The sequence below is a fragment of the Engraulis encrasicolus genome, chromosome 24 (assembly GCF_034702125.1).
Source record: "Engraulis encrasicolus isolate BLACKSEA-1 chromosome 24, IST_EnEncr_1.0, whole genome shotgun sequence".
Taxonomy (NCBI): Eukaryota; Metazoa; Chordata; class Actinopteri; order Clupeiformes; family Engraulidae; genus Engraulis; species Engraulis encrasicolus.
The window spans coordinates 36,034,878-36,160,644 of record NC_085880.1 but is presented as its reverse complement, the minus strand read 5'-3'; the positions used below and the strand labels follow the sequence as shown (position 1 = coordinate 36,160,644).

The following is a 125,767-nucleotide window of genomic DNA, read 5'->3' as shown; positions in this document are numbered from 1 at the left end:
TAGGCTTGATCTTAATTTGTCACCTATGTAAAGTAATCCAAGATAATATGAGATAAAATACAAAAATAGCACTAAAACACAGAATTTATGTCTATATAATGACTTTTTAGGGGCCCCTGATTATATTTCGCCTAGGGCCCCAAAAATTGCTAGAACCGTGCCTGCTGACGATGGATAATGGAAGTTTGCCATCAAAACACATAGACAGCAGCATATATCATCACAATCTGAATCTCCATGTGCCTAGCATACTGATGAAAAACCACCACCATGTCACGGCCGAATAACATGGGCACTTTTTAGTCAACACATACCCTATGCAGGTACAGGAGGTGTCTGTCTGGTGATGTTTCATTTGAAATGTCAGATCATACAGAGCCCCTGAAATCTAAGGCTTACAAGGAGTGAAATGATGTGAAATGATCTGGGGCCTATACAGAGATTGAAAGTGACGTCACTTCCCCCAATTTCATTGGACCTCAACAGCGTTTTTAGCCGAAAATTGTAGCATGTAATCCAATGGCAGTATTAAAATGATATTTTGATCCCCTTCGAGTTGTGCCATGAGCTCCATATATGTTGTCTCTGATATTTTTGCTTAACTTTTCGTACGAACCCCCAAACTTTTTAGAAAGCTGTGTTTCTTCACATTTTTCATGCCGACGGCCTCGGAACAAAACATTGATACTTCTGCATGAATAATCTTTATCTAGCCTCTTAAACAGCATATTTGTAGCCCAGCGCATATCATGACTGAGATCAGAAGATATTTACTCCATGTTGTTAGATGGTCAGCTTAGGTCCCGTGAAACTCAGAACTAAGGGGCGGGACTTTCAAGCTCTACTGCAAAGCTGGTTTAGGAGTAAACCAGGTTAAAGGATCAGTTCAGTCAATTTCAACATGCAGTTGTAATGCTCACACTACCTTGGATTTGTCAGTACCTGAGGGTTTTTTTTTCTTCTTCAGCCTTTTCCGAGATCTTGGTCATTGTAATGGGGGCAGCGCTTTGTTTACATTGAAAAAAACAGTTTTATTTATTCCCAAAAATATCCGAAAGGTTATACAACACCAGCAAACAACTAGCAAACAGCGGTACCTTTCGGGAAAATATTTGGAGTAGGGCCATGTTACATTTTTTTTTTATGTAAACAAACGCTGCCCCCTTTAGAATGGGGCACCCAAGTCACGCCCTCTACTTCCTGGTTCATGGGGCAGAGGGAGTCTAAAAATAATTACTGGGCTTGAAAATGAGTGGTTTTTGGCACCTATCCAGACCTTGGACCTCCACCTATGCACCACAAATTCCAAAAATCACTCATTTTCAAGCCCAGTAATCATTTTTTGACTCCCTCTGCCCCATGAACCAGGAAGTAGAGGGCGTGACTTAGGTGCCCCATAGCTCTTATCTCGGAAAGGGCTTAGCTGAAAAATGTGGCATCACCGGGTACTGACAAGCCAAGGGTAGCGTGAGCAATACAACAGCATATTGAAATTGACTGAACTGGTCCTTTAAGTTAAGAGGTAAATCATCTAAGAGAAGAGAATGACCACATCTTCCAGTTCTTTTTTATTTGAGGAGGACCCAATTAAACTACTCAGAAACGTTCCCCTGTGCAAGGTTCTAGCAGAGATTCTTTGAGTATAGAGATATGCCAACATAATACTCATGAACGGCGTGACGTTTTCCATGTGCGTTACGCCCATTTATGGGGGAAAACAACCCATGCAAGTCAATTGGTGATATTGGGGTTTCATAAACGAAAGATACGCACCTGTAGACTAGCGTTTTTCACGCGCAACATGCCGAAAACATGTTGTGTTGCCGGCTGTTCAAACAATATAGCCAAACAGCCGTGGCTGAAGCATGAAATGTGTTAATTTAGGCTAGCCTTTGTAGCATGTAAGTCAATGAGACATTCGGTTTGTTTTCACCCATAAAGGGGCGTAACGCAAATTTAAGAGCAAAGTACCCGGATGGCCGTTCATGAGTATAGGTTTCTATGGGCACCAAACGTGACCAGGTTCCGGTCTGCCTAAAGGGGCGTGTCATAATGCTCCTAGCATTGAATAGAACAGTCCTCAGGTCTGGCTAGGTCTGCTTAAAGGAGAATTCCGGCCAGTTTGGATTAATATCCCATCTTGGGTGGACCGAGGGAAAGGGATGAAAGGCAAAACCGCGAGAAATTTTCATGCCTGCTGCGCAAAGTTGTTCAATTGCGCTGTTTTCGGTTAAAACCTGGCCCTTCGGGCACGTATTTGACCTGTTTTAAAGCTCCTAGCGTGCATTAAAACCCTTTTGAACGCTTTGGCCGTGGTGTGTGGGTCCATACAAGTCGATCTAGTGGTTCACATTTCCATTAGGTAGTACAGGTACGATACAACAGGAGTTTTCGAAAGTGGCGCACCTACCTCTTTCAGCTTCCGCCTTCCAACTACGTCCGCAAAATGGTTCGCCAAAGTGATACTTCATAGTAATCCATTTTATTTTTGTCCACCAAAGACGAGCCACAAGAAACATATTCACATGTTTTCATGCCCTGAGTTGTTATTGTCGCGCAGATTCACTTCTCTGTCACTGAACGCAGTGTAGTGACGTCACGGTGTCACATGACTCCTGGAAGGAATAATTCTTTATCTGTAACAAATATTCTGGTTCGAAAAAGATAACCATGGCCACCAAACTCTTCAATTGAACTACCCCAACGGAGGATCCATCTCAAAATATCAAACAGTATATTACGACAGCGCCTCTCTTTCTCGCTTATGTATAATAACTGGAAGAGCGAATGGCGTTCCTTCCAGGAGTCATGTGACACAGTGACGTCACTACACTGCGTTCAGTGACAGAGAAGTGTATCTGCGCGACAATAACAACTCAGGGCATGAAAACATGTGAATATGTTTCTTGTGGCTCGTCTTTGGTGGACAAAAATAAAATGGATTACTATGAAGTATCACTTTGGCGAACCATTTTGCGGACGTAGTTGGAAGGCGGAAGCTGAAAGAGGTAGGTGCGCCACTTTCGAAAACTCCTGTTGTATCGTACCTATGCTACCTAATGGAAATGTGAACCACTAGATCGACTTGTATGGACCCACACACCACGGCCAAAGCGTTCAAAAGGGTTTTAATGCACGCTAGGAGCTTTAAAACAGGTCAATTACGTGCCCGAAGGGTCAGGTTTTAACCGAAAACAGCGCAATTGAACAACTTTGCGCAGCAGGCATGAAAATTTCTCGCGGTTTTGCCTTTCATCCCTTTCCCTCGGTCCACCCAAGATGGGATATTAATCCAAACTGGCCGGAATTCTCCTTTAAGGGGGATTTCCCCCTCAATAATAGAACCCGGAAACAGTGGGCAAATGGAACCTCTCTCTCTCTACTCTCTCTGGTTCTAGTCTCATTTTCCTTCCTAACTATACACTTGCTGTAGATGCATATTCATGCCTTCCAAATTAGGACTTTGGCAAGGTCGTAAATCGTAATGCATACAAAAAATGTATTTAAAATAAAAACGAATTTATTTCAAATCCCCAAACTATGATTGTGTTACTGCTGAGGAATTCTATGGCATGGCTGGTGTTCTACCTCTCGGTCATGGCCAGAGTGCTTTCCTGTGTTGTGGCCTGCTGGGGTGGTGGCATTAGGAAGAGAGAGGCTGGACAGAGCGAACAGTAGAGGATTAGTATTGAGTTCCAGCCCAAATTTCCAAGGACAGAATCTCAAAATGGTAATCAGCTGGTATTAATGGGCAGGGCCGCTGACAGCTTTGGCTGGGCCTAGGACAAAGGCATCTGAAAGGGCCCCAAACCCAATACATACAATGTAATGAGGATCCAATTCTGGGCCCCCTCTCTCCCTGGGCTCAGGACAAGTGACCTCTTTGTTCCCCCTTGTCGGCTTCCCAGTTAATGGGAGTCATAATAGGCATAGTGGCCTGTCTGTCATAGAGGCTGTCAGAAAGAATAAAATTAATGGTGTATTGTAGGCTACAGCCTTTCTTGTGACCTCCATTTCCTTTTGTGTTTTATGATAGCCTCAACTGGTTCGACTGAAGATTTCCAGTGTCTAGTTACATTGTAGAACTATATCACAGCCTTGTAGTATGCGTCTCGGAGCTTTAGTTATGGAATATTCACTAAACCACAAACACTGTTTCATCCATATCCGGTTCGAACGTTCTAATTCCGCAAGGGTCACGCTACGCATCGGACTCGACTGTAGTGCGCACACGACACAGAAATACACCGATATATTTCATTTCTAGTTCATTAATTTGCCCTAAAGCAAGGTAAGTGCTTATTAAGTGTTCAGAATTCAATATGGCATTGTTTTTTAATCAGTTAAATGTCGTTTGTCATGAACTGGCGATGTCTGCAAACCGGATGGCTGTGTTCCAGTTAGAACAATGTCACCAAATTGTGATTGAAAATGCACATATTACTTACTTGGTGTCCCTTTTAAAAGTATTATATGTGTGTGACAACACCATTGAATGATTATGTGTTCTGAAATATGCGTTGTACCTTCAGAGTTTTTGGATATCGCTTGTGAAGGCAACGCTGTATCACAGCCACAATCTGTGGCTGTATCGCACTAGCTAGCACACTGTATTTCCTAGGATTCCCAGATTCACGCTCCCATCTCATTACACTCCCATTTCATCTCGCTCCCACTAGCCAGACTAACGGTACCACCGCCATATTACGGAGCCAGTTATCTTGTTGATGTTAGTTTTTTGTTTCTAACCCTAACCTTAACCCTAACCTTAACCCTAACCCTAAACCTAACCCTAACCTTAACCCTAACCCTAAACCTAAACCTAACCCTAAATTGCTTGTATGTGGCAGTATATGATAATACGTGAAATATAATCGGGTGGGGACCGCAAGTCCGGGAGTGATAGAAACACCGGGGACCGCACGTCCGGGAGCGAACTCCGTTGGGAGTCTCAGTCTGTATGCCTTTCCTAGTCCGCAAGTGCGTACATCTACTAGCTGTGTTGATGTATTTACAAATGGCAGTTGTCCTGTCTTAGGTTCATGGAACAAATAGTAGGCGAACTCATCCAATTTGAAAACATTTGTGCTAGAATGTTTTGTTTGGCGAAGTTGGCATTCGTGGCTAATGCTTGGTAGCAAGAGCTAACTATGCTAAAATCTAAGCTCTTAACCAGACCTTAACCCTCTACCTATATTGCAAAAAAACAGCAGTTTCGCTGGCAGTGTTGATTACTATCGGAACTTGGCCTAATGAAAAAGGTCATTCCACGTGAAACTTTGGGACCTGGCCAGGGGCGGAGCTATAGGAGGGGCGGGCAGGGCATTTGCCCCTGGGCCCAGGGCCCTCCCGTAATGGTGGTGGGGGCCCCGTTATGACTTTGGAAGACTGTATGGGATCCCTATCAGTGTTTTGCCCTAGGGCCCCATGTATAATTGTTCCGCCTATGGACCTGGCACATACACATTTCGTCACGATTCCTGTGTCAATAACAGGAAAGTTCGAGTTCTTGTAATGTCTTAATAACGAACACATATTTCGTCATGCATGATTCCTGTGTCAATATAATGTTCAATAACAGGAAAGTTTGAACGCATTCTTGCATTGTCTTAATATTGTAATAACGTAAAGTGCAGAAGTTTGGGGACTCATTAAAGGGACACTGTGTGAGATTTTTAGTTTTTTTATTTCCAGAATTCATGCTACCCATTCACTAATATTACCTTTTTCATGAATATTTACCACCACAATGAAATTCTAAGGTTTCATTATGACTGGAAAAATCACACTTTTCATACATGAAAAGGGGGATCTTCTCCATGGTCCGCCATTTTGAATTTCCAGAAATAGCCATTTTTAGCTGCAAAAATGACTGTACTTGGGCCATACTAGAAAATATTAGTTTATTACTTAGTAAACTATCATGAAAAGGTCAAATTTTGCAATAGGTGACACAGTTTCAATGAGCAGCATAGTTGCAGTACCTTTTCTGACCATTTCCTGCACAGTGTCCCTTTAAATATGTGTGTGTGTGTGTGTGTGTGTGTGTGTGTGTGTGTGTGTGTGTGTGTGTGTGTGTGTGGTGTACATATGTTTAGAGGGGAAATCCATAGGACTGCTACCTACTACTACAATATCAGAGTCTTTAAAGCATCACGACTCATGTGTAGTGTAGTTATAGTGTAGGAGTGGATGTGGGGGAGCATGGGCACAGTGAGTGTGTGTATGACGTGGGATGGGTGCATGGGCTTTGATATTGATGACGGTGGTAAATATTGATGAACATGGACCTTTATGATGACCAAGTAGGGGAGTAGTTACCTGGTGTAATGTGGCTAGTCACAGTGCGTGTGTAAATTGAAAAGGTACTGAAAGGAAAATATATATCCGCAATGCTGTTCCATGCTCCTAGAAAAAGTTTAATGGCACTCAGTAGTGTTGTAGACCTATATTTTCCTTTCAGTGATCTTTTGTCCGGTCCAACACCTGTGCTACTGATGTGCGCACATTCTCTGACTTTTAAAATTGTAAAAAAAAAAAAAATTAAAAAAAATGTACCGGTACTCCTTTTTGTTTTGTTTTTTCTTACACTCAGCAGCTCGCCTCCAAGCAGGGGAGTAGCTACCTGATGTGTAATGTAGTTACAGTGCATGTGTAAATTGAAAATAAAATGTACCACTTTGTCTTCTTTTTATTTCTTGCAGTCAGCAGCTCCTCCACCATGACGGACCGCTACAACATCCACAGCCAGCTGGAGCACCTGCAGTCCAAGTACATCGGCACGGGCCACGCCGACACCACCAAGTGGGAGTGGCTGGTCAACCAGCACCGGGACTCCTACTGCTCCTACATGGGCCACTTCGACCTGCTCAACTACTTCTCCATCGCCGAGAACGAGAGCAAGGCCCGCGTGCGCTTCAACCTCATGGAGAAGATGCTGCAGCCGTGCGGCCCGCCTGCTGACAAGCCTGATGAGGCTTAAAACAAAAACAAAACGCAGGACCAATCGATGATGAGCCTGATGAGGCGAAGCAAACACAGGACCGTCGATGGCAAACCTGATGAGGCGAAGGAAGTGGAGGACAATTGATAGCAGCACCAGCATCAATGCTGTGTGGCTGGAGGACTGGGGGAGGATTGATGCATTTTGATTTCGTCCTTTCTGAACCAGTCAGATTTTGCAAGTGAGATTCTTGCATCACATTCTTGGACTTGTGTTTGTAGGCAGCATCGTATATTGTTATTCTTTTCATTTTGACTGTAAATGATGCTAGTGTGTGTGTGCTACTCAAGCATATGACATTACACGTTTTATACAATAAACTTTCAAGACGAAGGTTTGCTCTGATTGTCATCTGGTCTACATGGTGCCTCTTAATTTTTATGACTGTCCTGAATAGCATGGGCGTAATTTTAGGGGTGGATAGTGGGGACATGTCCTTACCACTTTTGTCATTAACCTAGCTTGTCCCCACTTCTTTTTCATTTTCACAAATATAATGCAAAACTAGCACACCTGGCCAATTTGCCATTGTAATGTCCACGCCACTTTCCAAGCCAAACAGACACCTTTGCTGAATAGCATATTCTTGTTTAGTAGTCAGTAGAGGCTGCAAAGATTGGACAGGCAAAGTAAACCATATTTTTTAGTTTTACTCCTCTTAATACTTCGTGTTTGTTTGGACAACCATGTCTACTTAGGATGACGACAAATCAAATAAGCTGTTCCCTCAGCCGCAACAAAACCCATCAATCCTCCATTGAGTGATGTACTGTGCCAGCAACCAGGCCATGCCCTCCTAGTGATGCAACACATGGCATTGCTTCTAGTCAGACCAGGAGCAATGTGAAATTGTTTCTGATCTCCCAAAAAAACTTCACCCATTTTGTCAGAAACCAGTCTACCAGTAGCAAACCAAGGGAGGCGGGTCAACCATGCCGTTTGGAAAACGTTAATTGTTATGGTCTTGGTCAGACCAAGAAAAGACCATTTGAAAGTCAATGATTGTCAGGCTACTGTGCCAGCAGCTGTGATCTAGGTGGTTGTATTGACTGGATGATTTGGAGTCTCGCCTTGTGCTTGTGGCCTCATGCTTCACTGACGTGGAGAACAGGGCTTGACATTAACTTTTCCGCTTGCCAGCCACTGTGGCTAGTGGTTTTTCCCGAGTCACTAGCCATCCAGCTATTCTACTAGCCACAAGTTCAATTCCTTTTTTTATCATGTAAATCTAACCTCAGAAAATGAGGTGCTTAAAGCAAAAAAGATGAGTGCATGGGTTTCTACATGGAAATAAAGCAAACAAATAGAAACTGAGTAACTACCCCTTGTGTATCAATTGTTTGTATTTAAAGTTTAAGAAAGCTCAAAGTGCAGAATATACACTATTCTGATATGTCATGCCATAAAATAAGCTACCTGCCAAATAGGCTAATGACACTGAAATTGTTACCAGCCACAGCCAAGTTTTACCAGCATTTGGCCGGTTGGCAGGTGGCAGTGTCAAGCCCTGGTGGAGAAAACAATACATTTCCCCGCTGTCAGGCTGGGCACAGTCACTTTTGGGGGACTTTTCCACATTCAACATCCTGGTTGCAAATGAGAAAATGAGCTTTGGATTGCACCTTTTGTGAGATATTGAATTGAACATCTATCAGCAATGACTTGTTAAGTCATCATCAGGCCTTAAGCACAAGGGTGGCTGGGAAATTACACATTCAAACAGACCCAATATATTTCTTTAATTTCCTGCATCACTCAGTGTGCCTTGCATTCCTTGCAAATTCATTTGCCATTTACAGTTACATGTGTCCTCACTTTTACTGTGATGATGGATTTAATAAGTTCAAGCAATGCAATAAGTTCATCATACTCTGTAGTTTTATTATGTTTTGAATTTAGAATACATTCAAAGATATATTAAAGAGAATACATAATTTGCTGTTGTAATTATCAAAATATAACATTCCGATCCATGCGAGGGAAAAAATCTGATGAAATTCATAGCACAAAAGCAAATTGTCGTAGCCAGGACATCCTAGTCAAATTATCAATCACCCATTTTGGAAAGTATACATTTAATACAATCAAAGCACAGCACCGATGGCACATGAAGAATAGTTGTGCCTGTGCCACAAGTAATGAACACAAATGTCACAGTAGCCTAACATGAAATCATTCATTCATTCATTTCTGAAACATCAGTCAAGCCCAGTGAAAACACGACCACAAATAAATTAACTTTCATGTAAGTTAACATTTGAGATGATTTTAAACGTACATGATTACAGACATTTTACACAGCCATTTTGACTTTGCGATCAGTTTTGACATAATTTTACAATATATGCATACATACTATACAAATTAATGAATCATGGCAACTATTTGGCAAGAAATACATTTCCACATGTTCACACACAAATCACAGACAATAATACACATTTTGTATGTAGAGCAGATACACCAAGAAGGCATTTTCTGTAATGACTTTAAATCTGAAGGCTTAAAGGTGCAGTATGTAATATATTTAGTAGTTTATTTCCATAATTCATGTTGCTCATTCACAAATGTTACCTTTTTCACACAGACCATCACCATCAAATGACACTTTTCATAGGGCCTACTGAAAGGGTGGATCCCCTCCATGTCCACCATTTTGAATTTCCAGTAATGGACATCTTTACCTGCAAAACTTTCTGCACTTTGGTCATACTAGTAAATATTAATGTTATTACTAGTAAATATTCATGAACAGATCAAATGTGGAAATCACAGTTTCATTGAGCAGCAGTTGCAGTAGGCCACTGTGACAGAGGTGCTCCTGCGCAGTCCGTCCCCCTCGGGGACGCAAACCTGTCACCTCATTAAGTACAACAGGTCTGGAAGTGGGAGTCACAGTACGATTCTGCAGCTGGACCAAAGGACCAGTCCCCCAGCCCAGCGCTACTGATACTGTATGAAGCTTCAGGAGGGAGGTTTACAAACGTTCCACGAACTCTGCTAGTTAGCCTCCGTTACACCATCATCCTACATACTGTGCCTTTAAGTCTTAATCACTCAGAGTGATGCTCTCCCCTCAGACGCAGGGAAGTTGTGATTTTTCATGTCTTTACAACGGCGAAACAAGCTGCCAATGAAAAAAGCTGCCCCTTGCTGTTGTCAAAAGGGTGTTTTCACTTTCAGTAAAAACTTTTTTCGATAACTACAAAACCTGAAATCCCACAAGTTATCTGATGCCTTAATGAAGATTGTATTATTGACTGCCCCTTGCTATCCGAGGTCTGAAACCCATGCCTACAAAATCAGGGTAGAGTCACGACAAGCAGGGTCGTCTTGCAAGCCTTTAAAATTGTTGACTTTATACAATACATGATCACGTTGGTATAAACTGCTGGCACTGTGGAATGAAGAAACATTCAAAGCGTGAGGGGGATAGTGGATGTATTTTCAGTAAAGCACCTATAGGCCTACTGTAGAACAGGGGTGGGGAACCTTTTTCATTCGAGGGGGCACTTCAAATTCCTCCAAGGGCTGTGAAAGTCCTCCAAGGGTCGTACTATGAACACAAACCAGGATTTCCCCCTGTACTTCAGGCCTATATTGAAGACAGCCACCTTTAAAACAGACCCCACCTTCTCTTCATCCCCTGAATGTAACTTGATTGTATTGCAAATGCAATTTCTAAGATTCCTTTACAAAACATGTCATATTTCATGTGAAGCTGCATCACATCGAAATCATATGGGGGCCGGATAAGATGGCCTCAAGGGCCGTAAACGGCCTTCGAGACATAGGCTTCGTTCCAATATGCAACCTTGCGTCCTCCACTTGTGCTTGTTTCCTCGTACCAGGAAGTAATATGTCATGATGACATCACTGACAACAGCATTATATTTCAATACCTCGTAAACGCTCAATTGTTAAGTCATTTTCTCATTTGCAAACTGTCAATGAAAAACAGTCCCCCCAAAAGAGTTGTGGCTAGGCTGACAGCTGGGAACCTTAATTGTTTTCTCCACGGAGGAGGGGCCAGGAGGCGGGGCGAGGCCACAAGCTCAAGTGGAGGACGCAAGGTTGCATATTGGAAAGCACACATTGGTTCCCCGCCCCTGAAGAGGCAGCTCTGTCTCTCTCACAAAAACCTCTTAGGTGGCCTTGAAGAGCTTATAGAATTGGCACTTGGCTTACTGTAAGATCACTTGTCTGTGGTCTGCATCACCTTGTGCTATAAAATCTCTGTGGATGAAAGCGAGCGATGAAGTGTGTATTCTGGGAATTTTTGAACAAGCACAGATTTGATTGCATCGCTAGGCTTGATTGATTGCAAGGCTTGGCTTGTTCAATGCGTGTGTGTTTGTGCTCCAACATTCATCACTCCATATGGAGCGGTAGGGGTGTGGGGGTGGGGGCGGTTCACAGCTCCAGGGACACTTGTGTAAGCTCGGAATTCATGTCGTCACTGGGTTGCCCTCCCACCCCTCCTTCCCCCACTGACGACATCTCCAGGGCTAGTCATACCTGCTGGTTGGTTTTGTCCACAGTTTCGGTGGACGGACCACCAGCTTCTCGGCCCGGCTTCCCCTGGTTCCTCCTGGCCTGCGAGGACTCGAGCCTCCAGCGGCGCACGGTGGGGCTCGGCACGCAGAACTCGCGGAAGCAGCGCTTGAAGTTCTCGTCCAGGAAGGCGTAGAGCACGGGGTTGAGGCAGCTGTTGATGTAGCCCAGCGCGATGCAGAAGTGCCAGGTGATGGTCTTGAGCGGCGTGGACAGCGGGATGGCCACCAGCGCCATGACGATGACGAAGATGTGGATGGGCGTCCAGCAGACGATGAAGATGGCCACCACCACCAGCACCATGCGCGTGATGCGCCGCAGGTTGCGGTCCTTCTCCTTGGAGCCCGAAAGCATGCGCACGCTGCGCAGCCGCAGGATCATCAGGCCGTAGCACACGGTGATGATCAGCACGGGCATGACGAAGGCGAAGATGAAGACACAGATCTTCATCAGGTTCTCCCAGTACCAGGACGGGTGGGGGAAGTGGAGGTTGCAGTCCACCACGGGAGGGAGATCTGTGGGAATGAATAGAAAGGTTAGGGTTAGGTTAGGTTTCTTTATTGGTCTCCACAAAGGAGAAATTTGTCTAGGAGACAGGGAGGTTGCAGCACCATACAACACATAAGAGGACAACACCAACAAAACCAACAAAACAGACAAAAATAAAATGTGATGTACAAAAACACTTAATGTCCTAACCCACTGCTCCTGTCCCATCAAGTCCATACCATCCATACCATTTCATAATATAAGAAAAATAATAAAAACAAGGATACATTCAGTTATGCATGCTACCCTGCCAGCTAAAACCCCTGTAGAGGTCCATTTTGGCCCACTCAATCACAAACTCATTTCTTCCCTGATTATTCAGTAGCTTAATAGACTGAGGTATAAAAGAGTGTTTTGTAGCGATTATGATTACACTGAGGGAGTCTAAACCTCCTCCTAGAGTTCAAAAGAATGTATTCCCCATTTAATTACAACACAATCACAAAACACATACCAGATGTAAAAAACACACAGGAAATCAGAGTGCTTCAGGGTTTTCACCTTTTTTCCTTGGTGCTCATCAGAGTAGGGGCTCCAAAACTTAGGGTAGAAGACATCTGAGGCACTCAAGGTTACAATTTATTTTTTGCCTAAGTGCCTCAGATGTCTTCTATCCTGAACATAACAGTTGTGTTTCTTCATTTTTCATATTCCTCAGATTTTCCTTTTTGTCATCATGATTTTTGAGACATTTTCCCTTGATTTCAGACTGTATGGCCTGCCAATGATTGTAATAATTTTCTAAATGCCACAACATTTGGTTCACATTCAAACAACCCCATGTAGTGCATACCAAGACAACTGTCATATAACTGTCATTGAGAGCGTAGAAAACAAAACCTGCAATAGTATCCTTCCAACTGCAACTGCACTGAGTAACTGGTCTACGGTTACTATATGGCTCTCAACCTTTTTTGAACAAGCGCTCCCTTGGCCTCATCACTACCCTCCCAACGCCCCCCAACATCATCATAAGCCTGACAACGCCCCCCTTAGTATAAAAACAATAAACCAACCGATTAATGCTCCCCGATGGCAACTAAGCACCGCCCCCTTTCAGATGTATCCTTCTCAACGCCCCCCGAGAACTCCACAACACCCCCTGGGGGGCCGTACCGCCCCTGTTGAGAAACACTACTATAGGGATACTAGAGTGATATACCTGATTCTGCGCTGATTTGATCAAATTTTGGGGTTTTCTTTTCAGGTTTTTAGTTTTTTTCAGTAGCAACGTCTTGCCACCTCATGAGGTACAATGTTGTTATAACTAGTGTAACCGCTATGTAATATCATGTGCTAGCGTTGTATTGGATCCATAGATTTACTTCTACTTTTACTTTGGCAAAACTGTGATGGAGAGTCAAGTGAAACTAAATGTAAAACTGAAAAAATAAATAAAAAATAAGACTCACTGCTGCACGGTCTTTCTGCAGGAATGGTTGACGCCAGAATCATGACGGGGATCCCGATGGCCGAGGACAGGATCCAGTTGTACACGTTGACGATCTTGGCGTTGCGCGGCGTCCTGAAGTCCAAGGCCTTGACCGGGTGGCACACGGCGATGTAGCGGTCGACGCTCATGGTGGAGAGGGTGAAGATGCTGGTGAACATGTTGTAGTAGTCTATGGACATGATGATCTTGCACAGCACGTCCCCGAACGGCCACGTGCCCATCAGGTAGTTGACGCTCTGGAAGGGCAGCGTGCTCGTCACCAGCGCGTCTGCCAGGGCCAGGTTGAATATGTAGATGTTGGTGGCCGTTTTCATTTTTGTGTACCTGCAGTGTAAGAGGAGGAAAGCAGCATGAATGGGAAAATGAACAGAATGTGTTAGGGTGGGGTAGGGGGGTGATGAATGGAGAGAACAGGGATGATGGAGAAGAGGAGAGGAAGGAGAAGAGGGAAACAAAAACATTAATTCAGAGCTGAGTAGAGGAAATGGATAGTGGATTTGCAGCGTAAGCACCAGGGTAGTCGTGCACATCCAATCAGTTGGGCTGAAGCAGTGACATGCACAGACATGTTGGTGAGGGGGCAAGTGCTGAAAGGAGGTTTTGGTGGCAAGTGGAACTTCCAGCTGCCTTACAAGGGTATATATAGAGCAGTGTTTCTCAACCTTTTTTTAGGCGAGGCACCCTTTCAATTCATGAAAAATTTCAAGGCACCCCAAACCAACAAACCCGTAATATGGCACCGCATCCGATACCACACAAGCTTAGAAAAGTAACACATTTGGAGACGTCACACGACCTACGTTCGAAGTTGCAGCTGACTGGGGCGACCTATATTTACTTTATTGTGCGTAAATGGCAGATGAAAGATTCCACTGACTAGCATTAACTTATCAATTTAGACAAATATGTATTATATTACATAATTTATTTTATCAGCCATGCTTCCGCGGCACCCCTGAGTGGGACCCGCGACACCCCAGGGTGCCCCGGCACCCCTGTTGAGAAACACTACTATAGAGACTTTACATATTTTCTAGCGGGGCATTATTGTCGCATGCGTTTTATTGTGAAGCATTTGTAAATTATCATGTCAACATGGACCACAGTTCATTGTGGCAAAAAACGTAAAAACTTTTTTTTTTCAAATATGGACACTTTTTCTCCAGTAGGGCAAAGGGGCAGGTGCTTTAGCACCACCTCGTCCCTACTGTATCTGTGCATGCCTATGGCTGAAGGTGGCTCTGCTGGTTACATTCCCAACACCCCCAGTTGGCCATCCTCTCTACGCTAGATAAAACATGAAAAAAGTCAGATTCAACCAGGATTTTTCTGTTCCCATTGTTTTCATATTTTCTTAACGTTTCAGGTAAAATCCCTTAATATTACAAAAAATGATAAAAGTGAGAGGCGAGAGCAGAAAAACTCCTTGTTGAAGTGGCCTTTTTTCATCTTTTTTAATCTTGATATTTGGTTGTCCTTATCCGTCCTCTCTATGCTCCCATTTCTTGTCCCATTCCTACAAATAAATGCAGATTACAACTGAAAGTATTTTTTGTCATTGTGACAACCTGACACACACAGACACAGACACAGACACAGACACAGACACACACACACACACACACACACACACACACACACACACACACACACACACACACACACACACACACACACAGACGGCTGAACTCACACAAACACACATCCAGAGAAACTACGATTATGATAATGATAATAGCACTAGCTCTCTCCATGCTCAGACAGCAAAATGATACTGTACTGTACACTGAACACGTATCAAACCGTTTGTCTGTTGTATTCCCATCCTACAGTAAACCACTTTCCACATTTACCCACATCCCATTTACATACTGTAGAGCAGCATGGAGCACAATGGCTGGTGGACGTGTTGGGATCAATTAGCCTCCATTTCCACTACAGTACACTCAACTCAGCCAAGACCCAATGCACAGAAGGGATGTCATTACCAGAGATTCTTTAAGTATATAGAGATATGCCAACATAATAGGTTTGCCTAAAGGGCTGTGTCATAATGCTCCTACAATGAATAGAACAGTCCTTAGGTCTGCCTAGGTCTGCCTAAGGGGGGGCATAATAGAACCAGGAAACAATGGGCCAATGGAACCTCTCTCTCTCTACTCTCTCTGCCATTACCGCATGGGCAAGGAGTAAATAAATAAATAAGTAAGCAAGTACTATGCCCTTTATTATCCCACAACGGGGAAATACATGTGTTGCAGCACTGCAGCAACATCACACATTCAACGTGTAAAAAAAAATAGACCACATATGCCTCTTTTCCACAGCAGATTTTCTGGTAGGCCTACAGGTCGACACGATTTACGAGCTGTGTCGTGCGTATACGAAAAGCAAAAAATGGCATCTGAGTCACGCTCTGTCGAGCTGTAGGCCTACCAGAAAACAAGAGGCAATACTTTACATAGCCTACAAAAACAGGAGTTAACAGAAGGGGGTATAAGGAAGATATAAAATAGAAATTCTATAGAAATACAGATGTTAATAATCGTATAAATAAATACCGGTACATAAATAAAAAGCACAGAGGTAGTGCTGTTTTAGCAGCATACAAATAAAATTACAGCAGCATAAAATCATCACTATCATCATCCTCATTATCACCATCCCCACCTACCATAACCATCACCATGGCTACCGCATGGAGCTTTCAGGAAGTGATATAGCCTACAGTACGTATTGCCCTGATTGAGATTAACAACCTTCTGTATTATTTCTGTCAGCTCTGAATGCCTGATAAGATTATGGAGCGCTACTGAACATGCGAAAGCAAACAGAGGAAAGGCTATACGGCCATTTGAGAAAGGTTAATGTTGTTGTCATTGCCAGGAAATATGTCATTCACTAACAGGTGGCAATCAATTTTCACATTGATCTTTTTCTTCCATTTCCTTTTGAAAGCACTGTAAAGCAATAAGCCCAGAAGTGCAGTCGAGAAGAAATCCTGCGCCTCGTAATTTGGTACTTAAATGTTCCTCCCCCCAAAAAAAATACCCCCCTTTTCGAAGCTATATGTGGATCTTCATCTACGGCTCAGTACAGGGTATTGGTTACAGTCCCTGGAGCAGTGTGGGTTCAAGTGCTTTGCTCTTGGGAACTTCAGCCATGGAGTGAGATAGGGAGTGGAAGGATGGAATTTGAAACTGCAACCCTCTGATCTAAAGTTCATCTCCTTACAGCTCTGGCGATGATCAGAGCAATATGTTAATCTTTGGTAACACTTTACTTGACGCCGGCGTCATACGTATGACATAACGGTGTCATAACATTGTCATAATGCAGTCATGAATGTGTCATAAACATTGTGTCAATGTCATAGAGATTGTATGACTTTGTCTTTAAGTGAAATTCGGTTATGACAAAGACAGGCCAAACAATGTCAACTTGTCATGGTCATAAAACGTTTATGACATTGGCATTATGTTTATGTCTCGTTCCTGACACTATTATGACACTGTTATGACATTGTTATTTCAGACGTATGACGCCGGCGTCAAGTAAAGTGTTATACAATCTTTATATACAGCTCTGGTGATTTTGTGTGTTTGGCCCTCCGAAGTGAATTGGGTTAAGTGTTGCAAGTACCCTGTCTGTCTGTGTGCGAGAAATGTCAGAAAGTGTCATCTAGAAAATGCAATGCCTCGCCTCTAGAGCATTTCACTGTCATCTAGAAAATGCAATGGCTCTAGAGCATGTTGCTTTTCGTTCTTTGGCGTTGTGAACACTGGCGTGCCTTTCCTCACATTGCTTCCAATTTTTTTCTAATCGGTCTCAGCAGACAAAATCCTGCTTACCGTTCATTACACATGCATTTGTTGCTCACTGCCAGGGCAGGAATGAATTTTGTGAGGGCCATGCATTTTTTGATTCAACTTGATTCGAGCCTGGACTGCCTGTATAGCTTGACCTGCACGTCTAACTAATCAGCCTTGAGCTCACTGACAAATAAAAAAATATATAGGCGATTTTTACATTTTTAACATTTTAAAAAAAATTTCTTTAATGGCCTTATGGCTTTTGGCCTTTGTGCCCTTAGAAAAATTGAAGGCCAAGAGGCCTTGTTGACTCTATAATAACGAGATTCCTGCTCACAGCATTTCAGTCATTCAGACCTTCTTCGGGTGAGTTGGAGCAACATGTATGTCATGGAAGGTGTGCAGGATGTTCTCTAGTCCTTGACCCATAACCCTGGCATTCTACGCTGCCCTACAAAGGCAAAGTGTAGTAATTACGCCAACGTGGAAACTGAGGAAAAGGTGAGGTTACCAAGTGGCAACGTGTTTCCATGGAGACAACTGGTAGTGGTACACTCCGCATTTTTAACACATTTTTAATTCAATCTCCTTTTGGCACACATGGAGAGAGAGATAGAGATAGAGAGAGAGATAGAGATAGAGAGAGACAGTGAGAGGGAGGGAGAGAGAGAAAGGGCGTGAGTGCAATGTTGTGACAGTGCTTGGGATGGGGGAGGGGACTTATATAGGGTATTATAATGCAATTACCCATATTTCAATGACTACAATGACCATCAAGACATTATCTAAGAGAGCTGCGAATAATACAAGAATAATTGATCATCACTTACATGCTGTCAGTGTGCTGTCATTGCTGTCAGTGTTGCAACTGTACACTGCGCCAAGATGTCTTTGTTTATTATCTAAAAATGTCTTGTTACCCATCTTATTATTGTATACATCTTTTACCATGTGTTGGACAATGCTGTCAGTGTTGCAACTGCAAACTACGCCTTTATGTCTTTGTTTACTTTTTGCCACTTTTAATGCATCTTATTTTTTGCTACATCATCTTTACTTTGTGTTGGATAATGCGATCAGTGTTGCAACTGTACACTGCGCCTTACCCTGTTCTTGCTTAATTTTTTTCTCCTTGTAAGTCGCTTTGGTCAAGGGCATCTGCTAAATGCTATGTAATGTAATGTAATGTAATGTAATATGTATTTTAGTGAGCTGGTAATGCATAAGCCAAGTCAAAATTATTTATAAAGCACTTAAAAGTACAACAGTGGTAGCTGACCAAGGTACTCGACAAGTAGAAGGACTTAAAGACCCCATGAAACACAATGACAGATGAAACTTGAGGGCACAGTTCAAAAACACAGAGATGACCTGAAAACAGGAGAACAATAACAGCAATCAGTCTGATCTGAAATAAGGGAATCGTGTAGTAAAATGGTGGTCATTTTTTATTTTAAAGTAATAATGAATAAATTATAAATAAAATAATGTGATGCATAAGACTGATCTGTTGGTTCCAGACTGTTACTTGGTTAACACATCACAAAACTACAGGCACTCATTTTGGACGTCCCATTCAAATGACAAAGTAGCGAGCTAGTTGTGGGGGGGATTTTGAACAGGACTGGCCGGCCGCGCACGCCAACGCTGTTATTGCACAGCATTCACAATGATGTAGAAAGCCCATCATCGCCTTCAAAGTCTTAAACAGTGGGAGTTAATCAGTGAACCCATTGAAGTTTGGCCTATAGATGCAATGTATTTCTAATTTCTCTACATAGTTAGGTGGTCAATAAGAGGGAGATGTGTCTAGTTACGCTTCACAGAAATCTGTATGCAGGCCTACTTGGGCACTGAATTGTTACATGCAAAGTATATAGTATGCTAAAGTTACATTAGTTAGTACATTTTACCGACGATTAGCGAAGGAATAGGCCGAAACATCATAGTGTCTATCTGTGGATGTGTTAGGCCGCTTTCACACCAAAGCGGTGAAGCGTCGCGGAATGGAAGTGATTTTTACCGGAGGTGGCGAAAATACATGGAAACATATTTGTCCTTCCACACCAACCGGCGGTATAGTCGGGCGTCAGCAGTGCGGGAGCCGGCTCCGCTCCGCACTGCATTTGGAAAATAGAACTTGAGCGGATTTTGGACGGCAGTGTCCCATTCAAATGAATGGCAAAGTAGCACGCTAGCTTAGGCTGTGGGGGGGGGACGTTCTGCCAAACTTTTAAGTGCGGAGCCGTCCTTACATGTTGCTACTTTGCCATTCATTTGAATGGGACACCACCGGTTGCTGCCGTCCAAAATCTGCCCGAATTCTACTTTCCAAATGCAGTGTGGAGCGGAGCCGGCTCCTGCACCGCTAATGCCCCACTACCGCCGGCTGGTGTGGAAGGACATATCTGTTTCCAAGAGTTTTCACCAACGCTGGTAAAAATCGCGTCTGTCTTGCAATGCTTCCCCGCTCTGGTGTGATTTAGGCCTTAGGCTAAAACTTAGGCCTTATTAGGCCGGATTTTGGACGTCTCATTAAAATTAATGGCAAAGTAACAAGCTATCTTTGGCTGTGGGTGTGTGTGTGTGTGTGTGTGTGTGTGTGTGTGTGTGTGGGGGGGGGGTGTTGAACAGGACAGGCCGGGCCGCGCACGGTGTGAAAGGCGAGTAGAACACACCGGCCGAAACTATAAGCAGAAAGACCTCAGTCGTCTAGCTGCCGTTCCGCCGCGGTCTGAATCTGGCCTTACAGTGTGCTGCTGGTACAGCATGCATTATGGGGCTAATAGACACAACACAATACACATTTGTGACCTATATTACATATGTCTACTAGGTAGGCCTATGGATATTTAGGCACATTAAAATCAATGGCCAGAACAAGGTAGCAACTGCAGGGTGATGTTATTGGACCCAGAAAGCACTGTTGCAAATTTGGTATTCCCTATGTCTTACACTTTTATGGTGACCAGATTCAGGGATTCACATCATGGGGGGGGATAAGGCTGCAGCCAGGCTGCAGGTGGGTGCTCCAAGGCTGCAGCCATATCTAGCCTGTAGGGGCCCCATGGCAGGTGGGGGCTCCAAGGCTGCAGCCATATCTAGCCTGTGCATTAATCCAGCCCTGGGTATGTAGATATGTTGTGCCTATGTGCTAAACTCTGTACAGACAATGATGATCCTTCCTCCTTTACTGTTCGTTATGAGCATTTACGGAGTAGGCCTACTGCGCTTTTGTAGGAAATATATTATATGTTATTATCATCAATGACCTTCCGGAGTTAACAGGGTGGTGTAGACCATGGCAAGGCCCCCCATATACAGTACATACCACTAGATCTCAGCTATAAGTACCAATAGACAATTTTCTCTGCACACCGCCCTTTGCATCTCCATTTAGTCGGGGCATCTATCCAGGTACTACAGGCAACATAGGCCTGCATGATTATTTTTTTATGTGGGCGCGCGGTGGGGATTTAAAAAAAAATGAGGTAGCCTAGATCGACAGACATCTCATTTGTCAATTTATCTTACCTGTAGTGTGACGCCAGGTCAGGGCAAGAGCCCTGCATGAATCCTTAAGCCTACTGTAGCTCTATGTTGTGAGTTTGGAAACACGTGGAGGAAGACGCAGCCGATGCAAGTCAATTTACGCGCAGCCTGCTCTGCGGGAATTTAATTTTGGATAGACGATTAGCGTCCCCTTGTTGCCTGTTCTAACTACCTAAACAAATCGGCCTAATGTAAGAGTAAATACGCATTTGATGAGCAATACATGAGATATTTGCGCAATTGATTTCCTGCATTATGCTTTAAGGGCATTTCTTAATCTAAAAATCATGTATAGGCTACCCATGTTCTACCAATCGTGCGTCTTTCGTCAGTAAGCTGTTTCTTACTGGTATGGACTTCAAACGGTGCCAATTGTCGTGTTTGGACTCCCTTGTAAGTGCTGAAGTATTCATGGCGGCGTATGGCCAAAACGCGCGTATCGTAAAACTGTACAGCACCACGTCATATTGTTTTTATAATATGACAAATAGCCTCTATCACCGTTTATTCATTCATCACCAGCCATGCCAAACAAACCCACACTGCGCACGTTCACATCAAGGCGGGTAAAGACAGATATCACCTCACAGTAATGTGTCAGGTTAAACACAAACTTTACATCAGCTGTCAACAGGTCATATTAGCCTAAGCCACCATTCTCATGTCATTTTTACGCTGTCTTCATGCAATGACCACAGCCACACTGATGCCACACTTGGTATGAGAAAAGAAAATCCTTCCTTCAGGAAAACCTTACCTGATGATAACATACATGACCAGGACATTGCCGACCACCCCTATCACACACACGATGGAGTACACGGCGGTGATAATGATGGCGATGAGGACAGGCGTTGAACCCTTCTCCTGGTTTTCAGCATGGTCACATATCGAATAATTGGCGCCGAGAAGGTGCAGGTTATCGCTGAAGTTCAAGCAGTACGCACTGCTGTTAACCATCTGAGACTCCATGTACTCCAGGTCTGACACATTGCCAGCTTCTGCCATCGTGTCCATGTGCGTAGCCTGGATTGCGCTCCGAATGCACCTAGAACTACCTGACTACAGGGAACGCGCACAGCATGTACCGTGAAATGCGCCGTGCCTGATGGAGATCACAGCGTATTCCCTATTTCAAGCCTTTTTGGCGACCCTCAGCTAAATGTGTCCTTCATAACACAGTCAAACGAGTTATTTTAAAAGGAGACTAGATCCTACCATATCTGAAACAAGGAGGGAGAGAAAAGGAAAGACCCGTGCATCGGGTGGTTTAGGCTATATGACGTGTGACGTCACATCTCGCAAAGCGGTGGCAGTGTGTTTTGAAATTCTTGGGCAATGGTGCACTACCTAGTAGGCTTCCCTGTGATTATGTGCTGAATTAGCTATTAGGATACTGCACCAGGGGTGTAGGCTACATCCGATTTCGGGATGGAGATGGCCCATAATGGAAACAAATATTTGATCATGCTGATTTTGTAGGTTTGTCCAAACAAATATATAGGCCTAATAGCTGATTGTGTTATTAGATGGTGAGATAGAATATAAATGTAAATCCGGAAAAAGTGATTTAAATATAGTAAGTGATCTGTATTTCATTGATGGTAATAAGTATTTGAAACATCTAGCCATGGGACTTGGTGGCAAAGCCCTTGTTTGGTAGCACAAGTCAGTTTCTTGACCAGGTTTACACAGAATGAATAGGTCCACTTTTCTTTACAGAACATAAATAATTACAAGAGCACCACCACTATCAATTTAAAATATTCAGAATTGCACATTTTTCACTTCTTTGAGTCCACCATTTTGAATGACCAAAAACAGGCCGGTAAATTTTGCAGTGTCAATTCCGAGATTTAACATCTCCTCTGTGAGTGTATTTGGGTCAGAGTGTTGAGTTAACTTTTTTGTTTTTTACTGTGCATTCTTGACTGCAAAACTTATTCCACTTTGGTCAGACTGACACATACTAGTATTACGTGGTAAATATTAATGAGAAGATCAAAATTGTGAATGGGCAGCATACATTTTGAAAGGAAATTCTAACTAATGCTGGGTAAATAGCCTAGGTTTACTCAGAAATTATATATATTTTTCTTATTATTGAGTGGTTGCGTCTCATAGGTCTGATCAGGTGCAGATTACAGGCCAGAATACCTCATGAGTAATCTGGAACTAGAAGTAGGCTACTGAACATTTGCTTATTTGACATATGTATTAGGTTCATTATGTGTAACTATTTAATTTAAACACTTAAGGTTTTCTTTTGCCTTAAGACATGTAAAAGATAAAAAACTTTTACATGTCTTAAGTTTTTATCTTTTACATGTCTTAAGGCAAAAGAAAACCTTAAGTGCTTAAATTTGCTTATTTGTGTTGGGTGTTTTGTTCATTTGAGTACACCTGTACACAGGGCTACTGACAGCTTGAGCTGGGCCCAGGACAAAGTCATCTGAAAGGGCAGGTAAAGAAGAGAGTCATCGGAGCATCCTTAGATGTGGATAGTTTATTGCTTTATTGGGTGTGCCAAGACTAATGTTTCAATGTTGTCACATCTTCTTCCAATCCAGATCCAATACATATAATGTAATGAAGACCAAATTCTGCCCCCCACCCCCCACCCCCCTCTCTCTGGGCCCAGGACAACTGACCCCTTTGTCCTCTCAGTCGGCTTCCCTGCCATCACACCATATGATTTTCTACCACGGGAACTTCATTCCACATTGTGTACGTCATGGTCAGCTGGGTAAGACTTGTTGCACTGATTGTGTAGCTGAATATTAGAAGCCAGACTTTAACCCCTTATGACACGGCATTATAAATGAGCTGTAACCAGGATGGCGATGACCAAGTCGTAGTGTATTACCTAAGGCCCCGTGCGCTGTCATAGTAGTGTAGTACTACAGTAGTTAACTTTCAATGTCTATTACAGCGTGCCACAGGAGGTACGACGCACATTAAGGGGCTACAGAAAATGTTGGGCCTAATGTTTCAGATGAGTGAGATAAAAGAAAATGTGATAAATATATAAATAAATATAGATATAAATATATGTATTAAATATCTAGACATCTTTTTAAAGATAGGCCTATCTTTAAATATACACACTAAAATGAATCCTGGGGTGTGTGTGTGTGTGTGTGTGTGTGTGTGTGTGTGTGTGTGTGTGTGTGTGTGTGTGTGTGTGTGTGTGTGTGTGTGTGTGTGTGTGTGTATGTATGTGCCGGCGTGCGTGCGTGCGTGTGTGCGTGTGTGTGTGTGTGTGTGCGCGCGTGTTGAAGTTTGACATTTCTTTATACATAGGTGAAATTGTTTTCAATTGCACAGTACATAATTACACAGTTTGTAATTTATGATTGCTCTGAAATGTGCTTTAGAAACAGAAAACAGCAATGTTATGCTGTTGTCAGTGAAGAGCAAGAGGGAGTCTGACAGTTACCATGGCGACATCTGCAACCTGGCAACAGTTGCAATGTCCCATATTTCTTTTCTCAGTAGCCTACCACTCAGGTCAAGGTAATTTATCTACATGCATGTACTCGTGCTCAAGGAAACAAGACATTCTCTTCTTTTGTCTTTTTTTTTTACGTCAACACTTTATTATTTTTATTTATTTTTTCATTTTAGGGCCCGAGCACTGGAGATGCATGGCTGTGGCACATGGGCAGTGGAGCATCTTCTGATTGTTATTATGGAGGCTTACTGTTGGCAAACACCATCAGCTACATGCATTACATTTGCAGAGGTGGCCAAAGTAAAATTGAAAGAAGAATGTCTGCACACTTAAATCCCCTTTGTGTTCTTTGTGTAATAGGCCAAGCTTTCGAAACTGAGCCCTGAGGAAGGTCAGTAGACCGAAAGCTTGGCCTATTATTAAAAAGAACACAAAGGGGATTTAAGTGTGCAGACATTTTTCTTTCAATTTTACACAGTTTTTGTTTATGTTTGGCACCTTTTAATCGAGAGTGCGGTGTGATCCGGTTAAACACAGAGGTGGCCATCCCGTCATATCCTTCCAATACAAGTTACTCCACTAACTAACTGGTCTACAGTTATTATCGAGTGATGCACCTATAATGTACTTATCGAGTGACCAACTATAGGCTGGTTGGATCACATTTTTGCGTTTTCTTCATCTGCTTTTAGGTTTTTTTTAGCAACTAAGTTTACATGACATTTTTAATTCCGAATTAATGCTTCAGAATGAAATAGTCAATTTTACTTTGGTCTTTCATGTACCGTAATTCCGAATTGTAAAAAGAAAATTCCCGTCACACTGATGTAACAGTACACAGTGGGTTGATACAATGCCATTGCCACTGTCACGCTGTACTGTGACGCCAGCTCTGATGCTTTCACATACTCTCATTCACACAAGTGCACAGTGCACAGTGCATAGGCAGCTAGGCTATCTGTCAACTGATCCACATCCTACTACTCTTTGCTGTACTTTATTGCAATATTTCATAAAGCATGGCTGCCTGTTTCATTTAGGCTACTCCCTGGCATGTAAACGCTGGACACACGTCCTGGTTTCAGGAGTGAAAATGCACCATGTGCACAGCCACAGTATAAAGGTTTGAGAGGTGGTCTTAAGGTCAGAGGGTTGTAGGTTTGAATCCCAACCTAACCTATCCCAACATTTCTCTCCATGGCTGAAGTGCCCTTGAGCAAGGCACCTAACCCCACATTGCCCCAGGGACTGTAACCAAAACCCTATTAATAACTAAGTCGCTATGGATAAAAGTGTCTGGATTTTGGATAAAAGCCAAGTGTAATGTAATGTAATATATCCATTATTACCTCCTATGTCTCTCCTATGTCTCTCTTCTCAGAAATCTGAAAGGGCTGACCAGCAGAGGGCGCCCCTTCTCCTTTCAAAAACATTTTAATCTCAATGGTCTCCACTGTGTGAAATAAGAAAAAAGGGGTGAATGACAATGAGTGAAACATATTGTATTATTTTAACCAAAGAGATTGTGAATGTGCATATTTAAATTCAAATAGGTAGTTCAAATAGTGTTAATAACATTACCAAATAGTGTTAGGGTGCCCTGATAATGAAGTCAAAAAGGATTTTTCAAATTTGAGAGGTCTCCTGTTAAGAGCATGATGTAATTGTTTCTTTGGTCATTTCTTTTTGTGTTTCTACTCATCTCAATAAGAACTCCAATTGTCATTGTGACACAGCACACAAGTGTTCACTGCACACAACAAAATTGCATTTTATGCCTCACCCGTGCAAGGGGGAAGCCCCCAATGGCGGCCCAAGGGAGCAGTGCGGTGGGACGGTATACCGGCAACTTTTGGGCTACAAGTCTGACGCCCTAACCGCTTACCCATGACTCCGCAATTAGTTACAATTCAGTGCCACATATTTCCAATGACTTGGTTTTATCTGTCCTATTCAGCCAGGCGATTGGCTAGTTGTATGATCACCTGGTTGAATTTGACAGGTAAAACCAGTTCATTTGGAATATGTGGCCCTAGATTGTAACTAATGAATCCATTTTGTCCATCACTGAGTCATAGAGTGCGTTACAATATGCAACCTTGCCTCCTCCACTTGTGCTTGTTTCCTTGTCCCGCCTTCTGACCCCTCCTCCGTGGAGAAAACGATAAAGTTTCCCAGCTGTCAGTCTAGCCACAACAACTTTTGAGGGACTGTTTTTCATTCACCATCCCAATTGCAAATGAGAAAAAGACTTTACAATTCAGCCTTTGGAAGACATTGATATATAATGTTGTTGTCAGTGATGTCATCATGACATATTACTTCCTGGTACGAGGAGACAAGCACAAGTGGAGGAGGCAGGTTCGCATATTGTAACGCACTCACAGTGAGCCAGTGTGACGGAGGTCATCTTGCACCTGTTCACCCCCCTCGGGGATCGAACCTGCATCCTCGTCAACTACAACGGTCCGGCAATGGGAGACACAGTACGATACCGCTGGGCCAAGAGACTAGTCTCTCGGCCCAACGGCACGAGACTGTATGAGGCTATCGGAGGGAGGTTTACCAACGTTCCACGCCAACTCTGTGCTAGTTAGCCTCCGTTACACTCTCCCCCTTAAACCTCACTCCCATCTGGGTCACGGCACCACTGTGACGGAGGTCATCTTGCACCTGTTCACCCCCCTCGGGGATCGAACCTGCATCCTCGTCAACTACAACGGTCCGGCAATGGGAGACACAGTACGATACCGCTGGGCCAAGAGACTAGTCTCTCGGCCCAATGGCACGAGACTGTATGAGGCTATCGGAGGGAGGTTTACCAACGTTCCACGCCAACTCTGTGCTAGTTAGCCTCCGTTACACCAGTGCTATGGCTGGGTACCAGCAGCTGTTTCACATCACGGCCGCATTGGACAGCCTCATCAGCACATCTGAACCCTGGGTCACAGAGAAGGCAAGCACCAAGTAGCTCCACCACAACGCAAGAGTGTGAAATTGTTGTAGCTATTACCATTAAGTAGAGTACAGTAGAGTATAATTTATCAATCCCAAGGGAAATCAAGGTATCCAGAATACATACATAAATACAGAAAAACATGGACATTACACACATCATTGCACATATATTAAACATACAGCACACGCTTACATACATACATACATACGTACATATACATACGGTACATACATACATACATACCGGATGCCAAAAAGTTTGACAATTGTTATTTTGTGAATATTATCAAAATGCTGTAATTTTCAAAACATTTAATTTGTTAATAAGATAGATAAGCATTGTGCATTTAATCCAGTAAGACACTAGCCTGATTATCATCGAATTTCAAATCTCTTTGAGACTTGGTCTGACCAAGAGCATAACAATTAACATTTCCCAAACGGGAACTTGGTTTGCTAATGGCTGTTTGCTTCTCAACAAAGTGGGAGGAGTTCCCGATTTTTTGGGAGCTCAGAAAGTACTTGCATTGCTCTTGACCTGACTTGTAGCAACGCTGAAGGTGTTTAAGTCCGTGACAAGTAAAAGGTGGACATATTTTAGGACGGGGGGTTTGGGGGTCCCACTCCGGCTTAATGCTGTGCCTTACACCGGACAAGGCACTGAAAAGACCGGATAAGACCCGTCCTTAAGACGGACGTCTGGCCACCCTACTAGGAGGGCACGGCCTGTCAAGTAAGACACGGCCCCAGTCATAAATTCGCTGTTACTAGAATGGCAGTAACCAAATCGTTATCTATTACTAAAGGTGCTGCGCACTGCCATAGTGATGTTCTATGGTACTTTCAGTTTATGGAGTATGGCGTGCTCTTATCCAGACTGTTTGTTGGCTTCTTGGGTTTGGGTGCTCTTTAGTCCAAGGTATAGTACTTCTAGGATCAAACAATGAGAAAGAATTCTCTGACTAAGGTACTCCAAATAAAATTTTAATTTCGAGAGCCTTAGTCAGAGAATTCTTTCTCATTTTTTGATCCTGGGTGTTCTATGGTAGTTACGTTTTTCCAGTGACTATTACAGCGATCCACTGGTGGAGCAGCGTGTGTTAAGGGTCTCTGCATAGTCCGTCCCGCCCTTCTCAGACACTGCAACACCCTCTCATGTATCATCTTAAGTGTCTGCATGTGCATAGCAGGACTTGACACTTACATTTTCCCTTGCCGGCCACTGTGGCTAGTGGTTTTCCCGAGTCTATAGCCATCCAGCTATCCTACTAGCCACAATTCTTTTTTTTTATCATGATGCTGTACATCTTACCTCAGAAGATGAGGTGTTTAAAGCAAGAAGATGAGTGCATGGGTTTCCACATGGAAATAAAACAAGCAAATAGAAACTGAGTAACTGAGCTTTTTCTTGAACTTGAATACAAACAATTGATACACAAGGTGCAGAATATACCGTATGCTATTCTGATTGGTCATACCAAGAAATAAGCTACCTGCCAAATTAGCTAGTGGCACTGAAATTGTTACCAGCCACTGCTAAGTTCTACCAGCATTTGGCCGGTTGGCCGGTGCTAGTGTCAAGCCCTGGTGCATAGCACACAGCGCGAGGTCATCAAAGTAGCTCTGGGCGTTGGACACTCCCACCAGAAGAGTAGACATCATCTTCACCTGGGCCCCAAGAGGCTGTGGCAGGTGGGGGGCAGACATTGTGATGAGCCTATCTCATTATCCAACCTCTCATCCTTGTATTGTGCTTGTGGCCTAGAGGTGCGAGGCAAAACATAATTGATGACAGACTTTTTAAAAGATGTCTTTTGCTATTTTTGGGCCTTTATTTTTTGATAGGATAGGATGGCGAAGATTGACAGGAATTCATCGTGGAAAGAGAGATGGAATGGGGTTGGGAAATGACCCAGGTCGGAATCGAATCTGGGTGCCCCTGTGCATGCAATCCCCATAAGTGGTGGGGCTTAGCACAGTACACCACAGTGTCCACTTGATGATAGACATTTTATTCAGTACCTCGCAGAAGCACAATTCAAAGGGGTGTTGAACAGGGACAAGTCCACCAAAGGTTGTTGGTTCGATCCCCGAGGGGGGTGAACAGGTGCAAGATGACCTCCGTCACAGTGGTGCCGTGACCCGGATTGGGAGTGAGGTTTAAGGGGGAGAGTGTAACGGAGGCTAACTAGCAGAGTTGGCGTTGAGCGTTGGTAAAAACCTCCCTCCGATAGCCTCATACAGTCTCGTGCCGTTAGGCCGAGAGACTAGTCTCTTGGCCCAGCGGTATCGTACTGTGTCTCCCATTGCCGGACCATTGTAGTTGACGAGGTCGCACGTTCAATCCCCGAGGGGGGTGAACAGGTGCAAGATGACCTCCGTCACATGCGCCTTATTGTGTTGTGACAGCGAGAAAACGTTATCGTTTTCTCCATGGAGGCGGAGCATCAGTGATGCAATAAAGGGTTCAATAACACTTAACGTGATGCCAGCATCATACATATGACATAACAGTGTCATAATAGTGTCATGACACAGTCATGAACGAGTCATAAACATAATGTCAATGTCATAAATGTGTTATGGTCATGAAAAGTTTACATTGTTATGCCTGTCTTACCATAACTGAATTTCTCTTAATGACAGTTATAAAATGTTGAAGACATTGACATAATGTTTATGACACAAGCATGACTGCATTATGAGAATGTTATGACACTGTTATGTCATACGTATGATGTCGGCGTCAAGCAAAGTGTTACCAAGAGTTCTTTCTAATATACTAACTCCCGTCCTGCCTTGCTCACTTGCGTCATTGTGGCCTCGTGATGACGTCACTGACGGCAGAAGTGTATTTCAAAATCTCGCAAAAGCGCAATTCCAATGCCATTTTCTCATTTGTAGTCAGGTGTTGGATGAAGGATAGTCCCCCAAAAGATGTTGTGGCTAGGCCCAGTGGTGTGCACAGACATTTTGCGGGGCAGGTGCTCGAGGGGGGGGTGGGGGTGGGCAATAGCTATTCCGACATAGCGCTATTCCGACATGCCGCTATTCTGACACTTTTTAGGGGTTAGGGTTAGGGTTAGGGTTAAGGTTAGGGATGTCAGAATAGCGGCATGTAGGAATAGCGGCGGACGGTGGAAAACGTGTCGGTATTCCGACAAAAGACATTAACGTCGGAATAGCAACATGTCGGAATAGCGCCACGTAACCCTTGTGGGGGGACAGAGGGCATGCAGAGCTTATGACTGCCTTACTAGAGGCCATACTATATTATTTACATCGAGACGTCATCGTCACAAGCTTTTGATGGCCAAACATTTGTAGATGACCATGCCAAGATGGACCACAGCACATTGTGAGGAAAAAAAACTTTTAATTAGCACTGCACTATGGCTCTCTGTAATGTCATAGCAATGTTGTTATGATGTAGTTAAGCATTTTCAGTAAGTGAATAGGGTCGCCGGCGACCCCAGCTGCAGTAAGAGGCTACAAAAAGAGAAGAATTTTCCAAAAGGGCATTTTTTTGTGCAGTCAGGCAGAGGGGCGGGTGCTTTAGCACCACTTCGTCCCTGTCTTCTCCACGGAGACGGGCGTCAGCGAAATGCGAGGCCACAAGCGCAGGCCGAGGAAGGGAGCCTGCATACAGGGTTGCCAGATGAGGCTGATGATTTCCAGCCCAAAAAATGATCAAAACCCGCCTAGAAGCACAAAATCCCGCCCAATTCTATTGATTTCTATGGCAAAAATTGGGCGGGGTTTTCTGCTAAATACCATTTTTACCCGCACACGGTCATCCTAAACAGCTCCATTGGGCTGGAAACAGCCCAATCTGGCAACACTGCCTGCACATTGGAAAGAACCCAATCTGTGTCTGTCCGTTTGTCTGCCACCAGTGTTTTGGGCTGTCTGCAGGGGGCGCCACACTCCAATCCAATCCCATGATCCCATGCATGATGCATCTTTGGCTTGCAGTCCAAGTTGCTGCCTCTGGTTGCTACTGTTTGAATTAGGCCTACAGCCTGAGCACTAACCTGTAGCAGCAAATTATGCCCCCCTATTAACATGGGGCCCTGGTGTCTCAGTCACACTTTACCCTCCTGTAGGCTACAACACCCCTGACACTAACCTGTAGCCTAGGGTAGGCTACACATCAGAATCTGAAGAGATGCTCATGGGTTATGATGAATGCTGCCAGATCCCTTATGTCTGCACAATGGAAGCTGCTGCTTGGCATGTTCAAGGGCAACTGTAGTGATAACCGATGATCCATCTTGTGAAGCAGAATGTGGTAGAAAGCCTATAGTGTATTGTCATTAGGGTATAGGCTACTATTAGTTCCTCCATATGTGGTATGGCTCCACCACCATGGCTTGATTAAACTGCCTTTTTTAGATCCACAACTATCCTGATTCCAACCATTATTTTAGGCTTCTTCACATATGATTTCCATTCTATTTTATTCTAATCTATTCTACTCCATTCTATTCTCTATTCTATTCTATTCTATTCTATTCTATTCTATTCTATTCTATTCTATTCTATTCTGTAGGCTATTCTAAGCGAGAAGAGTAAGAACAATAACAGTAAATTGCGATAGCGCGCGCACGGAAAAGCGCATCCGGGCAGCACGCACACGCAACCATCTCACGAGATATTGGTTACCGTAAGGTTGTTTTGGCATAACAACCAGCAAAATCCGAGGTTATGCGGTTATGCCAAGTTGCCAGTTTTGCACTGTTCTGCAGCCTTCTGCCGGTGATCTGACAGTTCAAGCAGGCATGCGCAGTGCGTTTCCACTGGCTCGGTGCTGAAGTTGGGCGGATGGGTGAAAAAAAACACACCGCCGATGGATATTTTACGCCAGCATATAAATATACAGTGTGATACCTAAACGATGACTGCTAGGCGCATGTAATGACACCAAAATAGAAGACTGACATCCAAAATAAAAGGGTAGGTGGATACATATCTTGTATTACAATCAATGCATCATTAGCCAGCTAGCGAGCTAGCCATTGGTTTTCTGGGGAAGAAATTTAATAAAATTGTGCAGGGAAGTTAGCGTCTTTATATCGACAGTACATTTTCCATGTTGTGACTCCAGAAGTGCAGGCGACTACGTGCTGTCACGGTATTATTTTAAAGCCGTAGGTTATTGCCTTACCTGCAGTTCGGCTTCGAACCTTACAGCTACAAGAGAGACCGATGCAAAAACCCAGGCAGCGATGATAATTAAGAGTAGCTCATGATGATGGCAGTAAGGTTTAGGCCAGTAACATTAATATGCTGTAATTACCGGCGGCAGTCTGATGGTGCTCTTTCGCTAAGTGTCACATACCATATGCATCACTGAAAGCTTTACCCAAGCAGGTTTTGGTAAAGATAGCGGTTTCTGACATCTGACACATGCATGCTCTTTTCCCATTCGTCATTGTGATCACTTGGCTATTTATTTGCAACAACCACTGTCTGCTCGGAGTGTTTAGGCTATTCTGTTTTTAACGCTTCCTGTTCGAGTTGGGAGGCTACTGAAGGCACTGATTAGTTTTCTTCGCTCTCAGCGTCCTCACCATGCATTCTGGAATAGCCTATGTCATTAAGGTAAACAGTGTTTCTGTTGGGAACAGAAGACAATTACACTAGGGATCCGCTGAGGATGATTAATCCCGAACCAGGGAAAATCCAAGTTACTGTCTCTCTGCATGTAGGTACTGTAGGTTATCCCAATTAATTGTCACAATAATCATAACAGTGCATTTCTGATAATGTGTAATAATTCGCCCAAAGACTAAAATGCTTCGGATCACAAAACAATCTATTGATAAATATCCATTAGTTTATCACTCAAAACAAAAGTAAGTTTCTGTGTGACATGCCTTAGTGTGTAATAGTGTGTAAGGGAATCAAACTGATCAGTGTTACAGTAATAGTGGCTTCACTGAAGGGATGCTCTCTGGATAATACATTGTAAACTCTATACTAGGCCTACTGTAAGTTTCACGCTAGCAGTGTAGCCTATGTAGCTGATTGACTAGACTTGACCTTACAAGATTCAACAGTAGGCTACTGCCGTTAAAATAACTATTTTTGTTTACAGACTACGTCATTGCAATGTTCAAGATGGACTCAGTCTTATCCACTTTCTCCCTGTACCTTTAAGCCAGTGATTCTCAAAGTGTGGTCCAGGGACCACTGGTGGTCCACAGCAGAGCTCAGGTAGTCCGCGAGGGGATTTCTACTTTTCTAAGACAAGCTAGCAGTAGGCTATATTTGTGACATTATTTCAAAGCCCTGCATAGCTGTCATATTTCCACCACAACAAGACAGGCTTGTAATGTGAAATAAAAGTAAGTGATCTGCATCGAAATCAGCAGTGTCGAATTAGCACCTGTCAACTGTTGATTAAGTTGACAGGTGGTCCCTGAACATTTCTGGGGAGGCAAAGTGGTCCTTGGCCTGAAAAAGTTTGAGGAACACTGCTTTAAGCCTATTGAACTGGCAGCCTGCAGGCCAGATGTGGGCCGTTGAACATTTCCTGCAATTTAAAATTGAATGTTGTTAAATTGATTTGTGCGTGTGCGTGTGTGTGTCTGTGTGTGTGTGTGTGTGTGCGTGTGCGTGTGCGTGTGTGTGCGTGTAAAACTTCACACAGGGTTGAGGGCTTGAAGTTGAATGGCACTACTTTTAGTGTTGCATTAATGACAGCTCTGCGTAGTCTTCCTAACATGCCTCCTCCTTATGTTGCTGTCTGTTTTGTTGTGACACGGACTCTCACTCACAAAGAAGACACTTTGAGCTAATTCTGAAGACTAGTTGATCATTGATTTGAATTACTGTATCTAATGCTTGCTCTTTTTTTTTTTTTTTTAAGTATTTTGGGCATTTGTCTTTGTCATGAATGATAAGACGGGTGAAGAGGTGGACATGAATGTGAAAGAGAAAGAGAGATGGGGTTGGATTGGGGGCATGAGCCAGGCCGTACCCAGACCCGGGTCCACAGTTGTATAAAGTAGAAGCAGAGGTACTATAATTACGACACCAATAGTATGATATTACATAGTTGCAACTACAGTGCCCTCCATTATTATTGGCACCCCTGGTTGAGATGTGTTTTTTAGCTTCCAATTATTATTATTTTTCTCTAAATAATATGGGACCTTAATGGAAAAAAAGAGAAAAATCCAACCTTCAATACAAGTGCATTTATTCAGTGGGGAAAAAATCCCACATAAAGAAATAATTATTTGACATCAAATAATGTGTGTCACAATTATTAGCACCCCTGTTCTTAATATTTTGTACAACCCCCTTTTGTCAACAAAACAGCACCTAATCTTCTCCTATAATGTTTCACAAGATGGGAAAAGACAGAAAGAGGGATCTTCAGCCATTCCTCTTTGCAGAATCTCTCTAAATCATCCAGAGACCTGGGTCCTCTCCTCTGTACTCTCCTCTTCAGCTCACCCCACAGGTTCTCAATGGGGTTGAGGTCTGGGGATTGAGATGGCCATGGGAGGAGCTTGATTTTGTGTCTGGTTAACCATTTCTGTGTAGATTTGGCCATATGTTTAGGGTCATTGTCTTGCTGAAAGACCCAGTGACGACCCATCTTCAGCTTTTTGGCAGAGGGCAACAGATTTTGATTTAAAATGTCCTGGTATTTCAAAGCATTCATGATGCCATGCACCCTAACAAGGTTCCCAGGGCCTTTGGAAGCGAAACAGCCCCACAGCATCACTGACCCACCCCCATACTTCACAGTGGGTATGAGGTGCTTTTCAGCATGCGCATCTTTCGTGGCACGCCAGACCTACTTAGAGTGTTTGTTGCCAAAAAGCACAATCTTGGTCTCATCTGACCAAAGCACACGGTCCCAGTTGAAGCCCCAATACCGCTGGGCGAACTCCAGACGTTTGCGTTTATGATTGTGGGTGAGGAAAGGTTTTCTCCGTGCATACCTCCCAAACAGCTTGTTGGCGTGTAGACAGCGCCTGATGGTTGATTTGGAGATTTGTGACCCCAGGATGCTACCATTTGTTGTAATTCTGTAACAGTGAGCTTTGGAGATATTTTGATTTCTCTTACCATCCTCCTCACTGTGCGTGGTGGCAAAATAAACTTGGGTCCTCGTCCAGGCTTGTTTACCACTGTTCCAGTTGTTTTGAACTTCTTAATTATTCCTCTCACAGTAGATATGGGCAGCTGCAGTTGAGTGGCAATCTTCTTGTAGCCTCTGCCTGACCTGTGAAGGTCGACGCACATCTGCCTCACTTGTATGCTGTGTTCCTTTGTCTTTCCCATGTTTAAGAGTGGATAAGAGAAATGGCCTCGGTGTCACGTCATAGTTATACCCCAGGGAAACAGGAAGTGATGAATTACTAATTAAATGTTCCTACATACTCTGGTAAACTTTGTAAACTACTGTAGAAATGACAGAAATGCTTCAATTATATTTATTTCCTGGGAATTGTTAAGGGTGCCAATAATTGTGGAACAGGTGATTTAATGAAAAATAATTATTTTTTAGTCAGGGATTTTTTTTATTTTCCTACAATTCATTTGAGTTGAAGGCTACATTTTCCTAAAATTTTCAGTGCGACAGTATTCTTCTGCCACAAACACTGAATTTATTTTAAGGCTTTTAACACATCTCAACCAGGGGTGCCAATAATTATGGAGGGCACTGTATGTACTGTACCGTGCTACTACTAGTGTTGTCATGACGCCCATCCGTAAGAGCACTTCTACTTCTTTATACAACTCTGTCTGTGGGTCCTCATGTGCCGCGGCCCGTACACAGTTAAAAAAAATAAATAAAAAAAAATATATATATGTATATATTATATATATATATATATATTAGGGGCTTTTATGCCTTTATTTGACAGGACAGTTGAAGATGGTGACAGGAAGCGAATGGGACAGAGAGACAGGGGAGGATCAGGAAATGACCCCAGCCGGACTCGAACCGCGGTCCCCGTGGGTGGGCATGGGCATGCAAGCCCAAATGTGGGGGGCTTAGCACGCTGCGCTGCACCACAGCGCCCCGACCTCCCCCCCCACACACACACAGAGTTTTATGCTAATTGCACCACTGCACCCTAACACATTACACTTAGCTGATTTTTCTGTCCAAAACAACTTACAGTTATTCACAGGGCATTGGTTACAGTCCCTGCTGGAACAATGTAGGGTAAGGTGCCTTGCTCAAGGGCCCTCATCCATGGATGGAGGTGTAGGGAGAGGTAAGGGTGGAATTCGTACCGGCCACCTTCTGATCTTAAGACCTTCTCCTTAACCATTCAGCCACAGCGGCCAACACTAATTGTTGCTCTTTGTTAGAGAAAGTCAAGAATACTTGGGAGTGATGAAGTAGCATATTTTGCATTTAAAAAAACCCCACAAAAAAAAACCCTCCAAATCAAGAATCAAAAAGTTTTGACCATTGACCTAAATGTAGTGGTTTTGACACATTAACTTATGCCATATTGCTTAAAGATTTTCCATGTGTATATAGTATATGGAAATTCTATGATCACCAACATCGTACACAGATGATGGCCCTTCTTAGCCTCGCAAGCCATCCTACGTACTTCCGCCAAAGGATTGGCTCCACTACTGTAGTCTGGCCGTGCTTCTCTGTGGAGTGCTTGGAGCAGTAGAATTTTGATCGCAACGCCCCCCCAGAAAACAGCCAATAAGCGAATACGCCCCCCACGTGGGGGCGAAAGGGGGAGGACGCTCATGACAATGACGTACACATCTGCGCCAGAGCCATTGGTCTGCGCTATGTTGTTGTTGAGTAACTGCCAACGATTGGGTGAGAGGTGTCCAATAATTTCAAACCATAACTGAGTGCAGTTATCCTACAATCGCTTGGAAGTGCAGCTTCCTACAATCGCTTCAGAGCAAACAAATGCCAGACCATGAATACGAAATGAAATGATAGTATTATGGGATGGTCAGGACCAGGCTAGGCCCTTCTGTCTACCGTGGCCATAGTTTGTGTTGTCATCTAAACTGATAACTCTCAGAGGTTTAATAAGAGAAACATTCTTTCTTCCATTTTGTTGTGAGGTGGATGAGAGCTGTTGGGAATGAGATGTGGATGAGAGCTTTTTGGGGGAAACATTGATATTTGGGGGAAAGAAACGCTGCTTATCCATTAATCGTAAGTGGATCGATGAGGTCAATCAACTAACAATTAATGAATCAATAATTTGCATACCCAAGCCCTGTTTTTAACTTTGTGTATGGAGGAGTTTAGATGCAAATGTAGGATTATCCCCAAGTAATATCAGTCAAAAGGCATTTAAATGTTATTGTCGAGTACAACAACTCAAGCTCAAAGAAAAGTATGTATCCTGTATAAATGCAGTATGCATGTTATACATGCGTTCTACATGTAGGCGTATGTGTAAAGGATACTGGCTACAATACTTGCTTTTCGTCCAAGCTGACATCTGTTGCATAATGTTAGGCCTACTGGCATAGTAATGTAATGTGTGTGTGTGTGTGTGTGTGTTTGTGTGTGTGTCTGTCTGTCTGTCTGTCTGCCTGCCTGTCTGTCTGTCTGTCTGTCTGTCTGTCTGTCTGTCTGTCTGTCTGTCTGTCTGTCTGTGTATGTAGCCAACAGTATTTATTTGTTAACTCACCAGCACGTAACACACTCCACTCTCATAGCTTCCAAAGCAATGGTCCAAAGGCATCACTCCAGGAGTCCCTGTCAGTATCTAACCTTCCCTCCTCTCTTTTTGCTTGCGGACTGGCCTCATGTCCCCGTCCATGTGGAGAAAACAATAAAGTGAACCTGATGTCAGCCTAGCCAGCCACAACTGCCTATCCATTCAACATTCCTATTTTAAATATAAAAATGACCTTTGAACTGTACTTTTGCAAAATATTGGATAGCACTTCTAAAGATATAATTTTTTGGTCTTTTTGACTTTATTTATGATAGCACAGTGAAGATGGTGATAGGAAGCGAGTTGAGAGAGAGAGGCAGGGAAGGGCCGGCAAAGGACCCGGGCCGGGAATCGAACTTGGGTCGGCCACATAGTAGACGGGTGCCTTACCTTTAGGCCACGGTAGGGCCTGGATAGCACTTCTATCGTCAATGACGTCTTGCCTCGCACCTCTAGGCCACAAGCAAAAGGAGAACATGGGAGGTTAGAGATTGAATTGGACCCAGTTTGTGTCTGTTTGTCTGCCAGCAGTGTGTCTGGGTGTCATCCGATACTGAAAGGAACCCTAGATGTGGTGTCTGACAGTCCTTCTCAACAGAGTTGTATATACTAAAAGCAGAAGTACTCTTACAGATGAAATTACAACAAGAATAGTATGATTTTACATGGTTTCAAACAATGTACTATCATACTACTAGAGTAGTACAGTAATAATTACATCTCTATCAGGGCCCTGAATGAACATTTTCACCACCAGCCAAGATGGCTAGTAGATGTTACTCACTCACTACACACTAGGGTGACCACCTCCGTGACAGGAAAAAGGAGGATATATTTTAGAACAGGAGGTTTGGGGGTCCTCTCTCAAGAAAATGAGCGTTTCTTAGATGCGATTTCATGCATTTTTTTAATGCATTTTTTTCCAGCCTATTGCTGTGCCTTACGCCGGACAAGGCACTGAAAAGACGGACGGTCCTCCCTACAGACGGACGTCTGGCCACCCTACTACACACTCACACTCACACTCACTACTGAGTCAAAGTGGCTACCAGCAAGTTGGTCTTTTCTACCAGCCAAACTGAAATTTCTGCAGCATTTGGCTGGTTGGCTGGTCTTGATTTACTGCAGAGCCCTGTCTACTTGGGTCAAAGACGTCCAACATGACATTGTCCTTCAGTGCTAACAGATGCTTTTGCTTACTGTAACTGTGAAAAACATGACATTTCAAAACAATTTTTTGAAAAGTGAATGCATGAAAGCCAAGCCAAAAAAATAATTAAAAAAAAAAACTAATTTTTTTGCATTTACAGTAAGCAAAAGTATCCGTTGCACTGAAGGACATGTTGGACGTCTTTGACCCACTTCTACTTTCACTGTACTCAACTCAAACTAGGTGTACTTCCACTTCTACTGTACTCATCCATGTTCTAATCTCTCCTCCTTCAGATGCCGTCCATCCAAAGCCTCTGTCCTTAGTGCTTCACCTGCTGGCCCAGTTCCTGTTTGTGGTGGCGACTTCCTGTGACACCAGGTTGGTGGGAAGGGGATCCATCGGCTACTCCTACCTCCACTCCTCGCCCTCCAAATGGGCGAAAAAACTCCCTCGGTCACATCCGTACTTCACTCTTTTCCGTCCTGCTAAAAGCCAGCCGTGAAAGCGATGTTGTGAGTGGCGAAGCAAACCCCAGTGGAATGATTCCTACATCGTGCTGCGGCCTGATCTCCAACGTTATCACCATGATTTTAAACCCTGACATCACCAAGGACACGCGCTAGTTTGCATGGTAAGACAACCTCTTTACATGCCCTAAACACATCATGGACGCATAATGACACATATACACTCACCGGTCACTTCATTAGGAACACCTCTCTAGTGCTTGGTTGGACCCCCTTTTGCCTTCAGAACTGCCGGAACTGATGCAACAATACTTGGGTAGGCTGTGGCATTCCAACAAAGATAAATTGGTACTAATTGGCCCAAATTGTGCTAAGAAAATATCTTTATGCCATTATATCTCCAGCCTGAAACGTTGATGTAAGGCAGGGTTGACCCATGTTTTCATGTTGTTGATGCCACAATCTGACCATTCCAATATCAAGACTCGTCAGACCAGGCAACCTTTTTCCGATCTTCTAGTGTTGTTTATGGTGAGCCTGTCCAAATTTTTGCCTAATTTTTCTGTTCTTAGCTGACAGGAGTGGCACCAAATGTGGTTTTCTGCTGCTATAGCCCATTTGCCTCAAGATTTGATGTCCTGTGTAATCAGGGATTCTCTTATGCATACCTCGGTTGTAATGAGTGGTTATTGGACTTAATGTTGCCTTTGTATCAGCTCAAATCAGTCTGGCCATTTTCCTCTGACCTATATCATCAACAAGGCATTTTTGCCCACAGAATCGCTGTTCACTGCATTTCTTCTCTTTTTCGTACCATTCTTTGTAAACCCTAGAGATGGTTGTATGTGAATATCCCAGTAAATCACTCTTTTCTGAAATACTCAAATCAAGCCCTTTCAGCTTGACAGCCATGCCATGTTCAAAGTCATTCAAATAACCATTCTTCCCCATTGCGATGCTCGGTTTCAACTGCATCAGATCATCTCGACCATGTCTATATGCAAAAATGCATTGAGTTGCCACCATGTGATTGGCTGATGAGAAATTTGCCTCAATGAGCAGTTGTAACAGGTGTTCCTAATGTAGTGGCCGGTGAGTGTACAGTAATACACAAGCATAAGCATCTATAAAGCATTATGCGTATATTTACAGACTGTCCCAAAAAAACACATGATTTAAGTCATTGTGAAGTTCGTGTTAAAAATTAATGTAATTTTGAAGTAGTAGAATGTATTTACTGCTTGCCTGGCTCAAGGACACTTCAGCCACGCATGAAGGTGCTGGTAAAGGTAGCCTGATTATCATGACTTTAAAAATCTCTTCGAGACTTGGTCTGACCAAGACCATAGCAACTGACACTACTGGTCCAGGGCAGAAAAGACTGTGCCAAAGTTCAAACAATTCTTAGTCCCTATAGAACGTCTCTGCTTAAACCACGTCACTGCCTTGAACACGCCTCTACCCAGGACTGTTGGTGATACTCAAAGTTGATTGCTTCCCGACAAAGTGGGTGGAGTTCCCCTGCCAGGGGGAACTCGAATGTACCTGAACAAGCTCTTTTCCTGAGCAAGTGTAGCAGAGCCGAAGGTGTTGCGTCACTGCGAGGATGGAGCCTGGGTAGGTAAGGGTGGGATTTGAACCTTTAACCCTCTGATCTTAAAGGCCAGCGCCTGCTAGAGTTACTAGTTCCACCCCCTTCTCAGTTGTCTTCTCTGGATGATGGTAAGAGGAATCCCGTGCTGGCCAGCCAACCATGACCTGTGCCATGCATCACTTGCTGTGTTGCCCTGGAATGTCAATGATAAGGATAGAGAGACAGACAGAGAGGCACAGAGAGAGAGAGAGAGAGAGAGAGAGGGAGAGAGCGAGTTGCAGAGAGAGAGAGTTGCAGAGAGAGAGAAAGAGAGTTGCAGAGAGAGAGAGAGAGTTGCAGAGAGAGAGTTGCAGAGAGAGAGAGTGAGTTGCAGAGAGAGAGAGAGAGAGAGAGTTGCTGAGAGAGGGAGGCGGAAAGAGGGGATGTGATGGATGAAGAGACAAAAGTATAGAAGTAGAGATCCCCTGCTTGAAAAGACCTCCAGGCCACTGTGTGCTTCTGTAGTAGGGGTGTAATTCACTAGCCTCTATGACGATACGATTCAATATCGATATCCTATTATTCGATGTGATGCGATTATTTTGGACTTTTCCAAATACTTTTCCACTTTTGTTTTGTTATGGAGCTAGGGCATTGGCCAGGGGCTAGTGATTCGATTATTTCCAATACTTAAGAATGCTCCATGATATGATGCAATTTGATTTAATCCTCAGATTACACGATACATTTAAATGATTATTAACAGCCCTATTGTGTAGGTGCCCCCACACATGAGGTGACAGCACCACAAATTGGTTTCATGAATTTTGAGTGTAGCTTGACCGTACAGGGTACTTCAGCTACAGGGGAAGATAGGAGAGAGTAATTAATGCCAAGTCTAATATTATATTATTGCGGAGAGATAGGAGAGACAGCACAGGGTAACTGAGTTGCAGGGGATGCTGCTGGTCGTTTACACCGCTGTTGGAGTTGGGAATTGAACCAGCGACCCTCAGGCTATAAAGCCAGCGCCCTTAACCAATATCTTATGACATATGACACTGGCTTGTCTAAATAAAAATGGGAAATGGACTAAGAATTAGGGCTGGGCGGTATACCGTTAAAAAAACGTGATAACGGTTTTCACCTACACAAGGTTCACTTTTTGATGAGAGAAGATTTTTTTTTTAGTTTTTATTCCAAAAAAGTGATTAAAATAGCAATGGAGATTCAGGATTTTATTTCATTTTTAAATTTAATGTCAGCCTTTTCTTCAGAAACATTGAGATGTGGGGAAAATCGGTGCTTCTGAAAAAAATCATGCAGAGAACCGTGATATTAATTTTCAGCAAGAAAACCGTGATACGCATTTTTTCCAGAACCGCCCAGCCCTACTAAGAATAGATTCTTTTTCCATCACTAGCCAAAACGGGTAGTAGATAATACTTGTACTAGCCAAACACACATTCACTAATGCTTCAAAGTGGCTGGTAATTTGGTGTTTTCTATAGACCGCCAAACTGCAATTTCACCAGCATTTGGCCGGTTTCCTGGTGTTAATTTAGAGCCCTGGGTGTAAATGCATACACCTGAAATGGACTGAAGCATGTGATTTCCTGAGGAATTGTGTGGATTGGCTGATGGACTTCACCGTGTAAATATGTAACAGTTGGCAGTTGTAGCGCTGTAATGATTGTTTCCCAAAAGTTGCTGGCGTTTTCACATCAAGGTTGAATATGAATGAGGCATTTTATTTTTATACCATGAAGTCATCACCGGTGTTGTCCTTTGGGGTGTGTTTGCAAATTAGGATTGGAAAATGTCTCCTCCATCCAGGGCTGGACTGGGACAAAACAATCAGACCTGGCATTTTCAGCCAAGACTGGTCCACCAGGCCTATAACATTTTTAGTCATCTATTGCAAGTGTAACCCTTGAAAGTTGGTTACCAACCATAAGACACTCCAGTTCAGACGAGGCGAGGAGACACGGGTTACAGTTCGAGTTGAATGTTTATTTCGGCTGACCACAACACTTACATCTCAAAACAATCCCTGAGGTAAACTGACCTGCCGGTTCCGGCAGGTCCCCCTTTCTAAACGTCCCCCCTTCTTAACATTCCAAAAGGGAACCCTCCTCGATAAAGGTCCAATAACATAGTACACCCGTAGCAGAACACTACAACCCCATATTGTGAACATAAATAACACAAAAATAAATACATATAATATGGAAAATAAAACACACATAGAAATATGATTGGATGTGGAATTGTACTGTTACACAAGCTATGTTGACCCCAACAGCCATGGGTGCAGCTGGAGTGAGGGTTTGCATTTTCTCAGGGCTCGAGCACTGACAGCACTGACAGGAGCCCTTGAGGGGTCCACAAAATTCGAATCGTTCATGGGGCCCAACATTTCTGGCGGCGCCCCTGCTAACAGCTAAAATGAAGGCTGTTCATGTTATGACTTGGAGAGGTCAGCTGTAGCGGCATGAGGAGGACTGATTCCACTACACTGAGCAGAGGAACAAACCAAAATCATCAACAGTCTACCAGGCAAATACCCTGTATGCCATATGGCCAATCCAGCCATGCCTCCAACTTTATAACAACTTCCCAGGAATCCTGGATGTAATTTGGCGTGCCTATTTGCATAGAAGAGCGGCCCTATGGCCGTGTAGCTGCTTTGAACAATGCCACTCCTCACTTGGTTTTGCATCCGTTTCCATGTTGTTCCACTGGCTGGTCCTTAATAGCATGGCAGGCCACGGATGTTTTTGCATATTTTGTAAATTTTTTGCAAGGTTTTTTTTTTCCAAGGCTCAGGCTCACCAGTCACTGTACCGTATCATGCCAGAACATTATTGAAACGTGTGGCAAGGCAGGCATTCCCACTCGAGGGAATGTCCTGCATGTCGTTATATCTCTATGGCGTTAGCAGTGAGTAAAAGAAGATTCAGTGTAAAAATGGTGGACAACATTTCAATGCACATTCAGGTAGGATTATTTCTCAGGATATTAGTGGTGGCCAATTCTGGCTTTACAACAGAATGTGACATTAACCTTTTTGCTCACTGGTCAATGTGGCTTAGTTGCTTGACGGAGTCACTTGCCATTCTACTGGCCTTTCTACTAGCCACACTTTTGGTCACAATTTTCTTTTTTTTCTACCAAGATAGCCTATGTTTAGGCACAGAAGAAATGCTATAGGAAGAAGAAAAGCACACCCTTTAACATAGTGTCTGACATAAAGTAAATGTACAGACAAATACAAACCAAGTGTATAATGCAATATAAACATCATAATTCTATTATGTGTCATGACCAAGAGTGTACTACCTGTCAAACTTCCTAGTGACACTGAAATAATTAGCCACGGTCAAGTTTGACCAGCATTTTGCTGTTTCACGGGTGCCAATGTCAAGCTCTACTTTACAATATCATTACACAAGATGGACATCCTTTGGATTTTGTCTTATAATATATAATAATGTATATGTGTATCTTCAACATGGTGTTGACAATGCAGATGAAGTTCAGAACAATATCTAAGTATGTACTCAGCCGGGATTACAGAGAAAGTGTAAGATGCAACACAACAGCAATTTTTATTCACGTTTACTGTTTTACACGTTTACTGTCCTTGTTTTGTTTAATGGGCGTGTGAAAGACAGTCTCTTTCTTTAAATCCTCTAAAATCAACGGTATTTGTCAGAAATAATGCATATGTCATTGTTATAAGTCGTTGTGTACAGATAAGGCAGTCAAATTGAATAGTCTTGTTGTCAATATAAAGTCACAATCAATAGTCTTGTCATTTTAAGAGTACTCCAGAAGAATGTTAACACTCTGGCTCATATCACTCAAATTAATGGCTTGTTGAAGCTTAATGGCTTGTTGCGTCTCTAACTCATCAGAAAACTAGAATGGGCACTCGGTAGAGCGCAAACCTTCGCCTACGCCACTTATTTTTTTCTGGCCATCTTCAAAGTGTGGGGCATAACATTCTCCAAATTTTGGTGTTAGTTTCATTTAAATCAGACCGGAATATCGTAATATTACATTTTTGGCCCAGTCTTGACCTCTTATTCAATTCAGCATGCACACGTTGTTCTGGCATATAGTGCTTGGCAAAGAAAAACGTTTTTGACCTTTTTGTGACCTTGACCTTGACCTTTGACCCAATCACTCCCAAAAAGTAATTGGTTGTTCCTTGGGTCATGACCAATCATCCCACTAAATGTCATAAAAATCGGCTCAATTTACGTTTTGACCTTTTCGTGACCTTGACCTTGACCTTTGACCCAATCACTCCCAAAAAGTAATCGATTGTTCCTTGGGTCATGACCAATCATCCCACTAAATTTCATAAAAATCGGCTCAATTTACGTGTTTGACCTTTTCGTGACCTTGACCTTTGACCTTTGACCCAATCACTCCCAAAAAGTAATCGATTGTTCCTTGGGTCATGACCAATCATCCCACTAAATTTCATAAAAATCGGCTCAATGTGCGTTTTTGACCTTTTTAGTGACCTTGACCTTGACCTTTGACCTTTGACCCAATCACTCCCAAAAATTAATCAATTGTTCCTTGGGTCATGACCAATCATCCCACTAAATTTCATAAAAATCGGCTCAGTTCTGTCTGAGTTATACAAAGTACAAACAAACATTTTGACCTTGACCTTTGACCTTTGACCCAATCACTCCCAAAAACTAATCGATTCTTCCTTGGGTCATGACCAATCATCCCACAAAATTTAATAAAAATCGGCTCAGTTTTGACTGAGTTAGACGAAGTACAAACATATTCACAAATAAATAAATACACGGCGGGCAAAACATAACCTTCTGGCGAAGGTAATAATGTCTTCAGTGTTGCAGTGTGGAAAAGAAAAGTCTTGTAATGTGCCCTTTTTGGGCAGTCATGAGTAGTGAGGTGGGCGCTGCGCTCTATGGGCATTGGGTAGGCTCTCTGGCTTATAGCTCTGGGGTTGCTTTATTCATTCCTGACACCCGCCAGTTGGGTGGGGAAGCGCTCTCCTCCATCCTCCTCCATAACTGAGGTACCTTGAGTGTTGTGGTGCTGTCCTGCTGCACTGTTCCCCTAAAGCCAGGCACCTGTTTAGCTGCCCCCTTGCCAGGGTGAGGCATAAATGCAATTTCATTGTGTGCACTGTGTGCTGTGGTGTGGTGTGCACCAACCGCAATGGGACTTCCTCTGTGGGGCTTTCACTTACTCACTTTCCCTTATCTGTTTTCTATCTATATGATATCCTTGCACGCTGCATCTAGGCTATGGAAGACAAAAGGGTCATCTAGAAGATTCCAGTAGAGAACGTTTTGAAAAGATTTGCTCAATGTACTGTATCCTAGAGCTAACATGCGAGTAACTTAGCGGATCCGAACATTTTTAGGGTAAAAAACAAAATATACTGTATATGATAATGGCTGAATCACTGGAATGGTTGCTGTAAATTTCCAGCAGATTGTTGGCCATGTCGTCCAGTTGGATCCTGGCTAGATTTCATTGTGGTACAGCATAACAACCTTTTGAGGTGGCAGCCGTGGCCTAGTGGTTAGAGAGTTGGTCTTTCAATCTAGGGGTTGCAGGTTCGAATCTCTCCTGACCTCTCCCTACATCTCCATTCATGGCTGAAGTGCCCTTGAGCAAGGCACCTAACCCCACGTTGCTGCAGGGCCTGTAACCAATACCTTGAAAAATAATAACTGTAAGTTGCTTTGAATAAATGAAAGCGTCAGCTAAGTGCAATGTAATGTAAAAATGTAATTTTGGAGCAGCCTGTGATGGAGTGACCATCACTAGCGGTGTGTGCATGTGCAGTGACTGTCATGCCGACGAGCTCCAATTTGATCCCCTAGCCCAGTGTTTCCCAACCAGGGGTACATGTACCACTAGGGGTACGTGAGCACACCTCAGGGGGTACATGGAGAATGCAGCATAGTCATATTGGGATAAAGGAATAGATATAGAGAGCATGGGCTAGGGGTACTTGAAGTACAATAAAAAGGCTTAGGGGGTACGCGAGACAAGAAAGGTTGGGAAACACTGCCCTAGCCTAGTACTGTGGGTCCATCTTCAAGTCCTGGTGGGGTAACCCATACTCTCGTTGCTGCACAACCCAATGCTGATTTTTTTCCCCCAAGAGCTGAGGAGAATTTAATGGAGAGCAGACGTGTGAAAGTGTGGGGTGCGAGTTTATTTAGTGTAGATATGTGTAGTGTTTATTGTTTTCTTGGGAGACGCCTCCTGTTACCCGCTTTAGAGCGTGATAGGGCAGGTAAATAAAGAGGACGCTAAACTGTATCTGCTGCCTCCCGTCATCCTTTTGAAGTGGCTACCGCTCGGCGCTACAAAACCACTCTGCTGCTGTTCTCATTTCCTGCCATATGAAATTTGGAACAACGCAGCATTACCGAACATCCTGGTGGCGGTTTTACTTCGAGTGAGTCACAGTGAATCAGGTGTACTGTAAGAACAACATCATCATGACATTATGAACCAGCAACACATTTACTAGGTACAGAGAACTGGCGTAACCAAGTACTTCAGACCCCTGCAAGCTACCAAAAACGGGCCCCCGAACAAAAAGAGAGGGCCTAATATCATGTGAAGGGGGCCCGTTTCTTCAAGTCAAGGGCCCATGTGGGCCCCCTGCCTTGGATGGGCCCCCCTGCCTGGCGGGGGCTGCGGGAGTATACTTTACGCCCCTGGTACAGAGTAGTGATTCTCAACGGGGGCTCTACACTTCCCCAGGGGGTGTTGAGAAGGATACAGCTGAGAGGCGGAGGCGGCGCTTTTTTCCCATGGGGGGGGCATTAGTACGTTTTATTTTTTAAAGCTAAGGGGGGGCGTTGGCAGCCTTATGATGAGGTCAAGGGGCGTAGGGAGGCTTATGATGAGGTCCAGGGGGTGCTTATCCAAAAGGGGTTGAGGGCCACTGATGTAGAGTATGTGACTGTCAAGCCAAATAGGAAAGTATACAGCAGGGGTGTCAAACTTAAATTAGCCGAGGGCCAAAATCAAAATCTGAAACAAAGTTGCGGGGCAAACTCTTTTCGCTCTTTCTCATCATACATGGTAGTTCAAATGTGTCTGCACATCCTTGCTGTGACACACCCAAATTCATGTTCAAGTCTTATTACCGTATACATTAATGGTGTATGTGCCATTTGTGGTGTGGGCCAATTTGAATTTGTTGAATTGGAAATGGCTCCGCATTTGAAATGTCTCCTCGGGCCAGATTTGGCCCCCGGGCCTGAGTTTGACATCTCTGGTATACAGTATGAACCTGATACCGGTATGTAACGGAGGCCAACTATGGTGTGGAACGTTAGTAAACCTCCCTCCTGAAGCCTCAATACAGTGTGGTAGTGTCTTCCCGATTGCCTGGTTTTATCCCCAGCCTGAATGCTCTATAGTAGCTGTTTTTGTTATATCCCTAATTTTCGGCTGGTCTGGGTAAATGTCAGTCTGTCTCTTTCCACCAGACCATGTCGTTATACCCTGTCCTTAATTTCCCCCTGGGTATCAATAAAGTTACTCTACTCTACTACCTTTTTATTATTTGGTTAAAAATATGGCAGCTGGTTGGAACTCTTTCATCTTCTTTATTCAAAATATTTTTTTAAGGCCTTAAAGATGCACTGTGCAGGAAATGGTCAAAAAAGGTACTGCAGCTATGCTGCTTATTGAAACTGGGCTGGCTATTGCCAAATTTGATCTTTTCATGAAAGTTTACTCAGTAATAGACTAATATTTTCTAGTATGGCCCAAGTGAAGTCATTTTTGCTGCTAAAAATTGCTTTTTTTGGAAATTCAAAATGGCGGACGATGGAGAAGATCCCCCTTTTCATGTATGAGAAGTGCAATTTTTCCAGTCATAATGAATACTTTGAATTTGATGGTGGTGGTAAGTATTCATCAAAAAGGTAACATTAGTGAATGGGTAGCATGGATTCTGGAAATAAACAACTACAAATCTTGCACAGTGTACCTTTAATGACAGTGTGAGATGGTGACAGGAAGTGAGTGGAAGAGGGAAATGGGGGAGGATCGGGAAATGACCTCGGGCCGGAATCGAACCCGGGGCCCCGGTGTAGCAGTGCCCTACCATTTTAGCCATGGCAGGGCCCAACTCTTTCATTTTCTGAATGTAGATGAAGAAGAGCTCCTTAACAAAATGCCATGATGTAAAAGAAAATGTTTTATTGTTGCTTCTCAGTAAGTCTCAGTAAAATCACAGTTTTGACTTTTATTTGAAAAATAGTTTTGAAAATTATAACTACAATATACCCTTATATACGGTAAGTAAATTAAAGGGGTATGCCACTATTTTGGAGCTTTTATTTTGGGGCTACAGTTAAAATCTTTGGCTGGGGTTTATAAAGGTGGTAAAGTGTCTTATTTTTCATGTGAAGCGTTGTCTTGCTTTAAGACAAGTTAAAAGAGGGAGCATGTCGCTAAGCTAGTGAAAGTCAATGCATCCATGTAGCATTGCTACATGCTACACGGATCCATTGACTTTCACTAGCTTAGCGACATGCTCCCTTTTTTAACTTGTCTTAAAACAAGACAACGGCTTACATGAAAAATAAGACACTTTACCACCTATATAAACCCTGGCCAACGATTTTAACTGTATTAAGCCCATTGGGAAACTCCAACTCCACTCCAACTCCCATTGTCATTGTGACACAGCACTCCACAGCACACAAGTGAACACTGCACACAATGAAATTGCATTTTTGCCTCACCCGTGCATAAATAGTGGCATACCGCTTTAACATACCGGTAGCTCCAATTGGGTCATCTTCCACCTGCCCTTGAGTTAAATAATTGACTCTCCATCACCCCCCCTGGTCTCCACCCTCCCCCCTCCTCTCCCCCCCCCGGTCTACATCACCCCCCCTCGTCTCCATCACCCCCCCTGGTATTCACCCCCCCTTGCCCCCCCCCCCCCCCCAACACACACACACATTGTCTCCACCCCCCCCTCGTCTCCACACCCTCCTCGTCTCCACATCCTCCCTCATCTCTATATCGCCCACCCCACAACTCCTTGTCTCCCCCCCCCCCCCCCCCCCTCGTCTCCACACACCCCCTCATCTCTATATCCTCCCCCTTCGTCTTCACCCCCCCTGGTCTCCCCCCCTCCCCAGCCGCAGAGTGTGAGTGGAGGGGAGATGAGAAAGCGGCAGCAGCCCCACATCGAAGGACCCCCGCAGCCCCCCGGCCCCCCCACGCCCAACCCCTGCTGCCTCTGCTGGTGCGGATGCTGCAAATGCCTCTGGTAAGCACACACACATACACACACACACACAGGGGAAACGCACACATGCATGCCTGCACACATGCACGCATGCACACACACGCTCACACAGGCATGCATGCACACACTCACAGGAGAAACGCATGCATTCACACACACATACGCAGGGGAAACACACACACACACACCTGCATGCATTCAAACACACATACGCAGGGGAAACACACACGCACGCCTGCATGCATGTACACTCACATACACAGACACACACACACACACACACACACACACACACACACACACACACACACGACACGACAGTGCAAACACATGCACTCACACACACCCGCAAGCACACACAGTTAACACACACACTGTAAGGAAAACACAATCCCACACACAATTAATACAAACTACATTTCATTTAAAAGCTTTTTATGCGACCCATTGTCCTCAGCAGTGATCCTTTGCTGCTGCTCAACTAAACCACATCCTGCACAAACTGTGCTGCATTTCTCAAAAGAGAAGTTGTTAGTCTGTTAGCAACTTCGGTAGTTGCCAATGGGAAAATGCATTGAAAACAACAAAGTAGCTAGTGTAGTAAGCAACTTTGGTTTCGAGAAATGCACCCCTGATTTGTGAGGGGAAAAGGAGTCGCACAGTGGAGCTGAATGCACCCCCCCCCTGAATTACTCTTGTGGAATAATGCACCGAGTGAAGACAAAATCACGGACACCAGCTTTACCTTCATCAAACTGGGGGGCGTTTCTCAAAAGCGTAGTTGCTGACTACATTAGCTACTCTGTTGTTTTCAATACATTTTCCCATTGGCAACTACACTAACAGGCTAACAACTTCTATTTCGAGAAATGTACCCCCGATATGCGACCCTTTTTTTTAAGTTCTTCATCCCTCGGTTCCTCAGAAGGGGCTGACCAAACAAGGTGAAGACTCACTGGGGCCGAGCTCAAACTCAGCTCAGCTCAGCTCATTTCAGGCTATTTATAGTAGTTTTATAAATACAAATACTGTATGAAAATAAAGAAAACATTGAGAGAGCAGGACAATCCCACTGTCTGTGAGGCCCTGCCTGCTATCTGCAGCGGACCACCACGGCCACCCACCCACACCCCCCCGCCGCCCCGCCGCGCCACCTCCCGCCCGCTAGCCCAGGGGTTTTCAAAGTGGGGGCCGGGGACCCCTGTGAGGCCCCTGAGAAGGGATGCAAGGGGGTCCGCGGAAGGTTGGCAGAAAAAGTAAAGCTTAGCACAAAAAAATAAACAATTGATTCATTAATGTGCATCAACATGGACCATAATCAGCAAGACAATATTTTCATTAATGAAGAGCTGCATACTGTAATAATTTATTGCATCTATGAATATTACTACCAATATCGTTATTTCATACTGTATATGTTAATGGGACACTGACACACACACACACATAGAGCATTGGTGGGGGAAAGGGGGTTTGCAGAGAAAACAGTATAACACAACCCATGTAAGGGGGGCCTTTCCTGGAATCTACCGGTATACGGGGGGCCTTGGGTGGAATCTACTGGTATATGGAGGGCCTTGGCTGAAATCCACCGGTATGTGGGGGGCCTTGGCTGGAATCTACTGGTATGTGGAGGGCCTTGGCTGGAATCTACCGGTATATGGGGGGCTTTGGCTGGAATCTACCGGTATGGGGGTCCTTGGCTGGAATCTACCGGTATACGGGGGGCCTTGGGTGGAATCTACTGGTATACGGGGGGCCTTTCCTGGAATCTACCGGTATATGGGGGGCCTTGGCTGGAATCTACTGGTATACGGGGGGCCTTGGCTGGAATCTACTGGTATATGGGGGGGGCCTTGTCATGGTAAAGTTTGGGAACCCCTTGCTCTAGTCTTCCGCCCCTCCAGGCTCCCCCCCCTGCTGGCCTCTTTGTGGTGCTATTATCTTGTCTGTGAAGTGCTATTTCCATCTCGGCACGGCATCACATGCCAAACAGCTGTGTTGGAGGCGCTGTATATTTAGCACCAGGCCTTCCATGTGAAAGCCTTGTGGCCGCAGTGCACCTAATTAGGTTGGCACAATGAAGGCTTTGATTTAGAGAGCAAGGGAGGGATGCTCAAACATCATCCCAGTGCCCCAAGAAAAAAGATGCACGGTATTGTGTGTGTGTGTGTGTGTGTGTGTGTGTGTGTTTCTTTTTTATGGGTTCTTGGGGGCCTTTATTGAGGATATGACAGTAGAGATTATTACAGGAAGAGACTCGGAGAGAGAGAGAGAGAGAGAGAGAGATGGGGCAGGGCTGGGAAAGGACCCAGGCCGGATTCGAACCGGGGTCCCCCTGGGCACGTAAGCCCATTTGTGGTCGGATGCGTCAGCGCGCTGCACCACAGCTCCCCCAGTGTGTCTTAAGAGGACGGTGTGGGTTTGGAGGAAAAGGTGTGAGAAATTGGGTTTGGAGTACTGGGGTCAGTTTCTGGAACGCGTAGCTGTTAGCCAGTTGGCAACTTCGGTAGTTGTCAATGGGAAATTGCATTGCAACCAACAAAGTAGCTAACATAGTTAGCAACTATGGTTTTATCTATGCACTGCTACAGCCAGAGCAGACTCTAGGTTCAGCTGGGTCCCTAACTGAAATATCAAAGGACTGAACATTTGAAAGAAATTTGCCTCTACTGTAGCAAAGTGTGAGCTGTTATTCATCATCTAGGGCAGGGGTGTCTCAAACTCAAATTGACCGAGGTCCAAAATCAGGAATGGAATGAAGTGCGTGGGCCAAGCTCAATATTTATTTTTAATAAATGGACTAAAACCGTGCAGGCACGCACCTAGTTCAATTTCACACTCTGGCACATATTGTGTTGCACGTGAGTGTGTGCTGTGTCATTGGCCTGGGCCTTCTCATATTCCTGTGACACACCAAATTTCATGTTCAATTCTTGGCCCTCATACATCATTAATGTATAGTTTACCTATATACTATAATACAAATTTTGAATTGATCTCATGGGCCGAATTAAATGACTAAAATGACTAAAATGAATAAGATTTGCCCCCCCGGCCTGAGTTTGACACCCCTGATCTAGGGCCTTGGGGGCCCCAATCGATTGCCTAGCCTAGTGCGGTGACAAGATATGCCTCTAGCTACAGCTGTCACGAAGGATACCATATTAGGACAGACTATACCACTTCAGAAGTCTCATTTTTTAAATGTTTTGTGGCAGTGCGAGTGCATGTGTGAGAGGTGTACAACTGCTGCAAAACAGTTGCCCATGCTATGACAAATGAACCTACCACTTCTACCACTCATTAATAACGTGCGCTCTATTGTCGTCTCTCTCCACACACACACACACACACACACACACACACACACACACACACACACACACACACACACACACACACACACACACACACACACAAAGACTTAGCTTTTATCTTAAGGGACTTACAGTTATTTGCAGCAGGGTATTGTTACAGTCCCTGGAGCAATGTGGGGTTGAATGCCTTCCTCAAGGGCGCTTCAGTCATGCACAGAGGTGGAGGGAGATGTAAGGCTGGGATTTGAACCTGCAACCCTCTGATCTGACTGTAAGGCCACTGCCCTAACCATTAGACCACAGCTGCCCCCCCCCCCCCAATAAGCTGTGGCCAGTGGTTTATTCTTGTCAAGATGTTTTGAACATAGTAGTAGTAGCATCTCTGCTGTATTGAAAAAGAGAACTGCCCTCAGTCGTGTCCCTGTGAATTTGAACAACAGGTTTCCATTGCATTCCACTCATCAGGCAGCATAGTTTTCTTTTCTTTTTTTTAAATGTATTTTTTACTGGCTTTTTCGCCTTTATTTCATATAGGACAGCGAAGAGCGCCAGGAAGCGAATGTGGACAGAGAGACGGGGTAGGGGTGGCAAATGACCCGGGCCAGATTCGAACCCTGGGTGCAACCCTTGGGCATGCAAGCCCAAATATGGGGGGGGCTTAGCGCGAGTCAGCATAGTTTTCACTTCCTGTGTGCTTCTCCTGCAGGAACGAAGACAGGGTGGTCCCTCCCCGAGGGATGGACAGCATTGAAGCAACCGAGGAGCCGTAAGTCTCTCACGCACGGTGCCCCACACAACCCATTCAGTAATTTGACATACATGGCGTGATGTGTAAAACGTTTTTTTTTTTTAGCAATCCTGAAATGGTTGTAGCAATTTGTGTGAAGTTCTAGTAATGTTCCATAGGGCTTTTGAGACGTCATCATCCCGATGATGCTACTAAAACTGTTCAACAAATCACCAAGAAGTGCATCCTGAACACCATCCTACATTATTCATTATGCTGACCACATTTTAGCCCACACCTCCTCAGAAGTTCCTAGACCCTTTTCTCGACTTTATTTGACATGGAAATAAGTCGGCTTGACTATTTAAATAATCCCAAGTCAACATAGGTACTATACATGGGTTCTCTCAGTGTTTATCAACATGATGTTATGAGGAGGGGCAAGACACTGGCAGCCAACCACGTGAGCTAATCTGTTGACCGACCGCGGTTTCCAACAATCAGAGATTGAGTCGTGCGCAGTTAGGTTCGTGCAGTCAGGTTATAAACAAAATTTTGAACCCATGTATACTATGGCCCAAACCACTGCGGTTTAAAATTATGTTTTGCCCTTAACCCAGTCCCAGCATCCAACCTTTTTAGCATAGTAGTTTTGTAGTTCTCTAATTAGTGGATTAATTATGCTTTTACACTCTGGTGTGTGCACCTTGAAGGTAGGCTTTCAAGGTACACGATGTAATATTTTTAGTAGTTTATTTCCAGAATTCATGCTGCCCATTACTTTTTCATGAATACTTACGACCACCATCAAATTTAAAGTATTCATTATGACTGGGAAAATTGCGCTTTTCATACATGAAAAGGTGTCTCTTCTCCATATCTGCCATTTTGAATTTATAGAAGACCACTTTGTTCATACTATTGAATATTAGTTTATTATTTAGTTAGTAAATATGATGATGTAATGGAAAGATCACATTTGGCACAATTTCAATGAACACCACAGTTGCAATACCTACTCCGGCCACAATCCTACCTAGTGCAAACTTTAACCCTCTTTGTGCTGTGTCGAAAATAATATTATAAATAAATGTGGTCGGATAAATAAAAACCATAGTTTATAAATAAAACTATATAAACGGTTATAGGACTATAAACTATAAATAATAAACGGTGCTTACTCTATTCTGTTTTCTCGCTAGGCATCCGACTTTGGACGAGCTGATCTCCTGGGCTCGCAGCTTTGAGCAGATGATGCGGTCGGACGAAGGCAGGAGCATCTTCCGGGAGTTCCTGCGGTCGGAGTACAGCGAGGAGAACTTGCTCTTCTGGTTGGCCTGCGAGGAGCTGAAGAGGGAATCCAACCCCATGACCATCGAGGAGAAGGCACGCATCATCTACGAGGACTATGTGTCCATCCTGTCACCAAAAGAGGTACCTACTTTTTTTAAAAATCCCCATTGTAGGGCTGCACAATTAATCGAAAAATAATCAAAATTGTGATAAGATAGTAAAATCGAACTCATGATTTTAATCGTGATTTAATCGTGGCAATAGTGACCTACTTTTGAGAGCGTCCTTGAAGCCATAACATACTGACAGGCTGGTGTTTCTTGCTATTGCCATCTTGTTATATGCTATTGCCTTTACATAGTTATTACAATTCATTTTATTTTGCTCATCCGGTATGTAATTCATTCTTGGTTATATTTCATCTTGTTATAATTTTCAAAAAAATCTGCAAAAATCAATATTAATAATACGATTAATAATAGTGATTATGATTTTGACCAAAATAATCGTGATTATGATTTTTCCATAATCATGCAGCCCTACCCCATTGGGTTCAATACTTTATGATCTCTGAACAGCAACTAGTAGTGCTATCCTTTCTTTTTGAATATATTACTGTGTATTGATTTGGGAATTGGCACCCAGTTACTTTTACTTTCCAATAGTTGATCGTGTTGTATGAAGTTTATCAGTCTGCATAATATATGCAAAGGATGTCAGGACTGTGATGTCGATGCTGAAATGCTATGAATTCTGTAATGAATTCTTCTCTTAAGTATGAGCTGTTTTGTACTAAAGCCTCAGTGTTGCCAGATAATTATTGTATTTGTACCATAATTTTGTCGATTTTGTCCTCTATATGATAAAAAAAAACATGATGTATGATAAGTTGTCATTCAGTTCATTTAAATGCCTTGAAACAACAATTTGGGTCTTGTACGATAATTTCCTCCCAAAAAGCCCACAAAAACGATAATTCAGCATTTTCCATCTGGCAACACTGCTAGCCTTGTGATCACGATGAACCCAGTTGGTCTAGAGCTGCTCCAAAGGAGATACCAGTAATCCAGACGGGACGGGAAATCCGTCATTCGATCACAGCACTCTGTGTGGATCTGGATTTTTTTGTGTTTGAATATTTGTACAGACTTGTTGTGGAGGCTAAGTGCTATTTGAAACTGTTAGAACACACATCTTCGCTAATGGTAGGGAGCCAGACTGTTCTTGTTGTCCGGCTTGCCACGTTACGTAATTTCCCAATTCGATATGATTGACTACATTTTTATTCAATATCTTTTCCGAAATAATACAATAATTTGGGCGGTTTCTTTTACATTTGGATATTGAAAAGGAAATGCCCCAAAAAGCAGCTTGAAGCTTTTTGGGAAACCATCCAAATCTGTGTGAAGTCACCTTTTAGGCGTGTACTTTTTAAATTCAACCAATCGCAGCTGTTTCGTCATGACGTATGCAATTGTTGAACCACAGACTGACCCGGATAGACAACGTCATGTCACACACATCTGGAATTGCGTTTAATGGGAAGGACTTCAAGTGAGCAAAAACTGATTCAACAACATTGTTGAAATACAGTAGCAGCATCAGCTTCGATGCACAATTCTTCCCTGTGAGCCACCATTGTTGTCAGACGTTTCTGCACTACGTCACATCCATGAAAATGTCACCCGGTGATCCAAATTGTTTTTTTGAAGTCCCTCGCATCATGAGCGATCCCAGATGGATGTTAACAAAATGCATTCATCTAGTGAGTCTTGTTGGTAGACGCGTACTCGGCACCTTGAGGAAGGCTTTTTTTAAAAGTATATTTTTGGGGGCTTTTTGGCCTTTATTATTATAGGACAGTGTGAGAGAAGACAGAAAATGATTGGGAGAGAGAGATGGGGCAGGGCAGGGAAATGACCCCGGCCGGACTCGAATCGTGGTCCCCATGGGCAATGTAAGCCCAATTGTGGGGGGCTTAGCGCGCTGCGCTTCAGGAAGGCTTTTGTTTGTGCCGTTCATTGCAGGTCAGCCTGGACTCGCGTGTGCGTGAGGGTATCAACATGAGCATGGCCGAGCCCCACCGGCTGATGTACGACGACGCCCAGCTGCAGATCTACACGCTGATGCACCGGGACTCTTTCCCGCGCTTCCTCAACTCCTCTGTGTACCAAGACCTCTTGGAGACCAAGAGGCGCTCCTGCCTAGACACCTAAAAAACGGGGCCATGACACTTCGCCCTGAGCCTCACCTCTCTCTCCTTGCCGCTGAGCACAGACAGAGCCCTGTGACCGTACGTTTTTATCACAAACACAACACCAACAAACTCATGAACCAACCTGTATAAAAACAAGGTGCCACACTGGGGAAAAACGTGTACTTTTTCTTTTTTTTTTCAAAAAGAGAAAAAGAAAGGTAAGCAATCCTTCAAGCTCAGCTCAGTTCCTGTATAAGTGCCCAAATGGAACTTCTCAGGCAACTGTGACACTACGTGCAAGATGAAACTGATGATAAAAAAAGATTCTTGTACTGTACATTCTGAAGAAACTATTCAGAAAAAAAAAATCTCTCACTCACAATCTGTCATTCTTTGCCTCTGGCCGTCCCATCACTATTCCTGTCTTTTTTTTCTACCTGTGCATCTGTGTCACATTCTGTCTTTTTATACTTCGATCTGCCATCCCATCGTTCCCTTCATCTTTTTTCTTTTTTTTTTTTCTTGCAGTCTTACAACTGCAGGCAGATTTAAACATTGGTGCCGTGGTAGTGTGGAGCTTTCCCACACAAATAAAGAATTTCAAGAGAGCAACCCTTTTTGCATGGAAGAAACAAAATAAATATAGTAGTCCACCTTCGCAGTTATGGAGGGGGTCCTCAAGGGTGGACGTTTGAGAAAAACGTTTCTATTTATTGTCATGGCAACAGGCCCTACCGAGCTCTTGTGGTACATGAAGGGAATTTAGTTTTCATTGTCAGCACTCATTTAGAAAGAATTGAGGACAGAGAGGGGGCACACAACATGAAAACTATGTCTCCGTTTGATCTCTGGAGGAGTCACGTGGGGTTGGGGAAACGGGAAAAAACAAGGGCTAGCAATGCAGCCGGGCAGCTAAACCGAATCATGTTATTAAGCACTGCAAAAATCACAAACCCTATCTTGAAAAAAGGGCAGAAAAACAGCTGCTGAATTTAGCAACAAACTCAAGTTTGTTGTACACATCTGTCTTATCCTTCCCAGATGGCTGTAACAAAGAAGAACTAGAGACTTGAGAGAGAGAGAGAGAGAGAGAGAGAGAGAGAGAGAGAGAGAGAGAGAGAGAGAGCTAACGAGTGAAAAGGAGACTGAGAGAGACAGAATTTCATTTAAGGATTGTTTTGACAGGGAAGGTTTTGGTACCAGTTAACATATTTTAGCTGTGTTGTTGAAAGACAAGGGCAGGAGTTCTCAGCTTCATTGTGTATGGGAAGATGAAAAGATACAAGCTTGTAGGGGGGCATGTGAGTCATCTCTCTGTAGTTTTTTTTTAACCAATATAACTGTATTGCTCCCTACAGAATACACCACTGTCAGGTGTAATTGTTTTTTTGTTTTTTGTTTTTTTTAAAGAAGCAAGAGAGGCTTTTATTGCCTTCTGTTCCTGGAAGTACATTTCCGCCATTTTCCTGTGAGTGCCATGTTTTTTCAGAGCTGCTCAGACCATTTCCTCTCTCAGCCTGGGCTTTGCTGTGGTTGTCCGTGTTTACCGTATGGCACGTTTGACAGTTTTGAGTCGGTGAGAGTAGTTAAGAGTTGCCAAAACAGATGAAAGGGAGTGTAGTAGTAATCACAGCAGTACTCCTCACTCACACCTTGAGGGCAGCTTTGATTTTACTTCATAATGTTTTTGATGGTAATGGTGTCTTTTAAAAATCAAATTGTTCTCCTCACAACCGGGTGCATGCGTGCTGTTTGTGAAGAAGAGGAGGGTTATTATTGTCCCGAGTGCCATGTGGTGAACCCTTGTCTTTTGGCCTGTATGAATGGTCTAGCTCAGCGGTTCCCAAACTGTGGGTCCCGGACAAAATTGACATTGCATAACGGGAATAGGCGGGAAATCCACAGGTTAACAGCTAACGTAATTCCATAATTTGGTTAGTTACAGACTTGTATGGTTAATAGATTTATTTGCTGTCCTGTGGATCTCTGGCAATATTAGCGGACAAACTATTAATGGAAAATCTAGCAATATTGATGGACGTTACTGGTAGAAATATATTGGAAGATCGGAGTATTGCCAGAAATCCATTACTAGGCTAAGACTATGGTGGGTGGGTGGGGGCCTGGGGGGGTCGCAAAAATATTCTGAAGTCCAAAAGGGGGTCCCCGCTGAAAAAGTTTGGGAACCACTGGTCTAGGTGCATTCCTAACAGGCAGAGCATGCACCAGTCCTTTTGGAGGAAACCAGAACCAACTGAACCTTAAAAGATTCACGTGCCAAGAGCCTGGTTGAAATGTGGAGCCAGTGAATTGTAATCATGTTTTTAAATAGCTTTGATGGCTACTGAAGTGCAACTGGATTCTATTCAAGATTTCATTCTTTTAAAAAATGAACCTATAAAATGTACTGTAGCTTTTTGCATTACCGGTATATTGTTCATACATAATGTAATATATCTCCGCTCATGGGCATTTATCACAAAATGCACATCAATGGAAACGCATGTGTCATATTAGTTAATCTTTTGAAAACATACTGTATGTAGCGCAATTTGCAGCACACAACTGTACCGTGGTTTGTTTGTGGGAGACAAGAAGTGAACACACAGACTGTTTTTAGTTTATAGTCCACACAGTTGTGTGAAGGCTGCAATGTGCTTGCTGCAAAGTGTGCAGGCATGTGCACATTTCGTGCACCAATGCAATGCGTTGACATGCGTTGCACATGCTTTGCCAGCTCACTTGAACGCAAGAAAACAGATGTGCACATGGTGACAGATATTGACAGAGCCACTAGGGGGCGACCATGTGGAACTTGGCGTACTGTAGGTGGTGATATCTGATCTTGAGGTCACGGGAGGGTAAAAAAGAATGGTGGGAATATTTGAGGACATCCTCATTGGCTGTCTAGTGCTACCCCCTTCTACCTATCCACCTTATTACCACGCCCACTAACCTCGCCCATTTTGACTTTTTTCTTGCTACCACAGCATTTCCTGTCTGCTAGTTCCTGTTAGGCTGCCCATAGCCCTTCTGAATGATTTAGCGTTAGCAACTGCTGCGCAATCAGTAATGGCGCGACCCTTGTAACTGTGGATAATAACGTGGATGTGATTCCTACAGGCAGTGTTGTGTGTACGGGTGTAAATCAGAGCCTTCATTGCAATTTGATTCAATATCGATTTCTTAGGCCAACGATTGGATTATTTTCAATATTTAAGAATGCTCCTCCACGATTAGAATCAATTGCATTCGATTCAAATCAATGTTTCTTATTGTTTTACCTTACAGGCTAGGCTTACAGTATGTGTGAAATGTTGAATAAATTCACAAAAGCTGAACTATCTACGTGCATTTTATTTGAGGAATATTGTTATTTCAGTTCGGAATTATCATTACTGCATTAGCCTCACAAAATGAGCGCAATTATGACAAATATCGATCAATCGATCAATAACGATTCATCGATTCTCTCGTGGACATATCGATTAATTGAATTGCCGGCTAGGATCGATGCATCGTCTCAAATGGAGTATAATTTACACCCCTAGTAGTGTGTAGTGCTCTGATAGTTCTGCAGCAAGTATGAGCTCCTACTTCGCGCAAAGTTGTGCACATACGCAAAGTCGCGCAGCAAGCAGATTCCAGCCTTAACTGAGAAGACTGCCTTGTAGGTAATCATTTAGCATGACGGATGAATCTGGTTACTTTTGGGTCATCATTACAGATTTAGGGCTGCCTTCCTTTGGCAGGGTTTGTTCAGGTGTTTTTTTTGTTGTTGCCCAAAATGTTTGTGAAGTTGAGGGTTAGATGTAGGCCTACAGTACTGTCCTTTTCTCCGTTGCCTTTGCTCATTTTTGCTGTACCAGAACTGGGAAGCGCCCACCATTTCTACTTTTGCATTCAGCTGGAGAGGTTGTTAATTTCCTCTTTCCTTTTTCCTTTTTCACAAGACCCTGTTTTCTCCCCCAGACAACTGCTCACTGGAAATACATCACACATCTACAGTACTTTGCTGGATCACGGGTTTGTGTTACCGTATTTAACAACATTGCGTCAATGTTACATTATTCATTATTATTGTTATTGTTATTTAGACTTGCTGTTCTGAGAGATGCTCCACCACGATTACTCATTCCCTCACAACTTCTCTCCATACCAACCCAGAGTAAGACTTAAGACTTTCAGACTTAAAAAAAAACACATATCTTGCATGACCAGTGGAGCGTTTGGCCTTATCTGAAATGTTGCTCTCTTTTGAAGAGTCTTATTATTAGGTTTCACTACCTCTCTCATGTCCATTAACTTAGTTCAAATCTAGCAGTTGATGTACAATTTTTATTCTATTTTGAATTACTTGAAGCCTAACACTGTAATTGAGATGTGCACAGACGAAATATATCATGTACTGATGATGGTCTCTGAAGAGTAGCTGATTTTGTCCCTCATTGTTCTCTCTTTTTTTTGTTCTGATTTGTTTGTCAATTGTATATACGACAGAAGAAGTACATTTTAGACACAAAGTCAGGAATTACACTGTTTAAGGGCTACTCTCATTTTGCCTATGCAAATATGTTGAAACAGTTGAAAAGGATTGAAAGACGTACAGTGTGAGACCTTTTCGACATTATTTGGATGGAACATGGTTTACATTGCCCTTTGCTGATATTCTACAATCTTATTCAGCAAAAAAGTGTTTTATTTGTTTCTTATATATATAAATATAAATATATACAGTATATTTTTTGTTTCTATCTATCTATCTATCTATCTATCTATCTATCTATCTATCTATCTATCTATCTATCTATCTATCTATCTATCTATCTATCTATCTATCTATCTATCTATCTATCTATCTATATGAGTATATGTATTCTTGTATACTTACACACACACACACACAAGCGCGCATGGGGGGTGGGCAAAATTGTAGACATTTTAAATTCTTATGTGTTGGAATCTACAAATTGTATACAGTAGAGTAGTGCAATTGTATTTCTACAGTAAATACTGTAGGTCTTACCCTTACGTACATTTCAGCTGTCCTTAATTTGCTTCCAGAGCGTGTGGGGAGAAACAAAGTATGTACTGCAACAAAAACGCCATATCAGCTTGACAACATAACCCTACTCTTCACACTTCATACTTTACTCTGTCTCCTTTGTAGATTCAAATATGTAAGGATTTTAAAATGTTTACCCTTTCTTTGTGGGCCACCATGTATAAAGAAAATAGTATATATTATGCCTCCGTGATGAAAAGAATATATCAGATCTACGAATAAATATGTGCTGTGTGAAGTGTGGCATTATTTTGACCTAAAGGTAATATAAAGGTAGTCTGTTGATAACCCAGCCTTGGAATGAATATGGTGTTATAGTGAACACATGAGTCTATCAGCCTTATTCAGTCAGGGTTTGCGGTTCTATTTTGCAGCATATCCATCCACATTTACCCAAAAGAAAGCTGAACTGGTGAATCTAAACATACTCATAGTTTTCCGTATTTCTCACAGAACACTAGTTATTCAAGGTGACATGTGAATATCATTGTTGAAAAGGCTGCGTTTTGCAGTTTTCAGTTTTCAAACTCCCTTAAATAAATGGCTATTACATTCACAACGAAAAATCTTAATCTTTTGAGGGGACCTTGTCAAGTTTGGAGGTGCAGATGGAAACTGTTTTTGTTGAAGTGTGTCTTACTAGGCATACTAGGCTGTAGCACAAGGTTAGCCGTTGGTTTTGTCAGTGCGGCATTACCAGTGGGCTCTTCCAAAAATGTGAAAATGTGGGCAGGGTATTTGTGTCATTTGCTATAATGATTTCACTTACGTATAAGCATGTTTTGGTTCCAGTAGACCAGAGGTTATGTGCACATCAGTAGTGTGATGAACTTCATTGTAAAAGGCCATTGCTTCTCCTGGGTAAGGTAGGCTTGAAAAGTGGTGTCTGTGTTTTATTGAAGATTTCAGAGATTTTTTTTTCTGCTCTGAAAACAATAGGCCTACTTCACCTCAGAGCCCATATACCATTTATCGACTACAAATGTCATTTACTTATTATTTGAATTTTATTTCCAGGAATGATAATTGCTGATTTTAACTGATATTGAGATCATTTGGCTTATTTGAGTTCATTTGCGGGAAAATGTATTCATAAAACCTTTGCAGTGAAATCCAGTTTTGTGTTGGCCATGATGTGGGCAGACATGAGACCGAGCTCTCTCACGCCCCCTGCAGGTGTAAAACCAACATGCATGTGGAGCGGAAATGAGAGCAAACCATGAAGGCAATTTCAGAATGATGATTGATGGATATGTGATGGATATGTTTTAAAAGAGTTAATTGAGATGATTCTAAATCAGTAATATTTACTAAATAAATATGGAACATTTCTCATATTTCTGTGAAATTGTGTCAGTATGAGAATCATGGGCAGTCATGGGTGAGCGATGGGCAGTCATGGGTGAGCGGTTAGGGCGTCAGACTTGCATCCCAGAGGTTGCCGGTTCGACTCCCGACCCGCCAGGTTGGTGGGGGGGAGTAATCAACCAGTGCTCTCCCCCATCCTCCTCCATGACTGAGGTACCCTGAGCATGGTACCGTCCCACCGCACTGCTCCCCATGGGGCGCCACTGAGGGCTGCCCCCTTGCACGGGTGAGGCATAAATGCAATTTCGTTGTGTGCAGTGTGCAGTGTTCACTTGTGTGCTGTGGAGTGCTGTGTCACAATGACAATGGGAGTTGGAGTTTCCCAATGGGCTTTCACTTTCATGTGAAAGACGAGAGAAGGACTGTGGGTTTTCTTTGGACCTCTGGTTTATCCCAAGGTGTATATTACTCTCCATGTTGATATAATTGTGTAGATGAGGATATGCACCATGTATGTGGATGTGTGGCATTGGCTGGATATGGATATATATATATATATTTATGGCATTTAATTGAGTAATATTTATTGATTTAAAATGCCACAAAAAAGTAATTGCCTTTGTAGATACTGAGAAGGAGTTGTTTGAAAGAGCAAGCTTTTCTACTCAGCATGCCTTTGCTAAATAAAATAATTCAGTTATTTATAACAATCAATACTGTATGAGTATGTATTAAAGTACTGCAATATGCAGAAAATGGTACCGTTGAAACATAACATTTCAGGGTTTATTATTTTACTTTGTCAATAATATTTAATTTAATAATAGTAGCATAGTCGTTTTTTCCTCTCCCAACAGATTCATAATAACCTGAATGCCTGAATGGTTGTCATCCTTCCTTTAAGCTGTATACGTACGTGTGATCAGACGGCCTTTATCGGGCGAGAGTTTTGCATGACATTCTCGATGGACTCTCATCTGATTTGCATTGTGAGGTTGCTGGTGTACGTGCACACTCTTCTCCACACATGTTGAAAACAGGAGGGGGACAGTTGTCCCGGGCCCAGGGAGAGAGGTAGCCCAGAATTAGGTCCTCATTACATTCTATCTATTGGGCTGGGGGGTCTTTCAGACTATTTTGTCCTGGCCCCAGTAAAGTTGTCAGCGGCCCTGGTTGAATATTTTGGGGGCACCGCACCATGCTATGGGTCCCCGCCTCCCCGGGTTCGAGTCCGGCCCGAGGCCCGAGGTCGTCTCCTAATCCTCCGTCCCTCCATCTCTATCCAAGTCATTTCCTACCACTCTCAGTCACTGGCTTCATTCCAATATGCACACTCGCATCCTCCACTTGTGCTTGTGGCCTCCGTGCTTGTGGCCTCCCCGCTGATAGCCTTGCCACAACAACTTTTGAGGGACTGTTCTTCATTCACCATCCCAATTGCAAATGAGAAAATGACATTAGAATTGTGCTTTTGCAAGATTTAATGCATTTTCTGTTGTCTGTGACGTCATCATGAGGTCACAAGCAGGCAAGTGAGCAAGGGAGGACGGTATTGGAATCCGCCCACTGTCCTGTCCAGTCTTTTTTTGTTTTGTTTTAAGAATCTGAACATGTATCACGTTATCATTTATGTGATCGACAGATGGGATTGAAAGTAAGTCAATGGGTATTCAATGTACATAGTCCAAATGAGAAATTTGGAGGCCTTTTACAAGAATGTGGATATTTTTGAAGACACATTTTGCTTTTGGCCTCTTGTATACACGTAAACAAAGTTTTGGAAAGTGCTTTTCAAAACTCTGGTGCTAAACTTTGGGGCTAAAAGATACTTGTCACAATGTAGTTTTACATTTTAACATGTCTTGTTAGTACAGTATATAAACAGATTTTTTTTTTTTAAATTGCATTTAAAAATATCCACATACGTGTAAGCAGTACCTTAATGGTATGAGAATGGGTAACTGTGAAAAGTGTGCAAGGAAAATAAGCAAAGTAGCCTAATTGTGTATGTATATTGATATTGTTTCTTATGCTGATGTCTATTGGATAACTACCAGAAAAAATATTGAGGGTAGACATTCCAGTATTATGTTTATGCTGGTTATTTTACCATGAACAATAACAGGTTTTGATTAAAATTGTTACCGTTTTAATTTCTGCATGTAAGAAAAAAGATGATGGATGCTGTGTCTTGCCTCTCACAAGAATACCTGAATTTTAAGGTCTCTCTTGGAGACAACATATGCTGTTGACTATTATGCGGTATATTATAAATGCAACCCCTCACACAATTTCTGCTCTAAATCTTTGGCATGTTCAGTTTTGTCACCTTGTCTGATTCCAATGCTGTTTGCACAAACCTTCTTAAAAGTGGAACGTTAAGGGCTTTTGTTTTTTCTTGGGAAATGATGGTGCAACACTACCACCTACTAAGTTCATGTGAGTGTTGGTCACCAGTCGAGCTCATGGTCCACTTGCCCAGAGGAAGGCAACAATAGAACACTGTACACATGGGAAGGATTCTCACGGAACCTCCGCTCGAATCGTGGGGGCCTAAAAATTCTCTGAGGAACCCTGAAAATTCTATGAAGGATCAAAAAATGTTAAAGGAACCTTAAGGGTTCCATAGAGAACCTTCATTTGTTCTTCCATAGTGGCAAAGAACCTTTGAGTTCCTACAGTTCTCTGAAGAACCTTCAAGAAAACCTCAGGGTTCTTCCAAGAGCAAATTTGTCACATATAGGATCCTTTGAGAACTTTTGGGTTCCTCAGACAACCTTTAGGGGTTCTTCAACGGTGGCAAACGGAATGTTACAGAACTTTTCATGTTTACTGTGCGACCTCTTCCTTTTCACGTAGAAGCTGTTTACATGTATGTGGATATTTTTCTCCATACACATTGATTTTTGCCTCTCGTTTACATGTAAATGGAGTTTTAGAATGCACATTTCAAAACTCTGATTTTAAAAAAATGTCCCATTTTGGGCGTTAAAACGCACCTGTCAAAAAGGAGTTTTTATTTTGATCCACACGTCATGTTTATACATTACATTACATTTAGCTGACGCTTTTATACAGAGCGACTTACATTTACTATTTTTCAGGATATTGGGTACAGTCCCTGGAGCAACGTGGGGTTAGGTGCCTTGCTCAAAGGCACTTCAGCCATGGATGCAAGTGTAGGGAGAGATCAGGGGGGATTCGAACTTGCAACCCCCCAGATTGAAAGACCAACTCCCTAACCACTAGGCCACGGCTGCATACGGTTATGCATAAATGGATAACAAAATATCCTCATTTAAAAAGATCCACATATGTGTAATCAGCACTATAGTGTACCTATCTCTACATGAGAAGGAGTGCTCTTCTTGAAAGCTTTTTTGGATTGATTGGGCTATATAGGACCTTTCTAATGCCCGGTTTCCCACACTTTCTGGAAATTCAAAAGCAGATATCCTTATGTTGTTGCCAGTTCTGTTTAATTAACTGTCTGTTTGGATTACATGATGTGATGTTCATGGGTGTCCCAGTATTTCACAAGTATCGAGTTACGATCTTGTATTGGGCTTTTTTAAAATCACTCAGTCACTATACAGTGTAGTTCAGATGTTTTAGAATTCAGAATGAGGACGACCTATTGTGTGGTTCCCTCCTTTAAATGCATTCAAACTGTTGCCGATGGTGGATGAAAAGGTTGTGATAAACCAAATAAATGATTTCTTGAATACTCCTGTGTACTCTTAAAGACTGCTGCTAGAAAAATAAATTATGTATTTTAAATGTTACACATTATCTGACAATAAACACTTTTTCTGAATTTTACCACATTGTTTCATATATCCATGGTGTGCATATAGCCTGACAAGCTGAGAGTACTGAGTGACCCTATCTAGCTGTCTTATCTATCAGACACAATCTGCTGCTAGACTAAGTTCCTTCATAGAAATGTTGTTTCAGGCCCTACCGTGGCGCAAATGATAGGGTGCTCGCTTGCTATGCGGCTGACCCGGATTCGATTCCCGGGCTGGGTCTTTTGCCGACCCTTTCCCATCTCTCTCCCCCCACTCACTTCCTGTCATAAGCTTCACTATCCTGTCAAATAAAAGGCAAAAAAGCCACAAAAAGAAAACCATAAAAAAAGAAATGTTGTTCAAACTTGTAACCCTACAACAGCATAATATCACTAACTACGCAGTCACCCACAGCTGCCAGTGGTTCTAATGTTTATCACGTAAACACCAAATATCTGTATGGCAAAAACACAATATCCCCAATGCTCCGTGTTTTGGAGATATAATAAATAAATGTAATATACAGTACAGTACAGTGTATACGTAGTAGGCTACAGTAGTGAATTATAACCAGTGACGGGAAACCTGCAGTCATAAACTATAATCCAGGGCCACAAACTCCACATGGGCTGGTTTTACCTCTTCCATTATCCAATTGGAGAGGTAAAACTAGGTAGGGATAGGGGTAGGGGAGTGCTTAACATCAGCGATAGTGCACATGTAACCAACGAAATTCTGTACGAGGGATTACCAAAGGTGAGCGAGAAAATTGCTGTAAGGAGAATGAGACTTGCAGGACACTGCCAAAGGCACCAAGAACTGCCAGCCAGCAAACTGGTGCTGTGGGAACCGTCGCATGGGTGCCGGTCAAGAGGACGCCCCACACTTACTTACTTTATGTGGACATACTTAAGAAGGACGCAGGAACCCAGAGTACCAGTGAATTGAAAAGATGTATGGAGAATCGGGATGATTGGAAGCTGAGGACGACCTAGAGAGAAACTAGGGAAACCAGACTGCCCATCACTGGCTATAACATTATTTCAAATAACAGCAATCTGTAAGCCGCAATTACTGTATAAGGTGGTGAACAAGTGCCCTTTTTTAGTGCTATTTTAATATCCCACATCACCCATATTCTAAGAACCCCCATTGAATGATGAGGTGAAGAGCATATGCGTGCAGCCCAAAAAGTCATCAAAACATACTCCCCCTTGTAGCTTTCATTTAAATGTCACAGTACGTGTACAATTATTACAGTGACATTACTGAAACCTTACTGTGTAGGAATGAGTCATTTAAAGGGATGCTGCATGGGAGACGTCTACAAAATGTGAAGTGCAGTGACTTGAGTGAGACGATTGGAAAATCTCTACAAGGCCCTGCCTTGGCCAACCGGTAGGGCACTCGCCTGCCATGCGGCTGACCCAGGTTCGACTCCCAGCCTGGGTCCTTTGCCAATCCCTACCCGTCTCTCTCCCGATTCGCTTCCTGTGCTCCTGTCACTCTGTCCAATCAAATAAAGTAAAAAAGACAACAACAAAAAAATATTTTAAAAAAAGAAAAATCTCTACGAAAGAGTTCGGCAACCTCATTTGTTACACCTCACATTTAACATCTGTTACACCTCACATTTAAACCAGTCATAGAACAACTCTCTTGAGCAGCTGAGCACACTGCTGCTATATTTACAAATCATTATTATAAACACCCACTATAAATCATGTATGTCTTCTGTTCACATGAAAAATGTTGTCAATGGCGGCACACAATACTGTACTGTAGAATTGCTTACAATATTCAAGGGCGAATGTAACGTCCTTTATCTTTTCTGAAGCTTTTCAATATAGCACCCTGACTTACCTGACACAGGGCTCTAAGTTAACACCAGCCAACCAGCCAAAGGCTAATGAACTTTCAGTTTGGGAGGTAGAAAACACCAACTTATTAGCCATTCAGTGGTACTAGCCATTCAGTGGTACTAGCCATTCAGTGGTACTAGCCATTCAGTGAATTCAGTGGTAAAGAAGACTGCCTCTGTCAGGCTTACGTGACCAAGTTACTTGCTGATTCAGAGGTACGTTTTTTTTATTTCAAAATATATTTTTGGGGCTTTTGTAGCCTTTACTTGACAGGATAGTGAAGGACAGACTGGAAATGAGTGAGAGAGAGATGGGGTGGAGTTAGGAATAGACCCAGACTGGACAGGGCGCCGGAATGAGTTTTAAAGTGGTGGGCCGCGCATACTGTATGTTTTTTTCCCTCATTCTTTATTTGTTGTTACTGCTGATGCACTCCACTCATTTGTCTGCAGTAAAAGTTGAGAGAGCCTCTTTTAGGGAGCCCTAAAGTGGGGATGCAAATGCACCACTACGTCCCCCTTTCCGGCACCTACAGTATGCAGACTGGTCACACTCAAACCCTCCCTGTTGGCGACCACACAACCACAGCACACCCCAGAGGTTCATGTTGACCAGACCGCCCACCTCCTTTCACTTGTGGCCTTGTGATGCGAGGCAGTGCTGCCCTACAAAGGCAAAGTGCAGTAACTATGCTGACAATGAAACTGAGAAAAATACCTTCAAAGCCTCGTTATTACCGGTAGGTTGAATATTGTAGTTGCTGCAAAATTGTTGGCAGTATCTCTAAAATGGGACCCATTTGGACCATAAGGCTTTATCACAATATAATGAGGTGTAACGAACACCATTTTCAGGCATATTTGACAAAATATGTAGTTACTGCCCTTTGCCTTTGTAGGGCAGAGTAGGCCTATGTCATTGACGACAGAAGTTTTATTCAATATCTCGCAAAGGCCCCAATAAAGTAATTTTCTCATTTGCAGCCAGCATGTTGTGTAAAAGTGTATAAGGACATATGGGTGCCGCTAGGGGGCCCAAAATTCTAATCTTTCATGAGGCCCACCATTTCTGACGGCGCCCCTGAAAGGAGAGGCCAGGAGGTACTAGTTTGAAATAGAGCCTAGATCTACTGCAGATCTACTTAAAAATGGCAGCCATTCGCAGGGGTTGCCACCCCTCTATCGTATTGGCTTAGGGTTGGGTGGTGACCAACGAGGTAAAGTATTTCTTCATGGCTGAGGATGTCCCTTACTCCAATGTGGTGCTGTACCACTCACAAACATATTCACAAGCACATATGAACCCGCAGGCAGAGACACACACACGCACACGCACACGCACACGCACACACACACTGATTGTTTTTTCAAACATATGGGATAAGGGATATGTGAGGAAATGAAGAAGGTTTTTTTTTTTCATTTATTCATTTGTTCTTTTAATTTAATAGACCAGTATTTTTTCTTGTTTTAAAAAAAAGTCACAGTCCACATGTACATTTAGGAAACTCGGGGGGGGAAAACTCATAACCATCGTGCTGGAAAGTTTTTGGTGGAGACCTGGGGCAAGTGAGGCAGAAGTGGATTCTTTTGGTGGTGTTGGTGTTGTTGGCGTGACAAGAGATTTCGGCAGGGGTGCCATTTCAAACGCTCTTCTGGTCGTGCAAGTCCCGTTTCAAACTCTCTTCTGGTCGTGTAAATCCCATTTCAGTCGTTTTGGGTAGGGTGCGCACATCCAAAGTCACTTGTTGCAAGTGCTAGACAAAAGTGTCAGACAGTTGAAGAAGGTAGATCGCTGATGCCTGACGAAGATCCAGGGTGATTGAAACGTTGCTGTTTTCATTTAATAAACTTTATTTTTTGGAGCTTATTCCGCAGTGTGCAGACCTACCTTCTTCAACTAAATCCCATTTATTAAAGTCATTCGTCCTTCTGCTCGTGTAAGTCCTGAACGGCCGAGGTCATGGCGGAGGCATCCTGGCTGCGGTCCGTGCCGTGGGTGCTGCTCCGGTCGATGGACGGCGTTGGCGTGCTGTCTTTGGCCCCGGTGTAGACGTTGGAGTACGTCCCGTCGATGCTCTCGAAGGCATCTGACGTCCACTGAAAACAGGATGCAGACAAAACACAGGATGCAGAAAAAAAACGATCATCGATTAATTGTACGTATATATCCAAACGGTCATTTTACATGTAACTGCACATTCAAATAATCTGTTAATTGTACATTGAATATGTACTGTATGGATGTATTTTGAACATGCAATCGACTTAACATTTGATCAGTTGATTGTATGTTCAAATTGAAAAAGGTGAAATGAATCCAATACGCCATTGTGATCATAAAACACAAAAGGAAATTCAACCTTTTTATGGTTGTCATGTGACGTCAGTGACACCTTCAACACTGAACATTTCAGGAACACTTTATAATAATGTCTGCTTATAAAGAAAGATATTAGACATAAAGACTAAATAACTAACTAATCCCAAGCTCAACCCCTCAATCCCTGCGTTGCTGGCATATGGGATGATATGACAAGTATTGTTTGATATGTACTGTAGGCGATAGTAGATCAGGGGTGTGCAACCTTATTCATTTGAGGGGCCACTTCAAATTCCTCCGAGGGCCATACTATGAACACAAAGCAGGATTTCCCGCTGCAATTTAGGCCTATATTGATGGCAATCACCTTAAAAACAGAGCCTACCATATCTAGGTCCCCCGAATGTAACCTAATTGTAATCTAAATGTAATTTGTAAGATTCCGCAAACGGCCCTCGAGACATAGGTTCCCCACCCCTGTAGATCATGGTATAATTACGTCATTGACGTTTTCAGCACTGCTCTCACCCCAAGCTCGAACCCCCAATCTCCACCTTTATTACAGTATGTGTTTGCCTTGTCTTGCTGTCATGTTATGTGTGGATGGCCAGGTGGCATTCAAATTCCCCCTTTGGGGATAAACCCTTAACCTTTTGTTATAACCTAACCATGAACAAAATTGTAATGACCAAAATCTTAATATGGTACTTAGCCCCTTACTGCAGAGCCTATGTTATAACCTTTCTGTCACCAAAATTGTAATGGCTATGTCTTAACCTGTCACTTAAGGCTCTCGGTACTGTCATAGCAATGTTGTTATGATGTAGTTGAGTATTTTCAGCAACTAGTGAATAGGCCCGCTGGCTACCCCATCTACAGTAAGAGTCTATGACTCTCTGTAATGCCATACCTGTAGCTATGTTGTTTATTATGTAGGTGAGTCTTTTCAGCAATGAGTGAGCAGGCCCGCTGGCAAGCGCAAAGAGGTCACTAAAGTCTCACTCCCTCCCTCCCTCACCTGCAGGCCAGGGGCATAGCAGCAAAGTTTGGGCCCTATGTACAATCAGCTCCAATGGACACCCACAGCCATTCATGAATCGGACTGTGTGTGAGCCCCCTATAAACATGGGGCCCTGATGACTCAGTCACACTCAACCCCCCCCTGAATGACAACCTTCCGTCCCCTGCCTGGCTCGGCTGGTGGAGCGTCCGGGTTGGCCCTTGGTGGCGTTGTTGACGCTGCTGGAGGATTGTGATTCTACAGTGTTGAACAGACCTGTGGTGTTCTATAGAGTGTTGAATGGGCCTATGGGGTTCTATAGAGTGCTGAATAGATCTGTGGTGTAGTCTAGAGTGTTGAACAGACCTGTGGTGTTCTATAGAGTGTTGAACAGGCATGTTGTGTTCTATAGAGTGTTGAACAGACCTGTGCTGTTCTATAGAGTGTTGAACAGACCTGTGGTGTTCTATAGAGTGTTGAACAGACCTGTGGTGTTCTATAGAGTGTTGAACAGACCTGTGCTGTTCTATAGAGTGTTGAACAGACCTGTGGTGTTCTATAGAGTGTTGAACAGACCTGTGGTGTTCTATTGAGTGTTGAACAGGAGTCATCATACTATCATTAGCCTTTAAGAGGGTGGGTTTTTGAACATTCTATAAAAAGAATGCGTTCTATAACCATGCAAGATTCTAAAATTCCAAATTGTATTGAATGACGCCCAGAATTCTACAGAACTTTCACTGCCCGAACATTCCGACGGTACTCTATTAAAGCTTTCAAGTTTTTTTCTGGCATTTTCTTTTTTTCCCCAATAAATAACATAGATGTTTCCATAGTATATACACCCTTGAGTGTCCAAAACAAAGAGGCTACTTAAGTCTCCCTCCCTCACCTGCGTGGCTCGGCTGGTGGAGCGTCCTGATTGGCCCATGGCGGCAATGTTCATGCTGCTGGAGGACTGTGACTCGGTGGTGTTGCCGCCCTCGGCCGCCGACAGCCCCGAGATCACCAGGCCACTGGAGAAGCTGCGCTTGCCAAACAGCAGACTGAGCGTCGAGCTGGACGATGACACCTGGCCCGAGCGATGGTGGTTACCCCCTCCTCCTCCTCCTCCTCCACCACCTCCTCCTCCTCCTCCGGTGATGCCCGCCGCGATGGTGGCTGCAGACTGCAGACCAGCCGTGGAGAGCCGAGGCACCTGAGTACAGTAGAGTGAAGTACAGTGGAGTACATTGGAGTACAGTAGAGTACAGTAGGGTAGAGTAGAACACAGTAGAGTAGAATAGAGTACAGTACAGTGGAGTACATTGGAGTACAGTAGAGTACAGTAGGGTAGAGTAGAGTAGAATACAGTAGAGTAGAGTACATTGGAGTACAGTAGAGCACAGTAGGGTAGAGTAGAGTAGAATAGAACACAGTAGAGTAGAATAGAGTACAGTGGAGTACATTGGAGTACAGTAGGGTACAGTAGGGTAGAGTAGAGTAGAGTAGAGTAAAATAGAGTACAGAGGAGTACAGTACAGAGGAGTACAGTACAGTACAGAGGAGTACAGTACAGAGGAGTACAGTACAGTACAGAGGAGTACAGTAGAGTAGAATAGAACACAGTAGAGTAGAATAGAGTACAGAGGAGTACAGTAGAGTGGAATAGAGTACAGTAGAGTACAGTAAGGTAGATTAGAGTATAGTAGGGTAGGGTACAGTAGAGTAGAGTAGAGCAGAGTAGAGTACTTCTATTAATACCGAAGGAAATCAAGGTGTCTGTCAATTTACATGAACACGAACATGAACATACACAAAACCTTAATACACATTATGGCACATTATACATATAGCACATGCTTGAGTACAATTAGCCATTCAGGGGTTCACACACACGCGGAAGTGTGCGCACAGACACACACACACACATACACACACAAAGACACACAGACACAGACACACACATGCGCGCACGCACATACACACATACACACATACACATGCACACAGACACACACACACAGGCGCGTGCACACACACACACACACACACACACACACACACACGGAAGTGCGTGCACACACACAGACACACAGACGCCACACAAACACACACACACACGCACACGCACACGCACACACACACACACACACACACACACACACACACACACACACACACACACACACACACACATAAACACACACATAAACACAGACACAGACACAGACACGCACACACACACAGACACACACTACTGTACCTGTGAGAAGATGGAGGCCATGGAGGTGTTGAAGGAGAGTTGGCTGTGTGAGAGGCGCTGCACCAGGCTGAGGCCCGAGGCCGTGGAGGCCTGCTGGCTCTGGCTGTCCTGGACGGGGCCGCCCGATTGGCTGGTCGCCGCCGCCGCACGCTGGGCCTGGGGCTGCACCGACCTGCTGCGGTACTCGCGACGACCTGCAGGGGGAGTCAGGTGCACGACACTGAGCTCAGTTGACACATTCCTAAAATGCTGTACTGTTACTGTAAGAAAACTCATTAATACATCTAGGAATACTAATGGACAAAAAATTGACAAGGCTAGATTTTCTATTCTGCAAAAATATTTTGATATCCAAAAGGGAGTCCCTGGGAACCAATGTTGCACATGTTTATGGCAAGGGGGCATAGCTGTCTAAACACTATATGACACATTGACTACTCCTGTCTAATGGAATAAATCACAATCTTTGCATGGGGGTAAACACTGCTGGCATGAACATCAATTAGCGAAAAGGCAAATCATCCCTTAGGGGGCTGTAAAAAAACATCTTAGCTGAGTGTGAAATATATATAGCAACTCTGTACCAAGACAACAAAGCACCTGAGGCTGGTTATGCAATATGGCTGATCGCGACATCTAGTGTTCAATATCCATGGAAAGGACATACGAAATAGAAGAAATATAAGGCCAATTGCAGCCTTGCAAATAGCATAGCATCTCCCCCACAGAGGTGTTTTGTAATTTTGTAGACAGTTGTTTTGCCTTTTAGAGTAACTTTATAAGATATATTGTATAGAGTTGCTATGTTAGAGTGTTGTATTGGAACCCGAGTGTTAGACAGACATGTGGTGTATTCTAGAGTGTTGAACAGACCTATGGTGTTCTGTGGAGTGTTGGACAGAGCTGTGGTGTTCTATAGAGTGTTGAACAGGCCTGTAGTGTTCTATAGAGTGTTGAATAGGTCTGTGGTGTACTCTAGACTGTTGAACAGACCTGTGGTGTTCTATACAGTGTTGAACAAACCGGTGGTGTTCTTTAGAGTGTTGAACAGGCCAGTGGTGTATTCTAGAGTGTTGAACAGGCATGTGGTGTATTCTAGAGTGTTGAACAGACCTGTGGTGTTCTATAGAGTTTTGAACAAACCTGTGGTGTTCTATAGAGTGTTGAACAGACATATGATGTTCTATAGAGTCTTGAACAGACCTGTGGTGTTCTATAGAGTGTTGAACAGACCTGTGGTGTTCTATAGAGTGTTGAACAAACCTCTGGTGTTCTATAGAGTGTTGAACAGACCTGTAATGTTCTATAGAGTGTTGGCCATGCCTGTGGTGTTCTATAGAGTGTTGAACAGACCTGTGGTGTTCTGTAGAGTGTTGAACAGGCCTGTGGTGTATTCTAGAGTGTTGAACAGACTTGTGGTGTTCTATATGGTGATCAACATGTTAAATGCGCCACAAGGGGGAACAACATATTGGATAAGGTATATTCAAATGTCAAGTCAGGCTTCAGAGTGAAACCACTACCACACCTGGGCCAGTCAGACCACCTGTCGCTGCTTGTGTTACATACACCCCCCTCAGGAGAAGCACTCCCATAACCACCAGAACAGTCATAACCTGGCCCGATACTGCCTCTGAACAGCTGCAGGAGTGTTTTGAGTCAACAAATTGGGAAGTCTTTGAACACCCAGACCTGGAACTGCATACCACAGCTGTCCTGGAATATATCAAATTCTGCACAGACAGTGTCACCGTGGAGAAGCAGATCAGGGTTTATCCAAACACCAAGCCATGGATGACCAGAGAGGTACAAAACCTCCTTCAGGAAAGGAACTCTGCCTTCAGGAGTGGTGATGAGGGGATGTACAGCGCGGCCAGGTCTAGCCTCAAGAGGGGAATCAGACAAGCCAAGGCGGCTTACAGGCAGAAAATAGAGGACTGTTTCCAGAGCCACAACTCCAGGCAGGTGTGGCAGGGCATTCAGCACATCACGAACCACAGACCCAGTACCAAGTCAACAGATTCCGAGGACACCTCATTGGCAGAGGAACTTAACATCTTTTTTGCCCGCTTTGAGGTACAGCCACCCGACACTGCCATCCATTACCCATCAGGATACAGCAGTCACTCTCTCGTGCTGGAGGAACAGCAGGTGAGGCGGGTGCTACGGGCAGTGGATCCACGGAAAGCAGCGGGCCCGGATGGTGTCTCTGGACGGGTCCTGAGAGACTGCGCGGCCCAGCTGGCTGGGGTCTTCACTACCATTTTCAACCAGTCCCTGAGCCTGGCTGCTGTGCCCCCCTGCCTGAAGTCCTCCACCATCATCCCGCTCCCCAAAAAGAACACCATCAGTGGACTGAATGACTACCGACCAGTGGCACTCACTCCCATCATTATGAAGTGTTTTGAAAAACTGGTTCGGGCTCACATCACCTCCTGTCTCCCACCTGGGTTTGACCCTCATCAGTTTGCCTACCGGGCCGGCAGGTCCACAGATGACGCCATCATAACAGCCCTTCATGCTGCTCTGTCCCATCTAGAGCAGCAGGGGAGCTATGCCAGGCTGCTCTTTGTGGATTTTAGCTCGGCATTCAACACTATCCTCCCCAACAGACTGGTGACCAAGTTATTGGACCTGGGGCTGTCACACTCCATCTGTCGGTGGATACTGGACTTTCTGACAGGCCGCTCCCAGAGGGTAAGAGCTGACTCCCACCTGTCCTCAGCCATAAACACCAGCACAGGCTCCCCCCAAGGTTGTGTGCTAAGCCCACTCCTGTACACCCTATACACTTACGATTGCACCCCCTCTCACTCCAGCAATAGTATCATCAAGTTTGCTGATGACACCACCATCGTAGGTCTCATCTCCAAGGGAGACGAAACTGCATACAGGGAAGAGGTGCAGCGTCTATCGGTCTGGTGCAAGGAGAACAACCTGTTCCTAAACATCACAAAAACAAAGGAGTTGATAGTGGACTACAGGAGGACAAAGGCTAACATTCAACAGCTGGTCATCGATGGGGCCTGTGTGGAGAGGGTCTCTGATTTCCGCTTCCTGGGCGTGCATCTGAGGGACGACCTTACTTGGAACACCAACACCACTGCCACCATCAAGAAGGCACAACAGAGACTGTACTTCCTTAGGGTCTTACGGGCTAACCATCTACCCCAAAGTCTACTGGTGGCCTTCTACCGGAGCTCCATAGAGAGCATCCTAACATACTGTTTATGTGTGTGGTATTCCAGCTGCACAGCAGCGGACAGAAGAGCTCTTCAGAGAGTGGTCAGCACAGCTCAGAAGATCACCAGCTGTCCCCTGCCCTCTTTAGAGGAGTTTTTCTCCTGTCGCTGTCTAAAGAAAGCCAAGCAAATCATCAGAGACCCCTACCATACTGGACATAAACTGTTTGAGCTGCTGCCATCAGGCAGGCGTTACAGGGCTCTGGGTACAAAAACAAACAGGCTAAAAGACAGTTTTTATCCAAAAGCAATCTACACACTAAATTTTGCACAGCGGACTTTTTAAAATCTTAATTATTTTTATACAGTATATATATAGGTTCTTTGTTGATTTTTAAGCACCGTGAGCATCTGCACTTTACCAATTTCGTTGTACCTGTACAATGACAATAAAGTTTCATTCATTCATTCATTCTTTAGAGTGTTGAACAGGCCAGTGGTGTATTCTAGAGTGTTGAACAGAAGTGTGGTGTTCTATTGAGTGTTGAACAAACCTCTGGCGTTCTATAGAATGTTGAACAGGCCTGTGGTGTTCTATAGAGTGTTGAACAGGCCTGTGGTGTATTCTAGAGTGTTGAACAGACCTGTGGTGTTCTATAGAGTGTTGAACAAACCTGTGGTGTTCTATAGAGTGTTGAACAGACCTGTGGTGTTCTATAGAGTGTTGAACGAACCTGTGGTGTTCTATAGAGTGTTGAACAGACCTGTAATGTTCAATAGAGTGTTGACCAGGCTTGTGGTGTTCTATAGAGTGTTGGCCATGCCTGTGGTGTTCTATAGAGTGTTGAACAGACCTGTGGTGTTCTGTAGAGCAGTGTTTCCCAACCTTTTTTGTGTCATGTACCCCCTAAGCCTTTTTGTTGCGTCATGAGTACCCCCTAACTCATGTTTCACATGACTTTTTCTATTGCAGCATGACTATGCTCCATGCATTTGTTAAAATTACACTTTTCCAAGTACCCCCTGCAGTGTGCTCGCGTACCCCTTGTGGTACACGTACCCCTGGTTGGGAACCACTGCTGTAGAGTGTTGGACAGGCCTGTGGTGCATTCTAGAGTGGTGACCAGACCTGTGGTGTTGTATAGAGTGTTGAACAGGCCTGTGGTGTATTCTATAATGTTGAACAGACCTGTGGCGTGCTGTCGGTTGGCCTGTGAGCTGCGTGGGCGAGACTGGTAAGCGCTGAGACTCTGCGACGTGATGGAGTTGTGGTTCTGGCTGAGCGAAGAGCCGGCACAGTCTACGTCCTCCATGTTCACCCCACTGTTACAGCTCGTCAAGTTGTCCTTGCGCACCCTGGAGTCAAGATTCAAGATTCAATCAATTTATTGCCAAGTCAGCAAAGCTGATAGGAATCTGTTTTGGCACCCTCCCAGCATCAAACACATTCAGTAATTGAAAAAAACACAAAAGCAAAGCTGAAAGGATAAAACACACACATATATGATGCCTAGAGGGAGACATGGGCTATAGGCTTAACCCATTGATGCTGGATGCTGCATATACGTAACATTGACCTAGGTGCCTTGAGCAACATAGACACAGCAGGCTCTTGAGATTTGAGATTTTTAGCAGGTTTTAGCTTTTAAATGTAACTTATTTCATGTTTTTTCTGTGCTTCAGAGGATGAGATATTTAGATTTTTATAGGCAGAGGGCACCTTTTCCCACAAAGGGCATTTTTTCAGGTGCTTTAGGCTAAACAGCAGCAGACCCTTTCAAACACTCTACAACAGCACAAAAAGGGACAAAAGTTCTGTCTAAAAATCCTCGTCACGTGGCTTGGACTGATTCCCAGACTACAAGGCAGCAAAATTTACACCTCTTGGGCAGGGGGTAGGAAATCTACTGCTGTGGTGCTGAAACAGCAAATCTACCCTCTCTACTATAGCGGAGCCCAAACCAATTCCCCGAGACGCTCCTCAGATACCGCTGTCCATTTTTATGAGCAGTTTTATGTTTTCCAGTCCGTCGTTCCTCTCTAGGCCTACTCACTGTTCTCCCTCTCCGACATCCATTTGTACATTTTGTTCTTAGTCAGATCTCGCACCACACGTCCAATCTCTTTTAGCCGGGTGCAGGCTGAAAATGTAGCGTTCATGTAGAGTAAGGAAGAAATGCACACTGATGAGCTCCCTTTTAACCCACTGACGCCTAAGAAACCTGCAAAAGAGGGAGCTGAATGCCTGAGCCCTTTTTAAGAAAAGCTGCCCTCAGCCTATAAAAACCTAAATATCTCAGCTTCTGAAGCACATAAAAATATGCACTAAGTTGCATTTAAATGCTAAGACCCCCATCTTTCATTAGAATGTGTTCATTTATCTCAAACAAACAGAGATTTTTAATAAAGTTGCCTCAAATCTCATGAGCCAGAATGTATTCGTAATGGAGCTCCAGGCGCCAGGGCCAATGTGGCGCAACGCAACATCAGGCATCAATGGGTTAATCCATTAATCCATTTCCATGATATTTCCAGCTTTCTCAGGCCACCACGGCCCTCCCATGGTCTACTAGTCTGAAGAAAAGGCTGTGGTGGCCCGAAACGTCACGGACATAAAAATGGATTAAAAGGGAACAGCACATTGGTGTGCGGTTCTGACTTACTCTACATTTTGTATGTTCTCACACTCTTCTCCACCCACAATTACTGAGAAACAATTACTGTCTTAGTGTCCTATATTGTATCTATAGAATGCACTCATAACAAAGACATGCATCTACAGTATATTCACACTACACACAGAGAGAGTAGAGAGAGAGAGAGGTTCCATTGGCCCATTGTTTCCGGGTTCTATTATTGCAAGGGGGAGGGGGGGAGGGATCCCCCTTTAGGCAGACCTAAGGACTGTTCTATTCAATGCTAGGAGTATTATGACACGCCCATTTAGGCAGACCGGAACCTGGTCACGTTAGGTGCCCATAGCAACCTATTACATTGGCATATCTCTATACTAAAAGAATCTCTGCTACACACGTGCCGTATGCTTAGATATACAGTACAGTACTGTCAAAAGGTTTCAGGCAGGAGTGAATGTTACGTTTTGTTGTTAGGTAGGTACTGCATTTTGCTGACTGATGAAAGTAAATTAAGACTTTCTAAAACCCACGGTTTTCATAATTTTTCATACCTGGCTGAAGCTTTTGCAATGCACAGAAACAGCCCCAAATGAACATCCTTATTCAGAACACACACACACTCACACACACACTGACACACACACACACACACGCACGCGCGCACACATACACTCACACACACGCGCACATACGCGCACATACATGCACGCACACGCACACACACACACACACACACACACACACACACACACACACACACACACACACACACACAAACACACACACCTCTCTCTGTCTCTCACTTGCAACCCACCGTAGCCACTTGGTGCAGAGCCAGCCGCGTACGGTGTCGATGCTGATGGGTCCGCCCCAGATGGCGCGCAGCTGCTTGTGCGTGCCCATGTAGGAGGTGGTCAGGGGCGAGACGTACATGGGGTAGCCCAGCGGCTGGTCGCAGGAGGAGTTGATCATGTTGCGCAGCGCCTGCTTGGAGTTCTGGATGCTGCCGCGTTCCGGGTTCCGGTTCCGCAGGAAGACCAGCTCCTGCTGCTGGCCCGCCCACAGCCCCCGCACACACTCCTTGTTGATCTGGCAACCCACACACACACACACACACACACACACACACACACACACACACACACACACACACACACACACACACACACACACACACACACACACACACACACACACACACACACACACACACACACACACTCCTTGTTGATCTGACAACCAACGGTAATGAATATAAAATTAATGAACAGGACTGCTGCTCAAATACTTAAATTCTCTCTCTCTCACGCACACGCACACACACACACACACCCACACACAGAGCCCCCCCCCCCCCCCCCCCCCCCCCCCCCCCCCCCACACACACACACACACAGGGAGCTCTACCCTAATGACTTAAGTACTTTTAGAGCATACACACACACACACACACACACACACACACACACACACACACACACACACACACACACAGACAACCCCCCCCCCCCACACACACACACCCAGGGAGACGTACCTTGATGACCCTGAAGCTGAGGTGGCGTTTGTAGAGTATGATGATCTTGTACAACACACACACACAGACAACCCCCCCCCCCACACACACACACCCAGGGAGTCCCACCTTGATGACCTTGAAGCTGAGGTGCCGCTTGTACAGCATGATGATCTTGTACTCATCGGTGCCGTCGTCCACCATGTGGCGCAGCGTGAGCAGCGTGTTGCGGCTGGACAGTACCGCCTTGCGCCAGGCGGGGTCGCTCTCGTGGCAGATGACCAGGCTGCTGCGGTAGCCGGTGATGGCCTCGTACAGGATGGACGGCTCCTCCGTCTCCTCCAGGCACGTGAAGTGGTCCTGCAAGAAGGTCATAGTATTGTAGTACTATGGTAGTTAACTTTTCGATGTCTAAGGATGGAAGGCTACTACGTCTCCTCCAGGCACTTGAAGTGGTCCTGCAAGCAAGCAAGGGGGAGCGTAACCCGTTAAGACACAGCAGTACCAAAGAAAGTGGAGGAATAAAGAGGCTGCGAAACCCGCCCACCCAATGCAAAAGTGTGTGCTCAAGTTGGGTCTCCTAAGAGGGCGTTGTCCCCTCCTTCTTCTTCTATTTTTGAGGTGTTTGCACAAGACGTGCGCTACCGCCATCTACAGCGCTAAGGGGGCTCAATTTATTCTCAACCTCAGGACTCCGAAGGTCTCCTAACCGAAGGTCTCCTAAAGGGGCGTTCACCCGACAGAAAGTGGATACCAGAAATGAACTGAAATGACTTATCTCTGTCTATAAGATCTCTGGCAGTACTGTGTATAGCTCAAACAATTGTGTGTGTCTTGTTGGGCAGCTGCTGGGCTGGTGTCGGCGGTGCACAGCATCACAAGAAGTTACTCTATGGTTTCTGCCTTGGAGCGCTGAAGGTGAGCTATACAGTATTTAACCCATTTCAACACAATGTGATACATTTGTTGTCATTGAATCGAATCACATCGTATCGATTTGTGGGACATTCTTAAGTATCGAAAATAATGGAACCGCTGGCCCCTGCCCAATGCCCTAAGCTCCATAACACAATAGAAGTGGAAAAGTAATTGGAAAAAAATCACATCGAATCGTATTGCATCATATCGTGGGGCAGTCTTAAGTATCGGAAATAATTGAATCGCATCGCATCCAATAATAACACATTGATATTGAATCGTATAGTCATGGGAGGCTGTGATTTGCACCCCTAAAAGGCCCTGTGTTAAGTCATATTATTGTAGTACTATGGTAGTTAACTTTTCAATGTCTAAGGATGGAAGGCTACTACGTCTCCAGGCAGGTGAAGTGGTCCTGTAAGCAAGCCAGGAGCTAACAGCTAACAGTTAACATTGAGTCCTATGAGACCAGTTAGCCGCGAGCTGGTCTCATAGGACTCAATGTTAACTGCTAGCATGGAGGTAAAATTTGCACTGCCATAGCCAGAGAACGGTTGAAAGTACAGGAGAACGGTAAAACCCTATTATTTAACTCAAGGGGAGGTGTAAAATAAGCTTATTTCCAAAAATGGGACAGTATCACTTTAAGTCTGGTTGTCTTCAGTGTTGGGCAAGTTACTTTGAAAAAGTAACTAGTTACTAGTAACTGAGTTACTTTCTGAGTTACTCCGGTATCAAAGTAACTAGTTACCAGTAAAAGTAACTATTGCGTTACTCGCCCCCCCGACCATGTTTCATAAACCACATAGAGAAGGACGGTAAAGACAGGTAACGATACAAACAACAATTTATTGCAACATAATAAACCAAAGCCACTGGATGGACAAAATATATATATATATTTTTTATAAAAGAAAATAACACATTTTAATAGGCTTATTTAAATTCAACTGAAAATGTGCATGTTAAATCCAACTTTAAATTACTACTAAATGTAGTATTTACATTTTAATTATTACTAAATGCTATCCTTTCAAACAAGACCAGAGATTTTCTAGGCCTATCTAAACTGTCTCTGACAAGACTACGATTACGTCATTTTGTAGTTCACAGAGTCGTGAAGCAGTAAAAGACGCGACCACAAAATGCGGAAGTAGCCACTTTGCGTCTTTGTCTCGAAGCGTGCGAGTGGAGTTTGTGTTGTTATCAGCGAACTATCAGCGAGCTATTTCATCGTGGTTAGTGAGAAGTTGAATCATGATGAAGTTATGAGCATGTTATTTGCCTATTCTGACTCTGAATGACAGTTTTTATCTCACGAGGAGGATAATGATCGGACGAGCACTCTTTGTTTACCGCGGCGAAACTTCCAAAGGCAGTGATGCCGACATGCGAAGCAAGGATGTTCTCTAAGCATACACACACATTGAAACTCATTCAGTGACTTTATCCGATCTCAAGTGATAGTGGCGGGTGCAGTCGTAGTGTCCATACAGGTAGTCCTATTGGTGGAGGAATTAGGGGTGAGAGTGGTTCTGGTTTTTGTTAGCTTGCGCTCCCTCCAGCCCCCGGTGATACGGGTAGCCACCTATCCGGACGCAAACGCAATAATCCTGGGATCAGACGAACACTGTTCACCAAGCAGCACACACACACTCATTCTGTCCCTCTTTCTGAGTTCTACTGGGTGGATGGCAGCGGCGAACGTGGCCATATGACCAGAGAGAGTAGAGAGAATATCTCTGATATGGCCGTATGGAGAGGTTGCGACGCATAGGCTACCCAAACAGTAACGTGCAGTAACGGATGGATGAAATTGTAACGCCGTTATACTGACAGTAAGAATAATTAGTTAGATTATCCGTTACTGAAAAAAGTAACGGCGTTAGTAACGCCGTTTATTTAAACGCCGTTATTCCCAACACTGGTTGTCTTTGTGTTTCGTGGGGTCCGTAGCTCTCACTGCAGATGGGGTCCCCGGTAGGACTATTCACTACTGGCTCAAAATACTCAACTACACCATAACAACATTGCGATGACATTGCAGAGAAAAGATTAAGACATAGCCATTACAATTCTGGTGACAGTAAGGTTATAACATAGGCTATGTGCAAAGGTTTTTTTTTTTTTTAAGTAGGACAAATCTAATGATAGAAATGTTATTCTTGGAAACAAATTCTGCCTGGCATTGTCCAGTACATCTACATTTCCCTCCATGTTATGCAGTAATCTTTTCTCAAATATTTTCTCTGTATCAATGAAATGAGTTTGAGGGCATCGTTAAAAAAAAAAAAAAAATCAGGCTACTTAGACATGGGTTTATAAATTTGCTGTCACCAGAATGGCCATGACCAAGTCGTAGTGCATTACTAAAGGCCCTGTGTTATGTCATAGTATTGTAGTGCTATGGCAGTTAACTTTTCAATGACTATTACAACGTGCCACTGGGGGTACGGCGTGCATTAAGGGGTTAACCTCTATCAGCCCTTTGGCTTTGTTTGGACATCAGTTGCAGACAGGATTGCCAGATGAGACAGATTATTTCCAGCCCCAAAAAATGAATACTCAACACCCGCCTGGAAGCAATAAACCTCGGCCACTTTGAGCTAAATTCTATTGATTTCTGTGGCCATAAAATGATAGAAAAACCCACCCAAATGCCCTTTTGCCACTTTTTACCCGCAGACGGTCATTCTGAGCAGCCCAATTGGGCGGGAAACCGCCCCCAATCTGGCAATACTGGTTGCAGAGTCAGTTGTGCTGCTGCTGCTGCTGATACTGCTGCTGCTGGGGACTGGCGTGGTCCAGCAGAGGCCTCTAGGGATGGCTGTAAGTGCCTTCCAGTAAATGGGTCAACTGCCTACGAGGCAGAACTAGGGGTGTAAATCACAGCCTTCATGACGATACGATACGGTATCGATTTCTTAAATCAGGGATTCGATTTTTTTCGATACTTAAAAATTCCCCACGATACGATGCGATTCGGTTCGATTCGATTTTTTCCAATTACTTTTCCACTACTATTGTGTTATTGTAGTATATTGTTAGAATGTTCTGTTATCGATTGCTTTACCCTATGAGGAGCGCATTGACTCCGTGTTCGATATGTTTTGCCTACGGATATGTTTTGTCTCACCAGGTAAACAAGCCTCACCGTTTATTTTATTAGAGTAACAAGTACTCAACATGGTGTCAGAAGTGGTCTTTTCTTACTCCATATGAGACGCGAGACTACAATAGTTTTCGTTTGATCCTCCGCTGTGGAAAGAAAAGTTTAGTTTTAACGTCTTCAAGTGATAGAACGTACGTTAACGTTAGCTAGCTACGATGGACCAGTTTAAACCTCCAGCACCGCTAGTGCTAACCGGCAACATCAGCGAGAATTGGCGCCGATGGGAGCAACGGTTTCAGCTGTATATGACGGCTACGGGAGCGGACACAAAAGCTGAACCAGTGAAGATAGCCATTATGCTGCATACGGTCGGCGAGGAAGCGCTCGAGATCTACAACACAATGGACGTGTTTGTCGAAGCGGGTGAGGATGGACAGCCCGGTGAGCTAATGGTGAAACACATATTGGATGCCTTCAGAAAGTATTGCATTCCGAAAAAGAACATTGTATTTGAGCGCCATCAGTTCTGGTCACTACCGATGTCTGAGGGAGTCAACGTAGACCAGTTCGTGACTGAACTTCGCCAGAAATGTAAGAACTGTGAATTTGGACAAACTGAGAATGACATGATAAGGGATAAGCCAGACGTTCGCGTGAAGGAGCGATTACTGCGTGAAACGGACTTAACTCTGGATAAAGCAGTTGATATCTGTAGAGCAGCCGAGGTTACCAGATCACAGATGAGAGCCATGAGATCGGCGCAGCCAGAGGCATCCGTAGAGGCTCTTCACAAGGTGTTCCCCGGAATTCGAGACGACTCGTCTAATGAATTGTTGAGAGGGGACCATTCGAACAAAACGTTGGACCATTCGTAGAAGGCATGGGGCGTTTCGTGCAGTACCTGAGGATTTTTCGTAGAAGACCTAAGGACGTTACGTTCAATCCATGCAGACCTTTCGTGTAACTGGGCAGATGTTTAGTTTAGTCTGCCTATTTTATTAGCCTATTATTTTTATATTTTATCAAACTTGTGTGCCTACCACCACAATGCAATGAAAACAAAAATCGAACCATGTAGAAAGTGTGTGCGTCTCTATTTTTTTTATTTTTATTAATTATTCATTTTAGTTCAGGCTGCTTTTTTATCATTAGGCCTATTTTATAGCCTATTTTACTATATTGTAACGGACTGCCTCTGCCTCCTCCGGAGTGAGATAACAGCGTTACCCCTTGTAACTACACGTGCAGCCTATAAAATGGAGTTAATTTCCAATGGCGGGTGAGACTGTCAGGAAGCAACAAGCCGAGAGAGCAAGAGAGAGGGAACCATGAAGTGTGCGCCGAGAAGATCACCATTCGCAAGAATCGCTTAAGCCAGACATTGATGTGAGCTGTTCGAAATTGAGAGGGTTTTTCAAAAGTGCACTACTAAACATAAGAAAAGATATTCGTTGTGTTGATATGAATTATTTCTAATGTGTTGGTCACTGATTTGTATTCATTTTTGGAAAGGTAACGGCAGTCTTGCTGCCTGGCTGGCGCCCATCTCATAACTACAGTCGTTTGCCCCACTACAATATCAACGAAATGTTTTAAAATGTACAACATCAATTTAAAGGTAGGCCTAAGGGATAATGTATTGTCCACACATGACTATAAGAAAATGTTTCCCTACGGGGCGAATAACACCCCCGACGCCGAAGGCGGAGTGCTGTTATCTCTGAAGGGAAATGTATTTTCCGTAGTCACGTGTGGAAAATAGGCCTACATTATCCCGCTTATCCCGCCTTTACCAACATTATAAAGCATACATAGTTAACCATAGTTTATAGCGTGCGCAAAGAAAGATAGTTCGTGGAACGCTCATAATTGAAACAGGTTAACAAGCAACATGGTTTGGCTACTTTCTAACTTGTTACAGCCACATTGCGCTTCAAACTGTTTGCCGGCTGCCTCGTTCACCGCGCGATATCTACTAAACTCGGGTTCATAACAGGATCATTTCTATCTAATCGGCGACAGTATTCCAGAAAAAAGCATAGACAACCCAAACACTGATGTGCGCCCTGACCATCATCATAGCCTATCGATCCTGATACAGGCAGAGCCTATCAAAGGGCGTTGATGGCTATGGACCTTTTCAGTAGCCTATGCTTGGGGTATAGGGCCTGCGTCGTGATTCACCGTTGGTGTTTGTATCAGCACGCCAAAAGTTACCTCACTAACGTTAATGATGTGCTTTGCTGAGTAACCTAGCCAAATATATCCAGATAATCGTGAATTATGCAAAATAAAGTCTAGCCTACCAACATGTATTGCCATTCTAGGAGCGATAAGGAGAATGCCGCACAGGCGCGGAGAAAGGGTTCCTTTGACACAGAGAATGCTCTGTGTGGCTGCGCGCATGCAGTGTTTAGTTTGCAGGTTTAAGGCAAATAATGGTGATCGATACGCCCTAGGTCCATAAGACTAACAGTAAAACAGGGACAATGACAAAAGGGATGAATTGCTTGAGGAAATCAAAAGGGACCGAGCGAAGTTATGACAACAAATTGACGTGCACCATTATGCAAGGCTACATGTTGTTATGATGGGTTAACCAATCAGTTACCGTTGCATTAATAATATGTATGATAAAGATGACTTCAGCGCAGGATATCAGAAATAAACAAGACAACGCAGATGGCTTTAAGGGCGTATTCACACCTACCACGTTAGGTCCGGACCAAAGGACCAAACGGACCAGATGTTCGTTGGTTCGGACCTTTTGGGATAGTCTGAATACAAACCAGCGAATCCTGGTCCGGACCAAACAAGCGGACCGAGACCGAGCTGAAAGGTCGGACTCGGTCCGGATCAAACTACCCTGGTGCGGACCTTTTGGAGGTGTGAAAGCAGACCGGACCTAATCCCAGACTTTTTGCTTTTTTGTACCTCGGGAGCTTCCGTCGTTTTTCGAGATTCATGGGAAACAGAGTGTAAACAAAGCGACTCAACAACTTGTCATGTCCATGTCTTTGGTGTAAATTCGACAGAGTGGTTTGTTTGCAACAATATTAATATTAATAAAATAATAGCCTAAACTATCGCAATCGTGGGCGTAGGCTACATTATTGTAGGCTACGGTCATTCATATTTTCAATGAGGATGGCTTGTCAGTGGAGCACAGGAAAGGAAAAAGAGACTGTGTTAATTTACCTATTACAGCATTTTAAATTTCGACTGGGGCAAATCCGAAAACTAAATCTCTCTCTCTCTCTCTTGCCTGTCTGTGTAATGTAACCGAGGCCATTCCATGTAGCCTACGATGCACTCGTTATCTCGCCCGCACGCTATATAAGTGACAGTATAAAAAAGAAAGAAAGAAACGGGGATAACATGTAGGCTATCCCAACTCGCGGGCACCCGGGAGCAATTATCAATTGGCTATCAGGATAATGTCATGAACTTCAGATAGTCTGCGCTATATTTTGTGTGAGCGCTATGCCATGCATGCCGTGAAAGTTTATTTTACATGCCGCTGAGCTCTTTGGATAGCCTACTTGGACAAAGCCTTAACTTGTTATGCGTGTCGTTTCTGACCAAATAGCTGAACAGCCTCAGGGCGTGTGGCTTTGTTGTCAATTTTGGTCCACTTATGGAAATGTACACAGTCTGAAAGCGAACCGCACCAATTTGTTAAAATTAGATTCGGACCAAACAAAGTGAACTATCGGACTTTCCTGGTCTGAATACGCCCTTAATTTTTAATATGGCCACATTATGCGTCAATACGCCAATGCGTATTAGGCTATTTATCATGAAACCTCAAATCGGAAGAAGCCTTATCTTGTACCCAGCACTTTTCAAACCTTACTCGGGTTTATGGTAATTGTCCGGGCCAGCACTTTTGAAATCAAACGGACGCCCTTGCCTGCATGACATGTCATTTGCATGATAAGAGCACGGACGATCATGGACATACGATGGTACACACATAGCCACACACGCACACAACACGGTTCAGTTCAACGTTTATTGACCAGTAAGCGAGCAGCGCAGTACCAGCTGATTTGCTCTGGAATCTCGAAATGAAAACTGACTTTACTTGGGAAAAGTGTTGCAAGAACATTGAACTCATTTAGTAGGCCTATCATTGTGCCAAGCGTGTGTCGCATATTGTACTGGGATATGTGTTGGGGAGGGCATTAACATTAGACCTATGACAAAAACATTATCGGGGAGGATTAAGGATAAATCTTACACGTTTCCTTATTAATGGAAAATTAATTCCATGCTAATTCTAAGTATTCAATAACCTAAACAATATGTAATTGCTCCACAGTTCAAGGGTTAGGCTATTTATTCAGTGAGGTTGTGGATATTGACACCTTTCCTCTGCGATCGCGGATAGCCCCCACCTTTGCGCTTCTCATCTGGCTGTCACGATATGGAACGGGAAGAGACAGTTCAAGACAAGCGGCATGACTGCAATTGTCAATACAGTAGCCTAAAAAACTGTTAACTGTTCAGCGGTGTGTAGTCAAATTATCACAGCGGTGGTAGATGATTTTATGAAGACCTGGAGGACAAAAACCAACAGACACAATTGCTGAGTGTGTATGCAGTATTTGTAACGAATGATTCTCCTGCCAGGATAGCGTTGGACTACAGAATAACCCATTTACATGTTGAATGTTGAGAGGAGGCATTTTGAAAAGTCGAAGACCTATTCACGAGGATATCATAGCTACCTTTCCTTGTCAATGTCCCATGCACTACAAAATATTCCAGAACCTCATCTGCGATAGGCTAAACACAATTTATCCAACAAGCTTGTGGATAATATTGCCACCTTTCCCCTCTCCTGCGGTAGCCAGTTGCCTTCTCAGAAGAAGCAATCTGAATCGGAAAGAGAGCGCACTGTTCAAGACCCGCGGCAAGACTGCAATTGTCATCTGGTTCGTGGTGTCAACCTTCAGCCAAAACGGTGACAGATCCTTTTTTATAAGATAGACCTACCTTATTCGCAGCAGCCAAAATCAGTCAGACAATAAATGCTTAACGAGTACGTGCAGGGTAGCGAATGCTCTTCTATCAGGGTAAAGTTTGCAATTGGAGAGGGGTGATTGAAGGGCTAAATTAAGTCTGAAATCAAAATGATAAAAAAAATACGGTAGAATTATTTACAATACCCTACATGACAGAAAGAAAACGTGTAGGGGGTCAACTGAAAATACCCATAAACTGAGGACTATAGGCAACGTCAAAGTAAAATACAAACACGAAATCAAACAAAGCTTTTTTTTAATGCGGTACACTTCCAAGCTTCACAAAACCCACTGGTTAATAGCAGGTTTTACGCACACATTTCGAAGCGGTTAATCACAGATGCTGCTCTCTTCCTTGCTCTCCCTTGCACCCCAACATACACTGGGTTTAATACACCCTGCAATACTGGCAAACTATTATTCAATTACCATTTCATTTGTTCATGCAAAGACCTTTACGCGGCGGAGAGAGAACGCGCTCCTGTGCAGTGTTAAGGTAGCGATTTAACCCCTCCCTCTCTCTCTCTCTCTCTCTCTCTCTCTCTCTCTCTCTCTCTCTCTCTCTCTACTGTAGCCATGGGCTTAACACAGGTACATGGGTTCTGTAATGTTTTCAACACTGTTAGGACCTATATTTTCTGGCTCATGCGCGAACTATTTGTTGTCATTCAGAATCAGAAACATCAAAGTGTCGGTAGACAGCTTTATCTTGTTGCTGGTGCTTCGCATCTAAAAAGTTACCGGAAAGTCAGAAAACTTGCTGCATGACAATGTGCTCAATGGTCAATAGCCTACTTCTAGATGCACTATAGTCTGTAGCCTAGACGCGCGCTGCTCTGATTCAAAGCGAGCACAAGGGTCAATAGCCTACTTCTAGACACATTAAACCGCACTGCTTTGATTCAAAGGGAGCAGGCTGTGCTTGGTCCCGCCTCTCTGCCCGCAGATGGGAGTAAAGTAACGGCGTAAAAGTGAAAAAAAAGCTTCTCAAATATTGTCTAGATAATTGTCAAAAAATGTAAGGGCGTAAACGTAAATTGTCAAAAAATGTAACGACATGAAAATAAATGCTTCTCAAATATTGTCTAGATAATTGTCAAAAAATGTAAGGGCGTAAACGTAAATTGTCAAAAAATTTAACGACGTAAACGTTAAAAAACCAACAACATAGCCCTACCAGTTAAAATGAGTTTTATTTTATTTATAGATTTACGTGTTTAAATCAACAAAAAAACAAAACTTAACAGCTGATTTACATATTTAAATAAACAAAACCCTTAAAATGAGCATTAAAAAAGCTGATTTACATTTCTAATATAGGCAGGCTGAAGAAAACCGTTAAAATGAGCATTAAAAAAGCTGATTTACATTTCTAATATAGGCTGAAGAAAACCCGTTAAAATGAGCATTAAAAAAGCTGAAACCCGTTAAAATGAGCATTAAAAAAGCTGATTTACATTTCTAATATAGGCAGGCTGAAGGGACGTTTAGCTAAAACCTAAGGATCTTTAGTTCAATTTTAAGGACCTTTCGTTCAATTTTAAGGACCTTTCGTAGGCTTTTGCGGTAGACGGAACGTCCTCGACGAAAGATCCCCTGCCTTATACGAATGGTCCAACGTTTTGTTCGAATGGTCCCCTCTCAAGAATCCATTCGACGAAAAGACCTGTACCCTCTCCCAGCTATGACAAGGGGAGAGTCGCCATGAAAAAAAATGTCACGACCACCTGAGAGAAAGACACAGGCAGCGAGCAGTAATGTAAACAAATGCAGAAAGTGCGGCGGGGCGCACAAACCTCGTCAGTGTCCAGCATTCGGTGTCATCTGCCACAACTGCAACAAGAAGAACCACTACGCGAAGATGTGTGCGTCAACACAAGAGAGAGGAGCCACTGCCCGGGGCGTGCACGATCTTGAGGTAGAGTCACTGTTTATATCTACAATGTCCTGTGCTGAGCCCAAACGCACTCAACAAGATAATTCGTGGTACACAACAGCCAACATAAAAGACACAGAGGTCAAGTTTAAATTGGACACTGGGGCAGATGCAAATGTGCTACCTCTGAGCATTTTGCAGAAGATTCCGGGTCCTCATCAGCTGCAACCCACACACATCACACTCGTCGCCTATGGAGGAACACGTCTGAAGCCGGAGGGCACCGTGAAACTTACCTGCGATGTGGCCAGAACGACGACAGATCTTCTGTTCTTCATCACCAAGCACTCCTCCACTCCGATCCTGGGCCGAGACGCATGTGAACAGCTGCAGCTGGTGAAAAGAATGCAGACCATCGCACTCAAAGCGCCAGCCACGAAAGAGGAGCTAGTGGACGCCTACCCCTCCGTCTTCAGTGGGCTGGGACAGTTTACTGGGGTGCACCACATCCACACAGACCCACATGTGGCCCCAGTTGTGCACGGCTGCAGGAAAATCCCCATCGCTGTCATGGACCGGCTGAAAACGACGCTACAAGACCTCGTCGAAAGAGATGTCATCGCACCAGTGACGGAGCCTACAGAATGGGTAATAGCCTTCTCATCACAGAGAAGAAAAACGGGACACTCAGGCTGTGCTTGGACCCTCGAGACCTGAATAAGGCGATCAAGAGACAGCACTTCTCAATACCAACCCCAGAAGAAGTACTACACCGGCTGTCAGGGAAAACCATCTTCTCCATCCTAGACGAAAAGGACGGATACTGGCAAGTGAGTCTGGACCAGCCCTCATCGATGCTCTGCACATTCAGCACACCGTGGGGCAGGTTTCGCTTTAAGAGACTTCCTTTTGGCATCAAGTCCGCCAGCGAGGTTTTCCAACAAAAGAACTGTGAGACATTCGGCAACATTGAAGGAGTGCACATCATTGCAGACGACATGATCATCGCCGCTGCGTCTGAAGAAGAGCATGATGCCATTCTACAAAAAGTAATGGACACTGCACAGAAAAACAACATCAAATTCAACAAAGACAAAATACAGTACAAAGTGGACTCAGTCAAATACATGGGCCATGTAGTCACCTCGAAGGGAGTGAAGCCGGACGAGTCCAAGGTGTTCGCCATCAGAGACATGCCGCAGCCAGACGACAAGAAAGCACTACAGAGACTGCTGGGAATGACAAGGTACCTCTGCCAATACATCCCAAATGAAGCCAGCATCACAAGCCCACTCAGAGAGCTGCTACGAAAGGACGCTGCCTGGCACTGGAGCCACCAACACACCGCTGCATTGGAGAAGCTCAAGACCGCCCTCATGCAAGCCCCAGTACTCCAGTTCTACGACCAGAGCAAGCCACTCACCATACAGTGCGACGCATCGAAAGACGGACTCGGCGCCTGTCTGCTGCAGGAAGGTAGGCCACTGTCTTATGCATCATGAGCACTCACAGACTCTGAGAAGAATTATGCTCAGATAGAGAAAGAGCTGCTGGCAATAGTCTTTTCCACCAAACGCTTTCACCAGTATGTCTATGGCAACACAGTGACTGTACAATCTGACCATAAGCCCCTAGAAGTCATCTTAAAAAAACACCTGAGCAAGGCACCAGCACGACTCCAGCGCATGCTATTGCAGCTCCAACGCTATGACCTGAGAATCGTCTACACAGCAGGCAAGGAGATGCACGTCGCTGATACCCTGTCCCGCGCTGTTGTCAGTGACTGCAAGGATGACGTGAAGGAAGACCTGTTCGAGGAGAGAGTAGTGCACGCAATGGAGGCCACAGCCGCACTCGACGAAGACACACTCTCAAAGCTCAAGGGGGCCACGGCGACAGACAGCACACTGCAACAGGTGATTGAGCTACACAAGAAAGGCTGGCCGAGGCGACAGCGCAGTGTTCCCACCAACCTACACCGGTACTGGTCGATGCGACACAACATCAGCATCAGGGATGGCATCCTGATGACTGGTGACAAGATTGTGATCCCACAGAGTGTGAAGCAGCAGATGCTTGACAGACTGCACCTCGCACACCAGGGGATACTGCGGTCGAAAGCGCACGCAAGAAAGGTGATGTACTGGCCAGGTATGAAGCACGACATCGAAAACCAGGTGGAGAAATGCCGCCCATGCCAACAACACCAGCCACAAAATCAGAAAGAACCCCTGATTCCACACGAGATACCTGAGCTGCCATGGCTGAAGATTGGTGCAGACATCTTTGAGCTACACGGACAGTCATATCTCCTGATGGTGGACTACATGTCAAAATACCCAGAAGTGCTCAACTTACCTGACAAAACCGCCCACACAGTCATACGCAAAACCATCTTCGCCAGACATGGAATCCCGAAGGAGCTGGTAAGCGATCACGTCCCTTTCGCCAGCTCTGAAATGCGACAGTTTGCATCGTCGTGGGGCATAAAACTCATCCACTCCAGCCCTGGATATCCACAGTCAAACGGCCTAGCAGAGAGAATGGTAAAGACTGTGAAACATGCACTTAAAAAAGCAACACAGGCCGGCACAGACCCGCACTTAGCTCTCCTGTCACTACGCAACACTCCAGTGACTGGAACAGAGTTTTCACCAGCACAAGTCCTGATGGGAAGAGTACTGCGAAGCACCCTGCCGACCTCCACAGCTGTTCTGCAACCAGCTGTGCCACACGGATTTCACTCACGGCTGAAAGACCTACAAGCCAGGCAAGTGCACTACTACAATCACAACACAAAGACACTGCCAGAGTTTGCTCCTGGCACTACAGTGCACATGTCAACACGTCGTGGCTGGGAACCAGCTACAGTCCTGCACAAGCGAGAGGAACCACGTGCATACAACGTCCAGACACCCAGTGGTGTCACGTTCCGGAGAAATCGACGTCATCTGCGGAGAATCCACCCCAGTCTTCATCGAGAGGACGACGACGATCTTCCAGAGCAGCCCATCGCTTCACAGAGAGAGGACAGCACAGCACATCACAGGCCCAGCGAGAGCTAGGGCATTGCACAGGGGCCAGCGATTCGATTGTTTTCAATTCTTAAGAATGCCCCACGCTACGATGCGATTCGATTAAATTGACCACCGATACTTCCGATACATCGATACATTTAGGCAGAACACAGGCACACGTGGATGCCATTGGCGCAGAACCCATGGCATTTCTTGGGGGTGGGGGGCACAAACATGATTTTTTTTTTGGTGAACATTAAGTCTGAAGATATAAATATATATTTTTTTAATCTGGCTGGCTTCCTCTCCATGGTCTGAGGGGGCACACAACCTCTGACTTAGACAGTCAGAGAGCAGCAAGTATTTTTAAAGTGATATCAGAATGTGTTATTTGAAACCTGCAGTTTGCTGAACAACACTGGGCTGTGTTCAGACACTACTGATAACAGCTACTGTATGTCATGCACTTACATTATATTGCCGAAAGTATTCGCTAACCTGCCTTGACTCACATTATGAATTTAAGTCTGGTCTGTAAAGCTAGCCAGGGCACACCCTCCTAGTGAGAAATCGGGAACTCCACCCACTTTGTCAGGAAGCAATCAACTTTGAACAGCTTCAATGGTCCAGGGTAGAGGCGTGTGCAAGGTAGTGACATGGTTTAAGCGGAGACGCTCTATTGAGACTAAGAAAATGTTTGGTTTAAACTTCGGCACAGCCTTTTTCTGCCCTCGACCAGTAGCAAACCGAGGGAGGTGGGTTAACCAGGCCGTTTGGGTAAAGTTATTCGCTATCTTCTTGATCAAACCAACATCTCGGTACGAGATTTGAGAGTCGATGATAATCAGGCAACTGTAAAACCCCTCTGAGTGTCTAGAAAAGAGCTTTACAAAACCGATCATTTATAATTATTGAAGTGCCTATCATCCCATTCCTACAGTTCAGTATAATGTCCACCTTTTGCAGTTATTACAGCTTCAACTCTTGGGAAGGCTGTCCACAAGGTTGAGGAGTGTGTTTATACGGTAGGATTTTTTTTTTAAACCAGAAAGCACATTGGTGAGGTCACACACTGTTGTTGGTTGAGAAGCAGGCTTGTACGAAATTCCGAATGGAAAGAATTTCAATTCAAAACAATGCCATAATACGAACACTAGGTGGTGCCATTACCTTGAATTTCTTTGAATTTAATCTACACCACCCATTGAAAGTACATAGAACACCACCACCTAGTGTTCGTATTATGGCATTACTTAGAATTGAAATTCTTTCCATTTGGAATTCCGTACAAGCATGTTGAGAAGGCCTGGCTCTCAGTGCTTTTGAATACTTCTGCCAATATACATATGAAGAGTTCAGATGCAAAACCCCCTAACTCCATTTCTGAAGACCTGCACTTCTATATTTTTAGAGAACCCCGTTGTTGGTTTGGATTACATTTATGTACTTGATAATACATATAAATAGTTATATTACTTAATTAAAATAAAAATATGCAATTCTGATAGGTTTGTATTAAATAAAAATGAATTAAGATTATTTTCTGAAAGGGGGTTTTGCTTCTGAACTCTTCATATATAGTGTATGTCAATTTTACCTGATGGAGTTTCAGGCTCATCCTCACTCCTGGCGCCACCACCTTCTGCAGCAGGTCCATGTCTGCAAACACCCACTCATCTTTACTGGAGATGCGGAAGTCACCCTTGAACAGGGTGTTGAACCCATACAAGAAGGACTCCAGGCTTATCAGAGAAGAAGGAACATAAGAAACACACAAGAGAGAGAGAGAGAAAGGTGCAAATCAGATGAGGAGAGAGAGAGAAAGGGAAATAATATTCAAAATGGTGACTGCACTAAAGGGCACCATGGCAATAACTAATATCCAAATGAACATTTTAAAATGTGACGACTGAAGACTATTACAAGACTTGATACCGTCTAAAGTCATTTAATTTTTCGGTCAATTTCCTCCACGTTTGATTGCCCAAACATCCAAGGATACAACGGAGAGACTGAAATAAAGATCTAAATACGAAGTGTCCCCGCTAGTAGCCTACTTCAATGTCACTTGTTGGACATACTGAGCGTCACCTATTGACATGTCGTGGGCCAGAGTCTTGTGTCACCTGTTTGTCATGTTATGTTGCCAGAGTGTCGTGTCACCAGTATGTCATGTCATGGGCCAGAGTGTCGTGTCACCTGTTCGACATGTTGTGGGCCAGAGTGTCGTGTCACCTGTTTGACATGTTGTGGGCCAGAGTGTCATGTCTTATGTCTGTTTGTCATGGTATGTTGCCAGAGTGTCGTGTCACCTGTTTGACATGTTGTGGGAAGCTGTTCCTAGAGACCTCCGTCCCAACACCGACAGGGCAAAACACAGAGTCACCAGCGACGAGTCCTCATCACACTCCACAGGCTGGACACAGATCATCAAACAAGCATGGATTACGCAATGAGTCAATTAAATTAAATTAAATTAAATTAAATTAAATTCAATTCAATTCAATTAAATTAAATTAAATTCAATTCAATTCAATTCAATTCAATTCAATTCAATTATCTTTCTTGTCTAATTGCTCTTGTTTACCACTGTATGCACTTTGACCTTCGCCCTTCGTTTGACCCCAGAAAGGCACATGGGCAATGTTTTTGTTTGTATTTTTTTTTCACATAATTTCTCCATTTTGTTTTATAACATCTTTTATGATTATTATTTTTTTTAATTAAAAGAAAAACAGTGAACACTTCAACAAACTTAATTGTCACCCCATCAGCCAATCAGAGAAGAGAAATACAGTAAATGCTAAACTAAGCAAGGTTCAGATACAAAAAAAAGGACCAGCAATTCCTCTTGACTCACCTCTTCCCGCTTGCCGGCGCAGAACTGTATCCACTCCAGGTAGACGTTGCAGAAGCTGGCCCTGGTGACGCCCTGGAGGCAGTGGACGTAGTCCTCATCGATCTTCACGCTGAAGACGGCCGGGTCGCGCTCGATGTGGTGCCACTTGGTGTAGGGCAGCAGCGCCTCCATCATCACCGCATCCTTCAGCCACGTCTGCAGCTTGGGGGAGTGGACCAGGAAGTAGATGATGCTCTGTGGGGGGAGGAGAGATATTAAGTAAGATACGTAAGTAAGATGAGTCAAAGTCTGCCCACCCAATGCAAAGGAGTGTGCTCAAGTTCGGTCTCCTAAGGCAGTGGTTCCCAACCAGGGGTACATGTACCACTAGGGGTACGCGAGCACACTACAGGGGGTACGTGGAAAAAGTGTATTGATAACAATTGTATAGAATATAGTCGCATTGGGATACAGGAAGATATACAGTATGAGTTAGGGGGTACTCATGGCATGACAATAAGGCTGAGGGGGTATGCAAGACAAAAAAGGTTGGGAAACACTGTCCTAAGGGGGCGTTGTCCCCTCCTTCTTCTTCTCTTTCCTTGGAATTTGGTGGCAGCTTGCATAAAATGTGCCCTACCACCATCTACAGCGCTAAGAAACTCCATCTATTCTCAACCTTTAAGACTCTTAAAGAAGGCTCCTAAAGGGAGGTTCACCTGACGTCACATGGGTCCCCGAAAAGTACCTTGATGCATCTTACTCTACTAGACTATTTTTGAAATTAATGAGAAAAAAACGTAATCCCATAATGCACTCTGTCCCACAAGTGGAAAGCTGTAAATGCAGTTGAAAAGTCTTTACTACCATAGTACTACACAAATATGACATTACACAGTGCTTATAGTAGTGCATTACGACTTGATCCTTGCTATCTGTGTAACAGCCACTTTGTAACAAGGGCCATGGGTTGAATCTAGTGTCAGCGTTAGCTCTTGCCATGCCATGGTAGTCAAGAGCTACCCGCTTTCGATTTGCCTCAGGTGCTCTAGACCAGCTAATCAACTCTCCTCGTTAATCAACTCTCCATTGGTCAGTTTCAAATATGCCGCCTTTTAAAAGTTCTCTGTTCCCGACTGGCTTCTTCGCAACCCACCATCTTCCTATCTCCACCTTCATCAAAATCTATTCATAACTTTTTGAGTTATTCTGCTGACAGACAGACAGACAAACAGACAGACAAACCAATGCGACCGAAAATAACCAACTTGGCGGAGGTAACAATATTGCAACAGCAGGGCAGGATTTTCAAAAGTTCGGGCGTTTGACGCACCCTACTCCAGGTACTGCAAATGGCAAGGGACTCTTACTTCTTACTTGTTACATTATTATTGGTCGTCCTGTCTTGCACTTTAATGTACCGGTATGTCTTTTTAAATGTCAGTCCTGTGCATGTCCATGTCTTTGTATGAGACAGAGAGAAACGCAATTTCAATTTCCTTGTATGACCTGTGGATATGAACCGACAATAACGTTAACTTGACTTGACTCTATGCACACTGGTGGACGTAATTTTGCTGCTTTTTTTATTCAGTGAACAACGGGTTTCGCTTTTGCTTTGTCCGCAACGCCTTGTTCACCAAATAAAAAATCTGCAAAATTAAGTCCACCAGCGTGCAGTGATTCTCTTTGTTTTCCTTGGATTACTGATGACTGCACTTCACCAGCACCTGGACATTGCGGCTGTGCATAGGAATTTCAGATCATTTGACTTATAATAATAATAATAATAATAATAATTGTATTTGTATAGCACTGTGTCATACAAGGCATGTAACTCAAAGTGCTTAACAAATGGGAAAAAAACATAATTGTTAGAGATGGATTTAAAAGGAGAGGTATAGAGGAGAGGCAGAAATAGCAGGAAGGCAGAGGAAGAAGAGATAGATAGAGATTGTAGAGTCATAAGGTCAACGTAGGTTAGGACCAGGATTCTTAGATGCGTAAGGTCCATAGGGGCTGGGCCTAGCACAAGTCATAGATAGTCGCACAGAGATTGGGCGCTCAGGTGCGGCCCCTGGTGGCATCAGGGGTGAGGAAAAACTCCCTTTCGCTTGAATCATAGTTTGTAGGGGGGAAAAAAACTTGACTCCAGAGGTTGTAATAAGCTACATTGCAGCTAGCAGGCCATGCTATCCTCAGAGTTATCTTTACCGTGTTGTAGTCATTCAAACTCTGTCTTGAAGGGATAGTTTAACAATAAACAAACACACCAACATTATAATTACATGAAAACCATAAATCAGGGTGTACCGAATACTGTTACTATTTGTTCAGGCCGACGGAAACTAGCCGTTCTGGGCTAACCTGCACTTCGCTCAAATAATCAACCCATACATTGACCACAATGTTCCACAGTAAGTCAATTTGGTCTTATTCTGAAGATGACAACCTCCTCTTTCACATGAGCCATACAATAAGTGTGATGGTTGTCATCACACTGAATAGCTTTGTTTTAACTGCGGAAACACCATTCTGCGAGGTGGCGCTGTACGGAACACCGTGCGTTCCTCGTACCTTCAGATAGTAGGTGATGAGCAGCTTGCGCAGAGTCGTACACCTGCAGCATGGTGGCGGTGTTGTCTTGGACTTTAATGTATGTCTTGTTAAATGTCAGTCCTGTGCATGTCCATGTCTTTGTAGGACCTGTGTATATTATGAAGACAAGTTGACTTGACTTGACTCTACGCACCTTCAGGTAGTAGGTGATGAGCAGCTTGCGCAGGTCGTACACCTGCAGCATGGTGGCGGCGTTGTTCTCGCTGATGCTGTAGCCCTCCAGCAGGTACTTGGTGGTGGTGACCTCCCAGGCCAGCCAGCGCAGGCTGAAGGCCGCGTTGCAGGACAGCACGTGGGGCAGGTGGCCCGGCTCGCAGCAGCAGCACGCCTCGTCCTCCTCCACTCCCTCCGTGATGGCCTCCACCTCGCGCTGCTGGCAGTACGTGCCTGCGGGCACAGATCTATATATAAGACCAGGGGTGGTTCTAGACCAAATTTTTCTTTCTTTTTTAAAAAATATATTTTTAGGGGCTTTTTTGCCTTTATTGACAGGACAGTATGAGATGCTGACAGGAAGTGAATGGGAGAGAGAGATGGGGGAGGATTGGGAAATGACCCCAGCCGGACTCGAACCAGGGTCCCCATGGGCATGCAAGCCCGAATGTGGGGGGCTTAGTGTGCTGCACCACAGCGCCCCCGGTTCTAGACCAAATTTACCAGGGGGGCCGAGGTGGGGCCATTATTTTTTCAGGGGGGCACATAAATTGGCAAGGGATCTAGAGAAGGTGGGGTCTGTTGTAAAGGTGGCCACCATCAATACAGATGCAGTGTAGTACAGTCCAGGGGGAAATCCTGGTTTGTGTTCATAGTACCGCCCTTGGAGGACTTTATAAACTTTGAAGTGGCCCCTCGCATGAAAAGGGTTCCCCACCCCTGGAGTAGGAGAAGCAAATTGCAATTTCGTTGTGTGCCGTGAGCACTGTGTGTTGTGAGTTGCTGTGTCACAGCAGGTGAAAGAACAGAAGGTTACACTTAACTTGACGCCGGCGTCATACATATGACATAACAGTGTCATAATAGTGTCACACTAAACATAATGTCAATGTCATAAACGTTTTATGATGAAAAGTTGACACTTTTGCGCCCGTCTTTGCTTCAGTTAATAACAAAATCATAAAATGTTCATGACATTGACATAATGTTCATGACACATGCATGACTGCATTATGACCATGTTACGACACTGTTATGTCATACTTATGACGCCCGTGTCAAGAAAAGTGCTACCGAACAGAAGCTCACCCCTGAACTCCAGGCCGCGCAGCTGGAAGGTGACGAGGCCGTTGCCGATCTCGATGAGGTGCACGAAGGCGTTGAGGTAGTCGGAGGCCAGGATGAAGCAGTCGCCAGAGCTGTAGTTGCCCCAGCGACCCAGCATCAGGTCGCCGCACAGCGAGTGCTGCAGCGAGCGCGTCAGGTACTCGTAGAAGATGGAGTTCAGGTTGTTATCGTCACAGCCTCAGAGGAGAAAAAAACAACAAGATACTATGTATGAGATTTGGAATGCTTTGGGTTTATTTTCTTTGAAGTAACCATTTTCTTTTCTATTTTTTTTCCCAAACATTTCTTTATTGAACTTTTATAATTTACAAGACATCACAACCCCTCAAACCCACCCCAAACCCAAGGCACACACACAAAAACAAAATACAAATAACAAAAGCAAAAACAAAAAACATAATAATCATCATCTCAATAACAAAACAAATTCCCATTCAAATTCCCACTGTATCCCAGCCCTCTACTTTAATATTATTATTTTTTAGAAACCGTTTTCTTTTTTTAAACTATTTGCTGATACTGTATTTGCTTTGTCTTTACTATTACTGGCAAGAGTTAGAGAAAATGGATTGTAGATAAATTATGCATAAACACAGGCCGTTTATCTGAAAAATGCATACAGAGCAAGAAACACGCAGGGAGACACAGTTAGACACTGCCTGAGACGCAAATAATTCAGTGCGTACGTAGTTCAACTCATGTATTCTACATTTTTACAAAGAAATATTGATACTTAGATCGTTAGATTGACTGATTACCTGTTTCCTTGTCCACCTGAGAGACCAGTCTGCTGTTGGAATTGTCTATGCGTTTGGTGCTGTGGACAAGACAACAACAAATGGCCCATGCAATTACAGTCATTTGTTTGAGGCTGTTTTCACAACAGTGGCCAGTAAAGAGTAAGGCAATCTGGGCCACAGTGAGTCAGCACAGCAGTGGTTTTATTGGGGGCTCGCTCTGCTCTGCCGTTCTGTGCGATAAGCGTTTCGCTCTCGAAAGAGCCTCATCAATAACTCATGACTACTGTACTGCGGTCGCATCTCGTTGCCAAAACTGGACAAGTCAGCTGAGCATGGGAAAAAAACACGGCGGCTGGGGAGTAAGCACAACAGCAGACACTGAGAATTGGCTAGTAGTCGTGAAACCGTTATCAATACAGCTTAGGTCCGCAGATGTTCTGTAATTATTTCGACCTGAAATAAACATATGTACGGCATTTGTTTGATCAGCCATTGTGTACTACACATTTAATTTCCCCACTTAGTAGTTCTAGGCTCTTTGAGTTGACCCACCAAGTGAAACAACTTTCTAGACGGAAGGTGCAGACGCCTACTTGGGTTACGTTTAAGCACAGCACAGCACAACAAAGACGAAAAGTTTTTCCACAACTTGAACCTACTTGAAAAATAAACAAATGTTAATTTTTTCAACATTTGTATTTACATCATCAATTGCTGGGTTACTGACTGACATCCAGCTCCTCCTGACAGGGCTGAAATAACAATGAGACCACAAGCAGGCATATGTCATGATGGCCTTGATGACAGAGGAAAATCAGAAATGGGCCTCTGTTAAACAAATAAACATGACTCAGAGGACCAATGACTCCATTCCCTGCATCCTCTACGGTAGCTAATAATGCAGGCAAGTACTCTAAGAAGTACTCTAACAACATAATCTAACATTCTAAAACTAAAATGTTGAAAAACTGGCAGTTGGTTCAAGTGCCCCCAGCTTCTGGCTGCTAGAGTCGAGCAAATATTCTGATATCATCAGCAGCCCATTGATTATTTACTACCCCTGCATCAGCCTGAAAGCAGAAGAACTAATATAACCAAGGCAAGCGACAAGCGGTAGCGTACCAGCAGTACTGTCCTTCAGTTGTCTGTCCATACACAGGTCTGTGAGTCTGTCCATTGCAGACTTTTTCTTTGCATGATAACTGTCCAGTGGGTGGACCAAGTTGTAGGGGAGACTGGGGTGGGTTGTCACACTTTTTACTTAAATCTGATTTCAGGAAAAACAGTGTATCGCTAGGAAACCATTTCTATACGGGTTCGATGCTACATTTGTCACGTACATTTGTATAGTTTTAGATGTCATGGAATCCATGGTCTTCAAAAGCTATGGGCTCAATTTTGATTCAATTTGGGCTATTGAAAAATTAGCAGCCTTTTCCCTCTTAAAATCCTCTCAGAGTGTTCAGTTTCAGATGGGCTGAAATCTGTTGTATGTGTTGCTTCAAGCAGTAAGGTTCCCAACACTCACTCATATCTCTCGCTCCCCTCATTTCCTGTTAAATTCTCTTATTATAATAAAGAAAGAGCAAGAGTGTTCTTACTTGTAATTCCTCTCCCAGAACTTGATGGGTCGTGGGTATGAGGTGATGAAGATGGCGCTGCCCAGGAAGGGGCTGAGGGGCGTGTAGAAGAGGGTGGTGAGCAGCGTCTGCAACAGCAGCATGGCAGAGTCTGCGGTGGCGTAGTCGTCAGGGAACAACAACATGCCAGTCTGTATTTTATATTCGTTTCCATCATTGAATGAAGACGCTCACACAACATGATAAAACACATACATTTGAACAATCTGGACCCCATTTCTTGAATGCGTTGTTGCTAACCACTTGGCAACTTAGTTAGTAGGTTGCCAATGAGAAATTGCACTAGCAACGACGCTGTAGAGAAATGCAGTCCCTGGACATTCACAAACACTGCTCTATGGATATAAACAGAGCTAGTTTGTAAATAATTTCAGAGTGAAACTGACAGTCAACCCATTGATGCCTGATGTTGTGTTGCGCAACATTGGCCCAGGCACCTGGAGCTGCATTACGCAACATTCAGGCTCATGAGATTTGAGACAACTTTAATAAAAATATCTGTTTGTTTGAGATGAATGAACACATTCAAATGATAGATGAGAGTCTTAGCGTTTAAATGCAACTTAGTGCATATTTTTGTGTGCTTCAGAAGCTGAGATATTTAGGTTTTTATAGGCTGAGGGCAGCTTTTCTTAATAAGCGCTAAGGCATTCTGCACCCTTTTTTTTGCAGGTGCCTTATACATAAATGGGTTAAGTCATATTGTAGCCCAAAGGCAGCGGGTTCACCTCCTGACCTGCCAGGTTGGTGGAGGGAGTAATTAACCAGTGCTCTTCCCTATCATTCTCCATGACTGAGGTACCCTGAGCAAGGTACCGTCTCGCCGCACTGCTCCCTTGGGGCTCCATTGGAGGCTGCCCCCTTATACGGGTGGGGATAAAAATGCAATTTCGTTGTGTACAGTGAGCACTAGTGTGCTGTGGAGTGCTGTGCCACAATGACAACGGGAGTTGGAGTTTCCCAGTTGGACTTTCATAATGAAGGATACGAGGCACTGCAAAAGGCTGAGCGAAGGCGTGAAAAGCACTTCCCCATGCGATCTGCCACGGCGCGATGTAGACCATGATGAAGTGGAGCTTATGGAGCAGGTCCCAGAGCTGAGGGCAGAAACACACACACACACACAAGTCCTGCAGTGAGTCAACTGGAACTCCAAACACATTTCAACATGTCTACTATACACACTGTACACTGTACACACCGTATCAGCAGAAAACGTGTTCTCTGACTGAAGTTGTTTTACAAAAACAGAAGTACCGTGCCGTACACACAATGCAAATATGTGAGCATAGTGCATACAGAGGCAGAAGTACCCACAAAGGCACAGATACAGGCACACAGGCACACAGGCACACAGACACACACACACACACACACACACACAGGCACACACACAGACACAGACACACACACACACACACACACACACACACACACACACACACACACACACACACACACACACATACACCCACGTGTCTACTAGTAGTGAGGAAATGGACCTTGTGGAAAATGATAGTCCATGAGGAAGAAGATGAAAAAAATAAATAGATGGTTCCCAGACTAAATCTGACCAGTGATTATGGCTGGCAATATCCAGGCTAGTAGTCATGAATGATCTAGTATAGTGTCTACGTAGTAGCAGTTCAGAAACGGACCTTGGGCAGTCATGGGTGAGCGGTTAGGGCGTCAGACTTGCATCCCAGAGGTTGCCGGTTCGACTCCCGACCCGCCAGGTTGGTGGGGGGAGTAATCAACCAGTGCTCTCCCCCATCCTCCTCCATGACTGAGGTACCCTGAGCATGGTACCGTCCCACCGCACTGCTCCCCATGGGGCGCCACTGAGGGCTGCCCCCTTGCACGGGTGAGGCATAAATGCAATTTCGTTGTGTGCAGTGTGCAGTGTTCACTTGTGTGCTGTGGAGTGCTGTGTCACAATGACAATGGGAGTTGGGAGTTTCCCAATGGGCTTTCACGCTTTCACTTTGTGGAGGATGATGGTCATGAGGAAGAAATTGAGCAGGAAGGTCTCGGATGCCCTGCTGTAGTCGAAGTTTTAAAAAATAAATAGATGGTTCCCAGACTAAATCTGACCAGTGATTATGGCTGGCGATAACCAGGCTAGTAGTCATGAATGATCTAGTAAGTTAGTATGTGTCTAGTAGTAGTAAGGAAACGGACCTTGTGGAAGATGATGGTCATGATGAGGAAGAAATGTTAGAAATGTTAAAATACAGTAGATGTTTCCCAGACTAAGTGATTATGGCTGACGATAGCCAGGCTAGAATTATTGAATGATCTAATAACTGTCTAGTAGCAGTGGTGTAGTGGGGATTTTTAAAGTGGGGGTACCCGTTTTTTAACGTCATCAAATAATTAGGGAACTTATCATGTCAAGCCCCCCAACTGTCCTTAATCTACCGTCATTGCTTCTCCATTTTCATCTGTTTGGTCAATCACCTGCAATACAGTACTGCTATGTGATCATTCCTTTTTGTATTCAAACATGGGCAGAAGATTTGTTTTTAAATCTCACTTGAGGAGAAGTGGGTGGACTGCATACCCCCGCGTACAGCGCCCACTACACCCATGTCTAGTAGTGGTGAGGAAACGGACCTTGTGGAAGATGATGGTCATGAGGAAGAAGTTGAGCAGGAAGGTCTCGGACGCCTTGCTGCAGTCGAACTCGAAGAAGACCACTGTGAAGACGAGGGTAAGGAACTGGTAGCTGGGATTGCAGAAGCAAGTGCGGAGGAGCTTCATCCCAGCAACTGTCATCAACAAGACATCAAAGCTGGAGCGAGACACACAAGACGCCTGAGACACTCAGATGCTGAGGCAAGGCCAACCAGGAAGCACATAGCACACAGGTGACACAGCATCACACGAGAGAGAGAGAGGAGGGGAGGAGAAAAGGGATAGGGGCTGGGGGGGAGAGCATAGCTAGGCAGTAACAACAGCTATATCTAAAAGTCAGTCATTGTAATCCATTATTTCTATCAAAGAACCATAATAATAGCATCATGAAACAATATCATACTCTAAGGGCATATTCCAAAAAGGACTTAAGTTGCTAACCCAGCTGAGTTATAAATCTAAAGTTGTGTATACACCAGAAACGACCTACGCTATCTGAGAAGCCGAGGTCGCTGTAGAAGTTTCGCCATGAATTCACTATATTCACTCTGGATGTGACAATGACATGTTTGATTTAGCTAATCACATAATGGCTCTGGCCTGGGACATTCAGAGATATGAACATTCTAATTGATTTTTGACAAATCATCTCATAGCTCATTCCCATAATATTAGATTAGATATACTGTATATTAGATATATTTGATTTTAATCGCTGAAATTCGCTCTGGTCGCACAGGACGCTTTGCTCCCGGCATATTCGCTATAGAGCTTGAAAGTCCCGCCCCTTAGTTCCGCATTTCACGGGACCTAAGCTGACCATCTAACAACATGGTAGCGAGTAAATATCTTCTGATCTCAATCATTATATGCGATGGGCTACAAATATGCTGTTTATGCTGTTTTATATGCTGGATAAAGATTTTTCATGCAGAAGTATCAATGTTTTGTTTCGAGGCCGTCTGCGTGAAAAATGTGGTAGAAACACAGCTTTCTAAAAAGTTTGGGGGTTCGTACGAAAAATTAAACAAAAATATCAGAAACAACATGTGGAGCTCGTAGCACAACTCGAAGGGGATCGAAATATCATTGTAATACCGCCATTGGATTATATGCTACGATTTTCGGCTAAAAACCCTGTTGATGTCCCATGAAATCGGGGGAAGTGACGTCACTTTCAAGCTCTATGCTCCCTTTATCCGGCGACCCTCCCTACAGAAATAGTGACTTCCGTCGGTAGCGAAGGTCGCTCTTGGTGTAAACATAGCTTAATACAAGACACTTGCAGATTTATCCTTCCATTGAAACAAAACCAAAGACCTCTGCTATTACAACAGTTACCAGTGGCTCAGAGTTAACACCTGGATAAGTGACTAGCCCTTCTGTCTGGAATAAAACCCTGGTGTGAAAAAAAAATAGAATAAGGGAAGTTTCCACTTACTGGATGCCCAGTCTCTTGTGATGACTGAGAGCGAAGCCGTCATTAGTCAGGGCACTGAGCACGATTGCAGGGTAGACAACGTACTTCTCGAAGGAGAGCAGTCCGATGTACAGTCGCTCGTACCACATCAGATGGGCGTCCTCTGAAAGCCAACCACATACTTAGGTCTGAGACCACCTCCATCACAGATAATACAGCACTGTGATGAGTCCTGACCAAACACAAACTGATGTTACAGGTGCAAATAGTCGCAATGCAATGCAATTGCTATGTATGCCATGCATAGATGACTTTTATTAGCTTTTATTACGCAGACGTATTTTGGTACCTTAAAAAGCTGATCTTACTGTAATACTGTGCTTCACTACTTTGTAGTAGGCCTATCATTCTGTGAAGTAAAAGCTATATTACTATAATTTGCAGAAGGGAGTGGTCTTTGAACAATATTTTAAGGAACATGTGATTTTAAGTTCAGTCAACAGGAAATTCTCTTCTGTGTCAAAAACTATGAATCTTTGCAGCAGATTGCTTAACATGTTCAAGTTGGCTCAACTAAAATCAGGCTTTTTTGTAAATTGGATTTTATTAGAACTGTCCACATCCCACCAGGCTGCTCAGGTGCAGGACCAACAACACTAATATACACAATAATATGCAACGTCTGCAGGACCACTTCTTGAGTGTCTTTTGTGTTTTTACACAAAAAAGCAACGTCTTGGCCCTATTGGATCCTCTTCAGCAAAATGGGTACAACAGATTTGGCATCCTTTTATGCTGCCAAAGTTGCCAAAGTGAATCGTCCACCAGTACAGACAGAGAAGAGGTGGTGCACTATACTACACACTTAGCCTGCCGACGCCATCCATGTACTCCACCCAAAGATTTTGGCTCCGCACATCGTCAGGCAAAAGCCTTGAGCTCGGTTCTCTCAGTGTTTAGCCAATCAGCAAACAGTTGAGAGTGATGATGTAGAACTCACCCACGAGCTCCGTTACTAATTGGTTAAGGTAACTATATTCACACTTTCGTTTTGTTATTTGTATGCTTTTGCGACGCTATAACGTAACAGGCACACTATGGGTTTTAATTTGAGTTTGTAACTCCAATGAATTTAAATGATAGAGTATGATCAGACCATCTCCCACCGTCCACGGAGACAGATTCCTCACGGCTTTTGCCAGACTGATCGATAGGAGACAACAGTCGGCTTTTCGCCCAGGCTACTACACACTAACCTCGAGGCTCAAACTGGGAGTACTCCCGGCTCTTGAGCACAGGATGAGCGATCCACAGCCAGGGGTGGTGCTTCCTCAGCTGGGGGATGAGGTAGTGGGTCACGAAGCCAACCACTCCAGCCAGAGCATACAGCACGATGGTCACGAAGGGCTGGGGAGAACGTAGGGCATAGACATAGACATAGGAATAGAAATACACACACACACACACACACACACACACACACACACACACACACACACACACACACACACACACACACACACACACACACACACACACACACACACACACACACACACAGTTATACAATTGCTTGTTTGCACTGGTATAGCATCAGGGAGAGTAGAGATGAATAGCATACTGTAGGCATAGTTATTACGTGTCTAATTACAGTATTTATTTCATCAAAACATCTAAGAGGTACTTGACTTCATAACGAACGGCATCTACATAAATTCACATCAATGGCAGCTACTGAATATAATTAATATAATTTGCACAGCATGGCATGTAGCTGTGATTAAGTGGAAATATCTAAAGGCATGATACCGCAGCTTGTTAACTGTCAATATTGCAGGCATTTCCCAGTCATAAACTCGATTTGACAGCACATTTATTTGACACCAAACTTGGTAGCACTTAACAGTTATTTTTCTACCTCATTCTGCTCATGCATTTAATCCTTATTTAAGAATTCAAGTTGCTTGGCGTCTCCAAACACTTACCCTGAGGGACAGGAAAACAGTGCTGGCAGTGATGGCAAAGGTCAGCACTGATGCCAGCGTGCACACGAACAAGTCCGATATGATGATTTCTTTCTGTCAAAAAAGACAAGAGCATCGCATGTTGTCATCATGGTAGACAATCATCTCAAAGTGAAATTTACTTTTTTATTCAGTCCATCTGTAACGGAGGCCACCTAGCAGAGGTGTGGCATGGAACGTTAGTAAACCTCTCTCCCGAAGCCTCAAACAGTATCGGTAGCGATGAGCAATGGGACTGCTCCTTTAGCTCAGCGGTATAGTGCTGTGCCTCCCATACCCGAACTGATGCGTTGTCGAGGATTTGGCGAGTTCAAGACCCGAGGGGCGGACTGCACGGGAACACCTCAGTCAACCTGGTGCCGTGACCCGGATGGGAGTGAGGTTTAGGGAGGTGAGTGTAATCGATGCCAACTAGCAGAGTGTGGCATGGAACATTAGTAAACCTCCCTACTGAAGACTCATACAGTATCAGCAGCGCTGAGCTATTTTACATTGAGAAGTCTGTCTGTTTCACTTCGGCACAGTCGAAAAATGTGCCGTACTTAGCTAATCGAAAAGCAATTACCGGCGGCTGAGTCATGCCGTGTGGAAAACGGGTAGTGGAAAAGCTCCTTTTGATCTGTTTCCTCTTAACCACAATGGGTTATTATTCAGTAGCACTACAGATGATACTTAGCTGCAGCTTCCTGTCGTTCGAATCTGACCCAGGATCAGCAGCAGCTGCTTGCGGAGTTACAAAAGCGTGTGATAGTGATGGGCTACAGCTTGTAGTTTACCACTGAGTCTCGCAGCTTGTCTGGCAGGGGGTCTGTGTTCTCAGAGCTGGCCTCGTCCTCTGCCTCATTCCCACCCAGGACATGGACCAGCTTGGACCTGATTAGAGACCTGCAAAAGCAATACATAGAATCAATTCCAGTTGGAGAATTGCCTGGAATCACTAGTACTTAATTGTAAGGATGGTGCTCTTTTGGCTCTTTGGTTTTAAACGCTGTAGAATACCAAGGCATTCATCTTCTTTGTAGTTAAAATGGCTTTATTTTAATGGGCATAACATGATGTAAACACTTTGACGCGTTTCGGCATGAAGCCTAAGTCAGGAAGTGACAGGATTAGGATACATTCATTATTTGAGAACAGGAAGAACAGGAAGTGCTCCTGTAAAGGGGAAGCTGATGCGATGTCCATAAACAATCCATCAATCTATCAGGACACAGATTTCAGAGGTATTTGTGTAGTGTGTGGACTAAATTATGAATTCATCATGTGATTTACACATAACCAGGTACAAAAGTGATATCCCAGAGAAATAGCTGATGACCAACAGAAACAATCTCTACAATTATGAATACAAATTAAGTCATCTACAGGTACAGTATTTTGTTGTCAGATCACTAGACACAGGAAATTTAGCACCTACCATGTCTATTAGATATCACTCAGACGAAGTTGTGTGTTCGGAAAAGTTATGTAATCGAAACGTAAGCCTGTTTGTCAGAGCAGAGGGCTACAAAATTCGACTACTACACCACAAAGGATTTACGTTTTCACAATATGCTGTGCTGCTGATAACCTAACCTTACTTAGCACCTGCACTTGTTGTTACCTCCGCCAAGGAGGTAATGTTTTCGGTCGCGTTGGTTTGTCTGTCTGTTTGTTTGTTTGTCTGTCTGTTTGTCTGCAGCATAACTCAAAAATTAATCAGAATTTTTGGACGAAACTTTGTGGGTTTGTTGATAATGACCCAAGGAATTAAAGTGATAAAATTCTGGTGGTGATCCGGAACCAGGACTTTTCAAAAGATTCTTCGCTATCCAGACGCCCCCTAGTGACCAGAAATTGAATTGCGGGAACAGCACAAAAACAAGGCAGAAAGACTTAGGGTGTAACATGGTCAAATGTATCAAGCAGCTTCCTTGGCGGAGGTCTGCGCTCTCTGAGTGCTTCTAGTTCTGTATATGTTCTGTGCACTTAGTATCTACTAATGTTGTTGACTATGATTATGTCCTTGATTGTAAGTCGCTTTTGGTTAATAAACATCTGCCGAATGAAATGCAATGTACTGTAATGATGTGTCTTACATGAGCACGGAGGGGTCACTGCTTTGTCTGCTGAGGTGATAGGAGAAGACCACGAGCAGACCACAGAAGCCAGAGAACAGGGCTGGGATGTGCTGCTCATCCCACGGCTCCTGAGAAACCACAGACACCACAGGTCGCAATTTGAAAGTTGGGCATCCACAATAGCAACACATCCACAATAGCAACAATTCAGGGGTGCGTTTCGCGAAAGTGTAGTTGCTAGCTAGTCAGCAACTTGGGTAGTTGTCAATGGGAAATTGCAATACAAACAACAAAGTAGCTAATGAAGTTAGCAACTATGGTTTGGAGAAATGCACCCCCCGGTGCCTGCCAACTGAAGCATGTAGCGCTGAGAGAGATACACTAGCTCTGCACAAAGCAAGAATTTTGATCCTTAGTGGGGTCTTCCTCTGTGCTGTTGTTTGTTAAATAATAGAGTATATGAGTGAAGAGCGTGTTCACCACCCCAGTTTAGAGTGAAACCTTTAGATCAGGGGTTCCCAAACGTTTCCAAATTGGGGCCCACTTGAAATGTTCACAAATGTTCAGGGCCCACCTCTGGCCCAATAAAGAATAAAACTGAAATATATAGTCAACAAGCAATACACTCAGAAATACTATTTGATATTTCAAGGCCCACTTGGAACACCCTCAGGGCCCACCAGTGGGCCCCGGCCCACAGTTTGAAAATCACTGCTTTAGATAACAAATGTCAGAGTCATTTTGTAGCTAAACAAAACCCACTGCACACAGACCTATTTACATAATAATTACAGTATGTGTGCCAAAGTTTATCACACCGTCAGTACCTTTTTGCAGAGTACTGTATTGTGTACGTACCTTCTCCTTCCCCCTAAAGGGGAACCAGAGAGATCTTTGGTAACGCTTTACTTTACGGTGCAGTTACCCTATGTAATTACTGTGTACTGTCTGGGTAACAACAGGGTAACAGAGATAAATTACATAGTATCTAAAGGGTAAAAATGGAGTAATTACAAAGTAAATGCCATTAATTGGGTAACAACAAGGCAACAGACAGACGTTCGATGATTAGATGGTTAGAAAATACCCAGTAGTTTCATAGTAATTCTTGAGATATGTGTATAACATGGTATTTACTTTGTTATGTTCCCCCTTTACCCATCAAATACCATGTAACGTCTTTCTGTTACCCTGTTGTTACACAGAAAGTACACAGTAATTACTGTACTGTAAAGTAAAGCGTTTCTAATACAAGAAGGTACATCACTGTTCTGAAAAAAAGGTACTGGCATTGAGACAAATGTACACAGTAATACTTGCATTTTTCTGTGTGTGAAGAGGCATCTGCCACATTCAAATGCATGCTTGGCTCAACGACATTATTTCTAATTTTGGCATTAACTGCCGTCTTTTTTCATTCATCACAGCAGTTCCTTGATATTCCACCAAGCTTTTCAAACACAACGAGGGGGCTGATTTATAAGGGTTTCTGTAGTGCTTTTTTGTGGTAAGTTTTCATGTCCGCTTTAGTTCTTGACAGAGATGGACAAGCAGTTCACATAAAGTAGGTCAGTTCTTCAAATCAGAACAAGTCTATTTTAAGTTAAAAAAAAACAACCGTGATGCCATTTGATTCCAATCACTTCTGATTTAGCATCAACGGTACTGCTGTGAAAATCGAATGACTAGCACTAGATGCTTGAATATGATGCTCACTACACAGTGCACGTCAACATAGACACAGTTTACATGACCGTACAGATACAGTGTCTGGAATTTGGCAGAGATGTATAGTAACGAAGTAAAAGTAACGAAGTACTGTACTTAAGTACTAAACTGCAGTATCTGTACTTTTTTGAGTAATATTTTTTTTCCTCATACTTGTACTTTTACTGCACTACATTTTTCTGATGAAATTAATACTTTTACTCCGATATATTTTTCATGTGCTGCTTTCGTTACTCGTTTCTATGCCCGAGCGCTAGATGGCTCTGTCATCACCAGATATGATGGAACGTGTTCACGGTCAGTGGGCGATGCAATGGTAGGGAAATAAAAGCAGATCGCATTCTCGCGCATGTCTTTTGGCGCGGTCAGTGACGCTCAGTTGTCATTGACACTGGCATGTTGGCAAGATGGATGAGGTAGACGAGGTATCGCCAGAGCCATCTAATAACAGAGTTGCGCAAACCGGGGACCAGGAAGTCGGTTGGTGATGTGATTCGCGTAGATTCAAATGTTTCTTAACAGTAAACTTCTGTTCGTTGGAAACTAACACAGAACCATCACATACCAAACAAAGATTAAGTACAAACAAATTACATTACCTTTACCACATTTTCTGTGTTCTACCGCCACCTCCTGGAACTAAGTAACTTCTAATAGAACTAAAGTCAATGGGGATTTCCATGTTAACGCTCCGTGAGGCTCCAGGAGAGCCGCCATTGCTGTGGAAAGATTGGTCCATAGAGGTCTATGGGAGTGGCGTAACTCTGATATTAGATGGCTCTGGGTATCGCCATCAACATCAACGACACCAACCACCTCACATTGCGGCGAGGAGGAGGAGGATGACGGCTGCCATCCCTGGCCCTATTTAGATTCAATGTTCTCCTTTGAGGGACAAAAAGAGAATTCATTTCGTATGAAGTGTCTGCTCTGCCTGCCCAAGCCCACAGAGCTTCTGGCATTCAAAAATTCTCCTTTGAACCTGAAAAAACATTTCCCCCATTTTTTTTTTAAATGCAGTACTTTTACTTCTACTTCTACTTTTTACTCAAGTAGCAAAACTTGCAATACTTCTACTTGCTTTACTTAAGTACAACACATTTTGAATACTTTTGTCCTTCTACTTGAGTAAGGTAAGGAAAGGTTACTTTTGACTTTTACTCAAGTCATTTGACAAGATGATACTGGTACTTCTACTCCACTACTTTTCTCCAGTACTTTATACATGTCTGGAATTTGGATGCCATATATACAGTATACAGATACAATGTGCAGCTTGCATGTGGCAGGTACAGTCTGCAGAACTTGTATTTCAGGATGTAGAGTTTGCATGTCAGGTTTGATACAATTCGGGCAATTAGAAGCCAATGTAATAGTATATGGACTAGCAAACAACATTCATTGATGACTTGATGCCTGTAGCCCCACAATGCATGCCGTTCCACCAGTGGCACGCTGTAATAGTCATTTAAAAATTAATTACCACAGCACTACAGCACTATGACATAACACAGGGCCTTTAATAATGCACTACGACTTGGTAATTGCCATTCAGGTCACAACAAATGTACAACACTGTGTTGTAATGGGTTAAATATAGCTCACCTTCAGCGCTCCGAGGCAGAAACCATAGAGTAACACGACAGCCATCAGACTCCTGGTGATGCTGTACACCGCCGACACCAGCCCAGTGGCAGCTGTCCCACAAGACACACAATTGTTATATACAGTATAAGTCAAAGGTTTGGGCACACTTTCTCATTCAATGCCTTCTCTTTATTTTCCTGGCTATTTACAGCAGGCTACATTGTAGACAAGAACAAAGTCAAATATTGATCAATTTGGTCTGACCAGAATCTCTGACTATTCCTGTCTACTGTACATCGAGTGGACTGGACATGCAATTGAAACCAACCTGTCCCTCCAAAGAAATGAATATCGATCTGCTCCAGGAAGTATATGACAAATGTATTTATCTGCGGAAGAAGGCCGAGCAGGAACGTGAATGGGAAACAGTGTGTGAATCCTGTAAACACAGAAAAATCAATCAATATAATTTAATATGAATTATTTTAAAGTTGGCAAAACAACATGGCTGGTAGAGTAGAGTAGAGTGGAGTAGAGTAGAGTACAGTAGAGCACGGTAGAGTAGAGTATCATTTCTTAATCCAGAGGGGATATTAAGCTGTCCAGTAGTATACATACATAAAGACAGAATACACAAGACATTGATACAGTAAGTTGAAAGAATGATCAAGGACCGTAGCTGCACGTACCGACTAAAACGTCTCGGACAAAACGGAGGGCATCAGACAAGACAATGTTCATGCCATACACGCGGGACACAGGCAGGTCCGACTGCTGTAGTATCAGCTCCAAGATCCAAATAAGGCCACAGAAAATGCAGAAGTACGCCGCTCGACTGTAGGCAACGAGTTGATTGTGCCCCTAAAAACAAATAATCAAGCTTACTACTGCAATTAATTTACTGGGCTTTATTCAAAATTAGAATTTAGTCAATGAGAATTGCATGGTTATTGTGAAGTTATGAATGTGGCATTGAGAATATATTGTTTTCCATTCACTTACATGGGTTGGTGAAGCGGCATCAGGTTGGACGCTCTGCAAGATGAAACATTGATGCAATAATGTACTAAGACAGTTACTCACTAAGCGAATAGTATTTACCAGTGGTAATAAGTGATAGTAATTCATTTTAATACAGCAGTGGCACGGTGAGCATCATGGATTTTATGAGGAGTGTTGGGAACGGAGAGAAAGAGAGACACAAGCAGGCCTAAATCCTTCCTTCACCAGAGCTAGGCCAAGCTAGGTTAGTCTTTTGCTATTGCAATGAGCCTGAACTCATCACGCTAGCAACCTGACCTGATTTTATGTGATTATTTTTTTTTACTGCATATCAGCGTTAAAGCTCTGTGTATTAAAACGTAATAATGAGTTACGTAGTAAGTTAGTAGAATGTATATCGTCAATATTTGTTATGGCAAGTTTGTTTTGCGATAATGTCTCTAGGTTGACAGTCCAGATTATGGAAGTGTGGATTTTCAGCCATTAGAAAATAGAAGTGGTCAGGAGGGTCTTTGTTCGCCTATTAATGACTGCATTTGGGAGCTGATTAATTTGTGTTTAACCGGATCCCACCGCACTCTCGATTAAAAGGTGCCAAACATAAACAAAAACTGTGTAAAATTGGAAGAAAAATGTCTATACACTTAAATCCCCTTTGTGTTCTTTTTAATGATAGGCCAAGGGAGCTGAATAATTAAAAAAATGCATTACATTATATTTAGCAAACTTCTTTTCTGTTGGAATTGCAACACTTAAAGCACACTAAACAACTTGAGACGAATCTTACCTTCAAAAGGGAATAGTGACAGCTCGCAATGACAAGGCAGAACTGGAACACCCAAATGTCTTTGAAGCAACCGTGGTTAAGCAAGACGAATCCCAGGAAAGACACCAGGAAAGCCAGAAACACAGCCACCATGTTTTCCACCACATCTTGATTCCTGAAACAGGGACATTGAGCTATAATGGCATGCTGTTATCAACACCACAATATCTTAAATGTTCTTTAATTAAAAAACTAAGAACTGTAGACTTAAAACAGCAAATTGTGGCAATGAACAAAAAAAACTTTACGCAACACAGGTGAACTCAATGAAGTTACGCTAAGGGCATTTTCACACTTGGTCCATTTCAGGCATTTAGGCAAACTCAGACCTGTGACTCTTTTTTTTGTGAATATGTGAATGCTCCAAAGCGTACCCAGACCCCTCAGAAACAAACCGTACTGAGACGTGGTTTTTGACGTGCTTAAGAATCCTGACAAGTTACACCTGTGACTAGGTATAATCACTTAAAGGATCAGTTCAGTCAATTTCAATATGCTATTGTATTGGTCACGCTACTTGTCAGTACCCAGTGATGCCACATTTTTCGGCTCAGGCCTTGCTGAGATATAAGCTATTCTAATGGGGGCAGCGTTTGTTTACATTTTAAAGAAATGTAACATAGGCCTACTCAAAATATTTTCCCAAAAGGTACCGCTGTTTGCTAGTTGTCGGCTGATGTTGTATAACCTTTTGGATGTTTTTGGGAATAAATTAAAAATGTTTTTTTGAAATGTAAACAAAGCGCTGTCCCCATTACAATGACCAAGATCTCGGAAAAGGCTGAAGAAAAAAAGAAAAAAATCTTAGGTACTGACAAGTCCAGGGTAGTGTGAGCATTACAACTGCATGTTGAAATTGGTCTGAACTGGTCCTTTAAGGAGAGGTCTAGAGCAGTGGTTCCCAACCTTTTTCTTCAGGGACCCATGTTTTGTACTATTGTTAACTTTGGTGACCCAACCGCCCGAGCGCCCGCACGAGAGGGAGTCACAAGCTGCCCTCTGTTTCCTGCAAAAACTTATTTTAGTTGTTTTATTCCTCAATTTGTCTTTGGTCAAATATAGAATAAATGTTTAATGTTAGCTTACATTTTGTTGCTTCTATGCATATATTAGTTAAATGCTTTGTAATTTATTCAACATGGGCTATATATATTTAAAATGAAACCCCTTAAATTCAAGAGGGCTCCGCGACCCTCTGTGGATCTTTGGCGACCCATAAGTTGGGTCCCGACCCATAGGTTGGGAACCACTGGTCTAGAGGACCGGGTGTGACCAAACAGAGGACTGACACCCCATAACAGCCTAACGGGACCAGAAAGAGCAGCCAGTTCAATGAAGTTACCCTCATAACAAATACCAAAGCACAGCAGTTATGCCACGTGGAGTCACCTGTCAAACAGGGCGAGTAATGCCAGCCGATCGTATAGGATGTTGATCCACTTCCCTGGAAAGATCTTCAGCTTGTAGTAGAGCTTTCCAGATGGTTTCTCTTGTGTTGATGTGTCTGATGACTCATCCAGGGAATCTTCTTCCTGTGCCAAATACACAAATGAAATATGAGTGAATGGCTTCGCAAAGCTGAGTCAAGACTGAGTCATTTATTTTAGAATATTTTTCTAATTAAATAATTACTTTATCAATCTAATACTTCTTATGTATTTCTTCATTCATTCTTTTATTTATTTATTTGCAATTTATAAATAGTTTTCTGTTAACAGGCAGGAACACTATGACACACTGTCAGAGTTTAGGAACATAATTAGTGCACTAATAATGGGCTATTTCTCTTTCCCCAAGCCCAAATTTATGGACATTTCAGCATACTCTGCTTTAGTAAGGATACATGCATGAACCATGTCCCGTTTTCATCATTCAATATCTAGCGATTAGGGATGCAAATTATCGATTAATTCATTAATCATTAGTTGATAGCCTTATCGATCGACTTACGATTAATTGATAAGCAGCGTTTTCCCCCCAAAATCTAAAAAAAAAAACGAAAAAAGAATCTAAACATGTTAATTAAAAATTGAGATAAAATACCACATATGAATTAATTCTATTTCAATTCTTTAATACAAAGGTGATTTAAATATTCCCACTATTCACACCCCTGTTCACACTCACTCTTCACATGCCCATTTCACCTGGGTCTCTTGTCAGTTGAATTGTCGATTAATTGCGATTCATGTTTATTGATCGATTAACGCATTGATCGATTAAAGTCGATTAATCGTTTGCATCCCTACTAGCGATGAAAATCAGAATGGTCATCATTATATCATTTAATTAAGGCGCGGCTTTATAAATTCATTGTTACCAGTATGGTAATGACCAAGTCGTGGTGCATTACTAAAGGGCCTGTGTTGTGTCATAGTATTGTAGTGCTATGGTAGTTACATTTCAATGTCTATTACAGCGTGCCTCAGGAGGTACGGCGCGCATTAAGGGGCTACAGGTATTTTGTAGTGGGCGATATCCAGAATTTATGCTGCCCATTCACTAATGTAATGTTCTTCACGAATATTTACTACTACCATCAATTTCTATTAATTATACTATAGCTTGAAAATGAAACACTTTTCATACATGAAGAGGTTGATCCTCTACATATAAGTCCATCATTTCCAATTACCGGTCAAACACATCATAGAAATCTTTGACTGCAAAACCCCTCTGTGGTCAGACAAGACCAATATAACATGAAAAAAACATAACATTTTGAAAATTACACACTGTGTCTTTCCCACAACAAATCCCAATTCCAATCAAACTTTGTGGCTGAAGAGACGTTTCACCTGGAAGATTTCTGGGTGTGTTCTCCTTGGGCGCAGCCTGTGGCCGGCGACGATGCGCCGCTGGAATGGACAGTCAGCATGTCCTCCTGCTAAACCGTCCTGGCACTCCGAGTTGGAGGACGTGGACAGGAGATCACTGAAGCAAACACAACATGCAACGACAGTTACTATTACCAATACTGCGATTCCTAATTACTACACAGTTATTAATAATATATTTAACAATAATATTATTGCTATTGGTCTATAACTGCCATTACTCGAATTGCCATTACTTAATTACTATTCAATCAATACTGAAAACTGAATTGCAGAGCTGGGAAGTTACAACATTAATCAGGAATTTAATCCGTATCCGATTGTATCTGTACGCGAATTGCGCTGGGTGTATCGAGAGAATACAGACTCAATCCAAAACCCTCAGCCTGCAGCCAATCATAACCTTTGTATTTTCTCATAAGCCTATCAGCACTCTGAGGCCTCCTGATTTAATCAGTGCTTTTATATTTCACATTTAATATTGTGCCTTGCTTGCAAATATCGAAATACAAAAAACTGAGCCTGAAATTTAACCACAAACGTGGACCAAAAACTATAAACCATATTGGACCATGGACACAGCGTCCCATTGCATTCCTACAATTAACGTACAGAACTTAGCGGAGTATTGAAACTGGTATAACCCCAACTAGCCACTGAAGAAGAAGCGTGATTTCCAAATACATTACCACATGTTGCCAGTTATCAGCTCAGCTCCAAGGGGTAAGTTCAAGGCTCTCTCGTTGTAGAGCTTCCTGGGTCTGTCTCCTGAAAATAAATCACCCTCAGTGATGTCTTGTAATATGGTACAGTACATATGAATCAGTAAATGAAAGGTGAAAAAGCCATGACCACCAGTCATTATTCATGCATCATTACCAACTCATTATTGTTACGCAAGTCCTTATTATTATGTACGGTAAATATAATATCAATAATTACGATGAAACATATTCCTCAGACTTACTGTGGACTATATGGAAGGTGTAGGCCTACCGTTTAAAATAACTCATTATTACCGGCCATGCGTGACTTACTGTGGACCGTGTGGAAGGTGTAGGCCTACTGTTTAAAATAACTCATTATCACCTGCTATGTGTGACTTACTGTGGACGGTGTAGAGATTGTAAGCCTACAGTATAAAATACAGTAACTCAGTATTAACGGCTATGTGTGACTTACTGTGGTCGGTGTGGAAGTTCTAGGTCTACTGTTTAAAATACAGTAACCCATTATTACTGGCCATGTGTGACTTACTGTGGACGGAGTGGAAGGTGTAAGCCTACTGTTTAAAATACAGTAACTCAGTATTACCGGCTATGTGTGACTTACTGTGGACTGTATGGAAGGTGTAGGCCTACTTTTTAAAATAACTCATTATTACCGGCCATGTGTGACTTACTGTGAACGGTGTCGAGATTGTAAGCCTACAGTATAAAATACAGTAACTCAGTATTACCGGATATGTGTCACTTACTGTGGTCGATGTGGAAGGTGTAGGCCTGCTGTTTAAAATACAGTAACTCTCAGTATTACTGGCTATGTGTGACTTACTGTGAACGGTGTCGAGATTGTAAGCCTACTGTATAAAATACAGTAACTCAGTATTACCGGCTATGTGTCACTTACTGTGGTCGATGTGGAAGGTGTAGGCCTATTGTTTAAAATACAGTAACTCATTGTTACTGGCCATGTGTGACATACTGTGGATGGAGTGAAAGGTGTAGGCCTACTGTTTAAAATACAGTAACTCTCAGTATTACCGGCTATGCGTGACTTACTGTGGACGGTGTGAAAGGTGTAGGCCTACTGTATAAAATACAGTAACTCTCAGTATTACCGGCTCTGTGTGACTTACTGTGGACGGTGTGGAAGGTGTAGGCCTCCTCTTTGGAGGTTGCCTCGGGCCTGCAGATGACTTGGAGCATGGAGCTCTCCGATTGAGACGTCTGGGATGGCAGCGAGTCGTAATCTGGGTCCTTATCTTTGTCTGTCTGGGGACTGTAGAGAAGGGGCAAAAGAAACGCATGAATCAACATTTCATTACATTTTTTTCACGATTTTCTTCTTTGGTGTCATCAATCACAACCCTATATTCTAATAATAATAATAATAATAATAACATATATTGTATAGTGCTTTTCGTGACACTTCTCATGCTCATTTAACTGTTAACACACACGTGCCATAAGCGTGATCCCATCAATTTTGAAACACTGACTGCTTGAACATGAACATGACAGCTGAAGGCAGCTTGCCCACAGAATATTATCGAGCATAAACTATCCAAGACTGAAAGAAATGCGATCACAAAAAAACAAGCTGAGTCATTACTTGTGCGGTAAAATGCTGCAGTCCAAAAATGACCTAATGGATGATGTCATGGTTTAGGCAATGACCTAATGGACGAGCCCAGAACACACAGAATGGATATTTTTTACGACATTTCAGGCTGATGTCCGGGTTAAGATCGATAACTTGATTCATTAGCCGGACCTGTCGGGTGAAACGATGGGTATCAGCCTCTCTGGAACAGCAAGGGGGGTGTCTGTGGCCAGGCTGTTGGGAGGATTCGGCCTGTCTGGACGATGGCTCGGCGTCTCCGACTCCTCATCGTTTTTCACCGTAACCATAGTATCGTCTGAAACGCAGGAGGGAACTATTGACGTTTGATATTCAGTTCAAAAACAAAAAAACTGCCCCCCCATGTTCAAACACAAAATGTCTTTTGCTATGCCTCTTACAAGTGGACAAATGCCAATGCTCAATTAAATGTCTCCAGTTTCCTACAGTATATGTTTGCCAACAACGCTGTCTTACACACATAGAAGTGTAATACAAATACAAACATGATTTTAAATCAAATGACATACCATAGCTAACGTACTGCATCATGTCGTACAATTTACGGCGGGAACTTCAAATCTTTTATAAAAATATTTTATATTATATTATATTATTATTATTATATAAGTAGTAATATAATGTTTACATTTTTCTTACTGTAAACAGGATGGAAAAAGATGGTCATTGTTGTCAGCATGATAACCATTCACAAGATGCTTTGCATACAGTAAAAATGAGCAATAGGGGATGCTGTAGCGGAGCCCGCTAAGACACTGTACCATATGCGGGTGACCCGGGTTCGAATCCCGCTTGGGTCCCGACCCTACCCTACCCCGTCTCTCTCTCCCAGTTACTCCCTATCACCTCTTCGCTGTCCTCTCTACATTATAGGGGGTATGCCACTATTTTGGGGCTGAATATGGTTAAAATCGTTGCCCTGGGTTTATAAAGGTGGTAAAGTATCTGACTTTTCATGTTAGGGGTTGTCTTGTTTTAAGGATGGAGTAAGTATCTAAGCTAGTGAGAGTCAATGGATCACACATGTGACAGTGATCCATTGACTTTCACTAGCTTAGCTACATACTTCATCTTTTAACTTGTCTTAAATCAAGACAACGCCTAAAATGAAAAATAAGACACTTTACCACCTTTATAAACCCTGCCCAACTATTTTAACGGTATTAAGCCCCAAAATAGTGGCATACCCCTTTAAAGGCATACAAATGTAGGTGTAAAAAAGCCCTAAAAAA

General features: G+C 43.6%; 4 protein-coding genes across 4 annotated transcripts in view; 2 read left to right on the top strand and 2 right to left on the bottom strand.

The window, feature by feature from the left end:
• The first annotated feature begins 4,163 nt into the window (after window positions 1–4,163).
• Window positions 4,164–7,336, top strand: sf3b5 (splicing factor 3b, subunit 5). Its single transcript, XM_063191700.1, has 2 exons — window positions 4,164–4,291; window positions 6,705–7,336. Exon 2 carries the CDS (start codon window positions 6,722–6,724, stop codon window positions 6,980–6,982), a length of 261 nt encoding a protein of 86 aa, XP_063047770.1. The 5' UTR covers window positions 4,164–4,291; window positions 6,705–6,721; the 3' UTR covers window positions 6,983–7,336.
• Window positions 7,337–11,334: 3,998 nt separating this feature from the next.
• oprm1 (opioid receptor, mu 1) lies at window positions 11,335–21,931 on the bottom strand. Its single transcript, XM_063192231.1, has 4 exons — window positions 21,681–21,931; window positions 13,538–13,883; window positions 13,256–13,268; window positions 11,335–12,072 (listed from the first exon to the last, which is right to left on the bottom strand). The coding sequence occupies exons 1-4, from the start codon at window positions 21,929–21,931 to the stop codon at window positions 11,516–11,518; spliced, it is 1,167 nt and encodes a 388-aa protein (XP_063048301.1). The 3' UTR covers window positions 11,335–11,515.
• A 10,168-nt stretch (window positions 21,932–32,099) lies between these two features.
• rgs17 (regulator of G protein signaling 17) lies at window positions 32,100–60,095 on the top strand. The gene is made up of 6 exons (XM_063192095.1): window positions 32,100–32,291; window positions 39,470–39,807; window positions 50,405–50,535; window positions 54,541–54,600; window positions 55,764–55,995; window positions 57,882–60,095. Exons 2-6 carry the CDS (start codon window positions 39,805–39,807, stop codon window positions 58,068–58,070), a joined length of 615 nt encoding a protein of 204 aa, XP_063048165.1. The 5' UTR covers window positions 32,100–32,291; window positions 39,470–39,804; the 3' UTR covers window positions 58,071–60,095.
• Window positions 60,096–71,512: 11,417 nt separating this feature from the next.
• pcnx2 (pecanex 2) overlaps window positions 71,513–125,767 on the bottom strand; it is a 62,449-nt gene continuing 8,194 nt past the window's right edge. Inside the window, exons 7-37 of the mRNA XM_063191279.1 lie at window positions 124,668–124,812; window positions 124,030–124,172; window positions 122,861–122,939; window positions 122,133–122,268; window positions 120,724–120,866; window positions 119,296–119,449; window positions 118,509–118,541; window positions 118,196–118,367; window positions 117,835–117,945; window positions 117,525–117,616; window positions 114,210–114,319; window positions 112,908–113,016; window positions 112,093–112,185; window positions 111,364–111,514; window positions 110,129–110,270; window positions 108,667–108,844; window positions 107,039–107,147; window positions 106,012–106,141; window positions 104,429–104,487; window positions 103,632–103,847; window positions 102,523–102,776; window positions 99,792–100,025; window positions 99,244–99,347; window positions 98,529–98,673; window positions 83,108–83,338; window positions 82,277–82,551; window positions 80,016–80,182; window positions 75,645–75,838; window positions 74,576–74,597; window positions 74,292–74,512; window positions 71,513–72,176 (exon numbers count right to left, since the gene is read on the bottom strand). Coding sequence (XP_063047349.1) covers window positions 71,997–72,176; window positions 74,292–74,512; window positions 74,576–74,597; window positions 75,645–75,838; window positions 80,016–80,182; window positions 82,277–82,551; window positions 83,108–83,338; window positions 98,529–98,673; window positions 99,244–99,347; window positions 99,792–100,025; window positions 102,523–102,776; window positions 103,632–103,847; window positions 104,429–104,487; window positions 106,012–106,141; window positions 107,039–107,147; window positions 108,667–108,844; window positions 110,129–110,270; window positions 111,364–111,514; window positions 112,093–112,185; window positions 112,908–113,016; window positions 114,210–114,319; window positions 117,525–117,616; window positions 117,835–117,945; window positions 118,196–118,367; window positions 118,509–118,541; window positions 119,296–119,449; window positions 120,724–120,866; window positions 122,133–122,268; window positions 122,861–122,939; window positions 124,030–124,172; window positions 124,668–124,812 — 4,532 coding nt within the window. The 3' untranslated portion in view covers window positions 71,513–71,996. The remainder of the gene's footprint in view (window positions 72,177–74,291; window positions 74,513–74,575; window positions 74,598–75,644; window positions 75,839–80,015; window positions 80,183–82,276; window positions 82,552–83,107; window positions 83,339–98,528; window positions 98,674–99,243; window positions 99,348–99,791; window positions 100,026–102,522; window positions 102,777–103,631; window positions 103,848–104,428; window positions 104,488–106,011; window positions 106,142–107,038; window positions 107,148–108,666; window positions 108,845–110,128; window positions 110,271–111,363; window positions 111,515–112,092; window positions 112,186–112,907; window positions 113,017–114,209; window positions 114,320–117,524; window positions 117,617–117,834; window positions 117,946–118,195; window positions 118,368–118,508; window positions 118,542–119,295; window positions 119,450–120,723; window positions 120,867–122,132; window positions 122,269–122,860; window positions 122,940–124,029; window positions 124,173–124,667; window positions 124,813–125,767) is intronic.

Bases quoted from the DNA above. Each gene is read 5' to 3' on its own strand.
- oprm1 (XM_063192231.1), bottom strand. From the start codon at position 21,931: ATGGCAGAAGCTGGCAATGTGTCAGACCTGGAGTACATGGAGTCTCAG. The intron at 13,884-21,680 runs GTAAGGTTTTCC...CTTACACTGCAG, and splicing joins GTCATGTATGTTATCATCAG to GTACACAAAAATGAAAACGG.
- sf3b5 (XM_063191700.1), top strand. From the start codon at position 6,722: ATGACGGACCGCTACAACATCCACAGCCAGCTGGAGCACCTGCAGTCC.
- rgs17 (XM_063192095.1), top strand. The intron at 50,536-54,540 runs GTAAGCACACAC...CTTCTCCTGCAG, and splicing joins GGATGCTGCAAATGCCTCTG to GAACGAAGACAGGGTGGTCC. The intron at 54,601-55,763 runs GTAAGTCTCTCA...TTTTCTCGCTAG, and splicing joins ATTGAAGCAACCGAGGAGCC to GCATCCGACTTTGGACGAGC.